The sequence below is a fragment of the Saccopteryx bilineata genome, chromosome 2 (assembly GCF_036850765.1).
Source record: "Saccopteryx bilineata isolate mSacBil1 chromosome 2, mSacBil1_pri_phased_curated, whole genome shotgun sequence".
Taxonomy (NCBI): Eukaryota; Metazoa; Chordata; class Mammalia; order Chiroptera; family Emballonuridae; genus Saccopteryx; species Saccopteryx bilineata.
In genome coordinates this window covers 20,337,330-20,459,225 of record NC_089491.1, presented here as the reverse complement: position 1 = coordinate 20,459,225, position 121,896 = coordinate 20,337,330, and the positions used below count along the sequence as shown (strand labels likewise).

At 49.5% G+C, this 121,896-nt stretch overlaps 1 protein-coding gene across 4 annotated transcripts; it reads right to left on the bottom strand.

Moving 5' to 3' along the window:
- Positions 1-2,144: 2,144 nt before the first annotated feature.
- Positions 2,145-89,646, bottom strand: WHRN (whirlin). Of its 4 annotated transcripts, none has more exons than XM_066256407.1 (13): positions 88,272-89,646; positions 64,829-65,047; positions 56,594-56,719; positions 29,193-29,395; positions 28,129-28,165; positions 26,451-26,663; positions 24,745-24,954; positions 21,455-21,487; positions 8,303-8,374; positions 6,261-6,774; positions 3,898-4,079; positions 3,279-3,401; positions 2,145-2,999 (listed from the first exon to the last, which is right to left on the bottom strand). In XM_066256407.1, exons 1-13 carry the CDS (start codon positions 88,887-88,889, stop codon positions 2,817-2,819), a joined length of 2,733 nt encoding a protein of 910 aa, XP_066112504.1. In that variant the 5' UTR covers positions 88,890-89,646; the 3' UTR covers positions 2,145-2,816. The 4 variants fall into 4 exon arrangements, with proteins under 4 accessions (XP_066112504.1, XP_066112505.1, XP_066112506.1 ...); XM_066256408.1 differs by having other exon boundaries at positions 3,898-4,076; XM_066256409.1 differs by lacking the exon at positions 21,455-21,487.
- Between the last annotated feature and the right edge of the window lie 32,250 nt (positions 89,647-121,896).

Sequence of the window (121,896 nt, the reverse complement as noted above, 5' to 3'; positions counted from 1 at the left end):
TATAACAAATTACCATCAGTTCATGGCTTAAAACAACACTAATTTGTTCTCTTACAAAGAGAGAGCAGCTGTGGCCAGATAGCTCTGTTGGTTAGAACATCGTCTGGATGCAGAGGTTGCTGGTTCAATCCTGTCAGGGCACATACAGAAACAGATTGATGTTTCTGTCTTTCTCCTTCTTTCTAAAATCAATAAATTAAAAACAAGGTGTCAGCAAGGACAGGTTCCATCTGCAGCCACTGAGAGAATCCATTTCCTTGCCTTTTTCAGCTTCTAGTGGCCATCTGTATTTCTGGGCTCGTGGTCCCTTCCTCCATCTTCAAAGTACATCACTCCAACCTGTTTCCATCACCACATCACCTTTTTCTCTTTTGTGTTGAATCTCCCTCTGCCTCCCTTTTTTATTTTTTTATTTTATTTTTTTTAATGGGGCAACATCAATAAATCAGGATACATATATTCAAAGATAACATGTCCAGGTTATCTTGTCGTTCAATTATGTTGCATACCCATCACCCAAAGTCAGATTGTCCTCTGTCACCTTCTATCTAGTTTTCTTTGTGCCCCTCCCCCTTCCCCTCCCCCTCTCCCTCTCCCCCCTCCCCCCGTAACCACCACACTCTTATCAATGTCTCTTAGTCTCACTTTTATGTCCCACCTACGTATGGAATAATGCAGTTTCTGGTTTTTTCTGATTTACTTATTTCACTTCGTATGTTATCAAGATCCCACCATTTTGCTGTAAATGATCCGATGTCATCATTTCTTATGGCTGAGTAGTATTCCATAGTGTATATGTGCCACATCTTCTTTATCCAGTCATCTATTGACGGGCTTTTTGGTTGTTTCCATGTCCTGGCCACTGTGAACAATGCTGCAATGAACATGGGGCTGCATGTGTCTTTACTGCCTCCCTTTTACAAAGACCCTTGTGATTAGATTGGGCCCACCCAGATCATCCAGGATAACCTCCCTATCTAAATGCCTGAATCACATCTGCAAAGTCCTTTTGTCATATAAGGTAACATTCACTCGGTTCGGGAATATGCGTACCTTTGGGGGCCATTATTCAGCCTACCACTTTCCAGATGGGGAACTTGGGCTCAGAGAGGTGAAATCACTTGCCCTTTAGTGTTGGAAGCCAGGAGACCTGGGCCCTGGCAGAGCTCTCCTGCAGCAAGTAAGGGTTCTGCCCTGGAGTATTAGGACTGGGGAGGGAGGGGCTAGGACCTTCAGGAACCGGCTGCTTCAGAGGTCAAGTGGAACCCAGGGCCCTAGTTTCAGGCGATCTCCTTGGCCTGGGGAGGGGACAGGGGCAGCTAACAGCAGAATCTGGTGAAAGTCTGTGGAATTAACTGCCAATTCTCACAGACGCCGGACACAGGGCTGGACAAAGCAGGACTCCTCAAACTCTTCTTGCCCCAGAGGAACCCTGGGGATGAAGGCAATGAGCACGGGGAGCGGACCATTTCCTGCCACCCTGCCCTCCCTGCCCTCCCTGTAGTTTTAATTCTAACACCCAGAAGCCTCAGCTCCTGGAATAGTGAGTGGCCCGCACAGGTAGAGGGTGAGAAGTCATTGGGAATTTACTGTCTCTCCCCAGGCCTGTCCAAAGACCAACAGCATGAAAGCCCTTTCCCCTGGCCCTGTGTGGGGACAGCTCTAGACCTAACTTACACTATGTGTCTCCTGTGGGATCAGGCGACCGCTGCCCTCCCAGGGGTACACCTGAAATTCCACCCTGCTTAACTTGCTCTTCTTGCGTCCTGACCCCCCACTCCGTACTGTGCCTCCCTTCCTTGATGAATCACTTGCATACAAATCCTCACCTCAGAGTTGGTTTCTGGGACCTGTCATAAGGTGTACCACCACTCTATATTTTAAAACATCCATGCACATTGTGTATTCTATCCCATGACACACTTGTGCCTTTTGATCTAAAAGTATTATCTGTAAATAACCTTCAGGTAGGGTGTTCCAAGATGCAAGTGCGGCTCAAGTGCCCTGCACTTCCGATGGGCAGAAGGGGTGAGGGTGGTGGTGTCTGGTGCTCTGCATCCCTCTGTCTGTCCCACCTCTCCCGCCCCCTTGTTGAGCAATCAAGACCCTAACCACACAGCACACTGGACCCTAACCTTGTTCAGGTCTCTTTATTGAAAAATTAAAGGCATAAGCTCTGTATATAAATACACTGACATCACTAGTCACCTGCAAGGCCTCTGGGATAGGCTGGGGTGCGGTAGGAAGCTGGGTCTTTGGTCCCCAGTGGTGTAGAGAGGGAAATAAATAATAAATACCTGGGGGACAAGGGGCTAGGAGGAATGGGGGTGCTTGATGCTTATTTGTGGCACTAAAGGTCCTGCAAGATGACCCCCGGGCTGGGGGCCGTGTCCATGAATTCTCATGTGACCTCACTCTAGACAAAGGCTGAGGCATCTGGGGAAGGGCCAGGTCCTAGCGGGCCAGGGGCACGTGTCCCCCAGTCAACCCAGAGTAACAGGCTCTGGCAGACCTCACGTGGACGTGCCAAGATACAGGGGTCCCGTCCTTCCCCTCTCTGTCCCCTTCCCGAAACCCACACTTGTTGTGAGTGCCTACTATGTACTGGGCACGGCAGCAGATCCTGACCTGACCTTCTGTTTGCTTCACCTGGCCCTCTGCCGGTTCCGGTCCAGTGGGTCAAGGAGGAGTGGGGGTTGTCTTCCTGCTACCCTGGCCAAGCAGCCCTGGCCCTCGAGGAGCTTAACAGTGCCAGGAGGGAGGAGGGACCGGGGCCAGGGGCCGGGCAGCGCTGGGAGGCCCTCAAGCCTTGGCCCCTAGAGCATCACATTGAACTCAGTGACCAGAAAGTCGATGTAGTCACTCTCCTTGGTCTTGAAGGCCTCTGCGATGATGCGTGCGGCTTCCCGATGCTCCTTGCCCCGAAGTGTCAGGCCGTTCACCTCCAGGATCACGTGGCCCACCTTGAGCTGCCCACAGTTGTGGGCTGAGCCACCGCGCTGCAGGGGCGAGACAGGGCAGAGGCTCGTAGGGCGCCTGAGGACTAGGCCAGCCTGGCTGTGACCACCCACTGGGTCAGGCCTGGCTTGCCAACCAGGCAGCTACAATCTGGGTGTCCGCTGCCCTGGTTAGAAAGCTGGGTCTTAGGGAGAGTAAAGGTCATATGAGTCTGGGTCTGCCCTTGAATGTTGTGTGTCACTTCTGGGGGTGACACCCTGGGATTCTGAGAAAAAACCTCCCAAGGACAGGGATAGTCAAGCGGAGCCCCTGGGAAGTACCTGAATTGTGACGATCCTAGGCAGGGGCTGGCGGGTGTTGGCCCCACCCTCGATGGCGATGCCCAGGGTGGCTGCGCTTTTCTTCACTCGGACCAGGGTGGATGTGGGCTCCAGGAGACCTGGCTGTGGGCGTGAAGGAGACCAGTGACGAAGGCCTTCTCAGCGGACAGGCCTGGCTGTGACACCTCAGGGCTCAGACTCCAGCCCAATGTTGGGAGCCTCCAGCATCCCAGGCAGTAAGCTAAGCACGTGGTGTTCTCGGCTCTGAATTGCTACAAAAATGCCTGGGGCTCAGGTGGTTAAGGGGTGGCCCAAGGCTGCTTGGTGGTGGCACCAGCACGTGAGTCCAGGCCTGACTGCCTTAGCTAGCGCCATGTCAGAACCGAGCTTTAAGACTCTCAGGACCAAACTCTAGTGCTCGGCGTCACAGCAAAGACAGGACTTAAACTGGGGCCTCCAGCCTCAGACAGTGTTCTTCCCAGTGGCCCGCCTCTCCAGTGAGGGGGATCCCTCTACCCCTGTGGTCACTTGTCAAGCTGAACCCTGGTCAGGACTTCCTGTTCTTCCCCTGAGACTCGCCTTCCCCTCCCCCTCTGGGACGCCCTCCCTCCTCACTCACCGGTTTGGTGGCCCCTTCTGTGCTCCTCTCGTTTCGAGGCGGCTCCTTGCTGCTCCTGCTCTTGGCGGACGCCAGCTGTCTGCCTCGGCCGGGAGCACTGGCCTCTACCTCTCCAGCGTCCACACCGCTGTCCTCGCTCAGGGTCTGCCCACTGTCTGAGAGCTGGGAGAGTGTGGAGGCTGCTGAGAGAGAGGACAGGAGAAGAGCCGTGATTTGTACAGGTGGGGTCAGGGAGGGCTTCCTGGAGGTGATGAAGCTGCAGACTGAAAGGCTGGGGGGATTCCCTGGGGTATGTGGGGTGGGGGGTCTGGAGGGCAGGGAGACTCTACCATCCTTCCACCTACTGAAACCTGCCCTTCCAACTAGGCCTGGCCCCGAGGCTGCCACTTCCAGGATGTCTGCCTTGACTGCCTCTGGTGTAATGATTAAGACAGAGATCAGGAAGCAAACCCAGCCCACAGATGTGTGTGTTTTAAAGACATACAATGTTATCAATTTTAATGTTGGACCAACACATTCAGATTAGGAAATTTCACATAAGATTTAAATTTCTAGCTTCTTGAGAAAAAAAAAAAAGTTCTTCCATGCCTGGTCTGTTCCCCTGCATGACCCAAACTGGCCTGAGCTGAGTGTGGACACAGCCCCTCTGGTTCACTGGTCAACCAGCGCTGCCTCACTAGTGTAATGGCTAATCCCTGCGTTGGAGACCCTATGTTAAGAACACACATTCTGGAGTCTGAATTCCCCTTCACCAGCTGCACAACCCTGTGCAAATTACATAGCCTCTCTGGACCTCCATGTTCTTGTTCTAATCAGGAGTAATGATGCCTATCTAATGGGGTTACCATAAAAACCAATAGAGACGATGAATAGGGTGAAGCAGTCAAGAGAACAGGCTTGTGTTAGACTGCCCAGGTTCTTTCTGGACCTCTTGATCTATAAAATGGGAGTAACAACAGTGCCAGCCTCACAAGACTGTTGGGGTGGATGAGATGAGTGGCTAATGTAGGCACAGTCCCTGGAAGAGTGCCCCGCACACAGGCAGTGCTGTATAATGGCTTACTATCACGTGTGTTCAGCTCAGTGCCAGGCTTAGAAGCAGCAGTGACCGATCTACGATAGCTCGGGTTTCTCACCACATCCTCCTCCTCCCGCTTAGCTGCCTCCTCCCCCCTAGCTCACCAAGCTACTGAGCATGGGGACCCTGCATTCTGCATCCTGGTCTGCCTACCTACAGCATGGCACGCAGCAGACAGTAAGTGTCCATCCCCAAACCTGTCCTGCCACCTTCCCTGGACATAGCAGGACCTCACATATCACTTTAGCCACAAGATGGCAGCAGAATCCAACAAAATATACCCAACTCAGCAGGCAGCGGGCTCAGGCTTTCCTGGAGTGAAAGCAGGCTCTACAGCAGGGGTCCCCAAACTTTTTACACAGGGGGCCAGTTCACTGTCCCTCAGACTGTTGGAGGGCCGGACTATAAACAAAACTATGAACAAATCCCTATGCACAATACACATATCTTATTTTAAAGTAAAAAAACAAAACGGGAACAAATACAATATTTGAAATAAAGAACAAGTAAATTTAAATCAACAAACTGACCAGTATTTCAATGGGAACTATGCTCCTCTCACTGACCACCAATGAAAGAGGTGCCCCTTCCGGAAGTGCGGTGGGGGCCGGATAAATGGCCTCAGGGGGCCGCATGCGGCCCGCGGGCCGTAGTTTGGGGACCCCTGCTCTACAGTCTCGCCACTTCCTCAGCTGGACATCCTTTGAAAACTCAGGGGCTACAACCTTGGGCTGACTTCCTGAGTTCCTGGCAGGTTCGTCCTACATTCTGACCCTGCATCCTCAAGTCAGGAGACCCCACCCCCACCCCAGGGGTCCACCTTTTCCCCAGCACCTTCTCTATGCAAAGCCCTGGGGGTCAGAGATCACAGAGGGCACCCCTGCCCTCAACAAGACTGGTGGGTGAATGCAAGGTGGCCAGAGCTGGGGCTGAGGAGGCACCCACCCCCCACGGCAGCCTGGCAGGGCTGTCCCTGTCCCCTCCATTCTAGGATGAAAAGCAGCTCAGAGAGGCACAACAGCTGGCCGTAGTCACACGACAAGTGCCTGGCAGAGCCAGGATTTACACTCATGTCTCTGACTCCAAAGCCCCTCCGTGTGGGCTCAGGACCTGCTTCCCAGCCACCCTGAGCCTGAGGGGGGCACATCTGGGCTAGAAGATCCCTCGCCGGGTGAGTGCCTAGTTCTACCTTCGCTGTGTTGATGGGCAGATCAACCAGAGGGGATGGGTCCCCCAAGGTCACCCAGTGGGTACCCGAGCCCAGCCCCCATCTGCCGGTACTCACTGCGTGTCTGAGGCAGCGCCCTCACTTCATTCACGTCGGGCTCGCTGTCTGGGCGGTGCACCTCCACCAGGACAAAGTGCTGATTTGTGCCTGCCTGGTCTGGGCGGCTTGAGGGGGAGGGTGGAGGGGGGCAGCCCCCAGCCAGCGTGGCCTCTGCGGGGGGACTTTTCAGGTGTGGGGGTGACTGGACCCGTGGGAAGGGGCCAATGGGGTGCTGGTTGACCAGGGCCAGATGGGCATCCAGCGGCCTCTTGGAGCCGGGGTTGGCAGGGGAGACAGAGGCGTAGACAGGGGAGGAGGGCGAGTCCTGTGCTTGCGGGGCCTCTGGAGCTGGTGAGGTGCCCACCGGCGGGCTGCGGTTCTGCGGAGCTGAGACGACAACGCCCGAGGGGGAAGATGCAGAGGAAGGTGGCTTTTGGTCTGGGCTTCCCGGCTTCCTCGGCTGGGCCAGAGGTGGTGGAGGAGGCGGGGGCTTGTAGCTAGGCAGTCCCTGGGCCGTGGACTTGACATCATCCTGCCAAAAGACCCAGCAGGAGTAGAAGGAGTCAGAGCCCATTGCGGCTGGAAGAGGGGAGATCTGACAGCCGAGTGGGCCAGGCCGGGCTGGAATTCCTTCCCCACTCTATCGGCTCTTGGCCACACTGCCCTGAATAATGCAACACCCAGTGGAAAACTTCTCCCAGCATCTCGGCAGCTGATAAGCATTGGGATCCTGGCTGCGTCTCTAGGGACGGCACCGTTACCTTTGGGAACTGAAGTTCTTGGCATCAGCCAGGTCTTGTCACGGGGAACAGGACTTAATTAGAGCCAGGATGTGGGGAATGGAAAAACAATAAAGATATATTACATATATACATATATTCCTTCCTTGGCTTTTGTTTTAGGGGATTGTCTTGGCTACCAGAGACAGGCGATGTGATAGGACTGGAGAAAGAGAGTGTGGACTGAAGGACGACAGACACGTGGGCTGGGGTGCTGTGTGGCCCCGGACAAGGTGCAGCACCTATCTGAGTGCACCTCTGGGCAGCGGGGAACCCTGCACGTACCAGCAGAGCTGCGCGATGTGAGGAGCAAGGTGTAGACTGGCTCAGCAAGGCGCCTGCCACCCAGCAGGTGCTGGGTGAGTGGCAGCTATGGATACTGTCATTACTCTCCCCCCTCTGCCTGTGCCAATATCCAACGCTTGCATAGCTCTGACGGCAGCACAGGCACAGTTCCAAATGCTTTAGCTAAATTAAGTCATTTACCCCTTGTTGCAAACTTACGGGTTAGGTACACTCTTCTTATCCCTATTTTACAGATGGGAAAACCGAGGCCCAGAGTTAAGAAATTTGCCTGAAGTCACACAGTCAGTGGAAGGTCGTATTTAGACCCAGGCAGACTGGCTCCAGAGCGCAAGGCATTCAAATACTATTTGGGTCAGAATCAAAAAGTGGTACTGCCTAGACTACTGATGTGCGCACATGGGCATGAGGCACTGGTCGGCAAACTGCGGCTCGCAAGCCACATGCGGCTCTTTGGCCCCTTGAGTGTGGCTCTGCCACAAAACACCACGTGCGGGCGCTACCTCGATAAGGAATGTACCTACCTATATAGTTTACGTTTAAAAAATTTGGCTCTCAAAAGAAATTTCAATCATTGTACTGTTGATATTTAGCTCTGTTGACTAACGAGTTTGCCGACCACTGGCATAAGGTCATGTTTAACTTCCATTTCCAGCCCAGCCATATCACCTCTCCAGGGAGTTCTCTGCATGCGCTCTGTGTTTCAGTATTTGCTGTGATAACATTCAGATAACATATCAAAAGTAACACCAACTGGGCAAACAGCCTGACAGCCCCACCTAAAATACCAGGAAGGAGCAGTCCTGGGCCCGCTTGAGAGAGCTGAGTGACACACTGCATGGGCCCAAGGCCACATCTGAGACATCACAGCCAGGTCCTCTGTCCCCTCCCAATAGTTCTCACCAAGAAGCCAGCCCCCGGGGCCTCAACCAGATAATGGCAGGCAAAACACAAGGCAAGGGCCAGGCAGCCTCTTACCAGGGAAACATCTGGAAGAGTGTTCATATGGCCCTGGACAGCCTGGCCAGTTTCCTCCAGGTCCAGAGTGTTCTAGAAATGGAGAAGAAAACAATGTGAGCAAATATAAATCAGGAAGGGAAAAAACAGCTCCCTCCCTAGGCTTCAGAAATCTATGGACCCTGTGACACTTCCATATCATTTCTGATGGGACTTCTGACCTGCCCAACTCCGTTAGAATTATTATGCATTGGCCTGACTTGTGGTGGCGCAGTGGATAAAGCGTCGACCTGGAAATGCTGAGGTCGCCGGTTCGAAACCTTGGGCTTGCCTGGTCAAGGCACATATGGGAGTTGATGCTTCCAGCTCCTCCCCCCCTTCTCTCTCTCTCTCTCTCTCTCTGTCTCTTCCTCTCCTCTCTAAAAAAAAAAAAAAAAAAAAAAAAGAATAAATAAATTTTAAAAAAAAAGAATTATTATGCATTAAAATTAATGCTAATTTCGCCAGTCATTTTGAAATCAATGTTTCTTTGAGACTTGCTAATTATTTCCAGGCCTCTCTGGAACCACCTGGAGGTGCTGTGGGGTGGCTCTGGCCTAGACGCTGAATTCCTAAAGCTCAACACCCCCAAACCCAAGGGCTCTCTTCCTACTGTCGGCTCACAGAATCCCAGGGATGTGCAAATGAGGGGTGGATGGGGAAAGTCTCCCTCTTCTCATTTTAATGGTTTTAATAGTGGAGAGAGGGTGGTTATGGTTTAAATGGACTTGACTTTGCAAACATGCCCATTTCCTCCTTATTCTCTAACTCACCAGAAGAAGCCAAATGCTCTCTCAAGTGACACTGAGCTGCTGAAAGGCCATCTCTAAGCCTTTCCCGGGTGGTTGAGCAGCACTGCTACATAAACTGGGCTCTCCTGAGGGCTCAGGGGAGCCATTTCTCCACCACAGAGAGTCCAGGATGGCAAAGCCTCTGCAACCAACACCTAGCTCAAGTCTCAAGTGCAGAGATCATCACTGACGAGCCAGTCTCAGTGCTCCAGACTGACAGAGCCTGGGACACAGAGGAGGTAGGACATGACCCCTGCCTTCAGTAGCTTAAGGACAGTGGGGTTGACGCAAACAAGCACAGGGGACACTGTGCACAGAGTGAGGAAACACAGGCATGTAATGGGGAGGGGTTATCAAGGAAGGCTTCCTGGAGGAGGGACAAGGGCTGAAAGCTGAGTCTTGTGGGTAAGGAGGGAAAGATGAATGTTTCAGAGAGAAGGGTGTGCATAAAGCAGAAAAGCTAGAGGATGTCTGAGAATCTCCCAGCAGTTCCACACGAGTCAAAACAGGGAGCTACTTGGGCCTAAGCCTGAGGGCAGTAGGTTGCCATGGAGATGAGGTCACGTTTGCTTTCTGTGAAACTCCCCTTTGTTCAATTCCTTTCAAGTCACACTAAAACAATGCAGCATGTCAGGGCCTCCACAGGGACTGTTCCCTTTGCCTGGAACATTCTTCCCCTCTGCTACACAGAGCATGCTCCACACACTCTCCTCCTTCAAGACCTTAATCAAATACCACCTCCTTGAAGAGTGCTACCCTGACAACCCACCTAAAACCACAATCCCCATCGCCAACCTGTTTTATTTTTCTCCTTTGCACTGATCACTATCCAAACCCTGTGGCCCAGATGTAATCTTTGAAACACAGGTCAGATAATGTCCCTCCAGGCAGGGCCTTTCCTTCTTACTTGGAGGAAGTTCCAAATTCTGCACTCATCCTGCTACTCCTCCAACCAACTACTCAATGGAATTGGTCCTGCCCCAGGGCCTTTGCACTCACTGCTCCCTGTGCCCGCAGGGCTCCTGGCTCACTCCCCGCACTCTTTCCTGGCTAACTTCTCATTGTTCTGATTTTTTAAAATGCCACTTCCTTGGAAGGGCCTCAGACACAGCCACACCCCTCTCCTTATTCCTTCTTAAAGCACACAGTCATCCCTCACCACATCGCAGTTCACGGTCTCACTGTATTGGGGTTTTTTAAATTGTATATATCTAATTTTGTATTGCGGATTTTTCGCTATATTACGGAATTTTGCAGTATATAGGTATTTTTATATATTTATTATTTTAATTATTTTTGCAGTAAAATAAGCATTTTCTAGCCTAAAAAAATGAAAGCTATAAAAATATAAAGCCTTAAAATATATATAAATAATAAAATAAATATAAGGTCGCTACATCGTGGATTTCCGCCTACTGCGGGGGGTTCTGGAACCTAATCCCCGCGATAGACGAGGAATCACTGTATTTCTTTCTCAGCAAGGCCTTCCTGGACCAGCCTTGACTTAAAACAGCAATGCCTCCCAACGCACTCTATTCTATATTAGACATCATCACCTGATGTTATACTATTAATTTGCTTATTGTTTGTCAGTAGGATAAAACTTCCTAAGAAGCAGGACTTGTAACTACCTGGTCCCTACTCTGTCCTCAATGTTTAGCATAGTGGCTGCTTGATAAATATTTACCAGGCAGATTAATGAACCCACAAATGAACCGTTGAGTAAATGAATCAATCAATCAATCACTCTGGCTGTCACAGGTAGGAGGCCTGAACAGGTAGAGAATCCAGTGGGGTGGCTACGGCCATCCTGTGGAGAGCATTCATGGGGGCTCGAGCGAGGGTGAGGGCAGCAGGTGGGGACGGAAGGCGCCCCGACTCCACACCTCCGAGGGCAGAGGCTGCCAGGTCATCCACACTGAGCTCCATTTCCCGGGATCCTCCCGAAGCCTTGAGTATTCTGGGTGGGAAAAGGGCACACGATCACGAAGACCTCTCATGGGAACCCACCAGTGAGTGAGATGCTCAGCCCTCCTGCCTGTGAGCCTCACTCCAGGGCTCCTCACTTGGTCTCACGATGCCTCTGGGGCCACGTCAGGCTGGGACAACTGCCCCACTTACCAACCAAGCCAAGGCTCATGTGCACATCTTGGCCTTCTCATGGCTCCTGCTCCCTCCAACCCTAGCTCTCCACACTGCCTCACAGGGAGATGCTGCTGACAGCCTCAGGGATACAAGCACAGTCAGGCAGCCTTGGGGACATGGAGAGGTTGAGGCTGCTCTGTCACCACTGACTGGTGGCACCAGTTCTGGCTTCTTTGAATCACACCCAGCTCTGCTACTAACAACTGACTGATGATGAGCAAATCACTGAACTGCTCTGTGCCTCAGTTTCCTCATCTGCAAAATGGGATAACAGCAGCCCCTCCCTCATGCAGTTGATGTGGTAACACCTAAAACATGCTCAGAACACAATCTGGCACAATATATAAGGGCAAGTGACTGTTATACGTAGCAGAAGTCTGAGACCTTGCAAATGTGCCTCAGCAAACAAATAGCTGCAAAGCGTGCCCTGGCCCCAGAGGAACAACACGATGGAAAGGAAACAGCAGCCCTCCCATACAACCCCTCCAAACTCCAGAACCGTAATGCATCCAGCGCTCTCTGGAAACAGTCCAGCTGGGCAACACAGACCACCTACAGTTAAGGTGAACGGCGAGGCAGGCTGGTTACATGCCGTGACTTCCCAAGAGTTGCCAATTATAGCCCTGACCTCAGCAGGGAACACAAAGAGGGTCAGAAAAGCCTGGGAAGTGCCGACAGCAAAGGCAAGAGGGGCCCCCCCACACTCCAATGTAGCACTGTCCCCTGCCCCCAGAATTCATCCTGCAAGCACTCTGGGGACTTAGATGACAGTCCATGGTGGGACCAAAGACATAGCATTCTGTCCTGTTCTGATACATTAGGAGCATCTAGCATTTGTTTAGTCACTCAACAAGCTTTTATTAGGCAGCGTGGCTTATGAGCAAAGCTCATGGGAATAAAAGATGAGCTGGTCATGTGTCCTCAACATCAAGCAGAGGTCCATGCACATAGCAGCTGTCCCGGGCGGGACTCTTGTTCAGGATCACTGATGAGGCTGGCAGCTGTAAAAGGGCCCATGAGAGGGGGAAAGAAGGATCCAGAGCCTGACAACACAAGCTTGTGTCTGCTGAGCACACAGGGAGGGTGTGGCTTTCTCTTAGAAGAAAAGAGATCAGAGAACTACAAACTGGAGGACCTACTGTATGCCAGGCCCTCTACTGGGCATTTCATTCCCTTTCTGATCTCATTTGAGTCTCAGTGTGAGGCAAGCCACTATGATTCTCCCCGGCTCACAGATTTTATACATAAGCTCAGAGAGGGAAGTGACTTGTCCAAGGTCACATAGCAGATCCAGTTTCTAACCCAGGTCAGGGTGACCTCAAAGCCCATGCATCCCTGCCTGACCCCAGAATTGGATAGGGTGCTGATACTGTAACAGGTGTCCCCAAACTACGGCCCGCGGGCCACATGCAGCCCCCTAAGGCCATTTATCCGGCCCCCCACCACACTTCTGGAAGGGGCACCTCTTTTATTGGTGGTCAGTGAGAGGAGCACTGTATGTGGCGGCCCTCCAACAGTCTGAGGGACAGTGAACTGGCTCCCTGTGCAAAAAGTTTGGGGACCCCTGCTAGGACTACAGTAGGGAGCGACTCTCTCTCCGGGACAAAAGCCATTGCTGGCCCCTGGCCTCAGCCATTCTCTGCTATTAATGGCATCCTGGAGTCCAGACAGAAGGCAGGGGTGGGGGGAGTGGGGGCAGGACAAGCCACCAGCTCTGGGAGGGAGGCCTGAAGTGGAGCAAATGGCAGACGGGCCGGAGCCCAGCCCTGCCAGACTCCATCTGCCGAATCCAGACGCTCAGGAGCCCTGAGTCCCCGAGCCATGTTCCTTGTGCATCTGAAATAGCCGCAGACAGCAGGCGAGGAACCTGGGGGATGTGTCAGCAGAAACGCCCTCAGAACAGGCTCCAAGAGGAAGATCAAGGTCAGAGCTCATGCAGGAGCCAGCCTGCACATCCTGGCCATCCCCACCCCCAACTTCTCGAGGCCCCTTTTCTCCTGCACCACTGAGGCCAGAGCTCCGCTGAAGGATCTGACCTGGTGGGATCCTTCACCTAGTCCACAGCTCAGGTGACTGAGGTTCAGAGAGGGAAGGCCACCTGCCCAAGGTCACACAGCAAGGATGGGGCAGAAAGCTGAATCTTATTTAAAGTCTGTTATCCAAACGGCTTCCCACAAGGGCCAGGATGCCCTCAGCGCCTGCTGCCCCATCCTTTTCGTCCTCCAATTAGCAGTGGTTCAGAGAATTCCCTTCCTTTCAGAGAAAAAAAAAACACCTCCTTTGTTGTCTGAGGTGGCCCAGTTGGGTCCCAGATATCCCAGGAGTCTGGTCTGAGGGAACTGTGGGGACAAAATGAAATGAAATGATGAGGGGCAATCCCGGTGCTGACGGCTGCCAGGCGGACTCCTGATTCAGGGACCGGAGGTGTACACGGCCCAGGAGCCACCTCAGCACAGTGAGGCCCTTCCCGCCCTTGCCCGCCCTGCAGCACAATCCCTGGTTTCTAGGCCTCCTTCCCCTCATTACAATGGGAGGGCTCTTACGTAAAGGTGCTATTTTCAGCCCTTTGTTCTCCAGGCTGCTTTACTCTGGTGTCAGGACAGCAGGCTCCCCCTACCTCTGCCCCAAAAATGCACAAGGAGAGGCCCGAGGCTGGGTGGTGCTCCCCCTTGTGTGTGTGGAAAACGGAGGCCCTGAGTCACTGAGGCTTCTGGAAGGTCACAGGACACAGGGAGAGACAAGGAGGGAAACCGGAGAGGGAAGAATGAGAAGAAGAGAGAAAAAAGAGACGGGAGAGAGTTTGGGAGGAACCGCCCAGAGGGAGAGCAAAGGGAGAAGGAGAGATGAAAGAACAGGGCACGCTGGACGGCTGGGGAAGAGACGCTGGTCACCCAGGACAGACGCAGCGGTGGGAGGGGGCAGGACAGCCACCTGAGCCGGGGACAGCCAGGAAGTCCTGGCATTTCTGGGGAGCAACGGGGCTGCCCAGAGTGCAAGGGACGGGTCTGAGCACCCTAAAGACGCTGGGGTGACGGCCAGGCTAGGGAGACGGGACAAGCCGCTCCTAACCTCTCTACCACAGGGTGGGGTGGAAGTCTGGAAGCTGATGGGGCAGGTCAGAGGTGGGGGCGGGGAGGGAAAGAAGCCCAGAGCAGAGGACTGGAACCCTTCCTCTCCGGGTGGCCGAGACCATGAGAACCGTCCTGGCGCCAGGCCGGCCCTGGGCCTCTTACCAGCTTGTCTGCCCCTGCTGTCAAGTTGACCACCAAACCACAGAAGCAGAAAAGTCCCTGGGAAGCCTGTGCATGCAGCCCTCCTGAGACAAGGGGTCACACTGCCTCGGGCCAAGGGAGCCCGCTCCGTGTAGACAGTGCCCTCCTGCCCCATTTCACCTTCCTCCCCACGGCCTTAGGAAAAGGACGTCACTCAGTGGACAGAGAGCGTGACCCAGAATGTCCAGGGCGGGGCTGGAAGAGCCCTGAGGACAATCATTGGAAATCAGGGCTCCAGCAGGGAACGCCGTGGCCAGTGCACCTGGCTGGGCGGAAACACTGCATCTTCACTCTCATTAATCTCTAACTGAAATGTAACATTTCCTTCCATTATGAATATAGGCAACACAGCCCAGCAGAGTCGGCAGTGCCTGTGCCACGGTCACCGACCGAAGTCACAGATCTTTCATATCACATTCCGGTCGTTGCCAATGCCACAGAAGCCCATTTATGCTGCTCATGGCTTCCAATTACAGCCCTTAGCGCCCTTGCTATTGAGCATGCTAATACGGAAGCCAGCTTTTCACGATTTGTTTTGGCATTTTGAGCAGGACATTTTCTTAAGATTTGTTTTTCTTTGCAATCCCAGGTACGTGTTTTATTGTTCAACATTTAAAACTGTTATTCTGAGAAGGCGGTTACAGGCCTTCGCCAGCCTGCCAGAGGGGTCCATGGCACAAAAAAGGTGAAGAATGTCCATCCTAAATCAATGCTTAGTTCGACTGCCATTGGCTAGCTGGGGGAACGGGGGCCCCCAGAGGAGCAGGGCCAGCCCACGTTTCAACAGGCCCTGGCCCCGTGGGTTTGGTTCTGTTTGGTGCAGACAGCTTCCAGCACCCCCAAGTGTCCATCCAGGGACGCACTCTGAAAAGGACCGACGGGGAGGAATGTTCCTTATTTCAGACATCGGCTGACGCAACGCTGTAGCCACCCTGTGGTCACCAACATCTACACTCTATGGGGTGTTCTCCCCAAGGGGAAAAGCAAACTCCAGCCTTGCTGTGCCGTCATCCGGGCACTCAACAGCTTTCTGGGATGGGGCTACAGAGCTCATCTACCTGACGACGTACCTGCATTCCTGGACCACACGTGACAGCATACCTGCACACCCAGACGGCACCCAACAGCCTACCTGCACACCCAGACGGCGCCCAACAGCCTGCCTGCACACCCAGACGGCGCCCGACAGCCTGCCTGCACACCCAGACGGCGCCCGACAGCCTGCCTGCACACCCAGACGGCGCCCGACAGCCTGCCTGCACACCCAGACGGCGCCCGACAGCCTGCCTGCACACCCAGACGGCGCCCGACAGCCTGCCTGCACACCGAGACGGCGCCCGACAGCCTGCCTGCACACCCAGACGGCAATTGACAACCTACCTGCACACCCAGATGGCACCCGACAGCCTGCCTGCACAGACGGCGCCCGACAGCCTACCTGCACACCGAGACGGCAATTGACAGCCTACCTGCACACCGAGACGGCACCCGACAGCCTGCCTGCACACCCAGACGGCAATTGACAGCCTACCTGCACACCGAGACGGCAATTGACAGCCTACCTGCACACCGAGATGGCACCCGACAACCTACCTGCACACCCAGACGGCACCCGACAGCCTGCCTGCACACCCAGACGGCGCCCGACAGCCTGCCTGCACACCCAGACGGCGCCCGACAGCCTGCCTGCACACCCAGACGGCAATTGACAACCTACCTGCACACCCAGACGGCAATTGACAACCTACCTGCACACCCAGATGGCACCCGACAGCCTGCCTGCACACCCAGACGGCACCCGACAGCCTGCCTGCACACCCAGACGGCGCCCAACAACCTACCTGCACACCTAGACGGCGCCCGACAACCTGCCTGCACACCGAGACGGCACTCGACAACCTACCTGCACACCCAGATGGCACCCGACAACCTACCTGCACACCTAGACGGCAACTGACAACCTACCTGCACACCGAGACGGCGCCCGACAACCTACCTACACACCGAGACGGCACCCGACAACCTACCTACACACCGAGACGGCACCCGACAACCTACCTGCACACCCAGATGGCGCCCGACAACCTACCTGCACACCCAGACGGCACCTGACAATGTACCTGCACACCTAGACAGGGTCACCCTCATTCAGCCGCCCCTCTGAGCTCTCTCTACACACTGAAGAGGTATCTTAAAAGATGCAAACAGGATGACGTCACTTCCTTACTGACAACCCTCCATGGTTTTAAAATGAAAGCCAAGTCCCCGACACCTCCTGCTGCTGACCCGCACCCCTCTCCCCTCAGCACAAGCACTCCGGCCCTGCCAGCCTCCTGTAGCTCCTCTGAGTATCCATGAGCCATGAGTCCCACAGTTCAGGGCCCTCCCTCGGCCCCCTGAGCTATCTCGTTGATGACAACCACCTCAAACGTCAGCTCAGACGTCTCTCCCCAAACGCCCTGAGTTGGTCAGGGCCCTGATCTCATGCTTTCACCGCACCCTTCAACCCACTTATCAGAATATGAATTCTGTAGAGGATTTGAATAGAAGCTGCCTCCCCGAACGGCCTTGCTGGGCTGTCAGGAGGGCAGGTGCCATTGTCTCTTGAGCTCACGGCTGCCAGTGCCTGGCTCAGAGTCTGGCATGCAGGAGGCGCACACGAAAGCTTGTTGAGTGAATGAGTGAGTGAATAGACGAGTTCCTTCTGCTCCCCACGGGTTTCTGAGATAGGCCTGAGTCCTCCGCCCTCCTGTTGGCCTGGATGAGGAGTGGGGCATGCGGGCATCAGGGAGGGGGTTGATGCAGGAAAAGGCTGACGGCCACCCCAGCACCCCCTTCTCATCTTCCTGCAGGGGGAAGGGAAGGACAGTAAGACTCTAAGAGGCAGGGACCTTAACCACCGCCCCCATCCTTAGGCAGGCCCAGGGAGCCCTGTCCAGGCATACATGGGAAGCTTGGAACATAAAACCGCTCAAATCCAGGTGAAAACAGGCTGTGGTTAAGCCTGGGGCAAGCCCTAGCTGCCAGCTTCACCTCAATGACATCTGCTCTGTGGGTACACCTGGCCTTGAGCTCTATAACCCTTTTTCCTCTGAATGCCCTTTGCCAGCCTTTAGAATGGATTTCTGCAGACTCCACACCTGCAAGTCCACTCTTGATCTCACTGAATCTTCAGGACAACCCACAGATAGCTGGTCTTATCCGTCCAGTATACAGATGCAGAAACTGAGGCTGCAAAAGCTTAGGTCACCCACCCGAGGTGACACAGCTACTGGGCAGGAAAGTCACGTGTGGGACTCCAGATCACATGCTCTGAAGGCCTTCTGCCATGGGCCTGCTTGCACGAGAGGAGGAATTCAAGAATGGTTGGGCAGGCCTTCCTTCTTTGCGCTCAGCTCTACTGGATGACTTTTTAATTACAGTATTATTGATTGATTTTAATGAGAGAGGAAGGGAGAGAGAGAGACAGACAGAAACATCAAGCTGTTCCCATATGTGCCCGGACCAGGGATTGAACCCGTAACCTCTGCACTTCAGGATGATGCTCCAACCAACTGAGCTATCTGGCCAGGGCATGGATGACTTATTTTATGGGAGGAGAATGATAGTTTGGAAGCAGCAAGAAATTCCCAGGGCTGACTCTCTATTAGACAACTGGGAAATAAGCACAACTTGTCAATGGGGAGGGCTGCATCAGAGTCCATTGCTCGGCTGAGTCTGGTTTGAGGAAAAACAGCTGCAGGAGCCGCGCCTGACCCAGCTGGCCAGCGTGCAGCACGACCCGGGGATTCGGGTAAAATGGAAACTGGCTCCATTTGGGGCAACCATCTGGGGCATCTGGGTCACTGATAGCCAGCTGCCTGCCACCCTGCCTGTCTGAGTGCCAGGCAGATGACATTCTCCTATGACAAGGGAGGCAAACGTTTAGAAGGCTGGAACACGATTAGAGAATCCTGTGTGGCCAGGAGTGTGGTTTCATTTCAGTTTCTGCTCCACATTTCCGGGGCCCGGGGCTGACACTGGGGACACAGACAGGAGAAAGATGTGGTCCCTGCCCACACCCTACCATCACCTCTTTCTGCTTACGCGGGGAGACAGACTCAAGGAGGTTGAAGCACTGTGACAGGTGTTTTAATGTAGGTATAAAAAGCACGTGAGCTCCATGAGGTCAGGGATTTTAGCCATGAGAAAGAAATGTTTTACGGTGCCATCCATCCAGACTGTGGGGTTGTTTGTTACTCAGCATCACTGCAGCCAAAGCTCACTAATACATGGTGTAGTTGCAGACCAGAGCCCAGCACTTACTTAGTGTTGAATACATATTATTTTCTGGACTGATGCTGCAGCCCTTGCCTGAATGCACAGAGAACTAGTGGGAATATAGAGCTGCCATTCCTTTCTGTGTCTCCCCTCAAGTATTTCCCAGCATCTCTCTACAGAGGAAGGAATCTGACTTAGAGGAGCCTGGGCGGGGCAGGGGCGGGGCCTGCTGTGGTTATATAGATGGGGAGACTGAGGCCGACAGTGCGGGAAGGGCTTCCCTGGACAGAGCAGAGGGAGGCTGTGGGGCTGCCGATGCCCGGGATGGGGCCTGAGCCCTGTACTCCTGCAGGAGGAACTTCCCGCAGAAGGCGTTCCTGTCCTGTGGCTCCACCCACAGGCAGTACGAGGTGTCCAGTCTGAGCCCTGTACTCCTGCAGGAGGAACTTCCCGCAGAAGGCGTTCCTGTCCTGTGGCTCCACCCACAGGCAGTACGAGGCGTCCAGTCTGAGCCCTGCTGTGTGTGGAAGGAGGGGGTTGCCAGGAGACTCCAAGGCCAAGACTAACCAGGCAGCCGGAAAAGCTGGTGCCTGCAGAGCTCATCATCACATCTCTTAGCAGCTCAGGCTGCACAACCTCCTCAGGCCCTGCATGGGACTGAAGCTGTCCTTGCTACAAACCCACTTTCATCTATTCTCAACAGTCAGAGGCATCTTGTTCAAAGTGAGTCAGACCATGTCAGCCTGGCTCTAACCTGGCAACAGCTCCCATCTCACTCAGAGTCAAGGTCAAAGTCAGAGTCCTCAGCGCCTGATCTGCAGCGTCCTTCCCTGCACTTACCCTGCTCCAGCCTCACAGCCCCCTGGACTCGGCTTGCTGCTGCCCCAGGGAGCACTTGCTGTTCCCTCTGTTTGAAGTGCTGTTTCGCAGCATGGGGGGCATGGTTATCTCCCCCACCTCTTCCCCATCAATACTCAGGGGTCACTTCCTGACCCCCCGCCCCTCCCCAAATCCCCTTCCTGCCGTATTTTTCTCCTTAGCACGTTTACCATTTACACTGAGCATTTCAGTTATTTCTCTCGCTTACATCCTGGCACGACCCTAAATTCTGTAATAGAAAGGATTTCTTTGCTGTCACTACTGGATTCCAGCACCCAGAACTGTACACAGCACACAGCAAGCACTCAGCACTTCAACAGAACAGGAGAAAGAGAGGAAGGGACAGAGGAGAGATAGACCAACAGACAGACAGATAATGGTAACAAGCAGCTGGTGGGCTCCTTCAGGGAGGTATCACCACCAGACAGCAAGGGTCACCAGCAGCCGCTCAGAGGCCAGCAGGCCTGGGGCAGATCCTGACTCCACCACCCATGGCTGTGCAACCTTGAGCAAGTCGCTTCTCCTCTCTGAGCTTCAGTTTTCTTCTCTGTGAAACGGAGCTCATAGTAGTACTTGCCACTCCTCGTTACTGGGAGAGTCAGAGAAGATACGATTGAAAAGCGTTATCCCTGTGCCATGAACTCCTGACGAATGCCAAATACTATTTTTTTTATTAGGAAAGGCCCCGGTTATGGGCCAGCTCTGTGCTGAGCACCAGGGATTCAAGGGTGGCTCCAGACCCAGTCGCTGCCTTCAAGCAGCCCGTGGTCAAAGTGGGTAGCAGATTATTAGAATATAATGAGACAAGAGCCATGACAAAGGGAAGTTTAGGTGACTATTATGCCTGGGGAGGGCTCTGGGCAGGGGTCCCAGCCCGTTTAGCATTGGTCTGCAATGACTTTGTCCCAGTCCAGGGGTCTCTTTCATCCCTGGGACGTGCTATCCCTGGCCAGTCTAGGCCACAGGTGTGGCAGCTGACCCTGGGAAGTCATGACCAAGTGTCACTCTCCTTGAGACAATCAGGGAAGTCTACTGGGAAGAGGTGGCATGTGAGCTGAGAGCCAAAGCACACACTGGAGACAGCCAGACTGTGTAAAGTGGGAAGGAGAACATTCAGACCGGGGGTCGGGAACCTATGGCTCGCGAGCCAGATGTGGCTCTTTTGATGGCTGCATCTGGCTTGCAGACAAATCTTTAATAAAAAAAATAATAACGTTAAAAATATAAAACATTCTCATGTATTACAATCCATTCATTTCCTACCGCTCATGTTCATGGTTGCGGGTGGCTGGAGCCAATCACAGCTGTCCTCCGGGATGATACCAAATTTTTATTGGACAGTGCGTAAGGTACACGGGTCGTTGTATGGCTCCCACGGAATTACATTTTAAAATATGTGGCATTCGTGGCTCTCTCAGCCAAAAAGGTTCCCGACCCCTGATCCAGACAGACAGAGCGTCTGACATATGAAAGGCCGAGAGGCCTCTGAACAGCTGCACACATAGAAATGGCTATCCTCATTTTACAGATCCTAAACAACCTGAGCTCAGAGAGAAACCACACCCTTAGGTCACACAGCAAGGAAGTGGCGGAGTTGGGATTTGAACAAAGGGCATTCTCACTCCAGAGAATGAGAAAACCTGGGGAGAAAAAACGAGCACCGAAAACTCTGGGTCCCCTGAGGCTGAGTGCAGATGTAAGGGGGTGGCAGGTGGGAAGGGCCACAGCCCCGACCTCTGCCCCAACCAAGGGACTCCCAAAGCCCCACCCGGCCAAACGGACGGTACCTCCATCAGGTCTATAAGCCACAGCAGCCGCTCCTGGGGAGAAAGGGTGGGCAAAAGGCAAAAAGAAAAATACATCAAATAAATATTAGGGATGGGGTGGGCACAGCAAAACCCTCCAAACACATGCGTGCATGCACACACGCACGCTCACACATACACACGCAGAGGCATAATAAACACGGTTCTCTTTTCTCTTTACTTTGACTCCTCCGGGCAGAGGCAATGGAGGGATGGGAAAGAAAGGGCCCTGCACTACGACTAGCACTGCTTCATTCCAACTGCCTCCTTGAAGGAAACCAGGGGTCCTCACTGCTCTGCAGAAGTGACACTTGTCTTTGAGAAGGGCCTTCAGGAGATGGTCATTCACCTTGGGGCAACCCTGGGACTTTCCAGCAGGTGAAGCTGGGGTCTTTATTCCTATCTGACAGATGAAAAACCTAAGGCTCGAGAAGGGAAGTGACTTGCCCAAGGTCACATCTGCTGCTAATGACAGGCAGAGCCTGCAGAAGGAGGACCCTGCTCAGAAGACTTGATCGGAAAAGACCCGAGTCTGAGAAAGGGAGCCCTGGCTGTCCACATGGAGGGCACCTGCAGCAGGATGAAGACTGAAGGGGGCATAGCAGATTCTCAGCCCAGCGCTTTCCAGAAGCCTCCAAGTGTCTGCAAGGCCCTCGGTGCAAATCCTCAGGGCAGTTCTCCCAGCCAGGCTGGGACAGGACAGAAAGAGCAGAGGCCTCCCCTGCCCTCGGCTGCAGGCAGCATCTCAGGGATGCTGGCACTAGTGGGGAGGTGCTCATCAGTTAATCTCCCAACCAGCTGGGGGGAGCAGCACCACTGCCCCAATGCAAGAGGGGAAACCGAGGCACTAAGGGAGAATGTGACCTTTCCACACTGCCTCTCCTGCCTGTGAAACCTTCTCATAGACTCCACCTCTGAGAGCTCACCCTGGTCTAAGTTAGTCTAATGTGACATGCATGTGCTCTCTGGTGGGCCACAGACTCCCACAGCTATTCACACCTAAGCTTGGGGATCCCTTCCATCAGTCCCCCAAACTCCCGCTCAGACTCATCTCATGGCCTTTCTGAAGTCTGCCTTCCCCACGTGCCCCAGACTACAGGGTCTCTTTGGCAGGGTAGGGTCAGCTGCCACACCTGTGGCCTAGACTGGCCAGGGACAGCACGTCTCAGGGATGAAAGAGACCCCTGGGCTGAGACAAGGTCATTGCAGACCAATGCTAAACTGGGGCTGGGACCCCTGCCCAGAGCCCTTCCCAGGCATAATAGTCACCTAGACTCCTAGTCCTGCAGTCTAACCTGTCCTCAGGGCCTTGGACTGCTGTGGCCAGAGCCAGTAAAACCCGTGGGTCATGTTACCCATGGGAAACTGAGGCCCGCAGAAGCTGGGGTTAAACCTGAATCTCCCACCTCCAAGGCTAGAACACATCCCATCCTGCCCACTGGATCTCTGACCCCCAATTCTAAAAGAACCATCCCAGAAATAGAGCCTGCAATCCCCGCACCCCCACCTCGGGTTTCAGAGCAGTGACTCAAGGCTCCTGAAGCCCAATGTGGACATCATCAAGGAACACCAGAGAATGTGCACAGAACCAAACATGCAGCCCAAGGTGGGGACAACCTCTTCCCTGCCCCAGAAGTGACCTGCTCATAAAAGTGTGGCATCGCCTCCCCTGCAGACACCCCCAGAGCCTACGGGAATGCACAGCAGCTTCCCGGGTCACCTCCAGAAGCGACAGGGACTCCTGGGAATAAAGGTGACTCAATGGTATGGATCGGAGGCAGAGGGGTAGAAGTTCCCCCAGAAACTCAGATCCCCAGAGCTAAAGAAACAAAGAAGCCATGTTGGGAGCTAGGGTCTGCAAAGGAGAGGTATGCCCACTGCAGGGCTGTCTCCTGGTGGGGGGCTAGGCTCTGCAAAGGAGAGGTATGCCCACTGCAGGGCTGTCTCCTGGTGGGGGGCTAGGCTCTGCAAAGGAGAGGTATGCCCACTGCAGGGCTGTCTCCTGGTGAGGGGCTAGGCTCTGCAAAGGAGAGGTATGCCCACTGCAAGGCTGTCTCCTGGTGGGGGGCTAGGCTCTGCAAAGGAGAGGTATGCCCACTGCAGGGCTGTCTCCTGGTGGCGGCAAGCTCCTCTGTGCTCACTAACCACCCCATGCCTGCAACCCTGGACATCACTGCCACCCTCAGAGCTCCTGCTCCTCCAACAGGACAACTAGCTGTCCCAAGTCTAACTGGGACTCTACCTATAAGAGCTCCTGATTCGGGGTATGGGAGCAACAGTGCTTGGGAAACTCGACCATCCCCTCCTTTTCTATGGAGAGTGGTGAGGAATAATCCAGACAGAAAGGAGAGTATGGAGCCCAGCCACATCTCCTGACCTCCCACCTGGCTCTCCCCCCTCCAACATGGACGGTAAAAACTGGGTTTTTCCCATGGTGGATAGCAAGGCATTTCCACAGCCCCTTTCTTGCAAGACCTCCTGGGATTAATTTGCCTCCGAGCATCCTGGGAGCAGAACTATGCCCTGAGATGTACCAGATGCCTTGAGGGTGGGGGCCAGAGAGTGCAGGAGAAAACCAGGCTGGGTCTGGGCTCCATGAAGAGGACGTGTCTCAGAGAAGACCCAAATCACCAGGACTCTGCTATGAACACACTGATCAGGTTCTCAGGGGACCTCCCGCAGGTTATCATTATTTTTCCCATTTGTCTCAGTATCTGTGACTTTTACTTTCTCCCCAGCCCAACCCCCCAGACTGTGAGCCCCAGGAGCCGGGGCCACGCCTGCTTTCCTCTAGAGCCCACGCCTGGTATGTGGCGGGCACTCGACCACGATGAGGTTTTACAGGCGAAGAAACGGAGGCTCAGAAAGGCAGGCATGGAGCTGGCAAGTGCTGTGCTAGGATCTGAACCCAGATAGGTTTCACTCCAAAGCCAGTACAGCTGCCCCTCAGTCTCCACATGGACACCAAAATCCTTGGACGCTCAAGTCCTTTATATGATACCAAACAGTATAGTGTTTGTCCATAATCTGTATTTGCATATAGACTACAGTAGGTACGCCTTACACATCACTCCGTTCACATGAATTCCGTGTAGTGCTCGATGCACAGCAGATTAGAGATTTGCTTTTGGGAACTTTCTAGGGTTTCCTCCCATCAAAATTATTTTCAGTCCATGGCTGGTTGAATCTGTGGACGTGAAATTCACTGATACAGAGGTCCGACTGCATTTTCCCTGCTGGCCGCTGCACTAGGGACGGGATAGGATACTCACCCTGGCCGAGCTGACGGTGGTGGAGGTGCCGTGGCTGCCTGTGGACGAGCCTGTGTCGCTGTAGGAGACCATGGAGTAGGTGTCACCGGTTCCGGGGCCAGGGGGCTGCCGCGCCTTCATCGATTCGATCTCCTGCCTCAGCACCAGGTGATCAAAGCGGTTCAGATCTTGGGGAGAAATGGTGCCTCTCACCTCAGAGAGGAGTGAGAACTGGAGGCAGGGACAAGTGGGGCACTCAGCAGGGAGCCCCACCAATGCGCGGACTGGTTGCCTGCTACCACAAATTATCTGCATGCAAACTTGACCACTGGCCTCCCCTCCTTAAACATCAGTGGCTCCCCACTGCCCTTAGGAAAAAGTCCAAACTCCTTGCCCTGGATGCTGGACCAGCATCATCTGACTCCTCCCTGGCACCTCGGCCTGCATGACTGTGATATCCTAAAGCCACGGGAAGCCTTGGCCGTCCCCTGCCCCCCCCCCATTTCTCTCCAAATTGCGTTTCCTCTGTGAGTACTCCCCAAATGTATCCAGCCTAGTGGATTCCATCACTCCTCCTTCGTAAAGCTCCAGAATCTCAGACTTGCTTAGAGCAGGGTTCTCAAAGCCAGCAGCTCAGCAGTCACTGGGGGTTTGTAAAAACTGCCGGGGGCCTACACCCACCCCCAGATGTGCAGGGTTAACCAGCCAGGGTGGGGCCCAGGCAGAGGCAGATTTAACAGCAGGTGCACAGGGCACGTGCCCTGGGCCCCGACTTCTGAAGGGCCCCGCAAAACCCCAACTTTATACTTTTTTCTGATGACACCAAGTTTGGTTTCATGTGTGTAATTTTAACATTAACAGTACATAATATTTTTTATTTATTTAAAAATATGGTTAACATGTATTTTTTTCCCTCTTTTTTTTTTTTTTTTTTTTACAGAGTCAGAGAGAGGGATAGATAGGGACAGACAGACAGGAACTGAGAGATGAGAAGCATCAATCATTGGTTTTGACAGACAGACAGGAACATAGAGAGATGAGAAGCATCAATCATTAGTTTTTCATTGTGACACCTTAGTTGTTCATTGATTGCTTTCTCATATGTGCCTTGACGGTGGGGCTACAGCAGACTGAGTAACCCCTTACTGGAGCCAGCGACCTTGGGTCCAAGCTGGTGAGCTTTGCTCAAACCAGATGAGCCCATGCTCAAGCTGGTGACCTCAGGGTCTCGAACCTGGGTCCTCGGCATCCCAGTCCGATGCTCTATCCACTGTGCTACCGCCTGGTCAGGCTCCCTCTTTTTTTTAAGGGGCCCAACATTTTCTTCTGTGTCCGAGGTCTCAACCGACCTTAATCCACCTCTGGGCCCAGGCATCACTTTTTAAGAGCAATCCAGACGATTCTAAATGTGCACTTAGCATGGAAAGCCACTGTGCCAGTGAGTACCCCGATCACAGGAGACTGTCTCCCCGGGGAAGGGGGAGCATGGAAAGCCACTGTGCCAGTGAGTACCCCGATCACAGGAGACTGTCTCCCCGGGGAAGGGGGCTGTGTTGGTCACCGGTCTCTGCTCAGGGTTCAGTTTGGCCTGATTCCTTGTGGGTTCTTAGTAAAGGAGTGAAGGACAGAGGGTGGCAGGGAGGGATACAGAGCCCTTGAGAACTGCAGCCAGATCCCACAGGCTCCCTGCCAGCCTGTCCGTCGCCCAAGGAGGGGTGGCAGGTCACCTTGGCATGGGTGTTGAGAAGCTCAAACAGGGCCATGACGAGGGCCTCCACGGAGACACTGCCGGCGCGATACTCCTCCAGGTAGTAGGCCATGGTGGCCCGCTCCTGCTCGTTCAGCAGGTGCCGTGCCTGCTCCTCCAGCAGCACGCGTGTCTGGTTCCCCAGGCTGCTCAGTGTCACCTGGGAGCCGGCCGGCCCCTTGTAGAATCCCAGCTGAAAGACAGGAAGCCAGAGCTGCTCCGGAGGCGGGGGCCAGGCCGAGCCAGTGACCACCCTGCCGAGGGAGGCCTTCGGTCCCTCAGCGGTGTCGGCCCGCCCGACAAGCCTGCAGGACACGCTCCCCTGCGCTCTGTGTGCGCGTCCTCCTGCAGTTGAGGCTGTTAATGGTTTGCGTGGCACTTTTACATGTTACCTTATCACATCCTCGGGGCCATTCAGAGGAGGGCAATATTATTAGGGTTTCCATTTTATTCTCTAGGTCAGCGATTTTCAACCTTTTTCCTCCCGTGGCACACAAACTAATTACTAAAATTTTGTAGCATGCCAAAAAATATACTTTTTTGCCAATCTCACAAAAAATAGGTTTAATGTTGATTCATTCACACTGGACAGCTATTGTGTTGGCTGTTATTGTTTTATTTGACAATCTAAGGGCAAAGAGGTCAGTGCCTCTGACTATATAGTCAGCTACTGCATGTTTAAAACATTCTTACGGCACACCCAGGGTGTCGTGGCACACCGGCTGGAAAATGGCTGCTCTAGGTTTCAGTATCTCCCTCAGTAAACTGGGGATTGCAGTAACTTTATTTCCAAAACAGAGCTTAGACTGGCACATGCGTCCTCCACCTTCTTCCACCAGTCAGCTGTGTCTGAGATGCCCTCCGGTCTCCCTCTGCCTCTCTATGCCACCTACACGCAGCTGCTGAAATCATCTTGTAAAAACACACAGCTCCTCGTTCTGCTCCCTGCTTAGCCCCTTCGGCAGCATCTCATCATTTTAGTGGAGAAGCCAAACCTCTTACGTGGCCCACAAGGCCCTGCGCAATCCGGCCAGCCACCGGTTGTCATCCTGGTCCCGACTGCCCCTTGCTCCCTGCATCCCCTCAGATTCTCCCTTCTCCCAACCAGCCACGCCCCCCGCCAGCCGCAGGGCTCTGGCGCAGGCTGTGCCCTCGGACGAGATCAGCCCCCTCCTGCTCCTGCACCGGGCTCCACTCTCGATGACTTCTACCTAACATTCAGTTCACAGCCCAGATATCACGTCACTACTTCTGACGACCTTTGCTCCATCTAAATTAGGCGTCTCATCCGTTCTTCTCTCGTAACGCCCGGCACCTCGTCTTGATGGCAGGGAACGTCCTTGGTGATTAGATATGTGTGCAGTTTGTTTTGTTCTATGTGGGTCTCCTTCACTGTGGGTGACCTCCATGAGGGCAGGGACCTGATCTCTTCTGTTCATTGCTGTTAACCCCACTGTCTGGGAAGGTGTCAGAGGTGGTACCCAGAACCTGGTGGCACTCACAGACACGTGTGTAATGAAAGATGGACAGACACACAGTCAGCGGGCTGCCCAAATGAATGAGATCATGTATGTGAGTTGCTCGCACACATACCAGCTCCAGACTCCCCCCACAAGAGCTAAGGAGTCAAGGATGCCTGCAAATGGAGAGCACCCTACCTTGTCTGTCCCTTCTGTGGCAAGGTCCCCAGGAAACCTATCAAGAGAGAAAAGTATGTTCAGCCACACATCTGAGCAAGGGCAGGGTCAGTATGCAGGGGGATGAGTAAAGCTTTGAGAGAACCGTGGCCTCCACTCGCTGAAGCTACTTAAGAGAACATGAACCCCTGGGCAGATGGGTGGCTCCTGGCCTCCCTGTCAACCCCTGTGGACAGTATTTCTAAAGTCAGGCAAGGCGGATTCCTGAGTGGTTTCCAACCCTATAGGATTAGGCTGGTAATGCCAGGAGAGGAGAGAATAAAGGGGCCACTGACCCGCGGCCTGGCATCAGGGCAGCCCGAGGAGGGGGTAGGGGGTGAGCTGGAGATGCAACTCTCAGGTGAAGCTCACCTTCACGGAAAAAATGTGGGCCCAAGCTGCTAGAATGCTTGGTTTTTAAGCAGCAGCCAGAAATCCCATTTTCATTTTAAATGGGAAAGCTGGGATTTCTTCCAAATGTTGGCAACTAATTTTAAAAATGTATAATACTGTACAGGTGAGAAGGGAGAGAGAGAAGGAAACGAGAGCTGCCCGGGGTGTACTGGGCCTTGGAGGGGCACCCCCAGTCTGAGACGTCTGATGGAAGCCCACAGGTGACACACTACAGTATTAGCACCTACCAGCCACCTGGCAACTGCTTCTCATTTTGAGACTTCCAAGACCCTTTCTCCTAGGTAACTCATGAGAGTCTCATTATCTGGGGTGGGGGCAGGGTTTATGACTCACTCTCCCAACGAAGCAACTAAGGCCCCAAAGTCAGTTAAGTGACTTGTCAGAGGCAAATAAAGGACAAGAGCCCTGGATCGTGCTGTTCAGCTTTCCGTGGGCCACTGGGGCCAGGAGGGGAGAAGGGATGTGCCCAGGGTCACGCACGGGTGGAAGGGACCCTGGTGTCGGGACCCAGGCTCTGAGAACTGATGCAATCTTTACGGGTCAGGATGGGGTGAAGGAATGGGCGGGGACATCACTGATTTTCAGAAATGGCCCTGGGGTCCTGAGGCTCCGAGTAAGCGGTGTGATCTGACCCTGCTGAGTTCGTGGCGGTGTCCCCAATGCGGGAACTGGCGATCCACTTGGTCTCGTCCACGGTCGTACGGGCGTGGGGCAGCCTCCCGACGTCCTTCACCGTCAGGATGAGGTGCTGCGACGACTTGAGCAGCTTGACCGCCTCGTCATGCAGGATGTTGAGAAAGCTCCGCCCATTCACCTCCAGAATCTGGTCCCCAACCTGCCAAGACCACAGCGCTGTTTGCAGGACGTCAGGGCCCTCATCCCGACTCTCGTCCTGGCCGGCCTGCGGAGGTCACTGAGGCTCAGAGAGGTTATGCGGATGCCTGAGGGATACTCGGCAGGTCAGTGACAGAGACAACCTTCCCATCCCGATCCTGAGCCCGTGCTCCTGTCACTAAAAAAGGGCACCTCTTCTTGAACTAGCAATGGTTTGAGGGGTGGATCCACAGCCAGCTTCCCAAGGGTCCCTTCTCCAGAAAACAAAAGCCACCGCAGAGGCCAGGGTGGGGGAACAAGGCGAATGGCGTGAGGCTACTTCCGTTATTGCCTTCGACGGTTCTCCTTGTTGAGCTCTTCCTCGCAAGTGTGCCTTCAGACATAAATAACGTTCCAATTTACTCAAAACAACAAGCAGTACATGAGAAAACCAGCCTCCCGTCACAGCAATAATGTATTACTTGGCGTACAACAAGCAGGATGTTTTATTTTGTTATATAAAAAACATTTAAAAAATGAAAGGATTAAAAAATGGAAATAAAAACCTAGCCTCTCCCAAAATAAATAGGTGACAGACGTAGTAAGTGGTGAAGAGAAGATGCTATGGTGTGGGGTGGGCTCAGGTGAGGGCTTGTGGCTCGTTTAGACTCGGAGGGTCGGGCGCCTCTCTTCCTGTCCCTGATGGCGGGGCTGTGGCCCAAGGCCGGGAGGGGCTGCCCAGGGTCACTCCCGCCGTGGCCTTGGAGGGCAGCCTCAGAAGGCTCGTTAGTCACGGCTGCTTCTCCTTCTCCCCCGGCTGCCCTGCCTGCTGGTGGCTCATCATCAACCCTTAGTGGGGAATTTCAGCATTTCTCAAAGCAAGATTTAGGAAAGGTGAGCCAAAGGGGAGTTTGGGAGAAAAAAGAGGAGAAAAGAAGATGTGACGATGAGGCTGAGACCCCAAAGCCTGGTCCCCAGTTTCCTGTCTTTCTTTGACACCTCTCCTGTAGTTGCGGAGTCTCCAGGACAGAGGGGTCAGAGCCAGGCTTCCCGTGTCCGCCCTGCACCAGCACTAACGTGCACAGAGCAGGCCCAGCGCGCCTCTGCCTCCACGGCCCCACTCAGCGACACTTCCTGCACGCCTCGTAGCTGCCGGCTCTGGGCTGGGGTTCAGTGTGAGCAAGACGGACCCGCTCCTGCTTCGGAGTCGAGCAGGGGCTGTTTTGTGCTATCATTCATTGGGCCCAGCACACAGTTGGGAATTCAATAAAAATTCATCAAGTGAATGAAAAGTCAGATGCCCATTCCCCTCCATTCCTAGCTCTGGGACCATTTCTGCCGCAGCCCGTGGGGGACCGGCACATTACACCAGCCTAGAGCCCCGCATTTCAAACCGCTATTTACCAGAGGCTGACTGTGCACCAGGCACCTTCTCCATCCCTTTACATATTTTCCCTCATTTCATACCCACAACACCCTGAAGAGTAGGTCTGATTGCTCTCCATCATGCCAGCGAGAAAACGGGGGCTCAGGGAGGTTAAGGAAACTGGTCACAGAACTAGCAGGGACAGCGAGGATGCACAGCTAGGTCAGGCTGGCCCCAAAGCCTTGGGCTTTCTCCTCCTGGGCTGCTGTCAGGACCTCTGCCTGGGGATGTGTGGCATCTCCTCAAATCCGGCATGTCCAAAGCCACTGACCTGCCAGCTCTCCCCAGCCCTGCCCACAGCACCTTGATCTGAAACCCATCCTTCTCATCAACTGCCTTTATTCCCCTGAGTAGATCCTTCAGGAAGTCCCACCCAATCTTCTCCTTCCTCCGTCCTCTGGTCCCTAACATGGGTCCCCTTTTCCTCACACCTGGGTTCCTGAGCCAGCACCCCTCCTCCAGGCATTTACATCCAAACTGGCCTCAGACCTCATACTGGGTTCATTTTTCCTCAACTTTCTGCTTTCATGATATCCCTTCTCTCTTAAAAACCTCCAATGACCCGTCACAATCCAGGAGGCAGCAAAGCATTATGGTTAAGGGTTTCAAACACCATCAGACCGGGGTTCAAATCCTGACAGGGCCACTTCCATGCCGTGAGAGCTCAAGCGAATCCCCCAATATCTTTTGTGCCTCAGTTTCCTTGGGTATAAAAGGGGTTGCTAGCCCAGGACTGTCCTTCAATTTTCTACAGTCATCAGCATCTGTTTCCCCTGCCACCAGCCATATCACAATTCTCTCTCTTTCTGCTTCATGGAGCTCCCTAGTTGAGAACCCCCAGCTCGGCTCCCTGAGAATTTAGGCAGCACCCCCGTCACCCTCATTGGGCTCCTTGGAAAGAGCCTGGCACACAGCAAGTGCTCGTAAGTGCTGATGCATGGTTTGGATTTTGCCACTTCTCACCTTGCCTTGGCTAAAAGCCCTTCCCAGCCTCCCTCCATTGTCTTCCTCGGATGCCAAGGAGCAGAGCTGCACTGAAGGAGATTGTGGAGAGGGGAGGGCAACTTCTCCCTGCTGGGCCCACTTGCATTCCTGCTTTCCCTCCCTCCTGGGCAGCAGAGGCTCCGCTTCTCCCCTTTGTCCAGCCGCTCTGCTCCCGCAGCTGGAGCCCAGGTTGCACTTCCCACTGACTGACTGAAGTGCTCTGCCTTCGTTAAGTATTCCTCTCCGATAGCTTCAGCTTTTGAGAAGCAAAGGGAATCAATTTTAACCTACTCCCATATGTGTGATTTCACGCCAGAGTTTAATTAAAGGAAGCGGCCTCAGAGACGGGCTATGGGCAGGCAGCCTTTTGTGCACAAGCCTCTCCCTACAGGTCCGGGCCCAGGGAAGGGGGGCCCAGGGAAGGGGGCCCAGGGAAGGGGGGCCCAGGGAAGGGGGGCCCAGGGAAGGGGGGCTCAGGGAAGGGGGCCTAGGGAAGGGGGGCCCAGGGAAGGGGGCCCAGGGAAGGGGGGCCCAGGGAAGGGGGGCCCAGGGAAGGGGGCCCGACCGAGGGGAGGACAACTCAGTTCCATAGGCATCTACCCGGCCCTCCACAACGGGGAGTGGAAGTGCCCCAAACACTGCACGGGATGTGTGAACACTAAGAGAAGTATTTGTTGTTTATCTGGAGCTCAAATTTCAATGGGTGTCCTGTATTTTTATTAGCTACATCTAGCAACCTTGGGGTGGGGGTGTCAGTAACTGCAGACGAATACTCTCTTGGAGTGGGGGCTGATTTCGTGCTATGGTTACCAAACTTCAGTTACCAAACATTCAGAATGCCCAGCACATCACTTACTTCTGCCTTCTAAGTATTAACATCTGAGAAACCACAGGTTTGCTGTGCTAGTCATATTTCCCTCTCATGCCTGTTAATAAATATGGATTTCTGGCTCTGGCCGGTTGGCTCAGCGGTAGAGCATCAGCCTGGCGTGCAGGAGTCCCGGGTTCGATTCCCGGCCAGGGCACACAGGAGGAGCGCCCATTTGCTTCTCCACCCCTCCCCCTCTCCTTCCTCTCTGTCTCTCTCTTCCCCTCCCGCAGCGAGGTTCCATTGGAGCAAAGATGGCTCGGGTGCTGGGGATGGCTCTGTGGCCTCTGCCTCAGGCGCTAGAATGGCTCTGGACACAACAGAGCGATGCCCCAGAGGAGCAAAGCATCGCCCCCTGGTGGGCATGCTGGGTGGATCCCTGTCGGGCGCATGCGGGAGTCTGTCTGACTGCCTCCCCTTTCCAGCTTTGGAAAAATGAAAATAAATAAATAAATAAATAAATAAATAAATAAATAAAATATGGATTTGTGAGGGGCAGGGTGGGGGTCATGTGTGATGCTCCTGGGGAACAGGTGCGAAAAAGGAGTCCCACTCGAGAAACCCCAGCTGAATGGAGGGTACGTGAGCCCATCTTCCCCATCTCTTTGCAATCCTTTCCTTTCTTTCTTCTTCCTCCAGGGCCTATTTTAAAACTGAAGTTCTAGACGGGGCTGGCCTGGAGGTCCCCATGCAGTCCTCTGTGGCATCTGGTAGGTCTGAGATGCCCCCATTTCTCCGTGTCCTGTTGTCTCTCATACACTCTACTGCTTGGAAAGCTTCCCGTGCTCCAGGAGCCATGTCGGAATGGGTGTCTGCAAGCTCACTGTCTTGTAGAGTTCACACACCAGGTTCAAGTCAATCCAGTACCTCCCTGCTGGTCACAGCAGCCCCTGTGGGGCCAGTGGGCTATGAAGTCCCATCCTTATGGTGCAACAGAAAGACTCCCCTAGTTCTGAAACCAGGCAGCTAAACATAGTAGCTGTGTGGTCCTTCATAGCTCTCAAGTGTAGTCGGAGTCTCAATGTTCCCATCTGTAAAGTGGGTATGACACTACCTACAATTTTTGGTGGCTGCGAGAACAAATGGGACCGCTCGGCACAGAGCCTGACACCGTAAGAGAGGCTTTCAATAGCCTTTCCTTCGCTTCCCTTCCAAATGGAGGGGACAGATTGAGATGTCAATTGATTTGCTCCAGGTCACTGGTCTCACGGGAAGTGAATAATGAGCCAGCATCTGAGCCCAGCTTTCCACATCCTTCCTACCAGCCCGTGCCACCCTCACCCCAGCGTGTGCAGGAGGCGTTCAGGAACTGGCGGGGGACAGGAGAGACCACCTGCCCACCTCTCCAGTCTCACTTGCATTCACATCCCCCTTTTCCTGTGGTTTGGGTGATGAACTTGGACATGGCATGCTTAAAGCTACCGATCTGGCTCTTTCCCGCTTAAAAAACAAAAAGTTCTATGCGTTGATTCATTGAAATGCTACTTTTTCTTACCCACCAAATCCAGCTTGCAGTAGGTGACATGGGTCAACAAGGCAAAAAGTAAAGAGGCAAAGATGCTGCGACCACCAGGCCTGCAGATAGGGGGACCAAGGCCCAGAAAGCACAGGGAAGTGTCTGGGGCCAACACCCAGACCCTCAGGCGAATTAGCCAAGAAAACACCCACACCGCCCTGAACTCATCGGGACACAACCCCGTGGAGAAAGGAGAGACAGGTGCAAAGAGTGATCGAGTGGCCAATATTGCTCAGCCTGCCATCGGGGTGCCAATGGGGAGGTCACTGAAGGATAAATGGATAAAGGTGGCTTTATTTTATTTGTCATCACGGCACCCTATTTATCACCAGCGGTGGAGGAGCGGAGGGCGGGCCACGGGAATGCCCTTCATCTCAAGGCAGAAGAAGGAGTCCTCCATCATCCACAGCCCATCGAGTGACAGCCTCAGAGTTGGGATGCTCTGAGGAGAGCACGCAGGGACTCCAACTCCAACAAGGACAGGACACTGATTTCCCCTGAAATGAGCCAACTGCAAGAAGCAGGAATTCACTCCCTCTGGGAGCATGGAGGAGGCCCTTGGAGCAGCAGCAACGGCTCAGCAGGCTTAGGAGTGAGCCCGCTCAGTGAAGGGCACCCTCTTACTCCCCGAGACCCAGGGAAAATAATTTTCTCTATCACTCTAAGTCTTCTTTCCTCCAAAACGTGGGCATGGGACCACCAACTGTTACACAGACTCAGTGAAAGGCCATCTGGTGTGTGGTTGTGAGCACAGACCCAAGAGTCTGCCCTCTGGGTCTAACTAAACCCAGACTCTGCCACTTACCTTGTGACTCTGGGTAATTTCCTTAACCTCTCTGTGCCTCAGTTTCCTTCTCAGGGGAAAGGGAATAGCATCACTGCCTACCTTGTAGGTCTCAGGATTAAATGAGTTAATAAACTCTCCACTGTGTCTGGCACATAGTGGGTATTCAATGAATATTCATTAAATGTACACAGGTAAAACAGTATCTAGCATACTTACCCCCTTGAAGCAACCCCTCAATCACTCACCAAACAAACCTTGTGATTCTGCCTGCTGAGTCTCTCAAAGCCACTGCCCAACCTTTCCACCCACCTTCTCCCTGGGCTGTGCCTTCTGCGTCAGCAGACCCACACACGTTGACCACAGCCATGAGGCACGTGCTGTTACCCCCATTTTACAGATGAGGAAACAGAGGTGGGTGGTGAAGTGACAAGCACTGGATTTGGTCTCCATTCTGCCATCCTGCAAAGCCCCTGCTCGGACCAGTATCAACCTTTCCTTTAAGACACACCAGCCAACCCTTTCTCCATCTCTTACATGACCTCTCAGCTTCTGGCTCCCTGCTGTGCACACAGTAGGTGCTCTGCTCAGGCCTGGTGGAGGGAACTGAAAATCAATGAGCCGAAGAACTTGCGGCAGGATGGCCAGAGGCACTGGGGAGAGAAACCTGCTGACAACGCGGACCGCATGCTGATCGGGGTGACAGGAACCTGTTCTCTCAGGGCGCACAGCAGGGCTGGCAGGCTGGGTCAGGGCCGTACTCACCACCTCCCCCACCACCCACGGCTTGACTGAAATGGACTTGCGGCTTCAAATCAGGACCGCGCTGACTGCAAACTTAGCACACTGGAAATTCAAATTCTATTAATGAGTTTTATTAAAATTATAAATCTTTAATAGTTTTCCATATCTTTAAGGACTTTTGGGGGGAGTAGGGGTAAAGTGAGCAATGCAGTTTTAATGAGACGTTAGTGTTTCCCAACAGTTCAGGAAGTTAATAAACCTTGTCCATTTTTTTTAAAAGATTAAGGTAAAAGCTAAGAAGGTTCCCAGAGCAAGCCTAGGGGTGAGGGCAGGGTCTTCATACAGCCCTCTCTGCATAGTGCCCTCACCTGGCAGGACCCCATCAGAAACCGTGGATGGAAATGGCAAAGCCAAAGCATGTGACTTCCACTATGACTCCTGCTGCCTTCTGGGTCCTTCTGATGCCAGCATATCCGTCATCAGAACTGGCTAACTCTCTATTCAGCCCTCAGTGAAGGCCTGCTCCGACCCCCACGCCACTGATGGAAACGCTGAGGCCCAGAAAGGGGGAAGGGCTTGCTCAAGGGTGAGTCAAGGTGAGAGCCAGAGCAGAGAAGCCCTTGCTGAGTCCTTCCCACAGGAGAGTCGGCTTCCAAGTAAACACACCGGAGCAATCACCAAGGTCAGACCCAGGAGGAGGGGCCGCTATCCATGCCCCTGAGTTCCTCACAGGGGCAGCTACCCCATACAATTTAGCTTTAGACTTAACAAGCACCACACAAGGCTTGGGGTGGTGTCCTGTTTTATAGGTGAGGGTAGAGAAGCTCAAAGAGGTAAAGTCACTTGCTCAAGCAAGTGGAGCAAGCAGCAGGGTAGGATTTGAATCCAGCCCCACTGCTCTTCAGAGCCCAGGCTTATAAGTGCCCCATCAGATGTTTCCAAGTCACTCTAAAGCAGCTCTGTCAAAAGAACTTCACTTCCTGCAGAAACAGAAATATTCTACATCCGTGCTGTCCGAAGCAGCATCACTGCCATTTGAGTTTAAATGAATTAAAGTGAAATAAAATGAAAAACCCCTTCCTGCTGTCACACTGGCTCCACTTTGATAGCCACATGAGACCGGCTGCCGCCATTCCAAGCTGGTGCCTCAGATGGAAGCCCTGACCCCCTCCCACTCCTTCTCCACGTGTCCCTCCAGGGCTCCTGATCTCAGTGTCCAAGATCCCAACTCCCACATCTGCTGCGTACAGCCTCAAAGCCCACCGAATTTTACCTGCCTTTCCAAAGGCTCTCTAATCTATTCACTTCCCTCCACCTCCACGAATCCACCCTGATCCCAGCCACCATGGCCTCTTACCTGGACCACCGTCACAGTCCCCTTGCTTGTACCCTCAGCACCCCTCTAACACCCTCCTCTGATGGTTAATTTTATGTGTCAACTTGATGGGGCTCAGGGATGCCCAGGTAACTGAAAAACCCTTGGTTGTGGATGTATTTCTGAGGGGGTCTCTGGAAGAGGTTAGCCTTTGGATTGGCAGACCGAATAAAGAAGGTTGCCCTCGCTCAGGTGGGTGGGCACCATCTAATCCACTGGGGAGGGCCTGAAGTGAACAAAAGGCAGAGGCAGGGAGAAGTCCCTCTCTCTGATGGAGCTAAGATATCCCTCTTCATCAGCCCCTGGGCAAGCCAGCATACCTGGTTCTCAGGCCTTAGGACTCTGACCAAGATTTACACCACTGGCCACTGATTTGGGGGCCTCTGGACTTGGACTTTCATAACTGACTCCCTGGTTCTCAGGCTTTCAGGCAGGGACTGAATTATACCACCAGCTTAGCTGGTTCTCCAACTTGTAGATGGTGGATGGTTCTCCAACTTATAGGATTTCTCCGTCTTCATAATCACATGAATCAACTACTTTAATACATTTCTTCTATCTATCTATCTATCTATCTATCTATCTATCTATCTATCTATCATCTATCTATCCATCCATCCATTCATCCTTCCTAATGGTTCTGTTTCTCGCAAGCTCTAATTCCCTTCCCTACATAGCAAAGGGACCAATTTGATTGATTTGGCTACAAATCTGATCTTGTCACACCTTCCTAAAACTCCCCACTGATGTCTAAGCTCTTTACCTCACCTAAGAGGGGACTTACCATGCTAATCCATCTCATACTCCTCTCCCCAGCTTTTTCCAATCTGTCCACACTTGTCATCTCTCAGTTCTGTGAACAGATGGAGCCCTTTCTAACCTCAGGGCCTTTGTATACGCTGTAGCTCTGCCAAAAGATTTTTCCTTCCATTCCTTACCCTGATAACCCCTGTCCAGCCTTCAAATCTCAGCTCAAATGACACTTCCTCTAAGACGGGTCGGGAACCTATGGCTCGCAAGCCAGATGTGGCTCTTTTGATGGTTGCATCTGGCTCGCAGACAAATCTTTAAAAAAAAAATAACGTTAAAAATATAAAACATTCTCATGTATTACAATCCATTCATTTCCTACCGCTCATGTTCATGGTTGTGGGTGGCTGGAGCCAATCACAGCTGTCCTCTGGGATAACACCAAATTTTTATTGGATAATGTGTAACGTAAACGGGTTGTTGTATGGCTCTCACGGAATTACATTTTAAAATATGTGGCGTTCATGGCTTTCTCAGTCAAAAAGGTTCCCGACCCCTGTTCTAAGAAGTCTTCTCTGACCACCCCCTCCAAGGTATTCCTGGTCCCTACCCCAGAGCACCCTGAAGCTTACCCCGCAGTCCTCACTATGGCATGAGCTCATGCTGGGCTGCAAACATTAAGTTCAGGGCCTGGTGCTGCCTCCTCCTTGCATGGCACAAGGCAGGTATCCCAGAAATACCTGATAGATTCAGTGGACAAGTAAATAAATGGTTAAATGGACAACGAGCAGGCACACACACGAGCAAGCTTGTCCCCTTGCCCCTTCCATTTCTGCAGACAGGCAGGAGACATTTTCCACTGAGGTAAAGGCTTAGTTAGATAAGGCCAGAGCATGTGGGGATCAGGGCAGCCGCAGCCCAGCTCTAAGCACTGCGGCAGGAAAAAGAACATCCAGGGTTTTTTCAGTCAAATGGAAGGCAGAGAGGTAAAAACACAAATCACAATTTTGTTTCGGCTGGAATTACGCTCTGGAAAATGGTGCACATAGAAAGAAAACAGGGGTGAAGGGTAGAGGAGAGATGTCATGGCCTAAGGCAGCGGTTCTCAACCTGTGGGTCACGACCCCGGCGGGGGTCAAATGACCAAAACACAGGGGTCGCCTAAAGCCATCAGAAATACATATTTTATTTAAAAATGTATTGTATAATAAATATGTATTTTCCGATGGCTTTAGGCGACCCCTGTGTTTTGGTCATTTGACCCCCGCCGGGGTCGCGACCCACAGGTTGAGAACCGCTGGCCTAAGGCCTTTTGGTCCAGTGGGGCGAAACTGCCACCTGCTCCAGACACCTGCACGAATCAGCATTCTCAGGCTCAAGCCCACAGCCTTCATATATACAAACAGTGACCAGTCAGAAGACGTGATGGAAGGGGCAATAGAAGAGATGGTAATAAGCTTAAGAAATGTGCGGCACCTATGTAATAAAAACTGTAAACACTCCAAATAGACTCAACAAATAGAAAACAAAACAAAACAGAAAAAACATCCTGTTCTTGGAAAGGATTCAGTAACATTCAGATGTCAGTTCTGTCTCAGTTGAAAATTTAATATTATCTGAATAAAAACACCAATAAGCTTTTATTAAATAAGCTGATATTAAAAGATCATGTGAAAAAATGAAGCTGCGTGGGGGCGCCTTGCAAGCACATTGCGAGGTGCGAGGCGCCAGTCTGCACAGGCTGCGCTGTGTGATTCCAGCGAGAAGACACTCTGGGAAAGGCAGGTACGGAGACGGCACAGAGATCCGGTTGCCAGGGTTCTGGGAGGAGGGAGGGATGAACAGGTGGAGCACAGGGGACGTTTGGGGCAGTGAGACTACTCTGTGTGATATGGTAATGAGAGACACATGGCATTATGCATTTATCAAAACCCTCAAAATGTACATTAATCACCAAAGGTAAACCCTACTGTAGATTATGGACTTCGGGTAATAGTACTATGTCAACACTGGCTCGTAGTGTTAACAAATGCACCACTTTAATGCAAGTGTTAATAATTGGGGACACTGAGCGTGGGAAGGGTGGGGGGAGAGGGGCTTTTTGGGAACTCTGTACTTTCTGCTCAATCTTTCTGTTGTTAATCTCAAACTGCTCTAAAAATGAATCTGTTAATTATTTAAATGATCATTTCTTAGTTAAAAAAAAAATCAGAATGCCAGAATAGCTATGAAAACCGAGGCACCAGATGCTAAAGTCCACTCGACCGCTTCCCTAATTCTACCGTGTGGCACTGACTCCTGAGCCGACAGACCGGCAGCGGAACAGACTAGAAACAGGACCAAGGACAGACACCTGCAAACGTACTTATGATGAAGGCAGAGTCACAAATCACTGTGGCAAAGATGGGCTTTTTACTACGCAGCACAGGGACAACTATGTAGCCATTTGGAAAGAGATGAAATTGGATTCGTTTCTCACATCCTACACAAGAGTAAGTGCCAAAGAGATCAATGATCCAAAGGGGGAAAAGTGTATTTACAAGTATTACAAGAAAAAATTCTCTTTATCCTGGGCATAGGAAATGGTTTCCTAAGAGAAATCAGCCTGACCAGGCGGTGGCACAGTGGATAGAGCATCGAACTGGGACGCAGAGGGCCCAGGTTCAAGACTGCAAGGTCGCCAGCTTGAGCATGGGCTCATCTGGTTTGAGCAAAGCTCACCAGCTTGGACCCAAGGTCACTGGCTCGAGCAAGGGGTTACTCGGTCTGCTACAGCCCCACGGTCAAGGCACATAGGAGAAAGCAATCAATAAACAACTAAGGTATCACAACGAAAAAACTAATGATTGATGCTTCTCATCTCTCTCCGTTCCTGTCTGTCTGTTCCTGTCTATCCCTCTCTCTGACTCGCTCTCTGTTAAAAAAAAAAAATCACAGGGAAAAGCAACCTGGTCTCATCTCTCCAGGCGGAGGAGAACAGAAGCTCCATATCCACACATGCTGCAGATGGCTGTTCCAGTCTACCTGAATCATTACCAGCTAGAAGCAGCGGTCACTGGGACTCGGACGTGAGCTGCAAAGTATAGAATTGTGACAACAATTCCAGTGCCATGCGAACTTTTCCTGGATGTGGACTTTTCCTGGACGCCTGCTCCTTGTGACAGCTCCTAACAGACTGAACTGGGATTGGGTTGCATTTTTCAGGGATTTGGCATGGTGATGGGGCCAACTTGGACTTGGTGAACATGTTAAGGACACTACTCTTTTATGGATTCTTGCTGTATTGGCCAAGAGTTTGCTTAAAGGCTTTAATCACTGTAAAAAAAAGAAGAAAAAAAAAAGAAGACTAGATAAAGAGCATGTGGCACATATACACCATGGTATACTATTCAGCCATAAGAAATGATGACATTGGATCACTTACAACAAAATGGTGGGATCTTGATAACATTATACGGAGTGAAATAAGTAAATCAGAAAAAAACAAGAACTGCATGATTCCATACATTGGTGGGACATAAAAACGAGACTAAGAGACATGGACAAGAGTGTGGTGGTTACGGGGTGGGGGGGTGGGGGGAGGGAAGGAGTGAGAGCGGGAGGGGGAGGGGCACAAAGAAAACTAGATAGAAGGTGATGGAGGACAATCTGACTTTGGGTGATGGGTATGCAACAGAACTGAATGACAAGATAACCTGGACATGTTTTTTTTGAATATATGTACCCTGATTTATTGATGTCACCCCATTAAAATAAAAATTTATTTATAAAAAAAGAAAATCAGATTCAACAACAAAAAAAGAATTGATAATGAACTAAATAACAGTAAAAAAAATTAACATTAAAAAAAACTGTAAGCAAAAGAAAATGACAATGAAAGAGACAGCCTTTGTAATATATAATCACAAATAAAGGGCTAATTAGCCCTAATAAAGAATTCTTAAATTTTAGGGCAAAAAAATATATATGTATATCCAGCCTGACTAGGCAGTGGAGCAGTGAACAGAGTATTGGACTGGGATGCTGAGGACCCAGGTTCAAAACTCTGAGTTGCCCAGCTTGAGCACGGGCTCACCAGCTCAAGCATGGAGTCACTGGCTTGAGCGTGGGGTCATAGACATGACCCCATGATCGCTGGCTTGAGCCCAAGGTCACTGGCTTGAGCAAGGGGTCATTTACTCTGCTGTAGCCCCCTACCCCTGGTCAAGGCGTATATAAGAAAGCAATCAATGAACAACTAAGGAGCCACAATGAAGAATTGATGCTTCTCATCTCTATCCCTGTCTGTCCCTCTCTCTGTCACAAAAATATATATATCCAAAATTCTAATAGCAAAAAAAGAATAAGACATGAACAGGTTACAAAAAAGACATTAAAAGAAGTCCTTAAACGTAAGAAAAGATGTTCAACTTTACTCATAATAAGAAAACTGCAAGATAAAGCTACATCGAGACACTATTTCTCACCTATCAGACTGAAAACAATTGAAAACTTGACGAAGCCCGCCCGCGAGCTTTGGGCAGCCAGGATGCTGGTACATGGCTGTTGGGAGGTCAGGACAGAACAACATTCACGGAGTGGAACCTGGCAATACTTTGCAAACTGTGTATGTATTTAGCTTTCGACCCAGAAATCTCACTTCTAGAAATTCACCCTAAAGATATATATCCAAAAGTAAGACGATACGATACGTATGCACGCAGGTACTCATGGCAGCAGGGTTTGTAATTGTAAGATACTGAAAACAACCCCTACGCCCACAGAGGACAGTAGGTGACTAACGTGAGATAGAGCCCCACAGAGGAGCCCCACGCAGCTGTCAAAAAGAATAGAGACTTCTGTGCACTGACATGAAGTGATTTCCAGGATATTACATCTTAAAAATTAAAGTACGAAAGAGTATCTATAGCGTTCTGCCTTTCATATCAGAAAGGAGAAAGTATTCATGTACCTACTTGTTTTTGCAAAAAAGAAACAGGAATAAAACAAAAACTACTTAGGTTAGTTACCTATAAGGAGTGGGTAGAGGGGACGTAGGAGAAAAGTGACATCTTGAGCCTACTTTTTTTTGTATGATTTTGATGTTTTAATTACTCAAAAAGCAAAATTAAACCAAGAGAGATAGGGGAAGCCTTACTGAATGCCAGAAGAAACAAATGGATCTATTTCAAATGAATAACAGAACTAAGCTAGCCCTGGCCAGGAAGCTCAGTTGCAGGTTTGATCCTAGTCAGAGCACATACAAGAAACAACCAATGAATGTATAACTAAGTGGAACAGCAAATTAATGCTTCTCTCTCTCTCTCTCTCTCTCACCATTCCTCTCTCTCTCTAAAATCAATAAATTAAAAAAACTAAGCTGAAGAAGAAAAAGAAATAACTAAGTCAAGTAACAATACTTTGACTCTAAACCCTCAATTTAAAGACAAAATGAATTGCAAGAAATCGGAAACTCAACTTAGTGGTATGCATGAGGCAATTCTGCAACTACTTTTGTAAGACTGGGCAAGTGAATAAATATGTTTGACCATCTAGATAAGAACCAAGTACCTCCTAGGGCTAGCACTATGCTTGGTGTTGGGAATACAGCAAGTACTGTATCAGTTTCGTACGCTGCTGTAACAAATTACCACAAACTTCATGGCTTCAAAGAATACAAACTTATTATCCTGCATTTCTGGAAGTCAGAAGTCCAACCCGGGTGTCCCTGGGCTGAGATAAAGATGTCTGCAGGGCCAAGTCCTTTCACGGGGCTCTAGGGAACAAGGCACTTCCTTGCCTTTTCCAAGTTTCTAGAGGCCTCCCACAACCCTTGGCTGGTGGCCACATTCCTTTGCCATCAAAGCAGCATCTTCAGGCCAAGATCTTCTCACAGGGCCCTCTCTCTGGATCTGTCTTCTGATTGCCTACCCTCACTTTTAAGAACCCTGCGATCCCATTGGGCCAACTTGGATAATCCAGGATCATTCTCCTTCTCAAGGTCAACTGATTAGCGACCTTAATTCCTTCTGTAATCTTAATTCTCCTCTGTCAGGTAACCTAATGTATTCACAGGTTCTGGAGATTAGGATGTAGACATCGTTGAGGCTCATTACTCTGCCAACCACATGAGTGGTGCTCCAACATGACAAACTCTTATGGTTAGCCAAACAGAAATGAACACCAAAAAGGCCCCCCTTCTCCAATCTGGGCAAAGAGGGGTTTACAGGGCCTCTGGCACTTTGCCAACTGGAGCACAACCTGACTCAAACTTGCTGAGAAATATTTGACCAAATGGTGCAAATACTTTGCAACCTCTAGGAATTAACCCTGAGAAGATCACCATGACTATGCAAAACAAGGAGTTACAGAAATAACTTGGACTCCCTCCTAATATCTAGGAATTGATCAGCTGAATATTGTATGGTATATCTACACAGTGATACTGTCCAATCATAAAACATAATGTTGTAGAATATTTAATGATGTATAATGATTTTTCCCCATTAAACCTTTTTAAATTACAAAACCACCACGAGCATATAGTAGAAACAAACACAGTAAAAAAGGGATATATATATAAATCATAAAAATCCTGCCTCCCTAAGGGCTACAACTCTTGAAAAAAACACCACCAGGCCACCTGAAGTGTCGGTCGCCTAGACCAAAACTAAGAAGTAACCACCATCAGCAGTTTCTTGGGCATTCTCCCACGGATTCTCTTTACATACGTAAGCATGTGCAAATAAATGTATTTCCCATCTCAAAAAACAAAAAACAAAAACAGCACAAAAATGAGATCATATAATACTATTCTGTACCTTCGAATTTTTGAAAGGTTTTTCTGACATGAAAGGCTCTTGACGCTGCATCGTCAACAGGGCAGGGAAAGCAACGGGTCTGATCCCAGTTTTGCTGAACGACTCCTATCTGCATCACCGTCCACATAAGCACGCCACTCTGGCAGGGCGTACACCAAGACTGTCATGCTGGCTTTCCTTTAACCGTAGTACTTGCAACGTCCTCTATAACAAACATGCTTTACTTTTGAATTCCGGTTTTTTAATATTATCCTAAAATTGGCCATCTAATGTGGTCTGCAATGCCCTTTAAAGGGATTGGAAAGGAATATGCCAAAATGTTTCCAGGAGTTACCTTTGAGTGGTGAATTTCAGGTAATTTTAATTACAAGTTTTGTCTTACCAGGTGGTGGTGCAGTGGATAGAGCATCCACCTGGGACGCTGAGGACCCAGGTTTGAAACCCCGAGGTTGCTGGCTTGAGCGCGGGCTCACCAGCTAGAGTGCAGGGTCACTAGCTTGAGCGTGGGATCATAGACATGACCACAGGGTAACTGGCTTGAGCCCAAAGGTTGCTGGCTTGAAGCCCAAGGTCACTGGCTTGAACCCAAGTTTGCTGGCTTGAGCAAGGGGTCACTGGCTTAGCAGGAGCCCCCCACACTCTCATATGTCAAGGCACATATGAGAAAGCAATCAATGAACAATTAATGTGCCACAACGAAGAACTGGTTCTTCTCATCTCTCTCCCTTCCTGTCTGTCTGGTCCTATCTGTTTCTCTGTCTCTCTGTCTGTCTCTGTCTCTCTCACTAAAAAAAAAAAAGTGGCCCTGGCCAGTTGGCTCAGCGGTAGAGCGTTGGCCTGGCGTGCAGGGGACCCGGGTTCGATTCCCGGCCAGGGCACATAGGAGAAGCACCCATTTGCTTCTCCACCCCCTCCTCCTTCCTCTCTGTCTCTCTCTTCCCCTCCCGCAGCGGAGGCTCCATTGGAGCAAAGATGGCCCGGGCGCTGGGGATGGCTCCTTGGCCTCTGCCCCAGACGCTAGAGTGGCTCTGGTCGCGGCAGAGCGACGCCCCGGAGGGGCAGAGCATTGCCCCCTGGTGGGCAGAGCATCGCCCCTGGTGGGCGTGCCGGGTGGATCCCGGTCCGGCGCATGCAGGAGCCTGTCTGACTGTTTCTCCCCGTTTCCAGCTTCAGGAAAAAAAAAAACAAAAAAAAAAGAAAAAGAAAAGAACAGAAATTACAAGCTTTTTATTCATGTTTTGTGCTCTCCAAATTGTATATGATGACCATATTGTTGAAGGCAAAAAGAAAATAAAATCCATAAAAAACAAAGGTAAAAATTTGTGGGGATTGGGGGCACATCATGACATGAAACATCTCCCTCAATGTTGGGGTCTGGGGGAGAGTGGGGTGTCCTTCCTGTCATAGATAGGCTTGGAGGAGGTTTAACCTCTACTGGAAACCTTCTACTTCAACTTCTACTGGAAAGATCCTCCGAGGTTTCTCTCATTCGTTGCTCCTTTTAAAAACCTTATTTCAGTTGGAATTGAACTAAACACCTGAGTGCAAGTGAATACTTAGGTAAATTATAACTCAGCCACAAGATGGAAGAGTACCATGCAGCAATCACAAATTGCCCTTGTGAGAAGTTCTTAATTACATGGGGAAACGCAAGTGAAAAATGCGGGATGCAAAATGGCAGATGCCATATAATGCCAGTCGTGTAAAACACGTACAGAGGATGGAAGGAAAGGAACCACATCCGAAGGCTACTAGAAACAGCCCAGACATCCGTCAGCTCGTGAGTGGCGAACGAAACGTGGAGCAGCCGCACAACAGAATGTTCTTCAGCGACAACAGGAATTAATTCCCCGACATACGCTACAACACTGTGCGAAGTGAAAGGAGCCGGACACAAAGCCACATGGACTATGATTCGTTGACATCAGCTGCCCCAAACAGGCAAATCTATAGAGACAGAAATGGAAAGGGACGCTTCATGGGCACAGGAATCTTTCTGGGGGGTAGAGGAGGGATGATAAAACAATTCTGAAAGTAGACAGTGGTGATGGTTGTGAACATACCAAAAACCACTGCATTGTACACTTTAAAAGGGTCCATTTTATATGTGAATTATATCTAAAAAGAAATATGCTAATAAAGTTTGACTTCGAAAGATGGGATCTCTGGGTCCTTTTACTTTCTGTATGTGTGTGTTTCTTATGTATTGAACCTAGTAGCTGGAAAAAAATTAAAGTTAAAAAGAAATGAAGTTCCCCAAAGAGTCTGGGTTAATACCTATAAAGCAGTGGTCCCCAACCTTTTTTGGGCCACGGACCGGTTTAATGTCAGAAAATATTTTCATGGACCGGCCTTTAGGGTGGGATAGATAAATGTATCACGTGACCGAGACAAGCGTCAAGAGTGAGTCTTAGACGGATGTCACAGAGGGAATCCGGTCATTTTTTAAAAATAAAACATCGTTCAGACTTAAATATAAATAAAATGGAAATAATGTAAGTTATCTATTCTTTCTCTGCGGATCTGTACCAAATGGCCCACGGACCGGTACCGGTCTGCGGCCCGGGGGTTGGGGACCACTGCTATAAAGCACAGGCACCCCAAGTCGCTAGGCACCCCAGCCTCTGAAAGCTGCTGGCCAAGTGAATGCCCTTACACAATGGGGGAACAGGTTGATGTCAGACCCAGGAAACCAGGCTCACCTTCAATGTGCAGGCAATGACCTTGGCACAGCCACATGTGAAGCCAAAGGGCCACTGATGGATGGTCAGTCACCACGCAGCGACTCCAGGCCCCTCACTCAGCCACATAGGAGGGAGGGAGTAGGAGAAAGCTCATGGCCAGCCCCTGCTGACCACCTCTCTCAGGGAGAGAACGTGGTTTGCAGAGGCCCTGAGTACGTGTTCTCACCTCTTCTTGTGACAACACCCCCCCCCCCCCCCCCCCCCCCGCACAGCTGGGCTCCACCTCTAACGAGCCTCCCTATAGAAACTAAGCTTGTTCTTTGGGGCAGTAGCCTGCCTGGCAGCAATTACAGCCATAGCGGGGGCCTCTTTATAAGTCAAAACTCAGCAACTTGAACGTCTGCAATTTATCAAGCACCCACTCAGAGGCCAGTTCACAAAGTCAGCTAAGAAAGTACCCTAGGGAAGATGGAGAACGGGGCACAGCCAGGGGAGAGGCTAAAACAGGCACCCAGCAGGTGCCAGGTTTCTTGGGAAGGAAATCACCGCCCAGCTCCTTGGGAGAGCTGTTTGTCCTCAGTGAGGACTCATCAGCTACCGGAGACTTTCAGATGTCTTGACGGGCCAGTCTCACCCACCAGCATCCATACTTGTATAGCTAACGAAACTCACACAATTAGAGCTGCCGTGGGGGGTGCCGACCCTAGGTTAGGCACTGAATTCCATATGCACAGGTCACTGTGCCCTGACATTATTATCGTTATTATTATTATTATTATTATTAGAGAGCCTGGAATCTACAGGCAGCACAGCTCCTCCTCCACAGTCCCTGGGAAAGGAAGCAAGATGGCAACTGTGAGGCTCATGGCTGTGGGCCCCTCCCTGGGGGCTCAAGGTGGTCACTGCACCTCTGGAAGGGGCAGCCCTGAGGAAAAGCTCTAGATGGAGACAAGCCCATCCTCTAAGCTGGAGGTCAGCGATCACAGGCAAGTCATCATCCCACCTCTTGCTTAAAGAGCCAGGGGATTTTCAAGTCCCCAAAGCAATCAGGGGCTGTGTGCTATGATTCCTTCCAGGAGGGCTCTGTGGGGCCGGGGCTGTTGAGCCAGCAAGGTGCTGGAAAGGGGCGGCCTTGGGTTTATTCCACCTTGGAGGGGCAACACGGGACTGCCCCTTGGCCGGGGAGGCAGGCTCCACAGTGGAAACTGCTTGGCTGGGTGTTAGAGAAGAGAGCCGGGCCGGTGGCCCTGGCCACCTCCCTCCTGGCCTATGACCTTGGGCAAAACCCCTCCCATTTTTCTCATCCACAAGGAGAACTGATGCTAGTGACCTTACAAGGTTATACTGAAAACCAGAAATAAGTTTTCCAAAGGAGTGCATTTTAAATTCTTTTATCTGTGTTCACACTTAATAGAGAGTTGCTGGCAATGTCCTCACAACGTTCCTCGAGGGATTATTGTCCCAGCTTTGTGGATTAGGAAACTGAGACCAGGAGATAAAGTGACCCAGGCAGGAATTCTGATTCCATTTAACCAAATTAATTAATTCTGACTGCAAATCAGAAAAAAACAAGAACTACATGATTCCATACATTGGTGGAACATAAAAACGAGACTAAGAGACATGGACAAGAGTGTGGTGGTTACCAGGGGTGGGGGGAGGGAGGACATGGGAGGGAGGGAGGGAGAGAGTTAGGGGGAGGGGGAGGGGCACAGAGAACTAGATAGAGGGTGGCGGAGGACAATCTGACTTTGGGCGAGGGGTATGCAACATAATTTAATGACAAAATAACCTAGACATGTTTTCTTTGAATATATGTACCCTGATTTATTAATGTCATCCCATTACCATTAATAAAAATTTATTTTAAAAAAATTAATTCTGACTGCATTTAACCACCACATGCCTCTGTCAGGCAATGACGGCATATCGCCCGGCACACAGTGGGTATGAGAAAAGCTTGTTACTCGTATTATTATTAGTTTCCCTCAAAATTACACCTTCTTGCTGAAGTAGAGCTTTAGTCAGCCATTCTTATTAAATAATCTTAAATGTTGAGCAAGGCTGATGCATGCACATGGAGACAGCACACACATACCAGGTGGCTGGCCCCAGGTCCCCCAAAGCAGGTGCACCTGAGCTAGCCTCGGCTTCAGCATTCTCCTCGCAGGGCCAGCTGCAACCAATCAGCACACACACTTCTGCAGCCACACTAATTAAACAGTGCTGGCACGCAAGACGTACGTTGCTTGCCGTCCTCGGGAACAGAAACGCAAACGAGGCCCTTCCCAATGTGAAATAAAAACCTCCAAAGCATTCTGACTTCTATGTTCAGCTGTCTCTATGGGCAGTGGGGCACAGAGGAGAGCATGTGGCTTCAGTGAGCCGTGCATTCAAATCATAGGCTCTCTGCCAACTACGAACATGCTTTGGGACAAGATGCTTAATATCACTGAGTCTCAGGTTCTTCATCCATGAAATGGGGATGGTGACAATCAGAACCAGATGATTCAGCAAGCACCTGGCCGGGACTGGGCCAGCCGTGAGTGGTCAGTAATTGCTTTTGCACCATTGTTATTGTGTAGACTTCAGGAACATCTGTCTGTCCTGTGTTCCTCCCCCAATTTGCCTGAGAACCACTTTGCAAGGGGATGCTGCCTGCAAGTTCTGTAAGAGCCACTGGGGTTGGCCAGAGAGGGTGTGAGGGATGAGGTGGGAACAGAACTTCTGTGGTTAAAGCCTATCCACGCCTTAGTTCCAATCCCAGCTCCTCTACCTACTAGCTGTGTGACCTCTGGCACGTTACTTAACCTCTCTGGGCCTCAGCTGCCTACCTCTAAAATAGGGATGATATAATGTCTCCCCACAGGGAGGACTAAATGTCTCAGAGCAGGCACAACACTCATTGAGCAGCACGCAGAATGGCATGGGGGGGGGCACTCCCCTATTACTATTATTGTCACTGTCCATGAGCTAGCTGTACGTAGAAGACGGCTCTGCCTTAACTTACTGCCTTCTATGGTCATTATCACTACCCTCATGCTGCTGTACCTTCTGCCATTTTCACCATGCTTTTACTGAAATGCATTCTGAACGGCCAGAAGAATCCTCCAGGTTCCAAATCCAGAAGCGGAGTGTGTGCAAGCACTGGGCAGGTGTCACCACTGCGGTGACGGCAGACATGCAGAGGGTTGAGTGCCCAGTGCCAAGGGCCGTCAACGTCAGTCTATTGTTTTCATCACTCAAGTTCAGGGTTTTAGGGTCCAGTGGCTAACCAGAGATTCTGAGGCTGATCACCATCCCAGCTCCCCCACTTCCTTGCTGTGTGACCTTGAGCAAATAACGACCTCTCTGAGCCTCTATTTGTTGTGTGGATCTTTCAGTGAGGCAAGGTACAGCGTCTACCTCAGGGATCCTTTGGAGAGTCATTAAGGTGGGACATAAAAAGCACTCAGCGGGGTGCCCAGCCTAGAATAATCACTCATTCAATGCTTGCTGTTACCATCTCTCACCAACGCTCAGCCTGGGGACCAGCAGTCTTCACTGCCTCTGTTCCCCACTCCCACTGTGTTTAACACAATTTCCATGCAGAGCACGTGGAGGAGCACAAATCAGGTGCTGGGTCACACACACACACCGTGCTCCGTTCCCCCATCACAGGCCCTCGTGTCCACCCAACTGCCTGCCATGCTCCATCCATAAGAAGGACCGTTGAGACCCTGGGGTGCCACGGAAGGGACATGGCCGCCCCTTCTGCCACCCAGCCAACAAGGCTCTCTCCAAACCATGCTCTAGGAAGATAAGAAAATGGACACACTTAGAAAAAGATCTTGTCATTTCTCCTTTGCATGGTTTCTCTCTATATAACTAAAAGGAACAGAATGAACAGGAAGGGGCCCCGGACACGGTGGGGAAAAACAGGCCAGATAGACATAGGTCTGGAAGGACATGCCAACTGCTGACAGTTGTCACATCCCGGAGCTGGACAGGGTCAGAGGAGGAAGGACCATCACTGCAACACAAGTCAGGGTCTGACTTGAGGGTCAGAGGAGGAAGGACCATCATTGCAACACAAGTCAGGGTCTGACTTGAGGGTCAGAGGAGGAAGGACCATCATTGCAACACGAGTCAGGGTCTGACTTGAGGGTCAGAGGAGGAAGGACCATCGTTGCAACACAAGTCAGGGTCTGACTTGAGGGTCAGAGGAGGAAGGACCATCGTTGCAACACGAGTCAGGGTCTGATTTGACTTTCTTTTAAACTAGCAGGTATTATGCTTACAATGAGGAAAAAAATGAAGATTTTTAAAAAATATGCATTACAGTTGGCTAAGTTGGGACCTGCCAGGTTTCTCTGCTGTAAACTTACTATTTTTTCCCTTTATAATTATGAAAGAGATACGTGAGACTGCTAAAAAAAAATAAAGCCCTATTTCTGCTTAAACTTCTGCTTGCTATTTAGCATCCATGTGCATCACACCTACGGAAATTATTACTGTAACGTAATGTTTAATGGTGGCGTCTCTTCCCTTATTCTTCCATGGGAAATTTTCCTTCAGGAAGAGTTGTTGCTCCTCTCCCACTTATTTATTTATTGGGCTCTTTCTGTAATGACATGGGCATGGACTCAGGGATATTTATGATATTCCCTTTAGGGCACTGGGAGCTTTTCTGATATGCTGACTGGCTATTTGATTGATCTGGTGGCACATCCTTAATTTCTGGTACCACAAGGTACCCCAGGCTCATCTTGTACCTTCTCTGCCCTCGACCTGGAATCTACCACTCCTCCAAACAGCCCTGACTCCTTTTATTGGGAGAATAGTATTTAGAAACTAAGATCTGGGTGTTAGGTGTACCCATTTTTATTGGGGTGGCCCTGCCTCCAGCCTCTCTCAATGGATCTTGTGAGGAACTGTATGCATGTATACTAGCTCATGCATGCATCTATATTTATGTCCGTATCTCTGTGTGTGTATCCATACTTATTTTTTCTTGTTTGTGAGTCCATATTCATAGTCCTGACCACTGCCAGAAACAAAATGGACCTCCCACCCTGGGATGACATCAGGGAGGAAGGTCGTGGGGCCGGACAGGATCTAGGACGGCCACACTGGGCTTCAGAAGTTTGGTGATTTTTAATACTAAATGTCCTTCATTTCCTCTCTCCGCATTCTTTTAATATTTGGCTAAATTAGGGTATAAGAAGGTGACAGAACAAAGCACAGGGTCTTTGGAGAGTGGGGCCCTCAATCCTGAGCAAGTCCTGCACTTCTCTGAGCCTCCCCTGCTAACCTACCAAACGGCGCTGCTAATGCCCACCATCGGCCTATTGGGAGGAAAAAATTAGAGTGTACCTGAAGCGTTTAGCACAGTGCTTGATTTGCAATAGCTGGTTGATAACAAGCAACTGCTATCACCATTACTTTTAAATGCTAGTCAATCTTGGCTGCACTTAAAGGTTAACAAACGAGGTTGAATGGTCCATTCTTTGGTGGGGCTTGAAGCTGCAGGGGAAGGTGCACAGGAATAGGAGAGGCCGGAAGATAAGTGCTGGAGGGGGAGTCAGCCCCTGCCGCGAGGGTGGGAGAGCTCCAAGTTCCACCCAGCTGCCCCCTCCCAGGAGCTTTTCTTCCTAGCCGTTGGCGTGTCCCTCCCCTGGACCCCCACGGGCCCTCGGGAGCTAAGTGAGCCCCAGAAGCCAGGCAGAAGGCAGCACTTTCTCCCCCGAAAGCCCTGCACAGCAGCGAGGAGCCCTATTTACAAATGAAGCCTGTTCCTGCCTCCACCACCCACACAGCCAAACCCCTTTATTTCACTTCAATATGCCTAATTCTACGGAAAATGCATTGGCAATAAACGGAATTAATCAGTCCTGTACGCCCGAGGCAGTGTAGGCTGGTGTTTGCATATCCCAGGGACCTGGGAGGGGACAGTAACACACTGGCAGGGAATACCAGAATTTCCTGTGGTGGGCGTGGAAGATGGGAGAACTTTACAGAAGGCGGGCATTTCACTATGAGCAAATAATGCCTTCCAGAGTGAGCCTGCCCCTGAGAAGCAACTGGAGTGACGGTAAAACTTCTATGGAATACTTTTCCTCTGCCTTGTTTCAAAACAGGGATGGCTTTCTTGTCGTCACTGTAGCCATGATGATAATTGTCATGCTTACTCCGCTCAGACACTGCCTAAGGACCAAAGGAACAGTGAGAATCACCCATAACCTCATCACGCCAAGATCGCCACTGTTGGCATTTCGGAATAGGTCGGTAGAGATGTTTCTCTGCGTGTTTTTATGTATGTACACAATACGGGTGGGATCCCGGTAGATATGTGACTCTTCAGCCTGGGCATCCTGCTGCGTAATAAGCCTTGGGCATCCTTGATGTAGGCATGGTCCTCGCATGTCCTCTCTCTTGCACACTCCCTCCCCCTTTTTTCTTAACATGGATTCAATCAGAACCTGCTACTCATCACCAACAAAGAATGGAACCCATCCATTCACGTGTTTCCTGCCACAGAGGACACTGCTTATGTCTTCACACAAGAGCCTCTCTGGGAGGGACCAGAGGAAAACTGCTCCCAGGCCTCAGGGGAGGAGAAGGCAGACTTCTCAGGCCCAGCTGGTTTGTTTCCATCTGACAAATGTCACTCCCCTGCTTCCCTCTTTGTGCTGGCTGCCAGGAAGCTCAGCCCCAAATGCGTCCTGCTTGTAGCTGGGTGTGCAGCCCACACAGCGAGTGTTCTGAAAAGACTTTCAAACCAGCTTTATCTCTTCCTCTCTGCCCACGATTTTCTTCTTCCCAATTTTTTCATTCATTAAAAAAAAATTTTTTTTTTACTCTGTGTTTTGAAACTAACTTCAATTATTTTTTTCTTTTGTAATGTTGGGAGGGAAATAAATGGTATTAAAACCACATCCAGGCTAAAGGCAACATGGTGTGCTAGACTGGACCGTATCCTAGTTCAGAAAAGGGCATTAGTGGGAAAACGGCGAACGCTGAATGAAGTCTGCAGAGGAGCATTGTACTATAATGTGAGCTGCTCAGCCCCGACAAGTGCACCTACCTGCTCATATGAGATCAGGGGAAGCTAGAGGAAGGGAAAAGGGGAACCGCCTTTGCAATTTCTCAGTAAATCTAAAATTAGTCCAAAATTAATTTATTAAACACAACCTGCATGCGGAATACGAGGAGATTGTTTCCTCCTGGAGCCCCAACAAGGTATCATCTTAATCGGCTGAGAACGTAGCAAGAGCCCAGACCCAGGGCATTTCAGAACCAACCAAACCCAGCCAACCTCTGTGGATCACCCACTATCCACCCGGCTGGCCGGGTTACAAGCACAACTCTAGAACCAGGGCCCCGATTCCTGAATGGGAATCCCGGCTTTCCAGCTTACTGTCTGTAACTCTCTGAGTCTCAGATACTGTAAAATGGGCTAACGAGAAGGTATTTCACAGGGATGACAGGTTTAAAGCACTTAGGAAAGAACAGGCTGTCTCGGTCAGTCCCAACTGTACAGCAAAGTAACAGGGTGGCTGATAAGCAACATTATTTCTCTCTGTTCTGGAGGCTGGACGTCCACGATCAGCGTGCCAGCACAGTTGGCTTCCGGTGAGGCCTCTCTTCCAGGTTGCAGACTACCAGCATCTCCTTATGTCCTCACATAGTGGGAAGAGGGCTGGAGAGCTCTCTGGGCTCCCTTTTATAAGAGCACTAATCCCATTCACGAGGCTCTACCCCCACGACCTAAACACCTCTCAAAGGCCCCACCTCCTAATACCATCATACTGGGTTTAGAGTGGACACATGTGAACTGGGTGGGTGGGGCACAAATGTTCAGTCCATAACCTAGACACTCAATAAATGTAACCTTTATTATTAATGCTATTGATAGTTCATTCCTCTTTGCATCTTTTTGGTAATCTTGAGAAAGACACTGTTATGATTTCCTGGAAAAAGGAAGGGAGACTCAGGGATGAGAAGGGATTCTCCGAGGTCATACAGCTATTAAAGCAAAAGCGACAACCTGGGATTGGAACCCAGTCCGCCTGGCTCCAAACCCAGAGCTCTTCCCACTACACTGCATTTCCTAAGAGAACAGGACAGATGCCCTGTCTCTGTCTCTCCACCCCTCCAGCCACTCACCACACCATCGCTCAAGAGGATTCCCTGCACACCACTCTGATCTGCCATGGCCTTTTCTTTTCATCCGTGTGAGAGATCAGGTTCCCCACATTTCTGGGGTGTTCGGGCTCTTCGTTATGAAGACAGTCTCATTTCATGCTGTGTTCCATGGCCTCTCATGTGCAATTAAGACTGCCTGGGCTCGCCTGGCCAGGAAGTGGTTCAGTGGATAGAGCATCAGCCTGGGATGTTGAGGACACAGGTTCGAAACCCTGAGGTCACTGGCTTGAGTGTGGGACCATAGACATGATCCCGTGATGCTGGCTTGAGCCCAAGGTCACTAGATTGAACAAGGGGTCACTGGCTCGATTGAGGGGTCACTGGCTCGGCTGGAGCTCCCCGGTCAAGGCACATATGAGAAAGCAATCAATGAACAACTAAGGTGCCACAAATATGAATTGATGCTTCTCATCTCTCTCCCTTCCTGTCTGTCTCACTCTCTTTCTCACTTAAAAAAAAAAAAAGACTGCCTGGGCTCAAATCCTGCCCTGCACCCCATTAGTTCTGTGACCTTGGGTGAGTCTGCTGAACCTCTCTATGCCTCAGTTTCTCTAGCTGGAGAGTGTGGTAATGACGACCTATCCCACAGGATAGCATGAAGGGTCAATGAGACGACACATGTGAAGTCAATCACGAATGTTGCTCCAGATCAAAGAGCAGCCCCGAAGCTGCCCTGTGCAGCCCCACCCAGCTGGTGGCTTTCTCTCCCCTCCCTCTCCAAGCACCGTGATAAACCCTGAAGTCAGGCTGTCGCAGTCCGTCAGCCGTGTTTGCAAAACAGCAGCCATGAAGAGCTTGGGCTGGCCCACTGCCTGGCTCCATGTGGGAGGCCACCCCGTGCTGAGGACAGCTGGGGGAACACAGGGCGTGGGAGGTGGGGCGGCTCCTGCTGCTCGCTCTGAGCTGTGAGTAGAGGCACGGAGCCAGTGAAGGGCTCCCGGCTGGGACCAGTCCTTAAGGTGGGTGCTGACTGCTCTGTTGGAAGTCTGACTGAAATCAGCCTCAAAGGATCTCCATGCATACGGTTCCCTCCCTCACCCCACGCTCCAACCGCACGCAGCCCAGCGCCCCGTCCCCTCCCACGCGGCCAGGGCCTTCTCACCTTGAGCCCGCTGCTTTCTGCTTCAGAGCCCGCGTCCACGCCAGTGACATAAATGCCGAGGCCGTACTCTGCTCCCCCGCGGATTGTGAGGCCCAGGGACCGGCCATCCCCCAGCACCAGGTTCACCTGCAGAAGGGAGAGGAGACCGCAGTGGAGGACCTGCAGGGCGCCATGAACTCCGGGCAGCAGGCTGCAGAGTCCCTCCCAAACCCTGACGGGCACACTGGTTCGGGTCTGCAAGACCCCCTGGACAGTCCAGTTTCTGCCCCAGCTCTGCCTCCGGCTGGCTGAGTGACCTTCGGGAAGTCCTTCTCCTTCCCTGGGCCGCAGCGACAAGAGCGGTAAAAGGAAGGCACTGAAGGAGAGGAGCCCCCGGGACAGCCTGATGCTCATTCTAGAGTTCTCAATAATTTGGGGTTTCATACCTGAGGGACCACGGGCTCCCTATGCCTGCACTGGCCACCCTTGTCCATACCCTTCAGTCACGGGGGGCCTGCTCAGGCCCTGGGGTCTCCACCCAGACTCCCTCACCTTCCAGTCTTCCTCCTTAGGATCAAGGCTGAATCCAGGCTCGGGTGCCACAATATGCCACTCCAAGGGTCCCCTGCCTTCCCAGAGGTCTCCCACTTCTGCCCTCCATCCTGACAAACCACAGAGGTGTTGCTCCAGTCATTCTTAACTCTACCAACACAGGGAGCAACCAGCCCCAGGGCTGAGCCAGGGGACCCGAGACGGCCCATACTAAGTCCTGCCCATGAGGGTTTCAGTCTAGAGCAGGGGCAGTCACCCTTTTTATACCTACCGCCCACCGGTTCCACAGTAATGGTGATTTATAAAGTAGGGAAGTAACTTAACTTTATAAAATTTATAAAGCAGAGTTACAGCAAGTAAAGCATATAATAATAATTACTTTCCAAGTACTTTATGTCAGATTTTCGCTAAGTTTGGCAGAATAAATCTTTATAAAACAACTTACTATAGTTAAATCTATCTTTTTATTTATACTTTGGTTGCTCTGCTACCGCCCACCATGAAAGCCTGAGGTCAGGATGCAGGTTGTCCAATTCAAACTGCCCACTGAGGGGCCCAGCTGTGCAACCTTGGGCAAGTTACTTAACTAACCTTTCTGGGCCTCAGCATCCCCATCTATAAAATGAGGATGAAAATAGTGTCTGCCTTACATGGTGACTGTGGAGAGGATCAAACTAACAGACAACTGTAGGCTAGTCTCTGGCCCACAGTCACGGGCTGATAGATGTGAGCCACTGTTGGTTCTATGTTGTACATGACAAAACCAGACAAGGCCACATGACCACAGGCTGGCTGGCAGGCCATTGTTGGGAGAGAGCCCAATAGACAGAGACTACGGGGTTTGTTTCTAAGACTGCGGCCTCTGTGGAGTGTCAGGAAGGCCACCCCCGTGGGCCAGGGCCAGTGGCGCTGCCAATGGGTGGCCCCAGGTCCGGACGTCCTTATTTTAATGCAGGCACTTTTCTCTTAAGCCTCTTCCAGGAAAACCTTGGTCTCAAGAGTCCATTCCTGGGAGCCCAACCTCAGACAGAGCCTCTTGGAAATATGACCTCGGAATCCTGAAGGCTGAGGGGACCAGCCAGGGCAAGGGAAGGGCAAAAGCTCAGAAACTGGCCGGCGCACAGCCCCCTGGGGTCACTGAAGAGTTCTGTCTGTGTGGAGCACAGGACAGAGGGAGAAGAAGACACAAGATTAGCCTAAGTGCAGAGGCTATGGGCCAGGCCAAAAAGCCCAGGCTCTACACCGGAGAGAGAGGCTCAGATTGGGAGTTTAGAAACTACTGGGGAGGGGAACAGCAGATAGGACCACTTTCTGGAGATCCTGAAGGAGAGGGTGTGTACCTTAAGACAATGGGGGGGGGTTGAGAGAGGCAGGACTCAGACCAGTGAGGCAGGCCGAGGTCAGAGTAGGCAATTTGCACTTGGAACGCCCCCCCGCCAGGTACAACAAACCCCATTTTCCATGCTGTATCATCAGCGCCCAGAGCAAGGCAAACTCCAACCCTGCTCACTTGGTGACCTGGGGTCGTTTCTCCAGCCCCTGCCCACCCCACCTGGTCCCTCCAGCTCCAGGACACACGGATTCTGGGGGAAGAGATCCTACAGGAATCCAGGGACACACAGATGGCAGCAGTCATCTGCGGCAGCCCCTCTGAATACTAAGGACGGAAACGAACCTCCCACCTCCCCATAAATCCTCCACATGGGAATAAAATGAAGTCTTTATCACAGAACTGTAATAACAGTCCCATCAACCAAAGAGTAATCTGCCTCAATCACTTGCTGGAAATTCAACCAGCATTTGGTAAGAAACAGAATTCACTGATGGAAAAGGACACTGAGGAGAGGCAGGCTGGAGCCATGAAAAGAATACCACTCCCACCGATGATACGACTGTAGTAATAATAACTCACTAAATTAATTGGTTGCTACACGTACTTCCCAAATCCCAGGCACTGTGCTCAGCACTTCACATGCATTAATTACCTCATTTAATCTCTTTCCTCCTCTATGGGTTTTTTTTCCTTGTTATCCCCATTTTCTGGATGAAAAAACTGAGGCTGGAGGGATGAAAGAATGTAGCCAAGGTCACCCGGTCAAATGCTAGCAGAGGCCAGGCATTTAGAGCACCACACTGACTCCCAAATGCCTGAGTTCAGGTCCGGCTTCTGCTCTTTACTCTTGGGGAACCACGGGGCAAGGCTCATCATTTCTCTGACCTTTTCAGTTTCCCCCTCAGTGAAATTCTCATGCATAACCTACAAGGAGCAGGCACTGCCACCCCTCCGTTCCTGCCTTGCCCTAGAACCCCGACCTTGCCCAGGAAGCAGCGTGAGCAACCCCAGGAGATAATGTCAATAAGCATTTGGGGGCAAAAAAAGATATGAAAGGTACCTATGAATGCCACCTGGCTGGCATTCGATAAATGATGGTTGTCACTGGAATTAATTACAATGTCCCTGACACTGCACTCTGTGCTTATACACACGATCATTAATCCTTGAAACAGCCCCACATGGCTGCTGTGACTATCCCCACATCAAGGAGAGGGAAGCTTAAGTGGCTCACCCAAGGTTAAGTGACTCTCTCAAGGTCATGTGGTCAGGAAGTTCTAAAACCGGGTGTGATATTGTGATTTATAACAAGAGATATACATATTTGGTCTTCATTCCCATTCCTAGCACCTCGCTCCTGAAACCCTTGTAAATTCCTATGTGATCAGAGCAGCAGGAACACCCTCGATTCTAATGAGGTGACTACGGGTGGGCTCCTGGATGGGCCCTTCGGGGGGGCTGAACACCAGAAAGCTCAAGCTATGATGAGAAGCTTGGCATTTTCAGCCCCACCCCATTCTCCAGAGAGGGGAGAGGGGCTGGAAAGGAGACAATGACTGCTCGTGCCTGTGTGAGGAAGCCTCCACACACTCCCGACAGGATGGGTTCGGAGAGCTTCTGGGTTGGTGAGCACGTGGAGGTGAAGGGGAGAGGCTCACCCGGGGAGCGCAGGGGTGCTCTGTGCCCTCTCCCCACACCTGGCCCTCTGCACCTCTTCCTTCAGGACGCTCATCTGTACCCTTTATCACATCCTCTTACAACTGGTAAGCAGTAAGCAGTAAGAGCACTGCTTTCCTGAGTTCTGTGCGTGGCTCTAGCAAATGAACTGAACCCAAGGAGGAGGGTCATGAGACCCTCCAAGTTATATCCGCTGCAGCTCTGCAAAGAGCAGTATATACAGGGGTCTAATCAAAAAGGACTTAAGGTTCAAACCCAGCAAATGTTTATTGAGCCTCTACCATGTACTGGCCAGCTGGCAAGGTGTTCTCATTTTAATTCGTTCACTTGCTGAGCGCCTGTGCTATGCCAGGCACTGATCCAGGCACTATGGGTGTAGCAGCGCACCGAACCAAGATCCTTACTGCTACAGAGCTTACACAGTGGTAGGGAGAATAGGTCCTGTCATTGTCTCCATTTTACAAAGGATGAGATTGAAGCTCAGAGAGGTTATATAACTAGTACAAGGTCACACAGCTGGCAAGTGGCAAAGCCAGGATTTGAACCCAGGTGGTCTGGCTCCAGTGTCTTACCCTCCCTGCCTCACTGACACTATGCCATTTAACCTCCCCACAGCAATTCTGTCCTGGTTTATTACAGCCATGGAGGCTGAGGGTTGGCATAGACTGGGACGCTGAAACAGTGAGCCACTCTGCAACCTGCCCCTCTGAGAACATGACAGTGTCTTGAGAGCAGACAGGTCTGATTCGCAGTGAGCTACCTATGTTCTTCCCTCTGCGCCCTCCTCAGCATCACGGATGGTTCTCACGCTTCAGTGTGGAGAAGAGCATCACTAGATGGGCTGCAAAGCCAGAACCAATTCCAGAGGACAGCTGAGGGTTTTCAAAGGGAATTTTGTTATGTCACTACTGCCCCGATAACTCATTTCCCTAGAACAGGGGTCGGGAACCTTTTTGGCTGAGAGAGCCATGAACACCACATATTTAAAATGTAATTCCACCCTGGCCGGTTGGCTCAGTGGTAGAGCATCGGCCTGGCATGCAGAAGTCCCGGGTTCGATTCCCGGCCAGGGCACACAGGAGAAGCGCCCATCTGCTTCTCCACCCCTCCCCCTCTCCTTTCTCTCTGTCTCTCTCTTCCCCTCCCACAGCCAAGGCTCCATTGGAGCAAAGATGGCCCGGGCGCTGGGGATGGCTCCATGGCCTCTGCCTCATGCACTAGAGTGGCTCTGGTCGCAACAGAGCGATGCCCTGGATGGGCAGAGCATCGCCCTGTGGTGGGCGTTCTGGGTGGATCCCGGTCGGGCGCATGCGGGAGTCTGTCTGAGTGCCTCCCCTTTCCAGCTTCAGAAAAATACAAAAAAAAAAAAAGTGTAATTCCATGAGAGCCATACAACGACCCGTGTACATTATGCATTATCCAGTAAAAATTTGGTGTTGTCCCGGAGGACAGCTGTGATTGGCTCCAGCCTCCTGCAACCATGAACATGAGAGGTAGGAAATGAATGGATTGTAATACATGAGAATGTTTTATATTTTTAACATTATTATTTTTATTAAAGATTTGTCTGCAAGCCAGATGCAGCCATCAAAAAGCCACATCTGGCTCACGAGCCATAGGTTCCCGACCCCTGCCCTAGAAGGTGTGTCCCCACAGGGGCTGTGTTAGGATTTTTTAACTTTGATATGGGAAGTCCATCAGGGAGTCTGGTCACGACTAGCTGGAATATTAGAAAATAAGATCAGGCCACTGGACAGAAGAGAATCAGATCCAGGAAGCCAGAGGGAGGGCTCCAGAGACATTTCCTCATGCCCTTCTCACCAAGGACATGGGGGTTTCCATGTTGCCTCAGCAAGAGGAGGAATTGGGGGAGGGCAGGTGCTTCAGTCTGGAGCTGTGAGATCTGTGAAGGCCTCCCTGATGCGCTAGGGTATTTCCTGCCTTCTGAGGTATGTGGGTCCTTCCAGAAGCAGTCTTCTCTCAGCCGCTGCTTTCCTATATAAGTCACTCCAAGACTCCCAGCGGTCTCCTTATCTCCTAACAACCCTCTCATCCACTCAGTTCCAGAGACAGGGTCCTTCTCTCTAAGCCTCAAAGATATCATGCTTGTTTCCACCCCAGGGCCTTTGCACATGCTATCCCTTTGTTGGCTGGGATTTTAGCCCCCAGATGGCACATGGTAGCTTTTTCTTCCTCTCTAGGTTTCAGCTCAGGAGTCATCTCCTCAGAGGCCCTCCCTGACCACCTCATCCAAAGTAGTGCCTCCCTCCCTGTCACTCTCTATCCCCTTTCCTGATTTTACTTCTTCCCTCAGTCTTCACCACTCTAATGGTCTTGCTCACTTATGTTCATTTTTGGATTATTATCTCCTCCTCCTACGACCTCCTAACTCAGTGGAAGCTTCCCCAAAGCAGGGCCTCAGCTTTTTTGTCAACATCTCTATTACCACCTCCCAAAACAGCATCAGGCACAGTAGGGGCTCACTAAGCACAGGGTGCCTCGCTGAAGGGGTCCAAGTTGCTGAGCACTTTCTGAGTCTCCGATCCTTCATCTGTAAAATGCAGACGAGGACACCTTCCCTGCAGGGCGGCCATGAGGACTCAGGAATACGCTGTCGGCACAGAGCCCACACCCAGCCAGCTCTCCGTGGGCGACAGCTGCCACTCTAAGATCAGGCTCTACACTAGGGAAGGGGCTCAAGAAAAAGATAAAGCAAGTTCTCTGCCCAGCCCTGGAAGGCTGGCCTTGGAAATGAGTCCAGGCCACAGGCACTGCTGTTTTCTCAAGACTGCCAGAGAGCAAGGTCACCTGGTGGGGCGAGGAGTACGAGCCCCACCCCGCCCAGACTCCCCTGAAGACGCCCGTGGACGCCGTGCTGCACACCAGCTGGCTACCCCGCTGCCTCTCGCCTGGCACCGAAGCTGCTTCCACTCTGCCTGGTCCTGCGTATCGACGTTTGAGCACAAAGAACACAGAACACATCAAATAAATGTCAACGGTATAATCAGCGGGAAGGGAAAGCTGAGAATGTCTCCAGAGGGAAGGTGCTTGGCTCAGAGCCCCAATCGGTGTGGACTCCAGGATGCTGGTGTCAAGGTCCTAAAGGACCAGAGAGCTGCTTGCAGGAATGACATTCAGGAGTGGCCGTGGGGAGCAATGCAAACAACCCCCAGGGTGAAGTTTAGAGCATCAGGGGGACCATTTCTCAGTCCTTTCCACAATATTTCAAGAAATCATCATGTCTTGGGAGAGTAGGGCACCTACTGTAGGGGGCACCTGCTGATGCTCTGTCCCTCTTCTTCAGGTTACAACATCCCATGGTGCTTTGGACAACAACCCCTCCCCCACCAGCTACAGTCTTGGTGGTTCTGTCAATCAAAGTGCCTCCCCACCAGCCAATCAGGTGCTCCTCCCTGGCATATGAATCTTGAGAGGAAGGATGCAGAGAACTGAAAGGGAGGAGATCCCTTTCTTCCAGAGGCCATACCCCAAGAGTTTCTCGGCTTCCTTTCTGGGACTGGCCACACCCCGCCAGTAAATTACTTTGTGGACATGACCAGGACCGGTTTCTGTTCCTTACGACCTGAGGACTACGCTGCAACAGGTTCCCTCCAGAGCATGAGCCCTGGCAGCAGAGTGTGGCTAAGTGCCTGCGTCTGGACCCCTGAGCGGCTACATCATTTCTAGTTTGAAGAGAAACTCGGGCCTCCTCTCTTCCCCTTTTCACTCCAGGGGCCAGATGAGGTCCTGGCAAGACCCAGCTGCCCACCAGAAGGGGGCAGTATCCTAGAGGATGGTAGTGGAGGGAATCCAGGTCCCAGAATAAAATGTGAAACACAGCCTTCCACCAGCCTACACGGTGCCCTCTATTCTGCTATGACAAGGGGAGAGAAGCGATCTCATTTAAATCACAGGCTCTGGGCTTCTCTGCTGCAGCACTTTCGTCGGCGGGGTGCAACACAGGCTGCACAGGTGGAAAGAAAGAACAGAGCCCCGTCTGCCAGCCTCTGAGACGCTTCCCTGTTCCAAGTTTGGCAAGAACAAGGGGGTGTCGGGGGCCAGCCTCCCTCCTCCCTCACCAGCCCTCCGCCTCGGGCCAGCCCCCCCCCCCCCCCCCCCCCCGCCTCGGGTCAGCCCTCTACCTCGGGCCAGCCCTCCCCCCCCCCCCCCCGCCTCGAGTCAGCCCTCCCCCCCTCGGGTCAGCCCTCTGCCTCGGGCCAGCCCTCCCCCCCACCCCGCCTCGGGTCAGCCCTCCCCCCCCCTTGGGTCAGCCCTCCTCCCCCCCCCCCCCCCCCCGTCTCGGGTCAGCCCTCCCCCCCCTCGGGTCAGCCCTCTGCCTCGGGCCAGCCCTCCCCCCCCCCTCCCGCCTCGGGTCAGCCCTCCGCCTCGGGTCAGCCCTCCTCCCCCCCCATCTCGGGTCAGCCCTCCGCCTCGGGTCAGCCCTCCCCCCCCCCCCCCCCCGCCTCGGGTCAGCCCTCTGCCTCGGGCCAGCCCTCCCCCCCCTCGGGTCAGCCCTCTGCCTCGGGTCAGCCCTCCCCCCCCCCCCCGCCTCGGGCCAGCCCCCCCCTGCCTCGGGCCAGCCCTCCCCCCCCTGCCTCGGGTCAGCCCCCCCCCCCTGCCTCGGGTCAGCCCCCTGTCTCAGGTCAGCCCCGTGCCTCGGGTCAGCCTGCAGAGGCCGAGGCCGGGCAGCTCACCTTCTTCTCGTCCCCGCCTTGCAGGAGCTGCAGGGTGCTCCGCCGGTCGCCCTCGCGCTGGCGCAGGGTGCTGCCCTGGAGCTGGGGCAGGCCCGAGGGTGGGGAGATGCTGCGGCCCTGCGGGTCCACCCAGGTGTAGATGTGGTTGGTGACATAGCCCCCAGGGATGCGCCCTGTCGAGTACACAGACAGCACCAGCTTCTTGGAGCCCTTGAGAGCCTAGAGAGAGAGGGACACAGGGTTAGAAAGCAGGGGGCAGCCAGAACTTGCTTCTTCCTGGGATTCATTCACGGAGGAGCAGGCCAGACCCTAAATCCCTTTTCTTTACTAGCCCCCCGCCCCATTATGTCCTCTGGAAACATGGACATCTCTCCCACCCTTATCTTGAAGTGGTGCAAACACAAGACGTAGGGTCTCTTAGCATACCTGTGCAGAAAAGAGCTAACAGAGGTGGCCCAAGACTGCACCCTCAGGAAGGCCCGCTTGGCTGGCACCTGGGAACTTGCATTCTGAGTGTTCCCACGGTCCCCTGACAAGGGCTCATTGTGCCCAGGCTATCTGTGTAAACCACATGGTTTATGCTGGTCACTTGCTTTCCTTCTGGGGATCTGGAACACCAGGACAGGCGGAGGGTGCCGATGTGACCAGCCCCTGGGAAAAACCCTTGGCATCGAATCCCTAGTGCAAGGGTCCCCAAACTTTTTACATAGGGGGCCAGTTCATTGTCCCTCAGACTATTGGAGGGCCGGACTATAAAAAAAAAAAGCTATGAACAAATCCCTATGCACACTGCACATATTTTATTTTAAAGTAAAAAAACAAAACAGGAACAAATACAATATTTAAAATAAAAAACAAGTAAATTTAAATCAATAAACTGACCAGTATTTCAATGGGAACTATGGGCCTGCTTTTGGCGAATGAGATGGTCAATGTCCGGTTCCATATTTGTCACTGCTAGCCATAATAAGTGACATGACGCGCTTCTGGAGCTCCGACGCGTGCATCACGCGTCACTGGAAGTAGTACTGTACCTGAGTGACGCCCGCTTTGCGGCGCCGCCACATACAGTACTCCAGCATCCTGTGCTCCTCTCACTGACCACCAATGAAACAGGTGCCCCTTTCGGATGTGCGGCGGGGGCCGGATAAATGGCCTCAGGGGGCCCCTGCCCTAGTGAGTGTCGCTGGTAGACAGCGCTGCATACCTGCGGCCACAGCTCAGTGCTGGGGTAAGTGTGCTCATCCTGTGTGACAGGGCAGCAAGAGGACGCGGCCACCGGGGCCCCAGTTCCCGCAGCCAGTGTCCACGCACCTGGGCCCTGTGCTCCTTCTGCTGGGCAGCCTTTCCTCGTAAGCAATCTTAGCCACGAGTACAACTGTACGGTGACCCTGTGAGCCCTTCTCGTGTCACAGAACCTAGGGTGGTCTTGGCGACCCCGATAAAATACCAGACAAGAGAGTAAAGAGATAAAAGTACGGAGAACAGAGATGGCTTAATGTTTACAGAGGGCCTGTCTGTGTTGGACATTCTGCACCAGGCATGCCATATCGCCTGAAATCCTCAAGGAACCCACTCTTGCCGGGAGGGAAATCCCATAATTCAGATGAAGCAATGGAGGAAAGTCGCCTGTCCACACAGCTAGTAAGGAGTTCCTTGCCCATAGCAACTACTTTTGTTTTGCATAGCAACTAATCTTGAGTGTAGATACCACCTTTATTCTATATTTTCTAGTCTGGAGACGGAGCAACCACAGGGAAGGTAAGCCCAGACCTAAGCTCTGGCTGGAAGCTGGGATAGGCCATGTTGCTTTCTCATGATGCATCTGCAGCTGCAATGAAGCGGTTTCTCCCCAGAGAAAGTCACTGTGCACCAGGATGAACAGCAAGCACACCCCAACACTGGGGACCATGTGAGTCGATGGTAGTACCTACACACAGGAAAGTTCATGCTGCTGTTAAAAAGCACATTACAAAGAGTTTGTAATGCCAGGGATACGTGATCGATTTTAATGTTAGGCAGAGATCAGAAGGATATAAACCAAGCCTTATAGTATGATCTCAGTTGTGGCAAGAGCGAAATCACACAGGGAACAAAACAAAACAAAACTGAGCTAGTAGTGTGCCAAGAGGCCCGCAGGGTTTCCCGCTGGGTAGCAGAATTATGGGTGATTATTATTTTGTTCTTCCTGTTTCTCAATATTTTCCAAATGTTCCAGAATGAGGGTACACTGCTTCCAGAAAACAACACTGCCTACAGGGGAGGGGAGTCCTGAGCGCTCTGGTCCTTCCTGCTTGCCCAAATCTGGAGCATGCATTAGTCTGTTGACCCCCAATGCTCTTGACAGCCAAGCAGGGTCAAGGGTGGAGGTTTCGAGGACAGTGGGGAGTCCTGGATGGATGGGGCTGCCCAAGGAGGACACTCTGACGTGCGAGCCTGTCCTGGAGGACGAAGGGTGCGCAGGGCGGCGCCGGGCCCCTCAGTTCCACAGCTAGCGCTAGTCCTCAGTAGAGGTGTAAGGAGAGGATGGTGGATCTCCAAAATGCTGCTTTTGAAAAAGATTTCTGAGAAGATGAGCAGAGAAAGGCTTACTGTGTTCTCTTAGCCTTCCCCAGGACTCCCCTGACAAAACGGTGGGGGAAATAACCATCATCTCTGTTCAAGTTTGATGTGCAGGATGGTGGAAGCCGGAGACCAAGTGGGTTTCTGCTGGAGCAGAGTGGGAAGTGGGTCGGTCTCAGGGCACAAGGGCATCAGCGGACACTGAGCCCTCCGCACAGCCTTCCCGCCCCCTCTCCCCTGCCCACTGCTCCTCCCCCACGAGGGCACTGACTGCTCTGTGCTGTTCACAGCCGCCTGTCTCTTCTCTCCTTCTTACCTAGACAGAGAGTCTGAGCTCCATCACTCATTCGATGAGAGCTGACGGAGGGCCTACTGTGTGGTAAAACTGACAAAAACAAGATTCTTAGAACAGGCTCTCAGAATACAGTCCTGGTACAGTGGCCATTAGAACCCTGCGGAAGGGCCCTCCATCCCTCCTAAAACGTGTGTGTCGTGCAGGGAAGGGAAGGAGGTGGGGGATGGTCTAAGAAATCATCAGCTGATTCTTCCTTTTGCCCTCTTGTCTCTGTGTTTACAAACAACCGCTTGCTCAGCACTCTCCCGGGATGAACCTTCCACCAGCATTCCATCCCACTCCATGGCCACCTTGATCTCTGATGCTCAGGCCACCCGGGGATCGTGTCTCCGCACTCAGGTGCACCGGGCCATTAGGGTCTCAGAAGGACCAGTGGCCTCTCTCACCACAGCGAGCCACTGAGCCTCCTTTGCGAGCCGCCTTGGGCAGCAAGGCAAGCAGAACGGACTCTGGCTGAGGTACAGTGACAGTGACGCAGGCATGTCCCCATACGTGCTACTGGCTTGCTAGGTGACCTCTCACTGGCTATAGCCTCCCCTCACTGAGCCTCGGTTTTGCCAACTGGCAATAAGCAGGTTGGACTCACTGATAGCTGAGGTCCTGCCCCAAGTTCAACTTTCAATGTCTTCCAGTTCATGGCTGCATTCAGATGTAGAGCCTTTACCGACCTGCACAGTGGTCACGGGTCATGGTAGCAGAGATCAGGGGCTTTGGCACTTGCAGGGAGAGACTCCAGGCAGGCCTGAGAGCTCCACCTGGGGGACCGTCCTCCGTTTCCCTTACTTAAGGAGAGAAAAGTCAGAAATTTGCTGGTTGGGCTGCTACAGGGTCTTTCAACCAGATCTTGAACCTGGATGCTCTGAGGTTCCATATTGGTTGGGAGGGACCAAGAGGGTTGAAGAAAACACCAGGAGGGCAGACGGAACATGTCAGGTGTGGCCCAGGGCACACCCCAACTCGGCACCATCAGCAGCAGGACCCCTTAAAAGACCTGAGAGCTGGGGAGATGCCCCTCCATTGGGGCTATGCTGAGGGGCCCTGCTCTTTGTAAAGCAGCTGCCTACAGGTGGTAAGCCACCCACCTTAAAACAACCTACATGCTTCTCCTTCACCTGTTGGTGACTTTCTGTCACCCATGCCCCTCTCCTGCTGTGACAACCTGCAGAATCAGCCAGTCTCCTGAATCCGCTGCTTATTAGCTGTGCCACCTCACGCAGGTAACTGAACCTTTCTGTTTCTCTCCTTAAAATAGAGATCCATAATTCTACTCTCTCTTTAGGCAGAGGAGCCCTATTAACAATGCCTCTCACTTAAGAACTCAATGAGCTGTGGCTAAAAAGAAAAAAATAAAGCTCTGAGGAGAAGTCACCACAGGCAGAGCAGTCATCAGAGGCTGGGCCCTTGTCCCTTTTATCGTGTGTTTCCTGGTGAAACTCGACCTAGGGACTTGCGGGCATTCCACCAAGTCAGATCAGAGACATCTCCATCTGACCCGGCAGATGGCATGGCTAAGAAACTACCATCACCCGATGACAATTCAGGCGGCCACATTATGATTATGCCAATGCTAATTATATGTGTATGTCCTCAAACTTAACAACTTGCTGCTTGGATTAATGCTCTCAGAAGGCAAACTGGCCTCACTTGGCTCTTCAGAGCTGACTCTGAAACCCCAAAATCATAGGCCAGGCTGACATGATTCTCTGCTTAGCGGAGAACTGAGAAATGGAACAGAGAGGTCCCCAGCATAAAGAGACTGGAGGGTGTGTGTTAACACACAGATGTGCATATGCTCCCGCATTCAAACACATGCACTCAAGTGCAGACACAAGGTGAACCAAGCGGTTGCAAGATTACCGGACTACTGTCCTGAGGGGCATGGGCCAAAGAATTGTTCTGGAAAAGTCTTGAGTAGGAAAAATAATGGTGAGTCATCCAGCTTGTTTCAGGGCACAGACCTCAAGGAGCAAGCTTTCCTCTTCTTGGAAACAGATGCTCAACCTCAGGAAGGGGAGCTGGCCTGAGACCCAGGTCAGTGATCGGGAAGAGAGAAAAGGATGATACCCACCGCTCTTCCTGACCCCACCTTGGCTCGCTGGGCTTCTAGGTCCAGACACATTGAGCATCATTCTTGGCTCTGCTGTCTACTTGCTGTGAGACACAGAGCAAACGACCTACCTCTCTCTGCTTATTCCTGCAGGTAAAATGCAACTGCTGTGCATTACTTACAATAACCAAGATATGGCAGCAACCTAAGTGCCCATTGGCAGATGAGTGGATAAAGAAGTTGTGGCACACACACATATACACAGTAGAATATTATTCAGACATAGAAAGAATGAAATCTTGCCATTTGTGACAACATGAATGGACCTAGAGGTATTATGTTAAGTGAAACAAGTCAGAGAAAAACAAATACCATATGATTTCACTTACGTGTAGAACCTAAAACTAAAAATAAAAATGAAAAAACAAGCCCTGGCCGGTTGGCTCAGCGGTAGAGCGTCGGCCTAGCGTGCGGAGGACCCGGGGTTCGATTCCCGGCCAGGGCACACAGGAGAAGCGCCCATTTGCTTCTCCACCCCTCCGCCGCACTTTCCTCTCTGTCTCTCTCTTCCCCTCCCGCAGCCAAGGCTCCATTGGAGCAAAGATGGCCCGGGCGCTGGGCATGGCTCTGTGGCCTCTGCCTCAGGCGCTAGAACGGCTCTGGTCGCAACATGGCGACGCCCAGGATGGGCAGAGCATCGCCCCCTGGTGGGCAGAGCGTCGCCCCTGGTGGGCGTGCCGGGTGGATCCCGGTCGGGCGCATGCGGGAGTCTGTCTGATTGTCTCTCCCTGTTTCCAGCTTCAGAAAAATGGAAAAAAAAAATGAAAAAACAATTCAGAAACAAACTCATTGATACAGAGAGCAAATTGATGGTTACTAGATGGGAGGGGGATTGTATGAATGGAGAAAAAGGAGATTAAGAAGTACAAATTGGGCCCTGGCCGGTTGGCTCCATGGCAGAGCGTCGGCCTGGCGTGCAGAAGTCCCGGGTTCGATTCCCGGCCAGGGCACACAGGAGAAGCGCCTATCTGCTTCTCTGCCCCTCCCCCTCTCCTTCCTCTCTGTCTCTCTCTTCCCCTCCTGCAGCCGAGGCTCCACTGGAGCAAAGATGGCCCGGGTGCTGGGGATGGCTCCTCGGCCTCTGCCCCAGGCGCTAGAGTGGCTCTGGTCGCAACAGAGCAATGCCCCGGAGGGGCAGAGTACCGCCCCCTGGTGGGCAGAGCGTCGCCCCTGGTGGGCGTGCCGGGTGGATCCCGGTCGGGCGCATGCGGGAGTCTGTCTGACTGTCTCTCCCCGTTTCCGGCTTCAGAAAAATACAGAAAAAAAATACAGAAAAAAAAAAAAGTACAAATTGCCCAGGTATAAAAACAGTCATGGGGATGTAAAATACAGCATAGGGAATACAGTCAATGATATTGTAATAACTATGTGTGCTGCCAATAGGTATAGTCCTACTGTAGAGATCTCTTCAAAACATACATAAATATTTAATCACTACGTTGTGCACCTGAAACTAATATACTGTATGTCAACTGTAATTGAAAAAATTTATTTTTATTTTTCTTGTCTAAAGAATTTTTAAATGCAACTGTTATGAGGATAATTAAGATGATATGAACTGCCTATATACTACCTGACACATAGCAGACACTAAGGACATATGAATCCTTTTCCTGAGACTTCCAGTTCCTTCTCCTAAGCACCAGCTCTAGAGATTCTCTAGACCTCTAATCTACATAGAGACTGCTACATGGGCAACTCGAGCTGCTCTCTCCCAGCTTTCCTCATCTTATAAACATCCTCCTTTCCTTTAATCCACACTTCTTCATATCTGTCCCAACTGTGACATTCAGCCCCTCTCCCACCACCTCCAGGAAGCTTTCCTAGATTGTGACTGACTCTCCCTCTCCAAGAGCACCCAGCACACTTCTACGTTTTCGTTGCCATCTATACTATAGGCTCGGCATCACTTTCATGCATCCTGTCTCCAAGACTACAAGTTCTTGAGGCACAATGCACAACTTCCCCTGTTCCTTCTCATTCATTCATTCATTCATTCATTCATTCAATAAGATATTTGCTGAGCTTTCTTTATGCCAGGCAGTGCCCCAGAATCTGTTCCAATGGGGCCACAGAAAGAGCAGTGCACTAGACCAGGGCTCAGGCAGCCCTAGGTCACCATCCCATGCTTCCCCACACTCATGTGAACATTCACACCTCAGACACACATGGAAGAGAGAAGCAGAAGAGGGACCGCCACCTGCCAACTGCAACCATGGGCAAATTACTTAACCGGTCTGTGCCCCAGTTTCCCAGGCATAAGATGAGATAACAGTGTCATTATCTCACAGGGTGGCTGTGAGGATTCGATTATAATACACATAAAATGTTTAGGGCCAGAACTCAGGTGAGAGCTACAAGGGTTAGATATTATTATCACTGAGATCCCCGAATGGGAGTCCCCACCCACCATCCATGGTAATCACTGCTACAGTTTGGTGACTGTCCTGCCTCACGTGTTCTGTGGATGGACAAATAGAAACTATTGTTTGATGTTTACATAAATTGACTCATACTTAACATTTTCATTGCCCCCCCCCCCCGCTTTTTAGCTAAAAATGTATCTTGAGGATCTTTACTCTGCAGTTCAAGGACATTAAATTGATTTTTTCTGTATATTACATCACAATCTCTGGTAGAGATGAACTACCACTGAATTCCCACTCTCCTATTGGACATTTAGGTTGTTCCTCGTTTTGTTTTGTTTTGTTTTTGCCAGACCAAACAATGCTGCAATAAAGTGCTATTACCTGCATCGTGAAGCACAGGTGCACCTAATTTTCTAGATCAGAAAGATGTGGAATTCCTGAGGCAGTGGGCAGTGCAAGCTTTTTAGGTATATAACCGTGTCCCTCCCTGTTGTAGTTCCAATAACCACCTGCAGGGGCAGCACTGTGCCTATAGAAGGCCTGCATTTCCTCATCTACAGAGGCTGTGGATAGGACTGAGTGGGGGCTTTCCAATAATCTTTTCCCAAGGTAGAGTCACTCTGGTGCAGATATCCACCCTCCCTACTTTCTTCCACAGGCTCCAGAAATATCCCAATTTAGGCAAATGTTGGCTCTACCTTCCGACCTCATCTGAGGACCAAAGTCCTGCAAAGCACCAAAATAAAAAGGTGTCTTAGGGTGAGGCCCCACTAAGAGCACTTTCAGTGGAAGGTATTCCCACTAGAAAGCCATTTCGAGCGAAGTCCCACCTCTTCCCAGCTAAGAGACTTCAGAGAAGTTACTTAAGTCGTCCGAGGCTCGGCTTTCTCACCTGTGAAGAGGTGCTTACTAATGCCTACCCTTATGGAGTTGTCATGCAGGCAGAACGATGAGCACTGATTCAATTATGTACACAAAGCATCTTGCACTGGGCTTGGCACATAGCAGGTGCCCAGGAAATGATGGTTAATATTATCGGGTAACAGGAACATCACAGTGAGGACCACAAGGTTTATTCTTTCCGTTGTACAGATAACGTCAGAGTCTAGGCGTGAAGTGTTTCCTGTAAGGTCACAGAGAGGGTAAGAGGCAGGGCTTGGATTTGAATCTTGGACTCTTCTGAACTCATGCCTTTCGCACCAGCAGTTCAAGGGGGTTCAGATAACACAAGGCCAACCCTAGGTCTTGGGCTCACAAGATGGATGAGGGGGCCCTGAAGAGCAAACGTGAAACTGTAAACAAACGAGTCTCTGGGCTCTCGAACCCTGATCTGGTGCTGGGCGCAGCTCCATGGGCTGAAAAGACCCTCCCCCAGCCCCACTTTGAGAGAAGACGGATATTGGTGACATGGCCTCTCAGCGCCAGTGGCATGTGTTAATGTCATGAGAAAGTAAAGCCGTAATTAGCCCTCTGCCTTCAGAGCTCCTTCCCTCTGCACCACATTGTTATCTGTGTTAATCACCTTTTAGAGGGACCATGAACTGCAACAGCTTCCCAGCCTCCAAACTCAGCCTCTGCCTGGCAGCCAGGGTGTCCTTTTAAAGTGCAAGTGGACCTTGTCCCTTCCCTGCCCAAAGTCCCCCATTGCTTCTGATATAAAATGCAAACTCCTTGCAGTGCACCTCAGCCCTACCCAGCTGGCCTTGCTGCCTGGCCAGCCTCGCCTCCTGCCCGTCACCCGACCTTTCTTATGGTATCAAGTGCTCCGAGCACATGCTGCTCCTTGTCCTTGAAAGAACACATCTCAACACATTCATAGAAATGATCACCTTATTTACATCTTTCTCAACAGAGAGAGGAGGCAGGGCATTTTTCTGATTTAGTCACAAATGTATCAATAAATATGAAAGATAGGAGGTTCAACACATTCATAGAAATGATCATCTTATTTACATCTTCCTCAATAGACAGAGAAGGCAGGGCATTCTTCTGATTTGGTCACAAATGTATCAATAAATATGATAGAGGATTCCACAAAAAATGAGAAACAATTAAGGAACGCAATCAAAATAGCCTTCTTCTGAAATTCATTGCCTTTCACTGGATACCAATGAGGAGTTTTACCTCACCTGAAGTACCAATGGGTTTTCCAAAAAACCTAATAATATACTAATTTCCCTTTTTGCCTTGGTTGCTAGGAAGCTCACAGTTCCATTTAACTATAAATTAATTATAATATATTAACACTAGGAAAATAGAATATGGAGAGTTTAAAGAGGGTGTAAAACCACACCAATCACAAAGGAGATGCTCAATAAAACAACTATACCAAGTGGATGGATGAATGAATGCTAAAGTGCATCTCACGAATTAGACACCTTGTACACAGAGATACTTTTTTCACAAACACCTGGGCAACCACTCTGCCTTATCATTCTACCTCACCCTTCACTCCCCAGAAATCCTTTGCTGCTGCTAACTTTGGTCTAAGAACACATGTCATTTACAGACATTCCCTTAAACAAGTCCACAAGTCGTTAGTCTCCCTTCGCCTGGAATGTTGACATGAGCAGATAGAGATGTGGTAAGAACTTGCTAATATCCCAAAGTACGGCTCTTTGTGGCCACCCTGCCTCCCTGAGCTGCTGCACCCCAGGGAACATCAACTGGACTGCAGAGTAGCTGTGTGAGGCCACCCAAGACCCCTTCCCTGAAATGCAGCTCAACACAGGATCACGAAACACCACCAGGACATATGTATGAAGCAAAGGTGAATGAAAGCTGGAGATGAAACCACCAAGGAAATGTGAATGCTCAGGGACAAAGGGCAGGGAGCCGGCAGACAGGTGACAGGTAGCCAGGAAGTGGGGACATCCGTGTCTTCCTCTCCACTTTTCAGTCCTCTATAATGCTGTTTAAATTTGCCTTTAATTTGGGCCTTACAAAGCATATATTTTTAAACCAACAGTTCATCCCCTCTGCTCTCTTTTCTTTATGAGTTTGACCTTCTCCAAAGGCTCATTGTGAAGATGCAGAAGGAAACCTTCGCTTCACGGCCAGCAATGCCAGGATCCCGGAGGCTAAAACAAGGACCCGACATTTTAAAGCCCCTGCTCTCCAGCATCTTTGGTCCTAAATGTCTTTGGGAGTCGGGGCTGTGCTAAAAAGGAAAAGCATGGAGGATCAAAGAGAGGAAAAACTGTTGTCCTTGGGAATATGCTAGGAGGAACTTGCAAGACAGTGACAGAGAGCCCATCCCTTTGCAAAGCAACTCACAAGATGAGGACAAAGCAAATTCCGGAAAGATATTGATTCTTTTTTAATGCAATACTTCCCTTACCCACTAAGCTTGGCTTTCAGTCTCTCATAATTTAGGGAAATTCCTTTACAAATGTTCTCTTAAATTTCTTCTCTTTAGTCTTTCCTTCTTTGGGAAAAAGCGAACACGATTCTAGGAGTCATGAATATAATCATTCAAGATGAGCCTTGATGGGCTTGCAATGGAGTGTTTTATTGGCAGAATCAATGTCTACAGCAAAACCAGCCATCAGGAAAAGCTGTTCGTATCAATATCATTTTCTCAGTCCACGAGTGGATACACGGATGGGATGTTTGTCCTCACTGACTACATTCCCATCTCTCATCACACACTGTGCATTCTCATTAACAAGGGGATAGGCTTCCAACTTAACGTGCCTTCGGACAGAATTCAAATTCAAGGTAAATGAATCAACTGTCTCTAAGAAAGACTGACAGATTTGATGACATGGAAATGTAAAACTCTTGTGATTAAATGGGCCATAGGACATCAATATGTTATATACCAAAAATAAATGAATGTGTTATAGATATTCAATACATCATTACACAACATTATATATGCTATATATTTTGTTATATGTATGTATATACAGCTACACAAACAATAAACATGTAAAGGAGTTCTCTCTATTTGAATTATGCAAATTAAAATAGGATACATTTTTGGCTATCAGATTGGCAAAAAAGGAAAAGAAATACAATATCCAGTGTTGCCAAGGCTGGGGAAAAATGAGGCAGCTCATACACTGCTAATGTTGGTAGGAGGGACTATAAAAAAAACACAAAACTCTTCCCAAGAGCAATTTGGCAACAGTTACCAAAGCCTTAGAAACCTGTCTATCCCCTGAGCCAGTGCTGCCTGTCAACAGACAGCCCGAGGAATGATTAGAGACGTGCTCAAAGATTTACGTGCAAGGGTGTTCAAAGCAGCAATATGGATAATGTTTACAAACAACAAACAGTTCAATAAGAAGAAATTAGTTAAATAAATTGTGTACCTCTTTGTGATGACACATCACACAATCATTAAAACTTTATTAAGCTGGGGAAATAGTCCTGACACACTGTTTGGTGAAAGAAACAGGCTCCACATCTATGTTCAGAACGGCAAAGAAAATTCCCAACACAAATTTCCACACATAGGCAACACGGGGGGTTTGAAAGATAGAAATCAAATTGGCCAATAGTGATTATTTCTGAGTGGAGGGGATTATCAATGATTTTTGCTTTTCTTCCTTTGTGTTGTTTTGGGGTTTCTAAATTTTATAAGTTGAATTCATATATCTTAGTCATTAACACACACATACACACACACACACATTTATTTTAAAAGTCTAGCTGACTCCTCGTGGTTCCTACAAACCAGCCAGAATGGCCCTTTATTAGTCCAGTCTGTGATGAGTTGATGACCACCAGCCTTTCACACAAGGCCCAGGAGACCTCGTTCTCATCCTGTCCACCCGGCAGACAGCATGGACAGATTAAGAGACTCCACCATTCAATGACACGATTTCATAAGTATGGATCTGTCCTAATGGGGGTTGAGTTCAGGTCACAGTTATATCTATTTAGTGAATTTCCACAGACCACATACAAAATAAAATCCTGATAAAGGTCAGGACATGATGAGACACATAAGAGACAGGAAAGAGGGAGAGAACAAAAAGGCAGAGCATCCAGCGCCGCCTCTGTGCCTGAAGTCTAGTCAATAAAATGCACCTAGCTCTCCCGGGGGTGGGTGGGGCGGCCGTGGCCTGGGTGGTCTGGTTCCTTGTGGATCTTCTCATTAAACAGCTGTTAAACCATTTCCATAAGGATAAAAAAATCAAAGAAGACACGTGCATTTACTGAACTCCGGCTCTGGCCAGCACCGTGCTGGGCTGCACACCCAGCCTCTCGGTGGGAAGCAGGCAAAAGCAGCAGCAGCAATGAGCCCATGCTTTGGAGGCAGGAAGACCTGGGTTCAAATCTTGATCCTGCCACTTCCCACCTGTGTGCCGGTGGCGGGTCACAGCCCCTACCCCATGCTCGGTCTGTCTTCCTCTGCCCGGGTGGAAGTGATGAAGAGTCCGCGGGGTGACCCACGAGAAGCCCTAGCAGAGCTCCGGCTGGCACCCAGAAGATCCTCCCTGGTAGCCGTATTTATTCGTGTGTTCAGCATCATAAGCTTGTAAGCATCTTGGGTCTTATACATTTTATACCAGGAAGGGCATCGTCCAGTAAGAAAACAGGCCCCAACACAGTGGTCTGAACACAGTGGTCATCATTCAACGTTCAGATGAACCGACGCGCCCAGTGTTTTAACACGTTACCTATGTGGCCCTCAATATCCCAATTTTAAAGAGGACAATATTAAGCAGAGAAATTAAATAACTTGCCTGCCACTTGACTGTTATTCTCATTACAGTTTTACCGAAGAAACCTGAGGATCAGAGATGTGAAGAGGCCTGTTCGAGGGCCACAGGTGCAAAGTGGCCGGGCCAGGCTTCGCACCCGGAACGCCAGGCTCCGGGGCCCAGGCTCTAGCATCGTGGGGTGTCACCTCTCTCTGCTGTTGGCGTGATGGACACATTCTCTTAAGTCAACAAAACCTCTCTCACTTTCTATTTTCCAGACAACAGACAAGTGACAAATTCTGCCAGTTTGCAAAATTAAGCAATAAAAGTACTACCTACACTGGGCAGGGCCTGGCTCGATCCGAGACAAACTCAGAAAGTTACCCCTGCCCCCAGGACACTGAACGCACAGTTGGGCAGATGAACAACCCGGGAGACAGAGACACAGGGAGGAGGGCACAGTGGCGGAGAGGAGGGAAGCGTGGTCGGAGACGTGCTGGGGAGAGGTCAAGGCTGCAGGGTCTCCCCTCGCCAAGTGCCCAACAGGGAGACCATGGAGAGGAGGGAGAAGGGGAGCAGGTCAAGGCTACAGAGATGTCCACGTTGGAGGTCAAGAGGAGAGGCGCCCTCCAGAGGGTCAGCTCTGATCCAGGACTTCCAGGGCAGATAAAATAGTTCCTAATACTGAACAAGAGTTGAAAATAGAAGTTTAAATAAAGAAAAACACCAACAGGAGGCACAGGTCCTGTTCAGAGACAACGCAGCTAGAAGATGAGTGAAGATACAGACACTTGGGGTGGGCGAGAAAGAATCCGAGGACCATCTGAACATCTCGACCTTCCCAGCAGAGGGCTGGAAGGACCCTGGAAGTGGGAGAGGGTTCAGGAGGGTTGGGAGAAATCTAGGGAAATGTTTGCGGGTCCCCTGAGAAGAAAGAGGAGGGAGGCAAAGGAGATGGAGAAAGGGTAAAGGTCACGCTGGGTTCAGAGGCAACAAAAGACACCACACCTTCCATCGGGAGGCTAGAAATGCAGAAGAAAGGCCTCTCCTCCCCATAGACTTTAATGAGAGAAGCCTCCCCACCTACACGGGAGGGTGCTTGCTGAAGGCTGGACCACTTTCCTTTCTGTTTCTTAACCAGGAACCTCTTAACAAAGCCTAGCACACCATTTCAGATGTGGTTCAAATAAATTACAGGGCTTTTTTAAGTGCAGATGCCCATGTTGTCAAATCACCATTTCCACCTGCATTAATTATTTTAATGGGTTCTGGAAACAGCCTCCTCCTCCTCCTCCTCCTCCTCCTCCTCCTCCTCAGGGCCCCTGGAGAGCCCATCAGAGAAAGATGCTGGAAAACAAGGTTGGGATGCAGCCGGTCCAGAACGACGCTGCCCCGCACTGGCCTCCGGGCCATGGGTCTGTCTTGCCTCCTCACATTTCTAAGGGCAGTCGGGACACACACACTTCCATCCCACCGCTGGGCTGGATTACTGCTGCAAAATGAAAATGCAAATACTAAAATCCAGAGAGGAAACATTTTTAAAGCAGCTCTGTCTACATGGGAATATCAACTACAATTAGCAAATGATTCTGCAATTCAAACTGCTGCAACGCATCACGAGGGCTCTGAGCCCCAGTATTTTCTTCCAATAGCACTTATTTTTTTTCCAACTAAGCAGATACAACAGAAGACTTCCAAAGCCAAGTGAATACAGTCGATAACATTTTTCATTACAATGCTTGCAGCGGGGACCTCCACGACCATAGTTTTCAAACTCTGGACATGCGATGGCAACGAGGAGCGTTTGGGAGGACCGCAAGGCAGGTTCAAGGATAAGGAGCCTGAGTCACAGAGAAGCAAAAGGGAGCTTGCGCAAGGTCACAGCCAAGTACACTGTCATTTGAACCCAGGATCGTCTCCAAAAGCCATCTCTAATCTCTTGGGTACAGACCTCCCTTCCCTTGAATTTTTAGTATTATCAGCTAAGCCTTGCACATCTGGGCTCATACTCCAAAATGGCTAAGGATGAGGACAAGGTGGGGCCGCTTCTCTGGCCAGGTCTGTGTGGATCGACGGGAAGGAGGAGCGGATCTTACAGGAGGGCAGTGCTTCTCAGACCTCAGTGTGTGTAAGAGTTGCCTAGGGTCTGTTAATTTTCAGTTAAGCTGCATTGGTGAATCACTACCTCTAAGGTCCCAATCCCTAGGTCTTTGGAAATACCGATTTTGATGTCACTTCACTATGTTCCTCCCCTGTAGCCTGCAGCTTCAGAATCCAGTCGAGAGGACAGCTAGGGACTTGTTCGTGGAGGCTGATACATTCGCTCAGCATTCAAAGTGGGGGGATGCCAAGGTTACAAATGTTCGGGGTAGAGAGGAAACAGCTACGCAAGTAGCGGCCAGCTGAAGCGAAACCACAGCCAGTTTAGCAGACGGAATGCAAATCTCCAAGGGGGAAGGAGGAAGGCAGCGGGGACCAGGAAAGAGGCAAAAATAAACCCACCTATGCATTCTAGGTAGAGAAGAAAGTGGCATTTAAATACGTGCGTGATTAGCAGGAACTTGGCCTCCACTGGAAATGTTGGGGTGGCTTGACACCTGAACAGTGTTTGTTGTTGTCATTACTTTTAAAAACAAAAAGCCAGAAAGCTATACCTCACCCAAAACTGGTTCACTGATTGCTTCAGAATGCATAAACGATTCTATTTTGGAACCATAGGCACAGCCAGGCTTTGTAAATAACCCACTTCTGGAAATGCAGTTTTAAAATGAAGAGCAAAGTGACAACTGAAATAACCAAAGGGGTCTGGTACGGTGGAGCTGGGCTGCAGAGGATGAAATAAAGCTGTCGCCACCAGGGCACAGACCACATTTTTAAAGGCCTTTCACTAAAGTACAGTTGACCGTTGGACAACAAGGGGTTAGGGACCCTGATGCCCTTGCAGTCAGAAGTCCAAGTGTAACTTGAGTTGGCCCTCTACATACTCGGATTCTCAGACACCAGTTGACCATTGAATAATGTGGGTTTGAACTGTGTGAGTCAACTGAAAAAAAAAAACCCAAAAAAAACCCACATATAAGTGAACCTGCACAATTCAAACCATGTTGTTCCAGGGTCAAGGGCAATAGCAAAGGGCTTCCTATCTACCAAATTTTTTACACTATGATATTATTTGATCACCACACCCATCCCAGGGAGGAGGCAGATGGGAGGCAGCTATGCCTATTTCACAGCTCCAAAGACTGAGTTCGGAGGTGTTATGGGATATGCCACAGCCACACAGCCAGCTTCGTAGTGAAGCATATACTAAATCCTACGGCTTTCCTCAACGTACCTATCCAGGGCCCATTACATTGCAAAGCATAGACTTTCTCCAGATATCATACTCAGGAACCAAGGCATCCTGAACTCACACAGACTGAATGGAGAGCAAGATCATTCCACTCATGTGGCAACTGTTTATTTAGTTATTAAAACGCCTACTATGTATCAGGTACTGTGGAGCTACTGGGGTGTGTCAGTGAGCAACACAGATCAGATCTCTGTTCTCATGGCTTAACACAGTGAACCATCCTAGACAAGTGCACGGAAGGAAACTGAAGCAGGATAAGGAGATCGGGGGTGGAGCGGGGGGAGGCAATGAGCAGTGCAGTTTTGAAGAGGGAAGCAGGGATGTGGATGTGTGCAGACGTCACAGCACTTAAAATACTGGATGACCTGTGGCCATGAGTGGGTCCATGTCCCCCTTTCCTCCCCACCATGGGTCCCTGAGGGCAGGGGCCTGTACCGCTCATCTCTGACTTCCAGCCTCAGGCCTGGCTGTGGTAAGTGCTGCGCAGAGCATATATAGATGAATAGTTCTGCATAATGATGAGCTGGGCTAACACATGTCACTTTCCCTTGACGTGTGGGCATCCGACATCCCACTTAGTAAAAAGAAGGCTTTGGATGGTTCTTAAAAGGCCCCGAAACGTCAAGGCACAAATAGTGACATCTGCCTGCCTTCCAGCAGGGGGCCATCATTGTCTTCTAGGAGGTTGGCTACAGAACCCTAAGGCTGGGTTCCCACAGGGAGGTAGGGCAGGTTCCTAATCCCATCGGTGAACCTGGGCTAGTCAATTCCACCTCCTTGAGCCTGACCCTCCTCACCTCCCCGCACCCCTGGGAAGGACAGAACACCTGGCACACAGTAGGTACTCTCTAATGTCAGCCTCCTCTCAACAGAGTTCAGTAAAGCCAAGTTCAAACACAAGTGCACTGGCCTCACGGTGCTGCCTTTTGCAGCTGGCACCAGGGGTGCACGGGAAACAAACGGAGAGTCTGACTCCCGCTCCTTGCACCCGTTCCACCTGCCGTGCTATAGAAGTAAAAGGGAAATATCTGCAGATGGGGACCTGGAGCACAATTAGAAGTCCATGTGGGCCCAGTGTTACTAGCTTCTTGCTTGAGGAGGGGGTGCGGGGGATTAAAAAAAAGAAAGAAAAAGAATCAGTTTTGAAAGATTTGTATTTCAGCCTCCAGCCATTAAATGTCATTCCTTCTAATTAGAGTCTCTGGTACTTTGCCGGGCACTAGTTTGGGATCTCTGAGCAGTGGACTTTCAGGTCATCAAAGAACCTTGCTGGAAAGCCAGTTGGAGCATAATCCCGCATGGATGCCTGCTTCGGTGCAAAGCTCCTTGCAGGTCAGAGGGGGGATTATGACAGAGGGGATGCGCATGTGCCGCGAGCATCAACAGACATGTGAGGGGCTGCGTGCACTCGACAGGGAGGTATAGCTGTGTGCTGTGTGGCTGAAGGCAGGCGGAGGTGGGAAGCGACCACATCCAATTGGTCAGGGGTTAAAGGATCATACTTATCTCGGTGGTTCCATCCAAATGACGACTCCATGGCAGGTAATAAACAAGGCTGGGCTTGTCAGAAGCGGGGCAAGGGTGACAGAAAAATCAGAAGCTAGCACAGGAGTGATTCAGTACCTCTTTCATGCCCATCTTAAAACTCAGGAGGCAGGAGTCCCCTACTATAAAAATGTCAATTCTTAAAAAAATAAAGGCATTCTCCTCCACCCTACAAAATGCTTCTTTGACATAAACAGTAAATATCTTAATTGAAAGGACTTCTGTCCTATGTAGGTACCAGCATTTTCTAAATCCTTGAAGATCAGCTTAGGCAAACACACAAGACTAAATTAAAGAAATAGCTCCTTACCAGGTACTCTGTCACAATCTGGATCCAGCACGCAACACTTATTCAGGAAAGGGTTTATTAATAGTGAGCCTTGAACCTGTCATTGCTGGCAGCACCCACAGGACCCAAGACAGAGTGCAGAGCCCGAGGGAAGTCCATGCATACCCATCAGCATATTACCCATGGTTTCCAAATCGGAACCCAGGAATAACAGCAGGGGTGGGGGAGCTGCGTTTCAGATACAGAGTTGGAAGTGGTTAATAATTTGTAACGGCTTCAACTAACCATGTACCATGAAAAAATGACAAATGTGTTATTTAGAACATGCCAGACCAAATACAATGACTTATATTAGTACAGACAGATTCTTCCCAGGTTGTTATGCAAAAGAAGGCAGGCTGTGATAACTCTAAGGGAAAGGGCCAGCCACTGTTTTTAACGTCTAGAACGTCTCAAATTCTTATATACTCCTTGGATGTACCAAGGAGGATGCAGAAATTGTAATGAGGCTGTTTAATTTTTACCAAGTTGAAACACACAAACGCACACACATCCTAACAGCACCTGGATACCCCCTCCATTCTGCTACTTGCTACCTGCAGGATCGGGACCCAGAAAGCACGCGGGGGAGTGAATTGGATTTTGAGTGCTCTCACGGTGGTGTATGCCATAATCCTATAGTCATTTTCTCATTTACTCTGGAATGGCACCAGGGTTGGTGTTCTTGGGTCGAAGGACCACAGTCAAGTTCTCGTCAGTACAGTGTGTAACCCATCAATTTCCTGATTTAGTAGCAGGCTACACAGAGTGCCAGGATTCCCATCTTCCGATCCCGAGCCAAATTTCTTTACTCTGCCTTAAAAAAAGCAATTCCAAAAGAACAAGAAAACATCACATTAGACATTCTAAATGCCTTCTGTGTAGCATTTATGGAGCAAATCACCGACTGTCTGAGCTGGAAGGGGTCTTGGGTAGCCCCGACCCACGCATCGAGGTCAGTGACTGGCCCAAGGTCACGCAGCAAACGTACAGCCCAGCACAGTGCAGCATCCTTGGTCTGTAGACTACTTGGCCAATTTATCAAGCATTTTTGGCTGAAAACCTTTGAAAAGTATCCTTTTTTATTAGTATTAGATTGGCTCCTGTTAGTTCAAGATAGATTTTTTCCAAAAATCAAACATTTCAACATAATTGCAAATAGTAACTGGCTTGCCTTATCTGGACCTGTCACTGCTGATTTAGCAAACAGGCTTCAAAAGAGGGCTAGGAGCCCTACTGGACACAGGAGAAAATCCTCACTGAACTGCTCTAGATAACAAAGGATGTTTGACTCGTCAGAGGCAGAAGTGCAAACCACTCTGTTCAATTTTCTCTGTTCACTGGGAGGAGGTGACCCTCTGACTCATAACTCTTAAGTAACTTGATTCCTAAAATTTAATTCTCTTTTTATGACACATACACAATTAATCTCTCCTTTGGGAAGCTCAGAAGGTCTTTCCCTCCACTTTTTCCACCAGCAAAAGAAAAATAAAGATTTTTACGATAGAAAACACATCTTTTTTTTCATAGCTAAAACATGGAAACCATCTAAGTGTCTATTGACAGGGGAATGGAGAATCTAACTGTGGCATATTTTTATAAAAAATTGGAATATTATTCAGCCATCAAAAAGAAGGGAATTCCATCATTTGTGACAACATGGAGGAACCTGGGGGATATTATGCTAAGTTAAATAAGTCATACACAGAAGGACAAATATTGTATGATCTCACTTATATGTGGAATCTAAAAGAGCCGAGCTCATGGAAGCAGAGAACAGAACAGTGGTTGTGCCATGGGCCAGGGGGCAGAGGAAATGGGGAGATGTTGGCCAAAGGGTACAAACTTTCAGTTGCAAGATGAGTAAGTTCTAAAGCACAGTTAACCGATGACAATAGTTAACAATTCTATATTATATACTTGAAATTTTGCCAAAAGAGTACATCTTAAGTGTTCTTAGGACAAAAATAAAATGACTATGTAAGATGATGAATATGCTAATTAGTTTGATTATAGTCATCACTTTACAATGTATAGGTATATCCATTCAGCACATTGTACAACTTAAATATGTACAATTTTAATTTTTCAGGTACACTCAATAAAGCTGGAGAAGGAAGGAAAAGAAATAAGCAAACAAGTAGTCAGTCACCCAAATCCTCAGATGCAGAACCCAGAGATCAGAAAACAGACTCACACAGACATCAAAGGGATGGTTAGCAGACAGGAAGGTGTGGGGAATGGACAAAAAACAGTGAGGGGGAAGATTGCCAATAATATTGTAATAAGTTTGCTAGATGAGTACTAGAATTAGTGGGGTGATCACACTGTGAGGATAGAAAAATGTCAAATCATTATACTGCACACCTGAAACTAATAGACATTGTATACTAACTATCCTAAATTTAAAAAAATATTATTTAATCAACTAAGGGACTTGTGCATCCTCAGATTTTGGTATCTGCTAGAGGTCCTAGAACCAATCCCCTAAGGATACAGAAAGATGACTATAAATGTATTTTTAAATGAAAGAAGAAAAAGTATCTATTACATGCAGTGTGGTATCCTGGAACATAAAGATATAAGCAGAAAAACCAGTGACATTTGAATGAAGTCTGAAGTTCAGTTAAAAGCAATGCACCTTCATAAAAGCCCTGACATGGTGCCCTCCAGCCCTGTCGCTTACAAAGCTGGGCTAGGAGTGAAAATCCTGGTAAAGGTCAGTCTGTACCTAGTGGAGAAGCCAGGCCTCTTGGCGTTCTGTTAGGGACTGAAGACCCTTAATTGTGTGGAAATGTGTCGACAGTTCCAGGTGTTCTAAACTGTCCCTGAAACTGCCCGCCCATCCTGCAGCCGGAGGCGGAGGCATCCGCACAAAAGCGCAGGCCACAGAGACAGGCTCCGCCTCCTCCGTTTTAAATTCCACCCACGGAAAGTCTGTCCCCCTTTCTCTGGCGAGTTAAGGTGACACAAAGCAGCACTCATTTTGCCGGTTGCTTCTGGAGGGTCCAAACGGGTGCATTCCCAACAGGTTGTGTCTGTGCTGGCAGGAAGAGGGGCTCATTCTGCCCTAGCAGGGGCCTCTATAGGAAAAGGGACCGGGAGGAAGGGGCTGCTCCGCTCCCACACGCCCCCACCCAAGGACAGTTCTGCTCTTAACCTCTCCCTCTGGCAAGGATTCGTTCTGGGGCATCAAAAACTATGCCACATAGAGTTTAGGTTTTGCTCTGGAAGCCACAAGAGTAAATAAGCAAGGTCAGGCCTGGCGCTGCGGTGAGTCAGGGTAACAGCACCTGGTAGTTCAAGGAGGTTCAGACAGAAGGTGCAGAATATAATCGATGAAATGCAGAAGGGCCCAACTGAAACTCCCAGCTGAGCAGCTCCAGCCTGAGAGGCATGGCTGAACCTGGGTGTGAATTAAAGGGGAGGGTCTGTATTTTTAATGTCCAGGCTACTTGATGCCTTCCCAAAGTCTATCACCCTGTGATGACTAAGTTATCCAGGTCCATTTTAAAATTTTTTATTAATTTTAATTTATGTTAACATGGATTCAAGTGTCCCACTCAATATAACACTCTCACTCCCCACCCCCATGACCCAGGGTTTTTTTAATTGCCACTAAAATTTTATCCATATTTTATACGTGACCCTTTGGGCTAAGTATCTTTTGAGTATAAATTTATCATCTGCGAACTCCAGACCTTTTAGGGCCTAAGGCTAGTGGATTATTTCTTTGTAAATACATGGAATGTCAGCTAAAGAGAAAGATTAATGTGGGGGGAGGAGACCAAGAGCAGGTTAAGTGCACGGAAATCCACAAGGAGCTTTGCCCGCTGCACTCACACCCCTCAACAATATAAACTGATCAGCCTTTTGCCAGAAGCAGCAAATAAACTTCCAAAATCCTCAGAGGCCTCCCAGAGGGACAAATGGGTTGGGAGGCAAGGAAGGGAAGCCAAGGTCAGAGATGAGACGGTCATGTCCCAGGTGAACAGTCAGGAAGTGGACTCGAGACAAACCTGGCCACAGGTCACTGAAAGCACACAGGAAGCAGCCCTGGACCTCTGCTGCCTGAACATTTCCCAGCAGCCCCAGGCCCTCAGGAGAGTTCAAACCACCTGCACCGAGGAGGACCAGAGGCAGAGGCAAGGGGCAGGGTGGTGAGAAGCTGGGTCTCAGGCCAGCCCAAGCCCTAGGAAGCATTTTCCCTGAAGAAAGTGTGTCCCTGTTCCTTTTCCTCAAAACTCTTCACTTCCTGCACACAAAGGGTGTGTGTGTGTGTGTGTGTGTGTGTTTTGCAAGGCATCCTTGAATCTACACATAGACTAACACTATCCATCTCACACTCCAATGGGTTTTCAAAAGCCCTAGGCGTGAGATTAGCAAAAAGACACATTCCTTTAAACAACATGATTAAATTTCTAAGAGCTTGTTGTCATAAGGTTATTTTTCTCAATTAACAGACATGAAAAGTACAACTAATCTCAAGTGAGTGGGGGATTTATTGGGGAATTTATTTTTGACATTCAGGCAGGGGCCTCCTTTCCAACAAGGTTAGGGATTCTTATCTGGTCCTGGTGCCCCATTTCCCAAATGGAGAACTAGAGGTTGTGAAAGGACAAATGACTGTCCCAGAACACACACAGCCTGGTCCATAAACAGCAGGGTTAGGCCAGAACTCTGTAGATCATCAGAACAGCCTCCTCGGGTCATTTGGAGCTAACAAAACTTTCTTCCAGGGGCAAAAGACTACAAAGTAATAAGAATAACAGTGGAAGCAGAAAACACCCACTGATTACTAACCATATGCCAGTGGAGGCTTTACCTTTTTTAATGCTCATAAGAATCCACAACCCTTTTCACACTTTGTGATCACACATTCGCCAGAGTGTTTGACAAGGTCTGTCTCCCACACACCAGCCTTTATGCCGGAGGAAAGCAGGGTCCAGATCTGCTTTTCCCATCACTATATTCCAGTGTCTTAGCTTCAATTTGCTTAATAAACTAAATGTTCCTCTTTTTAGACAAACATTCTTAAGAAAAAAAGGAACCCAGAAAGCTCAGGTGATTTGCTAGGGACACATAGCATGGAGCTACTGCCACTATGAGTAGCTGCACCATTCTGCCCTGAACTCATCCTTGAACCTGAACTCAAACCAGAACCCTACCTTGACAGCCTCAGCGTGGGTCACCCGGGACAAGGATTTGTCGTTGACACGTAGAATCTGGTCTCCGACTCTCAACCCTTCCTTCTCAGCCAGAGAGCCTGGCTCCACCAGCGACACGTAGATGCCCACGCCATGCTCCGAGCCCCCGCGGATGCTGAAGCCCAAACCCTCGTGGGCCTTGGCGCGCCTTAGGTTCACCAGGCGCACCTCCCCCGGCCCCGCGCCGTCGGGGCCGCCCCAGGCGGGTTGCCTATAGGGGGCGGTGGCGGGCAAGTAGAGACCCTCAGCGGTGTACTGGTCGAAGAGCAGCTGGTCCGAGCGCGGTATGACCAGACGCAGCATGGGCAGCAGGCGCCGCTTGACCGGACTATCCAGCAGCACTCGCAGGGTGCTCACCAGGTCGAAGACGTTGCGGCGCGCGTGGTACGCGTTCAGGCAATGCGTGAACTGCTCCCGCTCCGCCTCGCTCAGCAGCGCGGTCAGCGCCTGGTGCAACTGGCGCACGTTCGCAGACAGTAGTCGCAGCCCCGAGTTCCCTCCGCCGCCCGCCCGGGCTGCCGAGCCCAGCGAGCCGGTGGAGGACGAGCTCACCGACAGGCCGTCCAGCTGCGCATTCATCTCCCCTCCAAAGCCCGGGCGGACTCGGGGCGCGCGGTGGGGCAGCTGCTGCACTCGCCGGCACCGGCGCGACAGCTGGAGCCGGGGAGCTCGGAGACCGCGCCTAGAGTCTGGGTTTGGGGGCGGGGCTGGGGGCACGAAGACCGCGACTGGAGTCCCGGCTTGGGGGTGCCGAATTAGTGTCTGAATCCTGGGGTGGGGATCGAGGAGACCGATGCTCGTGTCCCGGGCGCGCGAAGACAGAGGGGGTCAAGAAACTGGAGTCCGCTGGACGCAGAGACGGCGGTGGGATCCCGGGTGACAAGGAGTTGGCGGCTGGAGCCGGGAGGTCGCGGAGACTGCGGCTGGAGTCCGGGGGATGCAGAAAAAGCAGTTACATTCTGCCGGGCACAGAGACGACGGGTGGCCGGAGTGGGGGGCGCAGCAGAGCTGACCGCCCCGTCACACCACGACCGGGGCTCCCCCAGCCAGGCAGCCCGTTCCTCTCGGGCTGGGGGACCCCAAAATTATAAGTTGGGATGGGGGCGCTCTAGTCTTAGAGCCCCCCAAATCGCAGCGGGTGTAGCCGCGCGGGCGTCCGGCAGGGGGTGCGGGGCATGTCCGGGGCAGCCCCGGGATGCAGCAGCCCGGGGACCCCGGCGCCCCGGCACCGCCCGGGCACAGACGGAGCCGCGCGGCCGCGAGCCCAGACTTTGCGAACTGTTGAACCGCCCGGGGCCGATCTTCTTCGAGTTCCGACGCCGTCGCCGTCGCCTGCCCAGCCTTAGCCCCGCCCCCTTGTCCCTCCCTCTCTCTCACCCCCCTCTCCCCACGGGCTTTTCAGGAAATGACGTCCCGCTTCGCGCCTGGCGGTTGCCTGGAGACGGGGTGAAACAGTCCAGCCCCAGGGAAGGAAGGGGTGAAAGTGGAGGTAGGGGTGGAAGGAGCTCCGAGAGCCCTGTGGGTTCCTTCCACTTCTTCAGCCAGAGTAAGGAGTGAACCTCAAAAACTGTTCTTCCGCGATCGGAGCATGTGCATCAGGATCGCTTTGGAGCAATTAGCCAGCTCGCTAATTCACAATTGTGGCGGAAAATAGCGAACTTTTTGCCTCTAAAATACCGAATGCTTCGGGCTCAGTTTTCTACCCTAAAACATTGCGCTCCCCTCTTGCATACACCAGGATACAGGTTCAAGTGTTTATGTGGATGCTTGTTGAACATCTCTTAAATTAAAAAAATATATACAAGCCTATACTGGTGCCTATGGGAGCCCACTCCTCTGCAGGGATGGATCACACTGGACTGCTGCCCAGTCTCCAGTAGACAAGAAAGCTGTTTTCAAAAATACAAAGTGTGCACAACACACACATACACACACAAATGCGTGCATATAAAACTGATGAAATCTCAATAAGGTAGGCAGATTGTATCAATGTCAACGTTCAGGTTGGGATCTTATAAAACATTGGGGGAAACTAGGTGAAGGGTAATGGAATGTCCATGTATTATTTCTTGCAACTGTATGTCAATCTACAATTATCTCAAAAAATTTTTTAAATATATATGAAATGAGTTGGAGAAAAATATTCTATACCTTCCCATCCCAAGACAAAAATGGAATGATACGCCAAGGTGTGGCATATAGCTTCTCACCTCCCATCTGACTCCTCTAAATACAATCTAAGCAAAAGCCTGTGCTTTTACTAAAAAATAACTTTCTAAAAGCCAGTAGTGCCCACCAAACACACCTCACACACATCTCCTCCAACCCAAATTGCATCTCCTAAGCTATGTTCTTATGGGAAGCTGTGTTTTCCCTAAAAATATTCTGAAACTGCCATTGCAGAACCATCTCCCTTCTATCTGGGGGAAGGAGAGGTGGGGTGCCACGGGAAACAGTAGGTTTGAGCTGGACCCAGAAAGATTCAGCATTCATTCTTTCATTTATTCACTTAACTCCTTTGACCACTCTTCATTCAACATTTTCCAAGAACTGAGATTTTGTGCCAGATCATGTGCCAGGTGCTAGAGATACCAGTTAAAAAAGATGTCAGTCATCTCTGATCTCAAGGAAGTCACAGTCTAGCAGGGAAGAAAGACCACATAGGTGAATAAAGTTAAACACCAGTCTGAAAAGTGTTGTAACGCCTAAGACAACCCAGGTTTAGGGGAGGAGACAATGGTAAGTACTTTATCAAAGGGGTGACTTCTGAATGGAGGCCCTTAAGGGGAAAGGACTTCCTTTTTTTTACAAAATAGGTAACCATGGAAAGATTTTCAAAACTGTTAGTGTAGTGCTTTTCAAAAACTGAAGCCAGGACTTCAGAAGTTATATTATTCCCCACAACATACTCAATTCTCTACTTCACTTCCTTAAAACAGACCAAGGTTAAATTAATGCCCATTGAATATATTTGACAAGGTGTCTTACATAGCCAGTTAAGCTACCTTTGGGCATCTGTCTTATAGCTCTAAGTTTAATAATGTGTATCCTTTTTTCTCCTTCTTAAGTTCTGTTGAAGCTTTTGATGCAACCAGCAAAAGATATTTAAGAAAAAAAATCTATCTCACAAAAGATATTTAAGAAAAAAAATCTATCTCCCTACCCCCAAAATATATTAATGACATACCTCAAAATGCCACCCAGCAGGGCTTAATTATATTCAGTTCAGGTTTACTGCAAATGTATTTCATGCTTAGTTTTCATTTAGTTTGTATTCTAATTATAATTACTGTGATTGGCTTGATAAATGCATCCCAGGAGCTAAGATCTCCATTCCCAACATTTTATTTCTGTGCAAAAAAAAAAAAAAGATGTTTGTGAGAAGATATTTTGCTTTAGGCAGCAGAAACCACCTTGCACACAGGTCTTAGTAGAAAAAGAAACATTTTCCTCTGCAAACATCAGAGGCCTCTGGGATGCCGTGCTATTGTTGAATTTTGTAGAGGCCCATTTGGGAGGGTGGGCAAGTGCAAGAGCATGGAAAAATAACTCACTGAGGTTTCTTCCCTCCATCTTGCATAACCACCTTCGTATCAGTTTGCAGTGTGCCCCCTCGATGAGAGGCAGCATGTGCTCAAACCTCAAGAATCCTATTTCATGTCTGAAGAAGTGCTTGTAGTTCGGAAACAAGCTCTTGGAAATCCAAGATGCCTGGGCTCCTGAGGGCTGCACGGCCTCTGTCGGGCCCTGAGTTACAAGAGCAGGTCTGGCCTTGGTTGCACACTGCCCTCTTCAGAAGGAAAATAGTATTCTCCTGTGTCTGCTGCAGCCTTCCCTCTGCTGTCTTCACCAAAGCCACTTTTTATCGTTCCCCAACTACGGCAAATCAGTGCCCTTCTCCTGTGGATGTTCCTGGACAAACTTGAACTCCCTGGAACAGTTGAAAAGACAGAGGGAAGAAGTCAATTACACTCAGCTCAGAAGTGCTTTGTGTCGAGCTGGACTTTTGGTTGTTGTTTGTTTATTATGTGTTTGTTTTAATCAAGAGACACCATACTGAGTTGTGCTCTGAATAACAGGCAGAAAACCACTATCCCGCTCTCAGAACGTCTCTTATCTAGTTGACTGACCCATGGGAAATGGCTTCTCTTCCCATCTGTAAAATGGATTTTCTAAACCTCCCATCTCCCCAGAAGTGCCCCGTCCTGTGCAGTAAATGAAAGCACATGGTGACTCACAAGGTATTGTAAAGTTGTCCATTCTTTTCTTTTCTTCTTCTTCTTTTTTTTTTTTCAGAAACAGAGAGTCAGAGAGAGGGATAGGGACAGACAGGAATGGAGAGAGATGAGAAGCATCAATCATTAATTTTTTTGTTGCGACACCTTAGTTGTTCATTGATTGCTTTCTCATATGTGCCTTGACTGTGGGCCTTCAGCAGACCGAGTAACCCCTTGCTCAAGCCAGTGACCTTGGGTCCAAGCTGGTGAGCTTTGCTCAAACCACATGAGCCCGTGCTCAAACTGGTGACCTCGGGTCTTCAACCTGGGTCTTCCGCATCCCAGTCCGATGCCCTATCCACTGCGCCACTGCCTGGTCAGGCTCTTTTCTTCTTTATGACACTCTTAAAAAGGCTTTTTCTATTCCGTAGTCATTTGGAGCTTCTTCCCTTCCCTCTTATCTACTGGAACCTATTCCTAGAAGGCAATAGAATTAATTTAATTTGAGATATTTTTCCTATGGGACATATAAAAAAGTGTAGCTAGTGTTCACTGAGTGCCAGACACTGTTTTAAACACTTGTATTTTAACTCACTCAATTCTCCCAACTACTCTGTACAGAAAGATACCACCACCTTCTTCTTCATCATCATCATCATCATCATCATCATCATTGTCATCCTGGAAAAAATCCAAGAAACTGAGGCATGGAGACATAACTATTCCCATGTTACAGAGGTAGTTAATCAGAGTTGAGATTTGAACCCTGGCAGTCTGGCTCCAGAGTTTTTCCTCAGCCACTGTGTGTGCTGCCTCCCAGATGTTTAGTTAAATGATGCTAAAGAGTCCTAGAGGGGATGGGATGAAGACTACTTCTCTTAGAAGTAGAGCTAGGAAATGTCTGAGGTTAAAAAGCAGCCACCCACTAATGATATGTGGTTGGTGAGCTAACATTCTGTGATAAGAACGAGCAAAGGTTTAATAAAGGAGGAGGAGGCTCAAAGCACTCTGATATGGGGTGTTGTGAGGAGCCTACCCAGCTCTGAGGTCGCTAGAGAAAGGAAGATAGCGACTGGAGTTATCACTTCTGCTGCAGGACCTGTCTCTTCCCTGCAATGTCAGTGGGGATGGTATCAGCAGAGAAAATGGAAATGTTCGCCTTGATGACTGGTAGATAATGCAGACAGTATTGATGAAAGTGCCGGGAGATAAGAGAGACAAGAAAAAGAGAAAGCACAGAAACATCAGGAGGAGAGGGGAGATGCAGGTATTTATCTTGGCCTCGGTGTCATCTCGAGTCTGTCTCTGGTCATGGGGAATCATGTGATGTTTGTGCCAGAGGGTGTTAGAGCACACAGTTGATCTCCAGGTTCAAGTTCCCTCTCTGATATTTGCTACCTGTGTGACCCTAGGCAAGTCACGGAGGGCTTTAATGCCAGGGGGACCTTACCTTTAGAAAGGGGTCTGCGGCATTGTCATCAGTGTTGTTACAAATATTGATTAAGCTCACGTATGCAAAGTGCTCTTCACTCAGACTGGCATGGGCCAGGTACTCCCACAATGCTGGGCCTTATACTGGTTAACACTCTTCCCACAAGGGAGACCCTCAAGAACAGGGCCAGAGTGCCTTCATCTCTGTGGCTGGTGCTCAGCCCCAGGACGACCACATAGTGTGTGCTCGCTAACTACTTGTTGAACAAATCCTTAGTTCCCACTCTCTCCCACTGTGTTACAAATAGGACAATCAAGGGCCAGAGAAGGTCACTGTCTTGTCCACACAGTTCCACTGGGAGCCAGTGGTCCCCAGGCTCTCTCATTAGTAGCAAAAAGGAAAAACTATGGAGCTAAGCACTTTATAGGCATCGATTCTTTTAATCCTCACAACCATCCCGTGAAACAGATATTATTACCTCCCTTCTACAGATGAGGAAACAGTGTCTAGGCTATGAAGTAGTCCCCCAAAGTCTGCAATGTTAACCACCCACATTACCAACCCACTACACACTCCCATTGCATCTTGTATTAAGACAGATGGGATTGGAGCTAACTTCTCTCACACAGCTTTGGGGAAAATAGCAAACTATAACAATCGCAATAATGAAGATCAGGGAGCCAATTTGTGGACTGCAAAGAGAGCAGTGCAAGTGACCTTATCGGGCCTGCTGTGTTGTAATCCGATTGCTAGGAAGTCTGGATAGAGCTTCTTTAGTCAGGGGATTATATTTTGGTTAGACTGGCACACTCACACCAGTGAGTGATTAGATTGGTTCAGATTAGAGAAGCCCCTGGCAGAAATATCCTTGCTGTGCATGCATCGGCCTGGCTAACTGGGGCATCCACTCATGCACATACCCCCTTCCATCGTTCATCATTCAAACTTCCTTAGCTCCCCCTTCGTCCTGCCAGGCGATGTTCTGGGGATTCAGCAGAGCAGAGACCACCATGGTTGCTGCTCTCCTGGAGCTGACAGTCCGGAGCTGCTGTGTTGTGTGCATCAAGTGTGCTAAGTAAGGGGTGGCTGGATGGGAGCGTCCTGAGTCTGGCGTGAGTGTCCCAAGCAAGGCTCGGCTGGATGGGAGCGTCCTGAGTCTGGCGTGAGTGTCCCAAGCAAGGCTCGGCTGGATGGGAGCGTCCTGAGTCTGGCGTGAGTGTCCCAAGCAAGGCTTGGCTGGATGGGAGCGTCCTGAGTCTGGCATGAGTGTTCCAAGCAAGGCTCGGCTGGCATGCCCTTCCCTGAACCTCCCCCCCACTCCTTAGGGCATCACAGCAGAGTACGGCAGACAGACTCCATTCAATAACTCCTGATTATGTAATGGAGGAGTCATGTCACCTCTCTGAGCCTCAGTTTCTTCATTCATGAAAAAAGAACTAAGAAAGGGGTTGTGGAGAAGGAATGGTTGGGAAGCTAATGACGGTAATGCACAAAAGCACACCGCCTGGGACCAGGGCTGCTCCAGGCTTCTGTAAGAACTGCTTTGAGAAAACGACTCCTTAGCTCTCCTGGTCTATATAGTCCCTGTGACACTTCTTGTTTTTATCATGAGGCGCTTGAATTTCTGGTTAATTGCCCCATTTCCTCATGGATCCTCAAAGGAAGCCTTTTGTTTTGTTTTTATTTTTAACTTTAGTTTTCAGAGGATTCTGAAAACCAGCGCTGTTCTCTGAACCACCTCTGCATCCGCTGGCCAAGTTCTCGCTCCTTGAGCCTCGGTCTTCCCATCTGTACAATGAGGGCCTTGGAGGCAGCCGTCTGCAGGCCTCTGCAGCCCTAAGAATTATGTATTTGTTTCTCCGGCAGAGGAGGAGGGAGAGGAGGGGAAGTCATGGATGAAGGGAGAAACACAAAGCATTTTCTGGGGGTTCTGGGCAAATTTAGATTTAGAATTCTGTCCCTGGCTTCATGGTTGACAGATAACTCTTCCTCTGACTGGTTTGAGGCTCTTAATGTCTCTTCGCCTCTGGGTTTCAAATAACAGCTAATGGTCCTAGCTGCCTTTCAGCAGGTTTCGGGATTTTGCCTTTGACTTTGACTATTTTCAAAGACAATCGGCTGACACTGTTATTACATTTCCAGGGCCCAGTGTACCCAGCTGCTTGGCAAATAGTGTCAAAGGATCTATGGCTGTTACAGAACAATGCTTGCTGTCTGCGTTCTTCTTTACTCCTTGGAAATTTGATGTTCTTATTGACCTTCCATGAAGGTAACAGTAAATGGAGTTTCAACATCCTAGAATCAGAGTGTTTTTTTTTAAAAGTCAGGTGAAACCTTAAAGGTAATTCATTTATTCATTCAACAAACATGTATCAAGTGGCTCCTATGTGCCAGGCATTGGATGGGGGCTGAGCGAGCTGAACTCTTGTCATTGTTCTCATAGCTCCCCCCTGGTTGGGAATATCATATGAAGACTGATACTGGCTATGTGTTGTAACAGAGTGTATTGGTTAGCCAGTGCTGTGTAACAAATCACTACTAACCTGATGGCTTAAACAACACACATTTATTATCTCACCGTTTCCATGGATTAGGAGTCCAGGCCTGGTTTAGCTGGTTCCTCTCTCAGTAACTCACAAACTACAATTAAGGTGTTGGCAGGGCTGTGTTCTCATTTGAAGGCTTGACCAGGGAAGGATCCGTTTCCAAGTTCCTTCAATTGGTGGCAGAGTTCCTCTATTGTGACATAATGACTGAAGGCCCTATCTTTTTGCTGGCTGTTGGCTGGGAGCCTCTGTCTGATCCTAGAAGCCACTGACAGTTTTATGCCATGTGGCCCACACATGACAGCCGACTTCTTCAAAGCCAGCAAGTGAATCTCTGTCTAGAGTCTGATGAAATGGAGTCTTTCATCACATAATGCAATCTTAGGAGTGTCACCCCATTGGCCATGGTAGGGAACCTACCCAAAGGAGTGCCAGTCTATCCCCTTTGCCATACACTAGTGGTTAGAAGCAAGTCATTGGTTCTGCCCAAACGGAAGGGGGAGGGATCGTACAAGGATGTAACTCATTGTGGGGGTCACCTTAGGGTGTGTCTGTCACCTAGAAGGTGGAGAAAGTATAACAAGTGCCCACAGGAGGAAGCTCCTGATTCTTTCAGCGGAGGTCAAAAAAGCTTCCTGAAAGAGGGGACATTCGAAGGGTGACATTTGAAGGATGAATAGGGGGTCACCAAGTGGACAAAGTGGGAAGGACAGTCTGGGCAGAAAGCACAGCCTGTTCAAAGACATGGAGGCAGGAAAGCATGCAAGTTGTCTGGGGAACAGTAAAGAAACTCTGCATTGTTGGATTCAGCAGGTATGTGGCCAGAGACTTAGCTAGAAAGGAGGTACGCAGGGACAGATCATAACAGACATGGAGTTATGATGGCTGGGCTGAGAAATTTTGACAATATTCTATAAGCAACAGAGCAGGCCTGGCCAGGTAGCTCAGTTAGTTAGAGTGTCATCCTAGGCTGTGGATTCAATCAATCCCCAGTCAGGGCACATACGAGAATGAATTAATGAATGCATAAATAAAGTATAACAACAAATCTCTCTCTCTCTCTCTAAAAAATATATATAAATAAATAAGAGCAAAAAAGCCATCAATTTGCAGGGGCAGATCTTTATTTTTCCTGGAGAAGCATAAGGCAACTTCTCTAACAGCTCTCAAAGATTTATGGAAGCACTTGTACTCCAAAAAGAATCTTTAGTGAGGGTGGCACTCTTTCAAGAGTATGATGGACACTAGAGCTTGCTAAAAATATGTCTGAGCCTCCATGGCATACCAAACTCTAGACTGTTTACCTTGGAAGAGATTTTGAAAATTCACGCAGGCCAATGGCTGCCTTTTCTTATCTCAGTTTTGATGCAGCTTGGCAATGGGTGACAGGCATCAGAGTCAGAGGGACCTGGGTTCAAATCCTGCTTCTGCCACTTGCCATCTGGTAAGAACTTGAGCAAGGGAGGATGAAATGAGATTCTATACGCTGAGCACCCCTCTGGCATGCACTGTATGTATTAGTTCGCTCAGGCTGCACAGCAGAGTACCACAGACTGGGTGGCTTAAACCACAGGAACTTTTTTTTCTCACAGTTCTGGAGGTTGGAAGTCTGAGATCAAGGTTTCAGGAGGGTTGATTTCTTCTGAGGCCTGTCTGCTTTGCTTGTAGACGGCTGTCATCTCCCTGTGTCTTTTTTTTTTTTTTTTTTTTTTTTTTTTTTTTTTTACAGAGACAGTGAGTCAGAGAGAGGGATAGACAGGGACAGACAGACAGGAACGGAGAGAGATGAGAAGCATCAATCATTGGTTTTTCATTGCGCGTTGCAACACCTTAGTTGTTTATTGATTGCTTTCTCATATGTGCCTTGACCGGGGGCCTTCAGCAGACCAAGTAACCCCTTGCTCGAGCTAGTGACCTTGAGTCCAAGCTGGTGAGCTTTTTGCTCAAGCCAGATAAGCCCGCGCTCAAGCTGGCAACCTCGGGGTCTGGAACCTGGGTCCTTCCGCATCCCAGTCCGACGCTCTATCCACTGCACCACCACCTGGTCAGGCATCTCCCTGTGTCTTCACATGATCTTTCTTCTATCTCTGTATGTGTGTCTGTATACAAATTTCCTTTTCTTACAAGGACACAAATCATATTGGATTAGGGCTCACCCTAAAAATCTTATATTAACTTAATTATCTATCTAAAGACTTTATCTCCAAATATGGTTACATTCTGAGGTACTGGGGTTAAGAATTTAATATATAAATTTGGGGGGGAGGGATGGGACACAATTCAGCCCAAAATAGCATAGTCTCAACCAATGTTAGATATTTCTTTCTTCAACTCCAGTTGGTGGATTTCGTATATCCCAATTCCAGGCACGTTTTCTCAGCCTTTCCTATTCTAGCCATTCCATGAGAACGAGTTTGTCTCATCAATAACCTTCCGGAAGGACGTGAGTTGGCTCCTCGCTCTGTAAATAACAATAACAGCACTGATGGTTGTGATGCCTTCTCAACACCACTGAAACATGCCTAACGAATCAGGTGAACGAGCCTCCTTTAATTTAATCAGATGGCAGTGATTTTCTGGAACACATCATTACAAGGGAGCAGTATGATCTCCAGGGCTTTTTGATGTCTAATTAAAAGTCACTGTAGCAAGAAGGGTATTGCAGTTACATCCAGAATCACACTGTTCGACGTTGGAACTGGAGAAAATGAGGAGTTTTTGGGCAGAGCTGCCGGCCTGGGAGGAGGTTGGGCGGAGCAGCCTGGGATGACTGTGGGGGCCTCTGCAGTTCACGTAGAGAAGGCCTTGTGCCCTATTCTTGCTTTTCAGAAAAAGCCAAGGTCATTCCTCTTTCCTTACAGTTGGTGGGCCAGAAAGGCCTGACCATGGCCAAAGTGTTCAATGGCCAAAGAGCTTCAGGGATAGATGATCCACTTTCACATTGACTCATTCAGCGGCACCTTCTTATCAAGCATTTATTAGGTGCTACCAATGGTAGTCTTTTTGTGTGTGTGTGTGTGTGTGTGTGTGTGTGTGTGACAGAGACAGAGAAAGGGACAGACAAGGACGGACAGACAGGAAGGGAGAGAGATGAGAAGCATCAGTTCTCCATTGCAGCACCTTAGTTGTTCACTGATTGCTTTCTCATATGCGCCTTGACCAGGGGCTCTAGCAAACCAAATGACCCCTTGCTCAAGCCAGCGACCTTGGGCTCAAGCTGGCGAGCCTGTGTTCAAACCAGATGAGCCTGTGCTCAAGCTGATGACCTGGGGGTTTCAAACCTGGGTCCTCCACATCCCAGTCCGATGCTCTATCCACTGCGCCACCACCTGGTCAAGCAATGTAGTCTTATTAATAAAAAATAACTGACATTTATAAACTTGGGGCTCTTGCTTTAGTGCATTGGTAAAGTCCCTGGAATTGTGCACAATATTTTGTGAACGTGTGTGTATCTATGTTTTATTTTTCTAAATTCTGTGGCCCCGTAGCCCCAAATGATTGACTTCCCTACTCTAAATAATACTTGCTTCTATGTACTGAGAACTTAGTATGTATCAAGTATATTATGTTTCTTTCTTCACTGAACACTCATGTCAACTCTCTCAGGTCTGTGTCATCCCATTTAATAGGTAAGAAAATTGAGGCTGGGAGGCAAAACCTTTAGAAGCCGAGCCTGGATTTCATCCACCCATACAACAAAAGGGCCATACTAAGTGCCACACATTATTGTAAGAACTGAGGATGCAGTGGAAGATAAAACAGAAGAAGTCTTTGTTCTTGTGGAACTTACATTCCAGGTAGATTTAAATACAATGTCGAGATTACAACCACTAGGTTAAAACATGCTGTTATGACATTTTATTTTTATTAAGAGGGTAATATGTAATCGTTATCAATTGCCACAATGATGCTGCATAACGAACCACAAAATTTCAGTGGCATACAGTCATAAATGCTCATTTTGGGGTCAGCTGGGTGGTTCTGCTGATCTGAGCCTGCTTGGCTGATCTTGGCGAGGCTCACACATGAGTCTGTGGTCAGCAGGTGGAACAGCTGGAGAATGGCTGGCTATGCTGGCCTCAGCTGGGATCCTCTTCTCTGCTCCGTGTGGTTGCTCATTCTCCTGTAGGCAGACTTGGCCTGGCTCTATGGTAGAGGCAGCAATCCGAGAGAGAGAGAGAGAGAGCAGAGCAACTCTGGATGCCTAAGCTCATAACTAAAACTCCAATCATTGTCCCATGTTCTGTTGGGAAAGCAAGTCACAAGGCCTGTCCAGATTCAAGGAGAGGGGAGGGGAAGTAGACTCTACCTCTTGATGGGAAGAGTTGCAAAGTCACATTGCAAGGGGCATGGATACAGGGAAGAGACCAAGTGGGACTATATTGCAATCAATCTACATTTAACATGCTGTCGTGGGTTGAATAGTGTTCTCCCCACCCCCCACCCCGCCACACAAAAAAAACTCATGTTTACCCAGAACTTCAGAATGTGACCTTATTTGGAACAAGGGTCTTTACAGATATAATTGAGTAGAAGATCCTGAGCTGAGATCATCCTGGATTTTAAGGTGGGACTTAAATCCGATGACTGGTGTCCTTATAAAAGACAGGAGGGAGATATCTATTTAACACAGACACATGGAAGAAGGCCTTGCGCAGAGAGAGGCAGAGATCGGAGTTAAGCTGGCAGAAGCCAAGTGCCACCACAGATTGCCAACAGCCACCAGAAGCTAGCAGAGAGACATGTGATGGATCCTCTCTCAGAGTGTCCAGAAGGAACCAACCCAGCAATGCCTTGATCTTGAACCCTGGCCTCCAAAGACTGAGAAAATAAAGTTCCGTTGTTTTAAGGCACTTTGATACGGCAGCTGTAGGCAACTAATATACTTGGTTAATTATAATTATTTAAAGTTGCTGTGTTTTAAACATTGTATTACTTGGCTCATCCCATTTTAGAGATGGCAAAAAAGTTAAATGAGGTATGATGACACTCTCAGGGTCTTAAGCTAAGACAGGTGGAGGCGGGACTCCAACTCAAGCATCCTGGTATAGGCAGCACTTCTCACACCTAAACGCACACAGAAATTTCCTGGGCTCTTGCTGAACTGCACAGCTCAGCTGTGGGCCCGAGACGGCTCCTGGGTGACTCCGGGGCTGTGGTTCATGGCCCCTCACCTGAGTAGCAACGGTGTGGTGACTGACCAGCTCCTAGCCCCAAAGATCCAGATTCAGGATTCTGGTCCTGAGACCCATGTGACCAGAGAACAGTGGCTTACTCACTTCACTTTCCACCATGTGAGTAAACTGAGGGTGAGTCCCACCAATCTCAGGTTAAATAAGGTGGGGGAGGGAGGGGGAGCCCACTGAGCTGTGACTGCGATGCCCGTGGAAGATTTTCAGGGACAACTTCCTTTCTGTGGGATTCAATCTCATATGAATAGATGCAGTATGACCCCATGATGAAGAGCAAAACACAGGCCTCGGAGTCAGACTGACCTTGGATTAAATCCTAGCTCAGCCACTCCAAAAGCCTGTTCCCATGTCTGTTAAATGGACCTATCCTCCTGTGTGGTCATTTTGAGGATTCAGTGAGATAATGCATGTATTTATATAATGTGCTAAGTTCAGTGTCCCTCACATGGTTATTCTTCAATAAATGCCCTGAGCCCTGGCCGGTTGGCTCAGTGGTAGAGCGTCGGCCTGGCGTGCGGAAGTCCCGGGTTCGATTCCCGGCCAGGGCACACAGGAGAAGCGCCCATCTGCTTCTCCACCCCTCCCCCCTCTCCTTCCTCTCTGTCTCTCTCTTCCCCTCACGCAGCGAGGCTCCATTGGAGCAAAGATGGCCCGGGCGCTGGGGATGGCTCCTTGGCCTCTGCCTCAGGCGCTAGAGTGGCTCTGGTCGCAACAGAGCAAAGCCCCGGAGGAGCAGAGCATCGCCCCCTGGTGGGCAGAGCATCGCCCCTGTGGGCGTGCCGGGTAGATCCCAGTCGGGCGCATGCGGGAGTCTGTCTGACTGCCTCCCCTTTCCAGCTTCAGAAAAATACAAAAAAAAAAAAATGCCCTGCAAATATAATATTGATTAATTTGGTTATTAATATATTTATTATTATTATTGCTAAATCAAAATGAGATAATGAACTTGGAAGCACTCTATAAACCCTACAGACGGCAAACAAATGTGACACCAGAGTAAGTGAAGCAGATTCCTACTTGCCCTTTTGACTCCTCCTCTCACAAAGCTGCTCAGGAAGGAAGGTCAAGAAAGGGGGTCACCCAGAGCCCAGCACTGAGCTGATTGGCTGGGTCCTAGAGTGGGGAGGGGAGGCTTGGGCGCTGGTATCCTGTTCCCCTGACCACTGCTCTAGAAGAGCAGTGAGATAGTTACAATACAATGAGGTGGGCACATTGATAGAGGGAGGTGAATGGAGCCAAGGGGGCACCTAGCCCCGTGTGGGGGTTGGAAGTCAGGAAAGGCTGGCTGGAGGAGTTAGTGCCTGAGCTCATTCTTAAAGGAGACGGCAGGTGACAAGAGCTGGAGAGGGCACTCTGGGATGGAGAGGGCACTCTGGGGTTACAGCCTAACTTCTTCATGCATCTTACAGAATGGGTGGGAACTGGCCACGTTGAGAAGGTGGACAAATGCAAATCTGACCAAGGTCGTTGTTTCTTTGCAGAAACCTCATGCAACCAATAAACTTTAGAAAAGACATTTACCTGACCTGAGATCAGGAATTGCAAGTTAAAACAAGATACAATTTCGCACCTATCAGATAGGCAAAAATGAAAACATATGACATTACCAAGTACTGGCAAGGTTGTGGTGGCGCAAGGGGAACCTGCCTACAGGGCCGGTGGGAGTGTAGATTGGCAGAACCACTGTGGAAAACTATTCGGCAATATCTAGTCGACTTAAAGAGGTGTCAAATCTATAACCCAGCATTTCTACAGCTTAAAATATTCCCTGGAGGAACCGTGACACATTTATACCAAAAGTGTGTCAGTTAGTTCCCGCTGCATAGCAAACCACCCCCAAACTCAGTACTTTCAACAACAATCATTTACTGAGCTCACACTTCTGTGGGTCAGCTGGGCAGCTCTCTGTCTGGCCCAGCCTTACTGATCTCTGCTGGGCTCTTTTATGAAGGAATGGTCAGTTGGAGAGTCGGCTGGTAGCTGGTTCTTCTAGGATGGCTTCACTCACATGTCTACTGGTTTCGGGCTGAATGAGCGGACTGCGTGTCTCTTGTCTTCCAGCTCCATGCCATGGTTAACCCCCTTGTTTGATAGAGTGGTGTCCCTAAGAAATGGGAGTTATCATCACACTTGTCTGCAGGATGAACTGAAAACACAGGTTAGGAAAAGCCTGCCTTAGAGATTTTTCTTCTTCTTTCTTTTGAAAGCTTTATTGAAATACTATCCATCTATCATATAATTCACTGCAAGTTAACAGTTCAATAGTTTTAAATATATTCACAGAACTGTGAAATAATCACAATCAATTTTAGGACCTCTTCAATCACCCCCAAAAGAAAAACCGTCCCCTTTGACCATGAACCCTCTTACCTCCCCATCCCCCGAGCCCCAGGCGACTGCCTATCTACTTCCTGTCTCTAGGCGGTTGCTTGTTTTGGACATTTCACACACATGGAATCATATAACATTTGGCCTTTTGTGGCTGGCTTCTTCCCCTTAGCATAATGTGTATTTTCCAGTTTCCTCCTTGATATAGCATGTATTAGTAGTCTATTCCTTTTCATGGCCGAATAATGTTCCATTGTATGGATATACTACAATTTGTTTATCCCTGTACCAATTGATATATATTTGGGTTGTTTCTACTTTTTGGTTATTATGAATAATGCTGCTTTGAACACTCATGTACAGGTTTTTGTGTGGACACATGTTTTCATTTCTCGTAGGAGCAGAACTTTTGGGTGATGGGGTAGCTATGTTTAACCTTTCAAAGAACTGCCAGATTGCTTTCCGAGGTGGCTGCACTAAGTAAGCCTGAGCGTTTTAAAGCCTCCAGATGTCAGCCGTTGGGGGTTTTCTAAGCTAACATCTGTTCAAGTAACTTCTCAGTCCTTCTTTGCTATTGTTTGCTTTGTTTCTTTGCTGGATTTTTACAAGCCAGGATTCACGTACGACGCGGCCTCAGGCCTAGTTAAGCTAACACTGTTTGGGCAGCTCTGACTGCGCTTCCTACTGGCTTCTGAGGCCCCAGCAGGATTTCTGGCCAGTGGCTCTCTCACCTACATGCTCTTACTGGGCTCCTGGGGAATCTATTTCTGGTTCCATTTCATTGCAGTTCCCTCTGCTGTAGAGACATCCACACTACCACGCCTCACCACGCCCCTGGGGACAGGCCAGGAGGTCACCTGACCAACCCCCCTTGTCTTGCTGCGGACTGAGGCAGGATGGGCGTTGGGGGTTGTGGCTTCCTAGATCAGAAAATAAGTTGATGTTACAACTGAAACAGAAATACAGGTATTTCCTTCCTTCCTTCCTTCCTTCCTTCCTTCCTTCCTTCCTTCCTTCCTCCCTCCCTCCCTCCCTCCTTCCCTCCCTCCCTTCTTTCCTTCCTTCTTTCCTTTCTTCCTTTTTTTATTGTAAATGTAATATATACTTGTTATATAAAAATTAGAAAATAGATATAATTCCAAAACAATTAAAATACATGTTTCAAATAGCTCACCTATAATTTCACCACCTACAGAAAACTAATGTTAACATTTTGTATAAATTTTATTAATTTAGTTATTCATTCATTTATTTGATAAATGCTTTATTGAGTATCTACAAATTTCCAAGTACTTTAGCAGATCGTGGAGACATTTTTCTTTGCAGATATATGTATGTAAATATCTATATTTTTCCCTATGATGGACAGGATTATCCTATATATGTACTTTACTATTTAAATTTCTCTATCATTCTATAGCAATACATATAAACCTACATTATGATTTTTAATGTGCATAGAATATATTGTGATTTATGTAAGCAATCCTTTTTTGTATCCAGTTTATTTTTAACTTTCCCTATTATCAGGAAAAAAAAACCCTGCAGAAATGTAACAGCTGGAACAAAAGGTATATTCTTTTTTAAAGGCTGTTATTGATACATTTTGCCAATTCACTCAACAAAAAAATCCTGTACAAGTAGAGCCTTCCAGCAGCCATGTGTAAGAGTGCCCATTACCCACCCCTCATGAACATTTCACTAAACCCTGGGGAATTTATTCTTCTTATTCTTTTCCAATGTGAAAAGTAAAAAATGGTTTTATTAGTTTCCTAGGGCTGTTCTTACAAAAAACAAAACTGCAAACTGTGTAGCTGAAAATTATGGAAATTTATTGTCTTAGTTCTGGAGGCTAATGTGCAAAATCAAGGTGTCGACAGGACCATACTCCCTCTGAAATCTGTAGGGAAATCCTCTTCCTAGCCTGTGGTGATTGGCTGACAACGACTGGTGTACCCTGGGTTGCACTGCATAGCTCCAGTCTCGGCCCTCGTTATCCCATGGCTTTCTCCCTGTGTCTCTGTCTTCACGTGGCCATCTTCTTATAAGGACTCCAGTCATGTTGGATTAGGGACTCCCCCTACTCCAGCCAGTGGGACCTCATCTGAACTAACTACACCTGCAATGACCTTGTTTCCAAATAAGGTCACGTTCAAAAGTACTGGGGACTCGGATTTCAACATATCCCCTTCTTTTGGAGTGGGAGGGGGCACCATTCAACCCATAACAATGCAATTGTATCCTTTCATTTCCATTTTTTTTGATAACTGGTAAAATTGAGCATTTTTCCATATGTATGTCAGGGCATTTTTTTTTTACAGGGGTGTTTGTCTTTTTCTTGTTTATTTATAAAGCTTCATATAATAGAAATAAAATCCTGAGCTTTTCTTTTTTTACTCAATTTTAAACCAGCAAGTTCTCCCCAGACTTTGGGGTATTGTAAAATTTCCAGAGTGTGTAACTGCTCTGGGTGCAACTGTCTGCCCACGGGCACAGTGAGCAACCCCCTCCCAACAGACCAGCTGGAGGACATTGTGACATTCGTGGCTTCTGTGTCAGTCAGATAGTCTAAGCTGTGTCTCATTAAACGGTGGCTGGAGGAATCTCAGCAACTCTCGGGACAAAGGTTGATTCCTTGCTCAGAACACGTGTGCACTGCAGGTTGGCCGAGCCTCTGCTCACATCATGAGTCCAGGATCCACGCTCCCGGGGAAGCTCCCACCTGGGACATCCGGGTTAGAAAGATGAAAAGCATTCTGCTGTGGTTTAACAGAGAGACTTTAATACGGGGAACTGTTTTTGATGAGCCCTAGAGGACTGACGGGTCAAAGGGAACAGCGAGGTAATGCAGGAACAGAGAGTCCTGAGGGAGTGAAGAGCCCCACCCCCTGTCTGGGAAAGGAAGGGAAGGAGTTGGGGTTGTCAGAACCTAGCTGCTTAGAGGCAGGGCCACACAGAGCTGGTGTCCTGCTTCTGGGGGGGAAGAGGCTGTTGGTGGCACCTCACAGGGGGTGCAACTGGCCTAGCTCTGGGAGTGCTAGGAAAACCTGGATACTGGAACCAGCTGTTAGTACAGGACTTAGGGCTGTTGCTGTGGCAACGGGAATGAGGACGACCCTTCTCCCATCCTCCAGCCTTGCAACCTCCCCCAGTGCCCACTAATGGTGTTGTAATTTGGACTTCTATAAGATCACCATGGACTGGGTGGCTTAAGGCATAGATATGTGTTTCTCACAGGTCAGGGGACTGGAAGTCTGAGATCAGGGGGCCAGAAGTGTCAGGTTCTTGCTGAGGGTCACCTTCCTGCTGTAGCTTCCCATGGCAGAAAGGCCAGATCTCGACTCTTTCTCTTTTTTTTTTTTTTGCATTTTTCTGAAGCTGGAAACAGGGAGAGACAGTCAGACAGACTCCCACATGCGCCCGACCGGGATCCACCCGGCACGCCCACCAGGGGCAACGCTCTGCCCACCAGGGGGCGATGCTCTGCCCATCCTGGGGGTCGCCATGTTGCGACCAGAGCCACTCTAGCGCCTGGGGCAGAGGCCACAGAGCCATCCCCAGTGCCCGGGCCATCCCTGCTCCAATGGAGCCCTGGCTGCGGGAGGGGAAGAGAGAGACAGAGAAGAAGGCGTGGCGGAGGGGTGGAGAAGCAAATGGGCGCTTCTCCTGTGTGCCCTGGCCGGGAATCGAACCCGGGTCCTCCGCACGCTAGGCCAACGCTCTACCACTGAGCCAACCAGCCAGGGCTCTTTCTCTTTTTAAAAGGAGGCCCCACCCCCATGACTGACTCTAACCCTAATTACCTCCCAAAGGTATCCACCTCTGAATGTTATCACATTGGGAATTTGGGTTTCAACATATGAATTTTGGGACAGAAACAGTCAATCCGTAACAAGTGGCAAAACCGAAGGGAACCACTAGCGAAGGTGCCCCAGCATTACAGAGTGGAGGAGAGAAGGGTGGGTTTGGGGCTAATAACCAGCACAGTCAGCCTTGTGGCAGAGCGGGCTGGCCTGGAAGCTTTCACCAGCAGTGGCACCACCGTGTCCCCTGTCCAAAGCAAGCCATGAGGCAGGAGAGTAACATTCTCAGCCACGAAGAGCCATCAGTATTGTGGACAATATATATGAAACAGCTGCCACAACTTTAATTCCACTCCCAGATTCTGGCAGGTCGGCTTTGATTGTCTTTTCCTCCTGTGCCTAGCACCTAGTTCGGTAACAGTCTCAGCCCTTGTTACCCAGATGTGGTCCAGCCACACCTACATCACCTGGGAGCTCCCTAGAAGTGTCAGCTCTCAGCCCCATCTCAGTCCTGCTGAACCAGAATCTATCGATACATTTTAACAAGATCCCCAAGTCTAGAAGCTCTTCTCTGACACCCATCATGCCTGACTGTCTTACCTGCACAGAAGGGAGAGGATACCTTGCATTTAAGCTCGGGTTTTACCCAGTCTCCCTATACTAGCAGCCTTGAATTAACATCAGTTCCTTGCAGGTTCTGACCTCTTTCTTTTCTGTCTGGTTAAAAACATGCAGTAAAAAGTTGGGAGGAGCCCTGGCCGGTTGGCTCAGCGGTAGAGTGTCGGCCTAGCGTGCGGAGGACCCGGGTTCGATTCCCGGCCAGGGCACACAGGAGAAGCGCCCATTTGCTTCTCCACCCCTCCGCCGCGCCTTCCTCTCTGTCTCTCTCTTCCCCTCCCGCAGCCAAGGCTCCATTGGATCAAAGATGGCCCGGGCGCTGGGGATGGCTCTGTGGCCTCTGCCTCAGGCGCTAGAGTGGCTCTGGTCACAACATGGCGACGCCCAGGATGGGCAGAGCATCGCCCCCTGGTGGGCAGAGCGTCGCCCCATGGTGGGCAGAGCGTCGCCCCATGGTGGGCAGAGCGTCGCCCCATGGTGGGCGTGCCGGGTGGATCCCGGTCGGGCGCATGCGGGAGTCTGTCTGACTATCTCTCCCTGTTTCCAGCTTCAGAAAAATGCAAAAAAAAAAAAAAAAAAGTTGGGAGGTATCTCACTGGGGGGTTGCTAGTCAGTTTTGCCCCTTTATTGCAATTTCTTGACTTCAGGTCCATGACTCTATCTTGCCTGTTCCCTGGTTTGTGACTTCATTTGAAGCCCCCTTTTAAGAAGCTTTGGGTTTTATCAGTTTCCTAGGGCTGCCATCCCAAATGACCACCAATCTGGTAATTTAGCACAACCGAAACTTGTTTTTGTACAGTTCTGTAGGCTGCGAGTCCAAGAGCATGGTGTCAGTAGGACAGGGGTTGGGAACCTATGGCTCGTGAGCCAGATGTGGCTCTTTTGATGGCTGCATCTGGCTCACTGACAAATCTTTAATAAAAAAAATAATAACATTAAAAATATAAAACATTCTCATGTATTACAATCCATTCATTTCCTACTGCTCATGTTCAGGGTTGCCGATGACTGGAGCCAATCACAGCTGTCCTCCAGGACAACACCAAATTTTTATTGGATAAAGCATAACGTACATGCGTTGTTGTGAGGTCAGGAAGTAAATTTCCCTCCTTTTAATCAAGTAGTCAGGTAGCTAATTGCAGAAAATCTTTTGATGAAGAAGATGGCTAAAAGAAAAAAAGATGCCTGACCAGGTGGTGGCGCAGTGGATAGAGCGTCGGACTGGGATGCGAGGTCGCCAGCTTGAGCGCGGGCTCATCTGGTTTGAGCAAAAGAGCTCACCAGCTTAGACCCAAGGTGGCTGGCTCCAGCAGGGGGTTACTCGGTCTGCTGAAGGCCCGCGGTTAAGGCACATGTGAGAAAGCAATCAATGAACAACTAAGAAGTCGCAACGCGCAACGAGAAACTGATGATTGATGCTTCTCATTTCTCTCCGTTCCTGTCTGTCTGTCCCTGTCTATCTCTGCCTCTGTAAAAAAAAAAAAAAAAAGAAAAAAAAAAAGAAAAAAAGATGAGGAGTATCATAGTTTTCAGCAGGAATGGACAGAGGAACTCACCTTTGTGGAGAGAGCAGGTTCTGCAGTGTGTCAAATATGCAATGACAAAATTACATTGATGAAACGGTCAAATATAAAGTGGCACTTCAACACATGCCATACTACATTTGCATCAAAATATCCAGCGGGGAACAGCAGGAAGAAAGCATGTCAAGAGTTACTGTGCAGAGTGCAAGTTAGTTAGCAGCAACTCCGTGTTTGGACCCAACAAGGTGACTGGAATTCGGCTAGCTTTGCTGGTGCTTTAGCAATTGTGAAAAACGGAAAGCCCATTCACAGATGAGGAGTATGCCAAAACATTCATGCTTGATGTTGCCAATGAACTTTTTGATGACTTTTTGAATAAAGACAAGATAATCAAATGAATAAAAGACATGCCTCTGTCGGCAAGAACTGTTCATGATCGTACCATCATGATGGCAAATCAAACTGAGGCAACACAAGTGAAGGACGTAAATGCAGCACCATTCTTTTCTCTCGCTTTGGATGAGTCAACAGACGTAAGCCATTTATCCCAGTTCAGCATGATTGCAAGATATGCTGTCGGTGACACACTATGTGAGGAAAGTCTTGCTGTTTTGCCTAAGAAAGAGACAACAAGAGGGGAGGATTTATTCAAGTCTTTCACTGAGTTCGCTAAAGAAAAAATCTACCGATGGATAAACTTATTTTGATGTATACTGATGGTGCTCCGTGCATGGTGGGGAAAAACAGAGGATTCGTAGCACTTCTTCGTGAACATAAAAAGAGACCCATCCTAAGTTTTCACTGCATCCTACATCAGGAGGTGCTTTGTGCTTAGATGTGTGGCGAGCAGCTTGGTGAGGTGATGTCACTGGTCATTCGGGTGGTCAACTTTATTGTTGCCCGAGCTTTAAATAGTCGCCAGCTTAAAACACTGCTGGATGAAGTTGGGAATAATTATCCTGGTCTGCTTCTGCACAGCAATGTGCGTTGGTTGTCAAGAGGGAAGGTGCTCAGCTATTTCACGGCTTGTCTGAGCGAAATCCGGACTTTTCTTGAAATGAAAAATGTCAAGCATCCTGAGTTAGCTAACACTGAGTGGCTCCTGAAGTTCTACTATCTCATGGACAGGACTGAACATCTGAATCAGCTCAGTGTGAAAATGCAAGGCATTGGAAATAAGTCTTATTCCTTCAACAAGCTGTGTTTGCATTTAAAAACAAGCTGGAACTCCTCATCGCTGACATTGTTTCTTGTTGTTTACTACTTTGAAAAACTGGGAGAGTTTAAAGATGCTTGCACAGCAAGTAACCCTGCTCAACATCTTGATCTCCAGCAGCTAGCGGGCTTCACATCTAATCTCCTGCAGTTATTCAAAGCGCGCTTTGGAGAATTTTGTGAGTGCACTTGTCTATTTAAGTTCATCACACATCCACCCGAGTGTGCAGTGGACAGCGCCGACCTGAGTTACATCCTTGGTGTCTTGATCAGAGATTTTGAGCTACAAGCTGCTGACCTGAAGGCCTCAGACATATGAGTGAATAAGTTCAAGTCACTGACTGAAGATTTGGAAAGACTTGCACGATAGCAAGCAGAGTTGGCGAGCAAATACAAGTGGGGAAAAATGAAAAAACTTCAACCTGTGGACCAGCTGATTGTCAAAACTTGGAATGCGCTTCCCATCACATACCACACACTGCAGCGTGTGAGTATTGCTGTACTGACAATGTTTGGCTCTATGTATGCATGTGAGCAGTCTTTCTCACATCTAAAGAACGTTAAGACCAACCTACGATCACATTTAATGGATGGACGTTTCAATGCCTGCATGAAGCTTAACCTCACCACGTATCAACCAGACTACAAAGCCATCAGCAAAACCATGCAGCACCAGAAGTCACATTAATGGTAAGAAGTACTTTATTCATCATTGGTTAGCAACAGCATAACAATGTTATTAAAAAGAATTCAGAGACTTATTGTACTTTAAAAGTGTTGGTTCTTACATAAAATGCACACGTTTACTTGTATTTAGTGTTAAACATATTGTATGGCTCTCACGGAATTACATTTTAAAATATTTCATGGCTCTCTCAGCCAGAAAGGTTCCCGACCCCTGCAGTAGGAGAATGCTCTCCCTGGAGGTTCGAGGCAAGAATCCTTCCTTGCCTTTTAAGGCTTTGGGTGGCTGCCAGACGTCCTTGGCCTTGACTTCTAACTACCCCATTCCAATCTCTACCTCAGTCCTCACATGGCTTCTTCCCTTAGTCCCTGATGGTGTTTTTTCTTCTTCTTATAAGGACACCAGTGATTGGATCTAGGGCCCCCCCTAAAACAAGGATAATTCATCTCTAGATCTTTAATTATATCTGCAAAGACCATGTCCAAATAAGTTTAGCTTCTGTGGTTCCAGGTACACATGGATTTGGAGAGTTAAACTCACTACAGGTGAATGTGGGGAGATCCCTGGGACTTACTCCAAGACTTAATCCTTCTGTTGGCTTTGTGGTTCCTCTGCATGGACGATTCAGAGCACCCTGGCCTCGTGCCCTAACTGTGCAGAGACATTGTGGTGGCCTGAGCTAAACTTCAAATCCAAATACTGTACATAAATTCACTAAGAACAAATCTCTTTACCTTTACAGTATGCAAATCCATGGATGTCTGCAGCAAGTGAGTGTACACAGTCAATTATTTTTAAAGGCACTTGTAATTTTTCAGATGCTGTGACTCTGCTCAAGGCAGCGGCCTTGGGTGGCTTTGAGGAACAAAGCAGTGGAGGCCAGTCATCTGAGCACTCAGGCCAGCCTTCCTTAGGGCCACACCCAGAGGTGGCATGGTTGTTTGCAGACAGAGGGCCCACAACCGCGTGGTTCTGCCAGACCGAGCTCTCAGAGACCAGAGGCCATGTCTTACTCCTTGTTGTGCACGCAGACCAGTTTCCAGCATGCAGCACTTACTCACCTGGTCTGGGTCAGGTTTCCCATAGGGAAGAGGAGGAGGGCCAGCCATCTGGGCCACAGCGGGGGAGCAGAGGGAGGCGTCCAGGATGCAAAACGTGCAGAGAAAGAAGTTCATGAGCCTATGAGTTCGTGTCCCCTTAAATTATGTGCCGTGGTTGCTTCACTTGTCTCTCCCCAGCCCCAGCCCTCTGGGCAAAGATACACTTTCAGATGAAATCCCTCAGAGGGCAGCTTCAGCCTGATCCTGCTGGGCACCCTGGAGTGTATGTCACACCTCACAGTTTTTCTGATGAGGAGCCAGGGATCTGCAGGCACTGGTTAGAGGCACGCTGGGGGCGAGGGAAGATGTAAATTCCCAATACCTGTCTTACAGGAGCCATGGGTCTAAGTATTGGAAGCAAAAATGCACCTGAGGAGGGGTGTGAGGCACAGAAACAGTGAGAAGGAATCTGGACGAGGCATGGATAATCTGCCTCACCAGTGTTTGTTGAGTGAATGAAAGAAGGAAGGAAGAGTGCTCTGGTCTGAGGTACAGTGTATAGAGCGTCCTCCCAAGAGCTAGGTCACGGGTTTGATCCTGGGATCACTGACTCCAGGGGCTGAGGTCAGGATCATGGCCTTGAACCCAGGATCACTGATCCCGAGGTTGCTGGCTTGAGCCCAAGGGCAACAGCTCGACCCCCGACATTGCACGTTCAGGGTTTCAGGGTTTGAGCTCCAGTCAGTGCACATTTGAGAAGCAATCAATGGCACAACTAAATAAAACAACGAATTGACGCTTCTCTCTCTCTCTCTCTCTCTCTCTCTCTCTGCCCCCCTTCTCTCTCCCTTCTCTCTCAAGAAAAGATTTATGAGTGATTTAATAACAGTAAAAAATGAGCAGTCAAAAAGAGATCAGGGCGGAGTGTCCTTCCCTCCCTGGGGCATCTCCTGAGAGACAGAAAGGGAACAAGGAATGGAGTCCCTGGCTTATTAGTGCCCTGACCGGGGCTCCCGAAAGCATCCTGGCATATTGTCTCGCCATTTAAATCCCATCACATCTCCCTGCTGACTCTCATTCCAAACTATTCATCTGATGGCTCCGAATAATTGCCTTGGTCCCGTCTCCTAGACAGGCGGTGCCTGGCTCTCCTGCTGCCAGGGAAGAGGTGATGTACATTCAGTCATGGGGGGCGGGGGGAGCAACACGAGCCATTCAAGCACTCGGCCCAGTACAGCCCCTTTTACCCAGAACCACTTTTTCTGTTTGAATGCTCATTTTCCATCAAGGGCATAATCATTGTCCTAGGGACTCAGGATTAAGATTCAGGGTCATCCATGAATTCATTCAAATAGTCACTGAGCACCTACTTTGGGTCAAGTTTGTGATAAGCCCTGATTTTGTCCTTTATATCTATAGTGGACAACCTATACCTAAGTTCCTGTATATTGCAAGCATAGAAAAAGCTCTAAAAAAAAAAAAAAAAAAAAAAAAAAGCTTGTTAGATGGACAAATGAATGGATTGAAGGACGGATGGATAGGTAGATGAATACATGAGTGGGTGGGTGGATGGATGGATGAATGGATAAATGAATTAATGGGTTGAGAAAGGGAGAGAGGAAGGGAGAGAGGAAGGCAAGGATGGGTGGGATGGTGAGATCTGTCAGTTATGTCTCTTCAGTATCCTACCCACGTTCCCTGTCTGTGATTAGGTGAGGCTGTACTTGACCCTCACATTCCCCACCCTTCCCAGGTGTCCCCAGCCTAGCTAATCAGATTATTCCAAACTTCTGGCCTCAGAAATTGGTTTCAGGCAGGGACATGCAACACGAGCCAGATCAGAGTCCTCCTGGGGACTTTTTGGGTTGGAGCCAGTGTCAGGCAACCTCTCTGCCCTGGGTTGCTAAGCCGCTAATTGAAGGCTGCTGAAGGCCTTTTTACTGCCGCAAGGAGAAAGCCTGATTGAAAGAGGAGAAGAGGAGAGGTGGAAGGAGGGGAAAAGAAAAAGAGAGAAATAGGAGAAGGAAAAGCGGAGGAAGACAGACACTTGGGGACATAATTTAAGCCCCAAGCCCCCGGTGTGGGAAGCGAGTAGAACTCCTGGACTTGACGCGTATACGAGCCAATGAATTTTGTCTCTCTGACTTAAGACAGCTTGAGTTGTGTTTCTCTGACTTGTAACCAAGAGGATCTTGTCAGTGCCGAGGGAGGAGGTAAATAAATGAGTGAATGCATGGTTGAATGAATGAACGAGCTCCATAAATACCAAACTCATCAATGTTTTTTTCCTCCCTTGGGAGCTAACTTGCAAATATAAGGATTTATTTAAATGTTCCTGGTTTCTACTGGGGCCTATCTGATTGCTTCTATTTTGCTCAGTGTTGATTTTAACTCTTGCAAGTGTAACTGAAAAGTGGAAAGGAGAAAGCAGCCTACTGATATTAATGAATTTCCCAGGCAGGCATTCGACTCTGCCTGCAGACTTCGGTCTTTAGAAGCGATTCTAAAGGGAGAACTAAGACAGAAATGGATGACATTTAAAATCCCCTGGAAGGCTTCTTCCTCACCCTCCCGGCTCCTTGCCAGCTGAAGGAGTGGGAGCAAGTGGACACGCAAGCTGACCGCACGTACATATTCCTGCTCCTCACCTCCCCTCACAACCCAGAACTTTCTCTCCATCCAGAACTCTTTAAGAGCTCCTCAGTGATTGGCAACAAGCACAGCCTGAGGGTTCATGAAAGGCTTCCCAGGTGAGGGGGTGCCTGAGCTATATCTTGTGCTCTGGGAAGCATCCAGGTCCAGAAGGGTCAAAGGGCTTCTTACATAGGGAAACAGTACAAGTCAAGGCACCGAATGATAAATTCTGGCCAAGTACAGGCAGTGGGAGTGGCCAGAGATGAGGTTGGAGAAGTTGCAGGGGCCAGTTTAGAAAATTCCTTATAAATCCAGAATTTGCATGTTTCCTTCCTTGTCTGAGGGAGGCATCAGGGATGTTAGTCAAGTTTCTGACTATAATCCCTGGGAGGATGAGGCCATCCAGAAATAAATTTGCAACCAGAGAAAGGGGAACATTTCATTTGTGGCAGACTGCTTGGTAGAAGTATGAAATCTGAACATCTCAGGTGGGAGTTCAAACTCCAGGGGTCAATGTGATTGTCAAGAGCATAAAGTGGACCTGCCTGGCTGGCTCAATGGTTAGAGCAGTGGTCCCCACCCCCCCGGGGCCGCGGGAGTACCGGTCCTCAGAGAAAGAATAAATAACTTACATTATTTCCGTTTTATTTATATTTAAGTCTGAACGATGTTTTATTTTTTTTAAATGACCAGATTCCCTCTGTTACATCTGTCTAAGACGCACTCTTGACGCTTGTCTTGGTCACATAATACATTTATCCATCCCACCCTAAAGGCCGGTCCGTGAAAATATTTTCTGACATTAAACCAGTCCGTGGTCCAAAAAAGGTTGGGGACCACTGGGTTAGAGCGTCGGCATTGGTTTGAGCTTCAGCCTTGGGCACTGAGGATAGCTCATTGGCCTGAGCATTAGCCTCAGGCACTAAAAATAGCTCAGTTGATTGGCTCTAGACATGGGTTGCTGTGTGGATCCTGGTCATGGCGCATGCAGGAGTCGGTCTCACTATCTCTCCTCCTCTCACTTAAAAAAAAAAGAAAGCATAAGGCAAGAAAAGCAATGGATACATGCTTATATATCCCACATGGAGTCTGCTCAGGCATCCAGATGGAAGTAGAACCACTGGATTGTGTTTGTAATCTGTGTCCTGCAGGTGGTAGAAACTGAATGCTCCAGTTTCCAAAGCCCCACCCTCAATCTGGTCCAGGGAGCGACCAAGTGGCTGCCACCCCCTCTAGGAAACCATCTATTAGGATGATTTCTCCTCTGGACTGAAAAGTAATGAATCATAATAGCTAACCGTACTTTACATATCTCATCTTGTTTCATTCATACAACAGCTCTCTCATCCCCATTTTGCAAAAAGAGGAAACTAATGGGAAATACAATGACTTTCTCAAGGACATGCAGGTAGTCAAGGTCTAAACCAGTCCGTGAACTCAGGTCTGACTCCAAAGTTCTGAATCTTAACCCCCATGCAATACAACTTTCTAGCCCTGAGCAATTCTTACCATGACTTCCAATTATTTATTTCTTGTCTTATATCTCCTATTGAACTACAGCCTTCTGAGAAGAGGTTATCATAGAACTTTTCTTAACAACTGTTGAATGAAAGGATTAATTCAGTCCCCAAATCAGGGCCCTACATTTAAATACAGGCACGCTTCCCAAACACTGTGGATTCTTTTATACCCCATCAACCCTCATACCTCCTTCAGGACAAGACTTAGTCTTTTTTAGTATATTGATATTTGTGAAAAGTCTGTTTGTCATGATCTGCTTTCAGAGATTAAAAAAAAAAATTAAGAATGCAAATGCCAGTTTGGTAATAGAACTGCAAGTGTTATTATCAGAAACGAGCGTACCAAGTGGTCACACTGATTGGGGCATAAGAATTTTCGTTCTTAATGACAATAAAACTACTTTTCATAAACAAGTGAAAGCAGGACAAGTGGGGTCTTGCTTCTTAAGAAAGTGCTGGGGCAATAATAAGCCCCTAAGTCATAAGTCCGTGTACCACGTGGGCAGGGTGGAACAGTGGGAAGCAGATGGTACTTCTGCTGTGGGAAGGGAGGGGTCTTAGAAGAAGACTGAAATATAGACTCTTTGAGGCTTCTGTGGAACACATCCTACTTGTTCATGTGACACATTATGACCTGCTTCAAACAACTGGCTTTCCCCTGTCCTCCAGACCCCATCAGATGTCTGGTCCATGAAGAGTGATAAACATCTCATCTGATGCCAACCACATGATCACTCAGGGAAGATGTCTGTAGGCCAGGAGTTGGGGTTAAAAGAGCTAGGGCTCCTATTTCCTTTGTTTCAAGTGCAGAGCCCAAATATGATATATTTCTTTCCTTTTTTAAAAAGACGAGTTCTCTATCCCACTTGGACATACGGTTAGCCTGAGAAGGACTGGAATAAGCTCTTTCTCTCCTACCTTGAATTCCTGACTCTGAGACTGACCTCCAGACTCATATGAACTAAACTCTGGTTTGCTCTTCAGAATACCCTTGTTACATTCATTTAGGGAGCATAATAAATCTAGATTAAAATATGTTTGCTGCAAATGCTAATTTTTTTCAATGAGAATGTCAATTAGATCTCTGAGGCATAGAAATTATGGCTGTTACAGATCTCAAAGGTCATTGTTAGCTGGCACTGAAGTAACAGGGTGAGTGGAGATCTGCTGGAAGGGTCTGGGGCAGAGCAGTAAAGGTCCAAACATTAAAGAACAGTGAAGTGTCAGGTACTGTGCTTGGGACTGAAAATGCAGAAGTTTGGCAGATCCTAGAAACCCACCCATATACCAGTATGATAATAATAATGATGATGATAACAACAACAATAGCTTCTATGTATTGAGCAATTAATGTGTAATAGATATAAGTATTAATGCATTTAATCCTTGCAACAACCCTGTAACATGGGTATTATTATTATTCTCATTTTATAGGTGAAGAGATTGAGTCATCAAGAATTTAAGTAACTTCCCTGGCTTCTACTTCTGGCCAAAGTGAAAAAACAAGGATCAGATGTACTTTCCTTGCTGAAACAAATGAGAAAAACCAAACAACAGCTCTCAAGATGTTGGATATCAATCAACAAAGGACAGCAGGCTAGTCTCTGGCAGGCTCCAGCTTACTGCCTGGAGAAAGTTTTCAGTGTGTGTGTGTGTGTGTGTGTGTGTGTGTGTGGAGGGGGGGGAATGGAGCAGTCCAGGCAGAACCCAGCACACTCCTCGAGCTGAGGATGCAGAGCTGGGAGTCCAAGGAAGTCAAGGTGACTAGCGTTTGTAGGGTAGAGGACCAGAGAGAGAACTCTGAAGTTCTGCTGAGGGTCACTCCCCAGCATTCAGTTTTCTGGCCAGTGCATGAATGGGAGGAAATCATGAAAAGCGAGGGGAAGAAAACCACCTGAGAAAATGAGAAGGGACGTTGCTGAAAGTTCACACAGGGCTGGGAATGAATGGCGCCCGTTCTCAACAGTCAGGGTGGAAAACTCTCATAATTTGGGGCACATCATTTAAAGGACCAAGAAGGCATTGCCTCATAAGTGGGGAAAATTAACACCAGACTAAGAACTGCTCTGGTCATGCTTAACAAAGCTTAAAAGAAAGCTGTGGAAAGATCAAACTGTTTCCAAGTAACTGAGCCACCTCCTAGAAAAACAGCTCAAAATGTATTTTAAAAATACTTAACTATGACCTGGCCAGATAAAAATGTTTAAATGGATGGGCTCAATGTATAAAAAGTTAAAAATATATACATTTTATTGTTTCTGGTTACAAGTGTACTAAATTACAATGATCCCTATTCAGATTTATTTATGTTTGTTTAATACAACAATGTCCAGCATACAACAAGGTAAAATTTATAATGTCTGGCATCCAATAAAAACTGGTTAGGCATGCAAAAGCAACAAAAATTAAGGGAAAAAAGAATCAAGCCTGATCCAGAAATGACCTAGATATGAGAATTCATAAATAAGGACCTTAGAGCAATCTTTATAACTTTATTCCTTGTGTTCTGGAAGGTAGGGGAAAAAATAGAAATGTTAAGTACAAGCAAAGATGGTTTTTTTGTGTGTTTTTTTTTTCATTAAGTGACAGCAGAGGAGACAGAGAGACAGACTCCTGCATTTGCCCCCACTGGGATCCACCCAGCAAATCCTCAATGGGGCAAATGCTCTGCCCATTTGAGGGCTTTGTTGCTTAGTAACCGAGCTATTTTTAGCATCTGAGGTGGAGGCCAGGAAGCCATCCTCAGTGTCCAGGGCCAACTTGCTCAAATCAATTGAGCTATGGCTGCAAGAGGAGGAGGAGGAGGAGGAAGAGGAGGAGGAGAAGGAGAGAGAAAGCGGTAGGGGGAAGGGTGGAGAAGCAGATGGTCACTTTTCCTCTGTGCCCTGACTAGGGGTTGAACCTGAGACATCCACATGCCAGGTCGATGCTCTACCACTGAGCCAACCAGCCAGGGCCAAAGAATATATTTTTTAAAACAAAACTCCTAAATTGAAGTTGTAGGGATGAAAACTATCATGTCAGAGGTAAAAAAAATATATATGTATCAGATGAAATTCATGGCATGTTAGACATCAGAGAAGATTAGTAAAGTTGATAACATAGCTATAGAAATTATCCAAAACTAAACCAAGAAAACATAAACTAATTTGTTTGTTTTTTATGCTAATTTTATTTATTTTTGTATTTTTCTCTTTTTTATATTATTTTTGTATTTTTATTTTTCTGAAGTTGGAAGCAGGGAGGCAGTCAGACAGACTCCCGCGTGTGCCCAACTGGGATCCACCCGGCATGCCCACCAGGGGGCGATGTTTTGCTGCAACCAGAGCCATTCTAGCACCTGAGGCAGAGGCCATGGAGCCATCTTCAGTGCCTAGGCCCACTTTGCTCCAATGGAGCCTTGGCTGTGGGAGGGGAAGAGAGAGACAGAGAGGAAGGAGAGGGGGAGGGGTGGAGAAGCAGATTGGTGCTTCTCCTGTGTGCCCTGGCCGGGAATCAAACCCGGGACTCCTGCACGCCAGGCCAATGCTCTACCACTGAGCCAACCAGCCAGGGCCTAACTAATTTGTTATAACAGAGAGCAGAACAGTGGATTTCTGGGGAAGATGATAACTGGGAGGGTCAGGAGGAAACTTTTGAAAGTAACAGATGTGTTCATTACTGCACCTTGCTTGTGGTGATAGTTTCACACATATTTGCCTATGTCAAAACTTGTAACACTGTACACTTTAAACATTTCCAAAGTTTATACAGCTAATAAATCCCAGTCTGGCTCCAGAGGCTACACACTTAAGCACCACTTTGTACTGCAAAGTTGAAAGTTATTCCCATTTTATAGATGAAAGAGAGGGAAAGAGATGAATGTGACTTCTCCAAGGTCACAATAGCTCGTAAGTGACAGAACTGGAATTTACACCCATGTCTGTTTCACTCCAAATCAGGTGCTCTCTCTGTCCCACTGTGTGAGTATTTGCTATTTACTTGAATTCTGTAGACACCATGCACACAGGCTCTGCTCTCCCCCCGGGATTCTGAGCCACTTACTCATTCCATACCTCCCCCTCCAGACGCAAAACCCACCCTGGACTCCCAGTCCTCACCCATGGATCGTCACTCAGCCGCTTATCTCTATACCTGGAAATGTGGGAACAAATCAATTTGTAAATGCCTTAGACAGTTCAGGGCTGTGAGTAATTGCCAATACATCTTTGTGAAAGTAAGAGCTTGCTAGGCACGGGGAAGGAAGCCTGTTTTAAAGAAACAGGCACTCTGAATCAGACAGGCCAGCATGCATGCATGCATGCAGCACTAGAGAGCCCTTTCTGCTCTCATGCCTTTATAGTAACCCATTAAGCTATCTTCTCACTCCTCACTGCTGTTTTTAGATGAGTTGGCTGATGCTGAAATTGGTTATGAGGCATAACCAAAAACATCACATCTAGCCTGCATTCAGACTCATCCTTGTGTAGGGGAGGGATGTCTCTTTGAATTCTAAATCTCATTTAGGTCACGGTAGAGTGAACATCTGACCATTTTTTCAGAACCAGCATGAGCTATGTACAGAGAGCTATTGAAACAAAACAAAACAAAACCCACCCCACGCATCAGGGTTCTTGGAGTGGGAAAGGGCTTTCTATTACAAAGGGAAAGGTGAGCAGAGACCAGATGATTGCTGTCAAGAATTATGAACCCTGGCTGGTTTGCTCAGTGGTAGAGCATCAGCTGGGTGTTTGGATGTCCCAGGTTCAATTCCTAGTCAGGGCACATAGAAGCAACCATCTGCTTCTTCCCCCCTCCCACCAACTTTTCCTCCTGCAGCCATGGCTTGATTGA

Excerpts from the sequence above, each read along its gene's own strand:
- WHRN (XM_066256407.1), bottom strand. The coding sequence starts at position 88,889 with ATGAATGCGCAGCTGGACGGCCTGTCGGTGAGCTCGTCCTCCACCGGC. Across the intron at positions 21,488-24,744 it reads CCACCGTCAGCTCGGCCAGG|GAGCGGCTGCTGTGGCTTAT; the intron begins GTGAGTATCCTA and ends CTTTCTCCCCAG. Across the intron at positions 6,775-8,302 it reads CTCTTCCAGATGTTTCCCTG|GATGATGTCAAGTCCACGGC; the intron begins GTAAGAGGCTGC and ends GTCTTTTGGCAG.